This window comes from Jaculus jaculus, chromosome 2, assembly GCF_020740685.1.
Source record: "Jaculus jaculus isolate mJacJac1 chromosome 2, mJacJac1.mat.Y.cur, whole genome shotgun sequence".
Lineage (NCBI taxonomy): Eukaryota > Metazoa > Chordata > Mammalia > Rodentia > Dipodidae > Jaculus > Jaculus jaculus.
The window spans coordinates 210,872,366-211,016,544 of NC_059103.1; positions in this window are offsets into that span (position 1 = coordinate 210,872,366).

Sequence of the window (144,179 nt, forward strand, 5' to 3'; positions counted from 1 at the left end):
CTCTCTCTCTCCCTCTCCCTTTTAAGTTGATGTGAGCATAGCAAGATGGTATATGATCCCTATTTCTTACACTTGCCAAGCAGACATGTAGGTTGTATTCACAACCTGTGGGAAAATCCTGGCTGGATGGATGCATTGCCTACTTTTTATAGCAATGGAGAACAGACTTTTTTTTTTAACTTTCACTACTGATAAAATTACTAAATCTTTGTGGGGAATTTCTAAAGCAATTCACCCCAGGATATTTTACTGTGTTAGCAGCTTTATACCCCAAAATAAGATGATGGGTGACAGCCAGTGAGACCTCAAAGGCTGCAAACCAGTCTCTTATGGATCCCAGAATGGCTATGAACGTGTTTCTGTCCATTATCCTTAGACAGCGCAGACAGAACTGTTTAGGGGGTTTGCAGGAAAAGCAGGATACGGTATTAAAGAATACTGAACTCTCTCCACAAGGCTAGAGAATGACAGCCGGAGGCTCCATGGACACAGATCTCATCCACACCGTGTCATGAGAATGTCGTAGCAATGAGTCTATCCCTGATAGTAAAGGAATTGTCAACAGCTCACATCTTGGACTCTGGTTGCCAAAAATTCCATTTTTTGTCATTCTGCCATTGATAGTCTCAAATTGGTTTCTATACAGTAGCTCCTTACTGAGTCTCCCACTCATTTTCACTATAGGTCTGCCATCAATTGCCAAGGAGCATGGGAAAGTGAGTCTCTTGTTTCTACCATGGGAATGTGGAAAATCCCCCAGACATGGAAAGAAGGGTTCAGATGTCTTCAGAAGGTTCCGAGCAGCTGGAAATCTCTCAAGCTCTTTAATCCTGAGATCCATAAAAATAAACATGAAGAAAAAATACAACTGCTGCTTGGATTTAACTAGTAGACCCCAATTTCAGGGCATCTCAAGCTGAATGATCACAAAATTTTGGACCAGAAAAATCTTGCTATGTGAAGCTGTCCTTGTGAATTCTAGAATCACCTCTGGTGGAAGGCTGCAACTATGGACCATGTGATTCTTGATACCCTGGTGCATGTGAGTAGGGAGATGTGCTCTCATGTACGCTGAAATAGTCTTTAGGAAACTTGACTAAACCAAAGAATGGATCTAGAGGAGGGGAGTTCCTGTTAGGCCATTTGCTTATAAAATGTCATGTGCACAAAAATTCATCTTCTTTGATCACAAGTCCATTCCTAATGCCCAGTACATAGTGATGTTCAGAAAATTTTTGCTGAATAAGTGGAAAGATAAAAGAAGTCCAAGGTTATTTTTAAGATGATCTCAGTTCAAATATTCTGTCTTTTCATTAAAATTTTAATTATTATGTATATATAATATTTAATATATATAATATTTAATTATTATGCATATATAATTAATATACATATAATAATATTTAATTATTATGTATATATATATGAGAGAGAGAGAGAGAGAGAGAGAAAGAGTTGAGTGCACCAGGGCTTGTAGCCACTGCAAATGAACTCCAGATACATGTGCCATTTCATGCATCTGGCTTTATGCAGGTATTGGGGAATAGAACCTGGGTTCTTGGGCTTTGTAGGCAAACACCATAACCACTAAACAATCTCTCCAGCCCAGAATTTTTAACTTTAATATAATTTAGTTTTAAAATTTTTATTTTAGACAATTTCATACCTGTATTCAATACATTCTAATCCCCCCACATATACACGCTCACCCTTTCTTACCCCTTTCCCCTCCTAATAAAAGTGTTATTCTTCCCATTAGATCACCATCCTACTTCTATGCCTTGATTTTTGGCCTACAGATACAAATTAGGAAGCTTGAATAATCATAGGTGAGAGCATATTTAGTGGAGAATGAAAATGCTTCCAGGGGCCATTCCTCTAGAGGACATGACTTACTTTGTCCCAGAAATCATTCATTTCTACTTTTTTTCTGGGGAGCAGGAGGTAATCTCTGAAGATGCACTGGCAGCCTCATTCTTGTACAGGAACCTGCACCTGCTGTGAGCCCATGAGTGTGGTGGGCTTGCCATGTCCAGAAGATGGATTCCACAGCCTTATTTGTCATCTTCCTGCTCTTATCTTCTTCTGTCCTCCTTGTCTCCGAGTTTACCCAGGACTTCTCTCATAAAGCACAAAGTACTAGCGGCCATTTGTAAGAAGCCCAGATGCCAAGGTCAACTGTATGCTCTGCCCACAGTTTTCACAAGTTGTTTAACAGCAGAGACATCCTGTTCTGTTTCCCTTTGGAATATGAATAGCTAGCATCCTTAGGTATCTTTCAGCTGAACTTGGGCCATCCTGGTTAAATTGGATGCTTGCAATTCCTAGTATAATAGATTCTCAAATGGCCTATTACTGTTTATGTACAAACTGAGGTGAGACAATCTGGAGAACTTTGGGTTTCTTTTATTTATTGATTATATGTAGATTGGTATAAGGATTCAACTATGAGCAAGTTATGCCAAGTCCATATTCTTATGGAACCTACATTCAACAGAAGGTGAAGATAAGGCATAAATAAATACATAGGAAAAATTAGTTTCAGCCGGGCATGGTGGCGCACGCCTTTAGTCCCAGCACTCGGGAGGCAGAGGTAGGAGGATCACTGTGAGTTCGAGGCCAGCCTGAGACTACATAGTGAATTCCAGGTCAGCCTGGACTAGAGTGAGACCCTACCTCAAAAAAACAAAAAACAAAAATCAAAAAAACAAAAAAATTAGTTTCAGATAGCTGCAAAAGAGGACTAGGGTGAATTCATAGAATTTGGGAATAATAATGATGATAGAGGGGTTGCTGAGGAAGAGAGGCTTATCTCATGGTTTGGATGTGGCTTAAATGTGGTTCCCAGGGGCCATGTACTGGAAGATTAGCAGTCAGAGGGGTGACATTGAGAGATGGCAGAGCCTATTGTGGTGGTCCTAGTGGGAAGTAATTAGGACACAGGGGTTACTGCCCTTATAAGAGATTAAAGTAGTTCTTGTAAGAACCCTTAGCTACTGTGAGAGTGAATTACAAGGAAAGCAAATTAACCTCTTCCTATTCTGGCTTCCTTATCACTTTGCCATCTCTCTCTCTCTCTCTCCCCACCTGCCATAATGCTATCTACCATGTGACATTCTGAGGGGACTTACTGTTTGAGATAAAAGGATAAGTACCTTCACGTGTTTAACACTGCAAGCCCGGCTGGTGGTACTGCTCTGAAAGGCTGTGGAGCCTTTAGGAAGGGAGCCTTGCTGGAGAAAGTGTGTGAGTAGGGCTTGAAGTGTTATAGTCCAGTCTCTCTCCTATTCTTTCTTTCTCCTCCTTCCCTCTTCCTCTTCCCCCTCCTCCTCCTCTTTGCTGATGTGATAAGATGATATTGCCTTTCTCCTCCTGCTGTGCTTCTCCTTCCATGAAGGACTCTACCCTTTGTAACTGTAGCCCAAAGTAAATGTTCTTCTCATAAGCTGCTGCTGTTGGATAGTTTGTCCCTGCAATAAAAGGAAAAGGTACAGGAACTTATGGGGCTACCCAATATTGAACTTTTATCCTCCAAACTGTGAAGCAAATGAATCAATTTTATTGTAGAACACATATCCTTAGGTATTTTGTTATTGTGACTGAAAATAGATTTAATACAGGTGGTGGTTATAGATAATCTTTATGGATGTGCTCCAAAATCAGTGGCTGGGAAGATGAACTTTTCAATCTTTATATCTTTTCAAGAATATTATATTTATTAATTTCAGAGAGACAAATATGCATGTATATGCATATATACATAGACATATTTATTAATTTCAGAGAGACAAATATGCATGTATATGTATATATACATAGACATATATATATGAAAGAGAGAGAAAGAGAGAGAATGGGTACACCCTAATATCTAGCCACTGCAAACAAATTCCAGAAGCATGTGCTACCTTATGCATCTGGTTTACATGGGTACTGGGGAATTGATCCTGGGTCCTTAGGCTTCACAAGCAATGCCTTAACCATTAACCCATTTGTCCAGCCCAGCAATCTTTATATATTTCTCCTTTCCTGGATTCTTGAGTGTAGGGTAAAAGGCCGTGTGTGTGTGTGTGTGTGTGTGTGTTGAGAAGGGCAAAGCAGAATGAGCGTACCTGTGTGGTCAGGGGCACCAGGCACACACCTTTCTTCTGAAAGACTACAGGAACTTCTCACAGTTGATGAAATTTTTTATTTTTATTTTACAGTGTTGATAAACTTTTATCTGTGGTTCTTAATATTTTGAGGCCATTTTTAGATTATGAAGCTAGGTAATAACAGTGTCCTTAGAAAAATGTAACTTAAATACAAATTTTTAGTGCAGTTAGTTTCATGGTGACAAGGAGCCTAGTACAGCCCATTTTCTGAGGGCTTCCATTATTCTGCCATTAGGAAATTCTGAGACAATAAGAGTTGTACTAGCCATTCATTGAAAGTATAGTTGTATCTCAATTCCTTAACATGTTACCTAATTGACATGCCCAGTCAAACTCTACAAGGAGTATGTTATGGTTAATTTTTCCAATTTTATTGGATTAAGAAATGTCTTGTGGGGCAGGGGCCTAGAGAGATGGCTTAGCCATTAAGATGCTTGCCTGCAAAACCTAAGGATCTGTGGTCTACTCTCCAGATCCCATGTAAGCGAGATGCACAAAAGTGAGGCAAGCACAAGGTCACACATGCCCATTAGGTGATACAAGTATCTGGATTTCCAATTTAGTGGCCGAGGCTCTGATGCATCAATTCTCTCTCTCTCTCTCCTCTCCCACTGTCTCTTTATCTCAAACAAATAAATAAGCAAACAAATAAAAATATAAATAAAATGCCTTAAAAAGAAATGTCTAGGGAATTTTCAGAGTACACCTCTGGGGACGTCTAAGGAAGGTATTTACAGACATTAGATTATTAGACCTTAAAGGTTCTTACCTAGTCAGTGGGTTGATTCCTTAATGATTTCATATGATGACTTTATTGGGAGGTGGTGAAAGGTAGGTGTGGGGCCTGCTTTGATGAAGTAAGTCACAGAGAGCTTGTCTTTGAGATCTTGCCCTTTCCCCATCTTTTTCTGTTCTCCATGCTTTCTGTTTGCTGTTACAAAGCTTCTTCACTATACAACCCTGTGGCGATGATGTCCAGCCTCACAATTCACGCCCAAACATGTAGACACATGGCTGTGAACTGAATCCTCTGAAGCCATGTGCTAAAATAAACAGTTCTTCCCTTTAGTTGCTTCTCTGAGGAATTTGGTCATGGTGTTAATAAAGCAAATTAATACAGAAGTCTGAAGATGTGCCATAGTGAAGGATATTTCTTCCCCATGAAGGCCCTGCCAACAATCAATCAACCAGCAAAGAGCCAACCCTACAGGAGCTGTATGAGGTAAATGCTATTACCCATTCCATTATATAAAGAGTAAACCAAGGCACAGAGAAAATGAGAAACTATCACGGTCACACAGTGGTTGACATCTGCCTGGGTTATTTCTCTGTAGTTTGAAAGCTAGTAGAACTTATTTTGGCTAAGCATCTCATCTACCTCAAGACTCAAATAATTCTCCCTGTATTATTATGGGATGGTAATTATACAATTCAAGAGTTTTCTTCTACCTCTCCATTTGACTTAGCAGCTCTCTATCCTGTTATTGGAGGCCCTGCATATCCTTGACACACAGTGTCACTGACAAGCAGGATGTGCTCATGTGCAGAGCCATGAGCGTGACTCAGGACCTTCTGCAGCCATGAAGAACATGGTGGTTCTGCCCTGCTTTGAGGTAACTGACTCCATTTTACTATACTTGCCCATTATGTTTCCAACTAGAAGTAATGATTTCAAAGTAAGAGGGAATATCTCACAATAGTTAAGTCCTCCAGAGCAGGGGACAATAGCCAAGCCATTGTTTCTAAAGGACAGCCATGTACATAGTTCAGGTTTTGAGGGCCAAGAAACAACCCCAACGATTTCTTATAATGACTCACAAGACTATTTAATGTATACTCACTAAAATGGAAAAAAAGAAATTTTAGTTTGTTGAGTGTACAAAATCTGGTAGGCTGTATTTGCCTCCAAAGCTTTGACCTTCACTTTCCTCACATATGAAATGAGGATAACCATGGCACCTACTTGATCGAGTAGCTGTGAGCTTTACAAGCATTGCTATAGATAAAAAGTTGACATGAGTTCATGGAACCTCATAAAGATTCTATCACCATTTGATTATTATTTCCACAGCATAGCAGTGGTTTCCAATCCCTGCTGAATGTGGACTAGAAGAACAAATGCAAATATAGCACTGGATCATGCCTCCCTAGTGCTTTGAGCACTTTGGGACAGGGCAGGTGAGCTATGTGTGTGGGAAACACATGTGGGTGGTGGTTAGAATAAAACGACTGAACACCTATTTGTCCTCAGAGCTGTGCTCAATGTTTTAATGCATACAACCTCATTTTCCACTTGCTATGAATAGCTCACAACTGGTACAGGCACAATGAGCCACATATTACTCATGAAGAAACAAAGCCACAAAAAGACTAAGGTATAACATCAAAAGTGAGATTTAAACTCAGCCTTTTCCAACTCCAAGGAATTCGTGTCCTTGCTTTTCCTGGAACACCATGCTTCTATCCTGGGATGACTATGAGTGGTCTCTGGACAGCTGGCCTTCCTTCTTCAGCCACAGCTGTTTACTCTAACTAGATCAAAGCCCACCCCTTTTGCACCTTCCTTCCTCACCAGGGAGGGCTAGTAGAATTAGAGGAACAAGTAAGAGAGAAAACACAGAAATTCATGAAGAGGCAGACTCTTAGGTGAGATACTTGTTAAGGGCATGAGTTTTTCAACAAATGGTGCAGTCAACTGAGCCATTGGGCTTCTATGCCTTTGCCAGACTTGGTTCTCTTTGTATTTGTATCTAGACATCATAACAACACAGCTTGCCTGGTAAACATGCTTCTTCAATTACCAATGCTCTGTGAATGCAGCAACTAGGTCAAATTGACACATGCAAATAGATGATCAGAATTATTTATGTGAAAATTTGGTGTTCTGTGGGAGCAACTTTAAGAAAAATTTCTTCTACAAAACTGTTTATGGCCAAATGCCCCATCATGAACAAGAACAAGGCCATGGCTGGAGGGTTGCATGACTGTGCTTTCAGCTGCAATTGAAGGAATAGACAACTGGATACAAGTTAAAAGATGTTTCCCCCTGAAAGCTACATTTTTCATTTTAATATGAGAAAGGTGGGGAAAATTTCCAGAACATATAATAGATAAAATATGAATGAACTCTAGTCTCACTGCAGAGAAATAGCCATTGCTTGGGCTAGTCTTCTTGCTGATCTCAACATCTCCTGTGCTCACTCTAATCCAAGCAGCCATGGGCTCTGTGCAGTCCAGTATTAACTAATATTATGGTTAAAGGAGAGCACCAGAATTTCTGATTTCTCTATGCATTCCATCATCATATCCCTCCCCATAATCTTTCTTACCCTCATCTAAGCTTCCTCTGTGTAAGCAAATGCCATTGATCTGGTCTTTTAAGCTTCCTCTGAAGAGCCTAGTACAATACCCTTGGCCTTTATTTGTTTGTTTTGTGTTTTTCCAGGTGGGATCTCACTCTAGCCCAGGCTGAACTGCAATTCACTATGTGTCTCAAGCTGGCCTCTAACTCAAAATGACCCTCTTATCTTGGCCTCCTGGCCTTCTGGGATTAAAGGCGTGCACCACCATGCCCTAGCCTTGTCTTTGCTTATCAATCAGAATTTCCATAGTAGAAGGTAACAAAAACCACACTGAGCAAGAAAGAATTTTATTTATTATTTTACCACCTGTCCTTCTCAGCATGAGTATACCCTTTTTCCTGATGCACTCTTCCAGAAATACTAGAACTCATGGCTCAGAAGAATGAGATTTTCCTTGGAAAGTAATGAAGAGAAAGAAGGACAGGTAATAAAAGAGTGGGGAAAGAGAAAGTGAGGAAAAACCTCATGTTAGAAGCTGTGAGCAAGTGAAAATTAGCTTTAATTGATAGGATCTGTGTTGAATGAAGCTCATTTATCAAGATACCAAAAGTACTTTCCTTTGTACATTGAAGATATAATTTAATTGGGTATATAGTAGTCTGTTATATAAACGTATCATAATGTACTCAAGCAATATTTTTGTGGAACATTTAGGTCAAAATAAACTCTGTGGTAATACAGCTATTGTGTGATAAATATACTTGACTGTGTTACTTGTATTTTTATAGGACTTAGGTTGCAAATGGTCATAGGAAGATTTTTCTTTGTCGGTCCATTTTGATAATTTTTGTCTTTTGCTGACATTTTGGTGCTGAACTGATATATATCCTCATTTATTTAAGAAAAAAAGTAAACACAGATGTACAGTTTTTCCCCCCATTGGAGGTGCCCTTAAGAAAGAGATGTGCCTTTGTTCTCTATTTTACAGTCAAAATGAGAGAGATAGTCAAGCTATAGACTAAACAAGAGTATGAAAGAAACAGTGCCTTGTAAAAGGAAGGATAAGTTTTTACAATTTGAAAGTCTACTGTGAGTCTAGACATTTCTCCCTAAGTTATAAAACCACATGAATTTATAGAGACATTGGTCTGTTTTTGAATCATGGACACTTAGCCAGAGTCAGTATGCTCTTGTAAGAGGTTTATAAGTTCTACAACCTATTAAGCACTGTTCATGAGGAAGGGGAGATGTACCAACTGGGTAGTGGGTTCTAGAAGAGGAAAAGGGAGGGGAAACAGAAGGAAGAGGATGTGGGTTTTTGTCACCCTGAAATTCAGCTGAAATCTGCAGGAAACTCAAACAGGGAAATTATGAAGTTTTGAGGTGATCTTTGAAGAAACAAACAGCTCCAGAATCTTACAAAATTTTGCTATGCTCAAGCAGACAAATGGGATGGATTGTGAGGACACATACTTATTGTTTAAGAGCCTTAACAACTATGCTTCATGTCTGGAGACATAGCTCAGTGGTTAAGACAGTTGTTTACAAAGCTTAAATACCCAGCTTCAATTCCCCAGTACCCACAGAAAGCCAGATGAACAAAGAGATGCATGCATCTGGAGTTCATTTGCAGTGGCTTGAGGCTTTGGAGTGTCCACTCTCTTTGTCTTTCTTCTCTCTCTGTCTTTGCTTGCAAATAAATAAAAATATTGTAAAATCATTCTTTATAGCTTCTCCATCCTCTCTCTTTCACAACTCCTTTCATGCACTCTCCAGTCATTTATTTGTCCAACACATGTTTATTGAGGGGGTACTGAGTATCGGTTTCTGTTTTAGGATATGTGAGTTGCTATCTATGTACCAGAGAAAGTTCGACTGTTCACGAAACCTTTGTTATGATGGAAGAAATGAGGAACCAAGTAAATAAATAAAATGCAACTGGATAGCAGTTGATATACATCATAAAACAGACTGATGGCCTACCACTATTCAGCATAGTATGGAAGCAGAGAGTCATGAATACTTCTGGCTTGGATGAAGCTTTTTATTTTTAATGCAGTCCAGAAATGCAGCCCATGGGATTATGCTGGTCATAGTTGGGGGTGGGTCCTCCCTCTTCAACGAATCTAAGCTAGAAAATATCTCACTGACATGATCAGAGGTTTGCTTCCATAGTGATTCTAAGTCCTGTGAAGTTGACAAGCAGTGATTATGGGTACCGAATTAACCAGCGAAGCAATTTAGGGAAAGGGGTGTAGAAGGGGAGAAGCTGAGGGTTAGAGCCCGTCATTCAAGACCTGAGTGGTAAGAGCATTCCTGCCTAAGAGGAGCGGAAGAGAAAATGTTCTCAGGTGGTATCTTGTAGCTTAGTGTTGTGTAACACTTTACTGTAGGGTATTCATTATCCTGCAGATTCTCTGGGTCAGGAATGTGGGTGTGGCTTAGGTGGAGGCTCTGGATCAGGAGCGTTTCCAAGCTGTAATGATATCCAGGGCTATCATGAACATAGCTGAACTGGGGGAGAGAGGCCTTGGTGGCATAATTCAGTTGTCTAAGGCTGTTGAATGGAGAGAGTTACTTTCTTGTAGGCAAGAAACCCATTGTTTTAAGTAAGTGGGAGCTTGTAACATGGAAGCTTATTTCAGCACAGTGAACAAGTGAGAAGGCAACCAGTAAAAGAGCAAACAGGATAGAGGGGCTCTCTTTCTTAGTAATCTTGCATATATATAACTTTCAATCTCCTTTGCCTTACTATGTTCTTAAGAAGTAAGTCGTTAGGTCCAAGGATGGGGACTTCATGGCTTGAACTTAATGAGTGTGGAAGCAGGAGTCCAAGAGCTCCTCAAAGAAGGCTGCAGCCGTCCATGTGGCCTGAGTGCGGCAAAGGAAGACCCACAGGGATCTGCTTCTGGGTAAAGAAGCCAGCGTGTTGGTCAAATTCTAAGCAGACCATTCTGTTTGGCCGTCACAGGCATGTGGGTAGTGGGCTGGCTTAGAGTGAGCAACGAGGCTCCTCAGCGTCCCCTGAAGGCAGGCTGAGGGCGCAGTGCAGCCATGGTTAGGGGGGGACAAAGGGCGCTCCAGCACGGAGCTAGAGCCACAGAAGCTGACGTTTGTTTCGATGTGGTGATGAGGCAAAAGGAACCAAGAATTCCTGGAAATGTAGGTTGCTGTGATGGATTTTTGTTGTGCCTTGCCTTTGCCAAAGGGCTTCAAGCAGGAGCCCCAGGAGAATCCCCGGGAGTTATCTAAATCCACTTGCAAGTCACACATATGAGGGTGCTATAATCCATACCATCTTTGAGAGGCAGGGCTCTGCATTCTCTGAGCACCAAGGCATGCTGTCGGAACACACATTGGTTCTGCCCCCACTTTCAGTCTGTGCCTTTGTCCATTATCGAGTGGACAGCTGGGCAGAACGGGAGGTGGGAGCGGGGAGAGGCGGCATGTGCAAAGGTGCTGGGTCTAGAGTGCATCTGGTGAGCCGCAGGGGCTCTGAGTGGCCACTAGGATTTGAATCACTTTTGGTATCAAAATCTACAGTTGTTTGCTAGTTTGCTAGTTGTTGGCTCACTAGCAAACCCCAACCATAGGACTAGGGAGAGGGTTCAGAAGTTAAAGTCCTTTGTGTGCAGAGTTTGTGGGCATAGGTTCAATCCCCCAGTGACCAAGGAAAGACAGATGTACAAAGTGGTGAACGCATGTGGAGTTTGTTTGCAGTATCAGGGGGCCCTGGCTGCCCATTTCTCTCTCTTTCTCTCTCATTCACTTACTCTCCCCTATCTCTTTCAAATAACTAAATTGATATCAATAAAAGAAAACCCCAACCATGTCCTTGCTGGGAATCCTTAGAAGGAGGACAATAGGTAACTATAATTGTATAGGCTTCAGAGCTCACGCTCAGTCCTTCACCGATTCTGGGTCCATGAATGAAATGCACACTCACTGCTCAGTTCATCCTCCACCTCCGAGCTACTCCCCTTCTTGTAATTACTCGTGATGAAAATACATGGTTTTGCCCTGGACTCCTTCTCTCACACCCACATACGACCCACTGGTGAATGCTATTGGCTCTATTTGAAGATAAAGCCCACTTCCCGTCATGCTCCAGCAGTAACGACTGCCGCTCTGGCTCTAACTCCCTCCTTCCCTACTGAATCGACACCACAGCCTCATCACGGGCTTCCAACCCTGACCCTGTTCCTCGAGCTCGGCATAGCAGTTCGGATTGTCCTGGGTAAACTGATGATCTGCGAGTGTCACTCCTCAGCCAGAAACCTCTACTGGCTGCCGATTCCTCCTACAGTGAAACCAAAGCAAAGCAAATCAAACAAAACAGAACAAAGCTCAATGATCTGAACGAGCACTGCATGACTTCATCCCCATCCTCTGAATTTCCAAGGAATCTCTGCTCATCTCTTCATTTTTCTCCCTCATTTGCACCAATTCAGCTATATGCCTCCGTGTTCTTCGAACACAATGAACCTTCCCAGCCTCTGCCGCGGCCCTTGTACTTGCTATGTCCTCCTGCCTGCAAAGTTCTGCATGTCTCTCCAAGGCTTCTTGACGTCATCTTACCATTTTATTTTCAGGTTAGGGTCCTGCTCTAGTCTAGAATGACCTAGAATTCATTATGTAGTCTCAGGCTGTCCTAGAACTCATGGAGATCCTCCTGCCTCTGCCTACTGAGTGGCCAGGATTAAAAGCATGTGCCATCACACCCAGCTCACCTTACCCACTTTCCTTACTTGATTTGAATCTTCTCTGGCTGCTGGGCTCCTCCTCCAACACAGCTATTCTCTTTCCCTGTTGAATTCTTAGCATGTGTTACTTCTACAGTGATATATTTTATTTTCTGTCTTCCCTCACTAGACTATCACTTCAAGAGGGCAGGATTTTTTGTTTTATTGCACTGTATTTCTAGAATTTGGCACATAGGAATTGCTGAATAAATAACTGTAGAATGAATGAATGAGTAAGCTGGCCTAAGCAGCAGGCACCCTTTTCCTTCAATGATTAGATGTGAAAATAAGATAAAGAGAAAAATGTGCATTTTGCCCAAGGCCAGAGAGCTAAGATGTGAATCCAAGTGCAGCCACAAGAATCATGTGTCTTTGGCCACCTGGCATGGTGTCCAGAAGGTAAACCTTATTTTTTTTTATTCATAAGTGGTATGAAATATTAACCCCATGAGTTCACTGGAAGATTCCAGTGAAGATATATAAAAGTGACCTGTGCAGTCTTCACCCAGGAAATGTTCTTCCTCTTATGAGTGCCATATGGATTATATAGAGACTTTGAACTTGGTATCTCCAAAATCAAAAGGCAGTCCTTGGTCACAGAGTTGAGAAAAGTAAGAAAGTCTAGTTCTTACATGTTCCTGGTTTGCTGGGGGTGAGAACTGCTCATCTTTTGCTTCCCCATCCCCCTCCCACTGCCTCCCCATCTCTAAGCTGAGGAAGCTCACCTGCTTACAGGAAGTCAGCGCTGTGAGGTTTGCTCTTCTCATCGCTGTGGCCCAGTAATGAAAGAAGTGAGCCCTAAACCCAGACAGCCTCATGTCTGCCAGCTAAGATCCATGTCCAGCAGGCTCCATACCCTCCAAGAGCAGTACAACAAGCAAGTATCCATACACACGAGCCAGTGGGGACAGTTCACCTTCAAATGATAGCAAAAGCTTCTGTGGAAAAACATGTGTCTTTTGGCCCTGTCGTTGCAGCTCACTTTGCCCTATATCAGGCATGTTAGGAAATAACTGTATGTCCCTCCTTGTGTCCACTGGTGATCCCAAGCACCTTGAGGAGTGGCCTTGACCTTGTGCCAACATCCCAGGCCCTCCTAGAGCCCAAGCTGAAAGAGCAAGATGATGTCATTTCTCACATCTTCCATGTGCATGTGTTATCATTTTTAATAATTTTTCTATCAAGTGTTCCTATGTGGACACTATCTTTTCCCTAGAATATAAGACCATTTTGGAATCTTTTCCTCACCACATAATCTTGGAAATGTCTAATATTCTGCAATACTCTAACCACTCTCTTAATCAGCAAATCTCCTGAATTCAAGCTGCATAAATAGAAGGCAGGGGGTGAAAGCACTAAATAAAACACAATACAAGAAAAAACTTGCAGCAATAATACAAAATAAAAGCCAATGAATGTCTGACAAATTTTCAAATGTAAGGCAGGGCTGCTTCTCCTGGAAATGGAAACGATATTTTCCTGATCAGTAGAAGAGGTGAACATCACATGGTAATGAGTGAAGCAGAAAACTAGCGAAGGGATTTGGGTCACTGGCATTCAGGCTGGGCCCTGGGAATGAGGACCCACCGGCACACCGGCTGCCTGGGGCTGCCTGCCTGACTGCGCCCGAGGATGCGTGAGTTCTCACTGAAAGCCAAGGGCAGACGCAGATATACTTGTGAATGTGCCTCAAGACCACAGGACCAGACTGGAGAGGTCCACATTACAGACACAGGGTTGGAGCAGGGGACTTTCAGGAAGTTTGGGGGAGCAGAAGGTGCTGCTCAGAGCCCTGGAATCCTTGTGGGCTATGGAGTAGGATCTCTTCATGTTTCTAGTTTTTAAAGCTTTCTACGGTATAATTTATTATTGTAAGGAGGTTGTTTCCCCTTCCCTTCCCATCTTTTCTCCTTCTTTATTCGTTTCCCTCTTTCTCTTCTTTCTTTCTTAGTAACATTTTACTGTACAAATTAGACCGTTTTTATAAAATGCCAAACCAGAAGGGGAACTACAGAAAGTCTTTAATTTGCCCAGGAAGAAACAGACCCAGACAGGAGAAGTGACTTGTATCTGCTTTTTAAATAAATATATTTTTAATTTTTTTAATGATCCTGCATGTGACAGTGGGTTTAGCCAGAAGGGACTTTGTTCCAGCGGGAAAGCCCAGCTGCCGAGTACCCATCCCCGTGTTGACTGTGCTGCGGTGAGCATCCAAACCATACACAGCTAATGGGAGGAAGGGGTTTGCTTCAAGCTTACAGACCCAGGGAGAAGTCCCATCAGGGGTGGAAGAAGCTGCCTCCAAGCAGAGATAAAAACCACCACAAGCAGCAAACACAAACTGGTGTCAGGGAGCAGGGATCTTGCCAGAGCTCAGACTATACTGCCTACCTTTGGGCTGGAAATAAGATCCATCCCCAAATACACCTTAGGGATGGACCCCAGGATCTGCCCACTGGGACACCTCCAGCTAGGTGGCTGGAGGTCCATGTCCCAAGCTTAATACACATCGGAGTCTGTGGGGGACACACTGAAACTCCCACCCTTGATGAAAGTCAATGCAGCTATGGAAAGGGGAGCCAGAGAGCCTAAAACCAATGGTCACCACAAACAGGGCTGACCACAGGAGTACTTCCAAGCTCACTCAAGGGCAGTGGCTGGGCATTCCTCCACAGCCTGTGGAGTGATGGACTCTGGTGGATGACCAGCAACGTGGGTAGTGATTAATGATGACAGCAAGCATTTTCACATTGCCTTCAAACTCAAACTGTTAAAGCCTCAAAGCCTTTCAACATCCAATTCACATTTAGTCCACATGTGAATTAACATAGTTCAGTCACGATGCACAAGGCCCGTCTTCAGTGCTGTGGGGTAGGAGTAGACCTTGCAATCAAAGTCTCTCTGAAAGGAGGACACACACACAGTGAAGGGATGTTCATCCTAAGAAAGATCACAGTAATTTTAGAGGCATGCCTGATTTCAGTAGGACCACTGAAGAGGGAACTCTAAGCAGCTCTGCAGGAAGGGCAGTTCCGGGGTTGGCTTCCTGGAGGAGGTGCCAGGTGGAATGAAGTATGTTTAGTTTGCAGGGCTGCACTGGCCAACATGGTAGCCCCTGGCCATGTGTGGCTACTTAAAGTTAAATTAATTGCAATTGATGACATTTAAAAGCCTTATCATTAGTGATTAAAGCTGTATTTGGGAAGTTCTGTAGCCTCCTGTAGATAGTGGCTAGTATGTGGGGCAGGAGAGAATGGAGCATTTTCAGTTCCATAGGAAGAACACTGTATCCTTGATGGGTTGAACCCTGGCCTGAATTCACTGGCACATGTAACAGAGTTGTTCACAGGTAATGGGGGACTTTATGAGGGGCTTTCCAAAAGCTCTGTCTTCCCTGTATGTTTTTCTCCCCTTTGCAAGTCTACATGTGACGGCTTTGTTCTCATTCGGCTTTTCTTTATGGTACTGCAATAGCTGAAACAATTCTAAGTTTCTTTCTTTGTATTCCAAACACTCTAAAAGAAGGGGAATTGCCTTTCAGTGTGTGGATCAGGGCACAAGTCTCATGTGCGCACTCTGGGTCTCCCAGGGTCACACTATGCGCTGAGTGGCTTAGGTTTGATTTTGTTGTTCAGTCACTCGGGTCATGGATGCAGAATTATGTTGCCCTGCTAAATATGATCAGGAAAAAGCATGGCTGCAGAAGAGATGAGGTACCTGCAGTCTATGGGAGACAGACACATAAAGTGCTGAGGCAGGAGACACAGGGTCTGCTATAATACTTCCATTAAATTCTGTCACAAGTACAAATTTCTAGACCCCAGCTTCCCTTTGTCTGTGTAAAGAGTTAAGATTAGCTCTTACTTTTGTGGATGGATTGAACCAGTTTTCTTAGCAGGCAAATGAATCTTCCTGGGTGTGAAATTTAAGCAAACCTATTTTCATGACGATGTGGGGCTATACCTCACCTTGAGATGTACCTGTTGCCCTGTACAATAGACTTACCCTACCCAAATTTCTGCCCTGTTTCTTTGAAGGTTAACCCAACAGGTAAAGTAAACTCTATTCCTTCCCATGAATTAAAAAGAAAAAAAAAGAAGAAGAAAGATTTTTCTCATATCTAAAACAGCCATGACTTTTAGGTTCAAACAAAACACGCAGACCTCGTTAAAACTAAAGGCACTGCTACTTGCACGGTGCCCGTCCATCTCCCCACGGTTGTTCTGATGAGCTGGATGATATTACAGCACAATAGGAAACGTATTACCCATTACGAATGGCATTGCATTATAAACTATAAATAATTGATAGGCAATGATATAGAGTAATAACTTTCCCTCGGAGCTATTTGTCTGAGACCTTAACAACTTTCGCTCTTGTTGACTCATTGACTTCCCCAGAGTAGCAGGTGTAATGACACCATCGTGAGCAGACAGAGAAGAATGACGGAGACTCAAGTGCCGCCTGCCTGCGTGGGACACGAAGGGGTGGGGGTGGAGGTGTTTGGGACTGCCAGACGTAGCAAAGCAAACAGAGGGCACATAAATAGTATATGGAGCCTAGTTGAGCCCCCTCAAGATTTATTATTTATCTGAAATTCAAGTTTAACCTGGTAGCCCACATTTTTCCTCCTGTGGCAATCCTAATATTGGTTTCCTATAGCTGCCATAACAAATTACTATTCCTAGTGGGCTGTAACAATACAGCCACTGTCTTCATAGTTCTGGAGGTCAGGTATTTGAGCTGGGTTTCAATGAGAGGAAACCATGGTGTCCTGGGATTATATTCTTCATGTGGTTCTAGGAGAAAATCCAGTTCTTTGTCTTTTTGTAGCTTTTGGAGACCATCATACCCATTGGCACCTGGCTCTTGTCCTTCCACACTGGGCTTACATCTTCATATCACCTTCTCTGGTTCTGACATTCTTGTTATCTTTAGTAAGGACTCTGTGATCAAATTAGGCCCATATGATAATCCACAGCAATTTCCTCATGTATGTCAAAGTCCTTAATTTAAATTTACCTACCTGTGATATCTTTTAGTTTTTGGCATTGATGGTAATATAATCACAGCTTTTAGAAGGTAAGGCATAGGCATCTTGGGTGGGTGGGGGGCATTGCCTTCATAAGCTATTGAATCTGAGTGGGAAGATCTCAGGATACCTATTTTGTCTGTTAGCACTGGAGAGGATCTGCCCTGTTGCTTAGCCCCTGAATATCCAATCTTTCAGAATGCACAGGTCTGTCTGAAGTGAAAGACAGTGAGGGAAAATTGGTTCTGTTATGAGGACAGATGTGTGTTAGAATACTCTGTCTTCTTGTCACCATGGCCTTGGAAAATGGCTTTCCTCTACAAGAACCTGGGGGAATGAATAGTGACACTCCTCCCAGCCCCAGGGCTTTCATGAGGATGTGATCATTGACAAGGGTGTAGCAAGCATCCTGCAGGCACACAAGGTGCCAGTAAGCTCATGACACACACTGATGGGTGGCTTACATGATATTCCTATGCATAGTTGGGATTTACTCTGGGTTTTTGAAAAAAGGCCGAGGTGCAAAGTTGTGGAAATGGCAGATTCCTGTCAAGGTGCTCATGTGAGGATTCATACTAGGCACTTACATAATGTTTTATAACCCTAGAGCATTGTTTCCCAACCTTTGCACAGTTGGAATTTTGGAGCCAAATAATTCTTTGCTGTAAGACCTTCTCATTAAAGACTCCCATGTCTTCTCTGTGAATGATGTCTCCAGCATGTTAGGTCAGCCAACATAGCCTCATCCCTGACTTTGAAGGCCTTGGGAAGTGGCCACTCATTGCTTGTCACTTCTACTTTAGAATAACTGTAAAATAATAAAATAAAATAATCTCAGACCAGGATCTGATAGACGTGAGAATAGTAAGAAGTTTGGTTGGTAAAAGGGCCCTGATTTGAGGAATCAGAAACTTCACAAGCTAACTTCATCAATTTCCTAAAACCTACCTCTATTTTTGTGCCTAGTCATAGAAAATGGTGCTTTCTTTAGATTGTGTCTTCCAGCACCCGATTATAATGCCCACATGCTCCAGTAGAGAGATTCTTCCAAGTCAAGTGTCAACATCATACACACCTCTCTGTTCTATCTTATGGGCAATTACCTCATCATTACATTGCCCAACACTAACTCCACTGAAGCCTAGCTTTGGGCCATCTGATGAGTGGTCAGAAGCTACAGGCAGGGTGAACTTAGGGTGACCCCTGGGACTGGTGGTTGAGAAACATCAGTCCTATCTCAGGTTCTGCCCTGACCAGCTGTGTGGCTGTAGGGTAGCCTTTCACCTTCTGGGTCTTCTATCACATGCCTCTATAGAAAAGTGACTCAGTTTACATTTGATGTTCCCTTTTAGTCACAGCTCAATATGTCTATAACTCAACTATGAGGATTCATGAGGACCAGTCTGCACTCAGGAAAAAAAAATAAGATAAAATAACTTTCTTGTTTTATTTTTGTACTCAGGGAATACAATCAAGTTGATACCATTGTTAGCCTTCTCCCTGTCCTCCCTCCTCCATAGGGACCATCCTTGTTGGGGTATATGGGTCGTGCACTGTGGGATTAGCCTTCACTTTTGGGTAGGAGGAGTTGTCTGTGTGTGTCATGACCCAACAGTGTGGTTCTGATATTCTCTCTGGCCCCTCTTCTGCAAATTTCCCTGAGCCATGTTGGGTTCATTTTAGGTCTGCTTCTGTGATGAGGTCTTGGGAGCCTCTGTGTCTCTGGATATCTGGATTGGTAGGAATTTATTGTTCTCTTTGTCTATCTCCTTCACCATTGTGCTGGTTCCCAGATCACCAAGAAAACAGCATTCTTGCATGTTTCCCCAAATATTCTTCTTTTCATCTGGGGACCTTTTGAGGTATGATGGGGTGGTTCTCTCCTTAGGATTTGAGTCCATCTGAAAAAAAAAAGAAGCAGATTCTCTGATGAAGAATAAAGTTAGCACCAAGTAAATGTGATAACCATTATTTTTATATAGAGAGTTTAACAGGTATAGGCCCTCTTGTAGTCTACGATTGGTGGGAGCTTGATAAGGGAGAGAGGGCTCATTTCTGGATATGGTTCTGACTTGTTTCCCAGCTCCAGCTATGGGTTCCATTCCACTGAGCAGATCAGTTAGCCAAATCAAGAGCAGTTGGTTTCCCACTATGGCTATGTACTACTATTGCACTTGTGTGAACATCACATCAAGTTATTTGCTGCTATGTAGGTTAGACCATGCGTTGCTTGGACAGATATTGGTCCTTTTCCCCTAGTTGTTCATGTAGCAACTTCCAGCACTAGACACGCTAACTGTCTGGGGACTGACTCTCTTCCAGATTCCAGCCATGTCACTCCATGTTACATGCCAACAGCGTATGGTGTCTTCAGCAGGAGGGTCTTACCACTAACCTATGGTGGGTCATCAAGCACTGTGACAGAAATCTGTCATTCTTTTAGGAAACCTTGTGGTCTCTCTGATCAAAAGCTCATTGTGGATGATATCCACCTGCTGGTACTTGGAGTTTACAGGTCAGTACCCAAAAAGATAAGTAATATAGAAGAGATAGAGAGATGAAAGAGAAGAGGGAGGGCTGGAGAGATGGCTTAGCGGTTAAGTGCTTGCCTGTGAAGCCTAAGGATCCTGGTTCGAGGCTCGGTTCCCCAGGTCCCACGTTAGCCAGATGCACAAGGGGGTGCACGCGTCTGGAGTTCGTTTGCAGAGGCTGGAAGCCCTGGCGTGCCCATTCTCTCTCTCTCCCTCTATCTGTCTTTCTCTCTGTGTCTGTTGCTCTCAAATAAATAAATTAAAAAGAAAAAAGAAAAAAAGAAAGAGAAGAGGGAGAGAGAGAGAGAGAGAAACAGAAACAGGAGGAGATAAAAATCAGTTTTTGTCATACCCTCTCCAGGGCCTTGTGAATCAGGTGTTCCCTCTAAGGGCCTATTGAAGGTTCAACCATTTGGTCTGTCTTTTAGGATGTAGAGTTTTATGGTACCATTGCCATTTGGGTCCAGTTTTGTGTCCTCCACCCCCTCCCTTACCATCCCCTCCCTCGCCGCCCTCCCTATTTCCTGGTCCTTGCATTCTTAACAATATGGGTGGTTAGACATGGCTCCTCTGTGCTGGAGTGAGTATCAGGACCTCACCTTCTTCATGGAAGAACTGCAGGGATTACAACCTTCCATCAGTCTTTGGCATTGGTGTTCAACTGGAGTAAGTGCTGAACAAGGATGCTACCTCCCACCTGGAGATCCTTGAGGATCGAACAGATCAAGTAGAACCAGGGAGAGCTTATTAAAGTGGACATTGATATTTGCTTATATTTTGTTTTCTCCCTTGGCAAAGCATGGATGGTTATTGTCAAGAATATTACACCATACAAAGATGGAAAACTACTTATATCTCAATTACATAGCCAGGAAGATTGACTGGCATCCTAAATGCTGCAAAGATAAATGTGGAGTAATAACTTCCCTTTTTCCTGTTTGTCTTTCCTTTTCAGTTTACCCATGGGGATGTTGAGCCAAGGTCAGGCTCTTTCTAGCATTTCTTTTGTTGGTCAAACAGACTGCATTCTCTTCTTGGGGAGGTTTTCTGAGTCCTCCAGTCTCTTCCTGAGAGGCTCTTTCACTAGGTATTTGGACTGCTATATGAACAGAATGACAGTCTATATGATTGCCAATTCATTCATTCATTCATTCATTTGTTCACATTCATTCAGAGTGTACTCGGTGCTAGGCACCAAGGAGATATCAGAAGATAAAATATGAGCTTTCTGTCTTTAAGGAATTGTGTATGCTATGAAATCATTGCAATTGAACAAAAGAATATTCCATTCCATTTAATCAATTCATTTTCTTAAAATGGAGCACTCCCATTCAGTCACATATCACTCTGACAAATTAAAAAAAATATTTATTTGAGAGGCTAGAAAGAGAAAAGAGAGAGCCTGTCAGGAATTCTTGATGCTGCAAAAGAATTCCAGGTGTATGGGCCACTGTGTGCACGTATGGCTTTAGATGGATACCAGAGCATTGAACCCAGGCTGGCAGGCTTTGTAAGCAAGCACCCTCAACCACTGAGCCATCTCCTCACCCATGGCTGATGTTTTGTTGTGGGATTAACTACATTTCTTTTTCCTTATTTGTTATTTGACAATTTCATATACATACATAAAGCAATCATACATATAAGCATACATACATACATACATATATGAATTTACTCATATATAGACCCTCTCTTATTTTGTTATTACCCTCTCTTCCTTATCCCCCATTCCCATATGCATGGCAACATGCTGTTCATGGCATATATTTGCTAGTGTTTCTAATTTCTTCACTCAGAATCATACTGAGCATTTTCCTCTGTAAGACACAGGTAGATGACTATTGTATGTGATGGTACCTACAGACTCATGCCTTCATAGGGAAAGTCTGATCTCTTCACACCACAGTAGCCTTGAAATAGTCAATGCTGTTTAGTATGGATCTCTTTCTCCACATATATGTACATATTACATATATTATAGGCCAAGCCTCATATGCATTTATCTGTTCATTTAATATGCATTAGACAATTACGTTTAGGGATTGACAACCAGAGCAGAGAATCCCAAGGCTAAAGCTGAGTTTAAAAGTGTACATCATAAGTATCTGGAAAGAAGAGAAGAGAAAGCTTGTGATGAGTTCACATGCCCATCTCCAAACAGGTAGAAGACAGGTTTTTCCTCACTAGAGATTAGCATGGAAGGGTCCTGAAGCTCTGAGAAGCAAGCTATATCCTTGGAATTGAAACCATCTCAGGAAGACTGAAGCCTCCCCCCAAAAAACTACATTTACTGCATGGTTAAAGAACTACTTGTTAATTATTAATAGTACTTAATTATTCGGAGCACCCTGCTTTGCAGTCTGTCACCTTCATTTTACTATTACCTAGCGCCATGCTTGTCACGCAGCTGTTGGAAGTAAGCCAGGGCTCACCAGGTCTCTGCCCAAGAATTTAAGGGTTTGCCTTTTGCCAAAGTGCCCACATTTTTATACAGGCTTCTTTCCCACTCCCACAAACCCTGAAGTCAGGGCAAAAGCCATTTACATTCTTGGCCAGTCAGGGTAGTGAAGTCTTATTATTTATTTAAAACTCATTACCTGAAAACCTTTTTCATAGAATTAATTAAGATGTCTCCTAAAGTAAAAGATAATATTATACTTGGTATAACACTTTTTTGAGGCCCTCCTAATGCATTAGAAAGTCTCATAGACCTTGACAATTTTCTTTTAATGTTTCCCTTTTAAAAGCAAGGCCACTGCCAGGAAATTTGGCCTCTGGTGGTACGTGCTGGTTGCGGTTTTCCTCAGAATGAAATTATGGGCATGTTAAAGATGGGGGTGAGGCAAGGAGTGGGGACTGAGAGGGAATGTGGGTATTTATGTCAGCTAAGGTGTCAAATTTTACATGTCTGGATTTTGTTTCCACCAGACCTCGACTCTCTGAAATCACCATTCCGTGCTATATGATTACTGGAAGGGCTGGCTCCGTTTCAAAGAAATCTCTCGAAATGGGCACATCAGAGTGTAAAAGTTGATGGCATCAGGACAGGCAGAAATGGAGCCAAAAAAGTGCTAAAATGTCAAAGAGCAGTGCAAGAAATCAGCCCTCCTGGGACTCGGCAGCATGGACCTTAGGTGTGTGGTCAGCCCCTGGGCCATCCTGGGTTTTCTCTGCCCATTTCTTTCTCTGGGGTGGGTTGGATTATGTCATCGTTAAGACAGAGATCCTTTTTCTGAGTCTGAGATCACCCTCTCAGATGTTCCAGAGTGTCCCCGTTCTTGCACTCCAGTCAAGACGCATTCCTGCGAACTGCAATCTTGCTTTCAGAGCCCATAGGATTTATTACTATCTGTTAGCAACAGAGTGCAAACCACAGCACGATATTCCTTAGCAGAACTCCAGGGAAACGTTTTTAAACTCTGACCGGAGAAGAATGAAGAGTGTGATCACGGGAATGTTCACACGTAAGCCCATGGCTGGCCAAGAGCTCCTCTGTATTCCCAGAATTCTAAAAGCCACCCCCAAATTATAGTTTCACCCATTTTATTCTAATCTTTCTAGCTCTTTTGAGCTCACTTATGAAAAACAGGAGATATAATGTAACTCATCTTTCTCAAAACCTACCTATAGCTGCCAGGAGAGACAGGCCTGTTAATAGCACAACAAAGGGCTAGACTGTGTTGGAACAGCGTGTAGAATTTCTTAGTTTGGCAGGCTTCTTGGATTCATAATTCAATGCTTCTGCTTGGCAGTTATGAGAGCTGGGGCGAGAAATGATGACTCAGTTTTGTCATCTGCAAAATCGAGAGCTAACAGTGCTTATCTCAAAAGTGTTGGTATATGTGAAATGAGAATGTGTATGTGGCCTGACATGGTCTTTAATAAATACTTACATATACTTTTGATAAATAAAATAGTGTACCCTTAATTAATGCTAGTTAACTTTGATTTAAGTTATTTTTTTGTGTATGTGTGTTTCCAGCTTTATGTAGGTAGTAGAGAACTGAACCCGGGCTGGTAGGCTTTACAAGTAAGTGTTTTAAGTGTTGAACTATCTTCCTAGCTCTTACCTGCCTTCTTTAAAAAAATGCTTAAAAACTTCCATAATTATAGACAGCAAACTATGATAATTCCCTCTTGCATCACTGTCCTCTTCACAACTCCATTCTCCATCATATCCCCTTCCTCAATCAGTCTCTCTTTTATTTTGATGTCATCATCTTTTCTTCCCATTATGATGGTCTTGTGTAGGTAGTGTCAGGCACTGTGAGGTCATGGAGATCCAGGCCATTTTGTGTCTGAGTAAGCACACTGTAAGGAGTCCTTTGGCTCTTACATTCTTTCTACCACCTCTTCTGCAATTTTCCCTGAGCCATGGAAGGTGTGATAGGGATGTTTCAGTGATGAACACTCCACTGTCACTTCTTCTCACCACTATGGTGCCTTTTGAGTTGTCCCAGAGGTCACTGCCATCTAAAAAGGGGAGATTCTCTAACCAAACATGAGAGTAGCATAAATATATGGGTATGAGCATTGGGATAAGCTCTCACTGGGCAGTTTGGTGAGCATAATATATGCAATTAGCCAGACACCAGCAGAAGTTGCACCCCTAGTACTCACAGCCCCCACCCCCATCAGAAGTTTTCAGTATCAGGCAAATATTCACTCCTGTGGAGTGGGCCTGCAGTACAATTAGAGGGCAGTTGGTTTCCCCCATAACAGACATGCCACCATTGCACCAGTAGGCTCATTTGGCCTGGCTGGCAAAATTTAATGCTTGCAGTGTCCACTGTTGTTTATCTCCACTGATGACTTCTTTCTCTCCCATAGAGCTGTATGTAGCATAACTTTTTCCAACTACCTGTTAGCTGGTTTATTGAAAGTGGTTTTCAGCTGAGCTCCAGAAAGATTTCTCAGTGACCTGGCAGGTCAAGCATATGGAATCTTCAGCATTAGGCTCTTACCATCTACTCCTGTTGGGTAACCAAGAGCCTTGGCAATGGCCTGTTATGTTTTAGAGGGATTGGGGCCCTTCCTGGCCAAAAAACTCACTGGAAGGTATCCCATCCCTGTCACTGAACTTTTCCTAGTAACAATCTATGGCTTCTGGGTGTGCCAAGGCAGAGTCTGATTGAGCATTCAATATTATTCCATTTGTTTCTTCTGCAAATCTCTGAGTTGGTGCTAATTTTATTTCCCATTCTATAGATAATAACAGTAAGACATAGAGAACTAACTCTGCTAATTAACACAGCTAGTGAGTAGAAGTTTCAGGTTATGAACATAGGCAGTTCACCTATGAGACTTGTGCCCATCACTTCTGGCTCTGGTAACTGGTAGATATTGAAGCTCATAAACTTGTGTTTTTAAATCCCATACTACTGCCAGAAAGTCATTGCTATAAACCCCATGTTTACTGATGGAGGTACTGAGGTTCAGAATGGTGAAGTGACTAGTCCAAACCTCAGAGTGAGGGGTAGAATCAGTGAGTTTTCTATTCACACCCTCTCCTCTCCCTCCTTACCCTCCTCCTTTCCTATCTTCTTTACTTCCTTCCTACCTTCTTTTCTTCCTCAATTATTTCTTTTGATTCTTCCTTCCTCCCTCTCTTCTTTCCTTCCTTCCATCCTTGCTTTTGTTCTTCCTTTCTTTTTCTTTTTCTTTTTTTCTTTTTTTGAGGTAGGGTCTCACACTAGCCCAGGCAGGCCTGGAATTCACTATGAACTCTCAGGGTGGCCTTGAACTCATGGGGATCCTCCTACCTCTGCTTCCTGAGTGCTGGTATTAAAGGCATGCACCACCACACCCGGTTTTTCTTCCTTTCTTTTCCCTTCCCTGTCTTTCCTTCCTTCTTTGCTTCTTTCCTCCATTCCTTCACTGGATATTCATGTGGGGGTGATTGCATGCTCAGCACATGTTCTGTCATTGATCTATATCCCCTGTTCAGTATTCAGTTTCATTGAAAATCTGTAACAAGACAAAATATGCTAAATGTCTGACATTGCTATTCTGTGGAACTGAGTGATATATATATACCTTAGGGATGAGAATCAAAGTATTCCTGCTTGTTACTTTCAGATGCTCTCTGTGAAGAGAAAACCTGGAATGTTCACGGTTTTTCTGATGTTACCTGACACAGACACTCAGATCCCTGGGGAGGGCACATCACACCTAGGGAATCAGAACCCTAGAGACAAAGTTTAGACATCTGTGTCTGACAAACTTCACAGGTGTTTTTGATATGCAGCCAATTTGGAAACCACAGCCACAGGTCTCAGAATCCAGAATGATATTCACTACTAGTGACCAGGAATGAGCTTGCAGCAGAAGCTGGCTGCAGAAATCCCAACTCTCATGTCAATTGCTAACTCTCCCAGGGCTTTCTGATAATAAAAAATACTACACACCCAACTTCGCTGTGTCTTGGTTTCTTATCTGTAGCATGAAACACATAATATACAAGGTCAGTGCAAGGAATGCAGGTGTTAACACATGTGTGGCATGGGTAACAGTACCTCACCCAGATGCATGTTTTCCTTCCTTAAAAATCTTCATGAAAGCACACAGTCATTATAAAGATCCATGCAAGGGGACAAGATGACTTGTTCTAAGTAGTTCTAGGCATGCTAGAATTTTAGGCTGAAGTTTTATGTTTGGGTGATCTGAAATTATAATTTTTTAATGTTTATTATTATTATTAACAAGATGTTTTATATGGATACATCATGTGTTAGTACCCTCTTTTGCCTCATCCCTGCCCTCCTTATGTTGGGGACGCTCCTCAGTAGGGTTGCACATATTTTCCTATGGGGTTGTAGCTTAAGCATTGTGGGAGCAGTAGTCAGTTATTTTTGGGGCGGAGGTAATGTCTCTGAGCATGATGTCTGCACCTGTGTCTCTTACAATCTTTCTGAACACTCTTCTACAAAATTCCCTGGCTGGAGAGATGGCTTAGCGGTTAAGCGCTTGCCTGTGAAGCCTAAGGACCCCGGTTCAAGGCTCGGTTCCCCGGGTCCCACGTTAGCCAGATGCACAAGGGGGCGCACGCGTCTGGAGTTCGTTTGCAGTGGCTGGAAGCCCTGGCGTGCCCGTTCTATCTCTCTCCCTCTATCTGTCTTTCTCCCTGTGTCTGTCGCTCTCAAATAAATAAATAAAAAAAAAAATGAACAAAATTCCTTGAGCTGTGGTGGGTGAGTTTTAAGTCTATTTCAGTGATGATCTCTTAGGAGCCTTTGAATCTATACTTTAGTAGGTGTTGAGTATCCTTGGAATCTGTCTTCTTTACCTTGGTGCTGACTATCAGCAACAGATGGAAATAGCACTCTTGCTCCTCTCCCCATTCCTCTGTGGACTCAGCTGTGGCTTGACTGAACTATGAGGGGTCGTTTATTCCTTCCATTCTAGCTACCTCTCCAAGCCTGTATGTGTGGTTGGACACACAGTATCTGAACTCAGATTATAATTTTGAAATGCTTCTGTTATTGTGTGTGTGTATACAATGTGTGGTATGTTGTGTGCATGGTTTATGTACAGTAGTGCATGCATGTATAAACAGATCCCCGTGGGCATGCACATACGGGTCAGAGGAGGTGATTGGGTGTCCTCTCCCATCATTTTTCTGCATTGATTCCTTGAGACAGAATATCTTACTGAACCCAGAGCTGACTAGTGCGTACCAGTGATTCTCTTGCCTCTCCCCACAGCCACAGGACTGGTGTTACACCATATGGACCATCCTCAGGTGTTTACCTGGGTACTGGAGATGAAACTCAGGCTCTCCTGCTTGCAAGGAAGTACTTTCAACTACTGAGGCATCTCCCCAGCCCCTTCTTGCATTTCTTGAGGTTGATGGTGAAGAATTTTCCACTAGTCTCTGATGCTGGTTTTCAATAGATAATTCCCAGAATGCTCATGTTCTTCCTCAAGATTTCTGCTTGGATCAGAAATCAACTGGGTAGTGAACAACCTCCCTAAAAGATCAAAATGAAAATGAGCCTTAAATCAGCTCTATTAGGCTCTGCCTTGGGCATGTTCCACATCATTTATCTGACATCATTTCCAGCCTAAAGAGGCTGATCTGATAAGTTCTAAAGGGCAGTAAAGCAGTTCCATCTAAGGACAAGTCTTGACCCTGTGAATACGTGGGAAATGTCACAAGGTGACTCAGGTGGGAGATGCAGCTCCATTAGTTATAAACAGCAATTCATGCCGCTGTGATTTCTGTCACAGAAGCTGGACTCTTTTGTAGAGAGTTCAATTATGTTCTGGTTCCTGCAAAACTGACTTCTCACTGCAATAAAATAAAATAAAATGGTTTCCAATTTTGACTGGGCTCCCCTGTGACTTAGCTGTAGCAAAGGAAACACAACAGCTCAGGCCTTGTGAACGTCGACATCTCAGTCTGTTTCCTCTTCCAATTGGAATGAATAGACCGACTTTCTGGTGTCACCCCAAGCCTTCCTGTCATGGTATTCACCCTGAGTCAGGGTGAATTCAGGGCCCTGGCAAGATGATATTCTTTCTAACCATCTTCCCTTACATAATATAAAGGGTATCAGTTAAGGGTCCCTGGTGATTGAATCCTTGAGCAATTCGCAAGGTGACGCATACAACAGGGCTGCTGAAGCAGACAAATGCTTCAAGGAGTTTACAGTCTCCCTGGGAATCAGTGTCAATTCATGATCCAACAACTCTAAATCACACAAGGCAGGACCAGGTATTCAGCACAACACTAAATGGTATTGGAAAGGCAAGTTGGAGTCTAGAAATGGTGGCCTGATAAAACGGAATGAGAGGGAAAAGTCATGGTTGCCTAGAGTTGCTATGTCTCCTGTTGGTTTGTCCTGCCTGAGGTCATCAGGCAGGTAGGAGAGGCAATGGTTTACAGTGACTGCAGGTTTGGGAGTGGATCTGCACAGAGAATATGTGAACTCAGGCAGGGATCACCCTTTTCTTCCTGTCCCAGGGATACACATGTAGTCAACATGCCTGAGAAATAACGAGCAGTTTCACATGTAAGAATGACAGAAATTATTTCCTTGACATTTTGGTACAATCTTCTCCAAGTTTTGAGAGCATTTCTTCCAACGTATGCCAGGGTCTACACTCTGTAATTTTACACTGACAGTTAAATAAAGCTTTGGATAATTATTCAATAATTTGTAAACTTTCATGCATGAAAGATGTTGACCTTGTGTTCTGACTCCCAGTAAGGTCTCCATGAGTCTAGGCATTTGGGCTATGAATACAGAAAGAGTTCTGTCTAATTGTCCCTGCAACCTCAGTGACTATTGCAAGACACAGCCTTAATCATATATTTATGGAATGTGTGAGTCATGAATTCCCCAAGTAACTTCTTCTATAACCTCCTTAAGATGAGTGTATGATAATTCCATTCTTGGAGAGTGCCAGGTAAAACACTTTAGTGGTGGTCTTGATGCATGTGTATTTTGGGGGGGCATGGATAACCTTGGGTGTCATTACTTAGAGACTGTCCACCTTTTCTTTTGAGAGAATGTCTGTGGCTGGCCTGGAACTTGCCAAGTAATTCTAATTAAACAAATTGCCAAGCAAGCCTCAAGGACATACCTTTCTCTACCTCTCCAGTGCTGGGATTATAAACCATCTCACTTTGCTTTTTTCATGCATGGGTTCTGGGGATCAGAATGAGGTTCTTGTGCATGCAAGACAAGCACATGATCAACTGAGCTGCCTGCCTTGTGAAACCTTGACTCTTTTCTGTCACAGATTCACATATCCTAACAGCAATTGAAGCCAGTTCTCTTCTCAAAATTTATTATTATTTTTTAAAAAATTTTTTGGTTCATTTTTATTTACTTATTTGAGAGCAACAGACAGAGAAAGAGGTAGAGAGAGAGAGAGAGAATGGGCACGCCAGAGCCTCCAGCCACTGCAGACAAATTCCAGATGCGTGCGCCCCCTTGTGCATCTGGCTAACGTGGGACCCGGGGAATGGAGCCTCGAACCGGGGTCCTTAGGCTTCACAGGCAAGCACTTAACTGCTAAGCCATCTCTCCAGCCCTCAAAATTTATTATTATTTTTAAAAATATTCTATCCATCTATCCTCTATGTATTTGACAGTATTGACACATCAGGGTTTCTTGTCTCTGCAAATAAATTCCACACAATGTGCTACTTTGCGCATCTAGCATTGTTTGGGTCTTGGGGAGTCAAACCCAGGCCTTCAAACTTTGCTAGCCTTTTACCACTGAGCCATCTTTCCAGTCCCTCAAAATCTGTTCTTTTTTGTTTGTTTGTTTGTTTGTTTGTTTATTTTTCAAGATAGGGTTTTACTCTAGCCCAGGATGACCTGGAATGCACCATGAAGTCTCAGAGTGGCCTTCTACTTCTGCCTCACAAGTGGTGGGATCAAAGGTGTGCACCACCACACCTGGGTTTTTCAAAATCAATCCTTAATCAATCACCACTCATAGTTCCTTTTACTACCATTCTAGTCCAAGTGACCAAGTTTTCCAGTTGGATTGCCACTGTTGGTTCCTAACCCTTACCCTGGCTTCTGCACTTAGACATCTGGTCTCTTTTCCAGAAACAGCTAGTAGTTTCTTAAAAATGTAAAGTAGTGCAGTTGGTAGAGTACTTGCCTAACACACTTGAGTCCTCAGTTCAAACCCGAGCAACCACATAGACTTTGTGTGGTGACCCATGCCTATAATCTCAGTACTTGGGAGATAAGGGTAAGAGAAGCAAAGATTCAAGGTCATCCTAGTTACATAGAGAATTTGAGGCCAGTTTGGGCTCCTAATCTTGCCAAGTCCATAAAGAAAAAGTAGAACAGGCTGCTGGAGAGATGGCTTAGTGATTAAGCGCTTGCCTGTGAAGCCTAAGAACCCTGGTTTGAGGCTTGATTCCCCAGGACCCATGTTAGCCAGATGCATAAGGGGGCGCACATGTCTGGAGTTCGTTTGCAGTGACTGAAGGCCCTGAATGACTATTCTCTCTCTCTGTCTATCTGACTCTTTCTTTCTCTATCTGTCACTCTCAAATTAATAAATAAAAATAAAGCAAAAAATGAAAAATAAAAAATGTAGAACAGAACATGGCAGTGTATTGCCCAAGCATAGCCAGTGCATCCTCATTGTCCTAAAAGAAAACTCAAATTATTTTATCTGGTCCCCAAAGTCCCATGTGAGCTGCTTCTACTAAGTCCATGGCCTTCTATCGCTGTCAATTGCTTTCTCTGCTCTAGCCCCTTGGCCTCTAGGTTCTCAGTGAGCTGGAATCCTGTCTTCTATTTGGCATTTGAATTTGTTGTTTCCCCTATTGGAAGGTCCCTCTCCAGGCAACCAGCTGATTTCTTATCTCCTTTCCCCAGGTCTCCCATCAAACGTTACCTTCTCAGAGACTTATCTCCTGATCTACATTGGCGCTTGCCCCTTCCAAGATCTCTTATTTTCTTATCATGCTATATTTATCTTTGCAACTCTTATTTGCATGTGTCATGCTATATACTTATTATCTACCACCCACTCTAGAATATAGGAGGACCTCTGAAAGGTTTATTCAGTGTTCTATATATCCAACACCTAGATTAAAATGTCATAGAAAAGGGAAAATGTTCTTGATTCTTAACAGGAAAAGATGAAAATACACATGTACACACACACACTCTCTCTCACACACCTCCTTATAAATAGCTTTTAAATCCATTTAGTCTGTACCAGACAGGTTTAAGCCCTTTACCTACATGTTGTTTTTCAATCACAATAGTCTAATACAGTAGACATTATCAGTTCCATTTCCAGGAGGGAATAAGGACCTTGTCAAACAACTTGGCTAATGTTCCAGGGCTGAAGTAGAGAGGGTGAGGAGTTTAACTCACTTTCAATGTACTCGAGATATTGACTTTCACTGTTCCAGAAGGCCTTGTCTAGGCTGATAGGAGCCCTGACACATGTACTTGGGTACAAGGGAGGGTTCACCGAGTGGTGTTGAAATGACACGCTTGTGTATCAGTCATGGGGTGTTAGCACGGAGCATCACTTGCTGTCAACAAGTCACAATGTCTTACCTGGGTGAGTAAACTCAACACCCACCTTCAGATGTCCCTGAAGGAGGAAAGGGAGAAGCAGAAAAACCAAGCGTAAAGAAGTGAAAAGTTCCTCTGATAGGTAGCCAGACATTCTTGTCATGGCATTTCTGACCCACCCCTTGCAGGAGTCTTACAGCAGACACTCCTGGAACAATCCTGAGTGAGGAAGTGGCCAAGCAGGGGGGGGGGGACGTATCAGCAATGGGAGGACCTGGAGTTGGATTTTAGAACCTAATTTTCTATTCACACCTTTCCCAGGAGGAAGCATGTGAAGGACTAAGCATTAATTACACTGGCTTTATGGGTTGGAATTAGAATCCTTGGGTTCTCAGAAGTAGAGGAGCTATGGACAGGTGTTCTAGAGATTTAAAAAAAAAAAAAAGCAACACCCCCCCCCAAAAAAAAAACCAAAACAAAAAACCTCTGAGACCTGGCTGAGGACTTAACTAGAGACCTGCTTTGGGGGAGAGAATTCCACTATCAGTGGCTGGTGGGATTCTGAGTTTCAGGAAAGGACAGAATTCCATGTCCCAGTGGGTTGTATAATTTGATTATCACAGGCAACTGAACACCCAGGCAGGGAGGGTGAAATGTGAGGAAGTGTAAAGTGAGGGAGAGTGGCAGGTGTCCCTGAAATCTGACTGGTTTGTTGTTTTCTCCTGTTTCTCCTGCCAATTTGGTTAAGGATGTATTCCCGAGCCAAAAGACTAGAGCTTTGCATATCTTAGATGTTAGCTTTGCTCATGGAACAGTTTAGAATCCTCAGGGTGGAGAATGAATCCAAACCCACACAGTTGGAGTATGGCAGGCATTTTTGTTTGTCTGCAACCAGCCACCCTAAAGTCAGTTTCCTTCTACCTGCCTCCAGTAATGCAGGGTGGGTGAGTCGGGCACAGGCTGGACTGGCCTCATGTGTAGCAGGGCAACTATGTGACCCAGTTCTGTCCAGTGAGTTGTAAGAGGACATCTGGATTTACATAACAAATTTCTCCTTTTTCCTAAAAAGAGATTCATAACAGTCTTCTCTCTCCTGTCACCCCCCCCCATCATCTACCTATGAATCTATCATCTCTTTATCTATTAACATTTTATCCCTTTTTAGCCTTGTTTTCCTTCCAGTCATGGTTTTGCTTCTGCTTCTGGAATCCAAAAGGTGATTTATACTACCTGAAGAGAAACCAGAGCATGCTTCTGGACTCACATGATGATTATACTGAGCTGTGATACCTCAAGATGGGGAAACCCACGTGAAATTATGAGGAACAGATTGAAGATCATAAAGGTGAGAACATCAGCCCAGTGTCTGGATATCCTATGGCTATTGATGTGTTCTGAGTAACCCCACCTCCCTGTTTTTAATTTTACTGAAATCATTGGTCTAAGTTCACCTACTTTTAGCGTTTTCCTCTCCAGAAGCATTATCATCTTTTCTGGTAATCTTATTTAAAATGGGATTGGGTGAAAAATTCCTCTAGGATATGGTATAGTCTTGGCTAGACACTCTCCAGGCTGTAGATGCCGAGGTCTGAGAGTCAACTTCCTGGGGTCCTGGATTGGAGAAGCCGTATGCATTTTTTCTCACCAACATGGAGTGGGATTGAAAACTCAGCCTTATAGACACCTACAACAGACAGGTCAATACACTGCATTCTCTAAACAATTTGGAATTAGACTCAGGCTTATCAAAAACACAAAGAATAAATATATTATAAAGTACAAAAGAATATAATGAATCTTCTAGGGCTGCAGAGATGGCTTAGTGGTTAAGGCATTTACCTGCAAAGCTAAAGGATCCCAGTTTGATTCTCTAGGTCCCACATAAGCCAGATGCACAAGCAAGGGGGCACATGCATCTGGAGGTTGTTTGCAGCACTGGAGGCCCTGGTGCACCCATCCTTTCTCTCTCTCTCTGAAATAAACAAATAAGTATATTTAAAAATAAATCTTCTAGTTCTTGCACAGGCTCCTTACAGGGTAAAGAAAGACAATGACTTAGTTGGCAAATGAGGAAACTGAGGCATTATTATTTCATTTGTCTCAGAGAAGGTCTCTGGGAAGGCAGTATGTGAATAGCTGAATGAAAAGAGAGAGGAACAATTTGGATGCCCTGGGAGGGCCTTAGACAGAAGGAGAAGTAAGTGTCCCTGTCATCTCCTTCCAGAAGCCTTCCCATGGGCACGTGTAAGCTTCATTGTTCCTCCATGTATTCCAAGCATTTTCTCTTTTAACAGCCTAACTAATTTGTTTATTGCTTTTTCCTTACAATCCTGAATACCACTTATTGTGGTGAGAAAATATCTTTAAAAAATCAGCAATTCAGGCTGGAGAGATGGCTTAGCAGTTAAGCGCTTGCCTTTGAAGCCTAAGGACCCTGGTTCGAGGCTCGGTTCCCCAGGTCCCACATTAGCCAGATGCACAAGGGGGCGCACGCATCTGGAGTTCATTTGCAGAGGCTGGAAGCCCTGGTGCGCCCATTCTCTCTCTCTCCCTCTATCTGTCTTTCTCTCTGTGTCTGTCGCTCTCAAATAAAAAAAAAAATTTAAAAAAAAATTTTAAAAAATCAGCAATTCATGTAATATTTCCTTAATCCAGGTGAGACAGTTGAATATAGGAATAAGGACCACTTCCCTTCTTTGTTCACAGGGTCTTACACTCTGCAAGCAATCAGATATTATTAGTAAACTGTACTATAATGGCAACATAACATTTGAAGTTCTTTCTTTCACGTTCTTTCAGTTTGGCTACACAATGACAAGGGAGTATTGTGGAGATGACTGGCAAGCTGAGAACTCTTTTTCTTTTATACATTGATGTAAAATTCAAATGCATTTAAAACATGTGGAGTGCTGACTCAGCTGTTAATGTACTGGCCTGCAAAGACTAATGACTAAGGTTTGATTCCCCATTACTCAAGTAGAGACAGATACACAAAGTGCACATGCATCTGGAGTTTGTTTGCAATGGCTAGAGATCCTGGAAGCCCATTCTCTCTCTCTCTCTTCTACTCTCCCTCTCTGCATATTTCTCCATTTGTTTCTCTTTGCTTGCAAATAAATAAAAATATTTTTAAAAATTAAAAATAAATGTGGAAATTACACGAGTCAGTGCATTTTTGCATGCATTCCCTGGGTACTCATTTAGGGGAAAGTTTCCTTCATGAGACTTGCTCTTTTCTCAAATCTCTGGATCACTAGAAATGCTTACAAAGTGAAAAAAATAACAGGGTAAAGAGAGCAGGGTCAGTATTTATTGAGTGGTGAATCTGCAGCTTTACATAGCGATGTGAAAAGTCCCACGGTGTCTGTTCTCAGAAGGCGTGAACTAACACTGCAAAACTCACATGTAGCATAGAGGCACAAGTGAGGAGCAAGGTCTCTCTTCTGGTTAGAGAGAAGATTCTGGTTACCTGGGAGCAGATTCTTGACTCAGCTGGTGAGGAGAATAGAACATATAAATTACTCATGAAAAATTTTTTTAGATATTTATTTATTTATTTATTTGACAGAGAAAGAGGGAGAGAGACAGAAAGAGAGAATGGGCATGCTAGGGCTTCCAGTCACTGCAAATAAACTCCAGACACATGCGCCCCCTTGTGCATCTGGCTAACGTGGGTCTTGGGGATCGAACCTGGTTCCTTTGGCTTTGCTGGCAAATGCCTTAACTGCTAAGCCATCCCTTCAGCCCATGAATTTTTTTTTCTCAATTTTTATTAACATTTTCCATGATAATAAAAAATATCCCATGGTAATACTCTCCCTCCCCAACACTTTCCCCTTTGAAATTCCATTCTCCATCATATCCCCTCCCCATCTCAATCATTCTACTTACATATATACAATACCAACCTATTAAGTACCCTCCTCCATTCCTTTCTCTTCCCTTTATATCTTCTTTTTAACTTATTGGCCTCTGCTACTGAGTTTTTTTCCTTCTCACGCAGAAGCCCAATCATCTGCAGCTAAAATCCACATATGAGGGAGAACATGTCGCACTCCAGCCCATGAATTTTTTGAAAAAAGATTTATTAATTTATTTATTTATTAGAGATGGAGAGGGAGAAGAGGAGAGAGAGAGAGTGAGAATGGGCATGCTAGGGTCCCTAGCCACTACAAATAAAGTCCAAATGCATGTGCCACCATGTGCATCTGGCTTATGTAGGACCTGGAGAATCAAACTTGGGTCTTTAGGCTTCATAGGCAAGTGCCTTAACCCTAAGCCATCTCTCCAGCACTGCTCGTGGAACCGTAAGTCACAGAACATGTATTGTTTGGTGACAGTGATAACTAAATCTCTACAATTATTTATGTCTAGCTAATGAGAGAGTCTGAAAGATATTAACATGTGTGTTCTTAAATGCTTATGAGACACAGGGAGATGCTTAGCAGATGATATACAAGGAGAGTACATAGGAGAAGGTGACCCTGAGACAGGCTTGAGACAGCATAAGCTTCTGTGGCCCAACTTAGGTTCATTCCAATAGAGGTGGAATCATTGTCTAAACCAGTGGTGGTTTGAATGTAATAGTCCCCAAAGGCTCATGTGTTTGAATACAGAATTGCCAGCTGCTGGCACTGTACTGGAAGGTTGTAGAACCTTTTGGAGGCAGGGCCTTGCTTGAGGAAGTGGGTCACTGGGGATGGGCTTTAAGAGATTAAGTCTGATCCTGTTTGCTGTTCTTTTCTTCTCTCTACTTCCTCCCTGATGACGTGATGCTAGTTTCTGGCTCCAACCATGCTTTTCCTGCCCCACTGGCCTTGACCCTCTGGAGCTATAAGCCAAAATATCCTCTTTCCTTCCCTAATTTTGTTTTTGTCCCTGTGATGAGAACATAACTGATGCAAACACTAAAACATTAAAAGTTTCCTGGATTTTTCTTTTCCTCCCCCTAGAACTCGCATCACTGGAATCTCTTGTGTGATTGCCATGTTAAATACACGAAGAATACCAGTGAATGAGAGGGGCACTTGTCTTTAAGCTTTGAGGCAGAGTTATGGATCTGACACGATGCTTTCATAGCCACTCCCGAGGTGCAGATTGACCACTTTCCTCTCACACTTTTCTTTATCCTTCTGGACACACTGCTGATGGTCCTACAGTGAAAATGGGTATCTGCATGCCAGAGCTCCTGTGAAGGGATGCTGAGTGGTAGGTGTGGGGCACAACCTTCCACATTTCTTCCTGTTTTAAGCCTGATGCCAATGATCACTGTGAAGTGAAAATCTTGTGTTGACTGTGGAAAGGAATGAGAGGATTCTGGTTCTCTAGGTCACCACACAGAGGAAGACCATTCTCTGCTCAGACAGACCCATCTTGGACTCAGTTGAGTGAAGAATAAATGCAACTTCACTTTAGATCACTAAGATTTAGAGAATCATTTAGCAAAATGAAAAATTCTAACTATTGCTGAATGTATAAGATCTTGAACAAGCTCCCTGAACTTTCTGCACCTTACTTTCAGCATTGATTAGCTTTCTTCTCAATAAGGAAGCTATTTATAAAGGTGTGGTGAGGGGCATAAGAATCCAAGGGACGTTTCATAGAATATTTTCTATTAATAATAATAAAACAGATTGGATTTGAGAGCTTCTCCAAAAGAAGAAACTTGTGCCTGGCACCAAAAACCAGGTTCCCATGGTTGGGGAGGCCATAAGTCCTATGATGAAACTATTACAGTGTTGCTAAATGGATATGTTATTGAATTTCCCTTTAAGTCTTTATCTTTACACCCATGTATAAATTCTGCTTTCAGCCCTACTCAGAAAAGCATTTTTCTTCTTTCATTTCCTTTTCTTTCCTCTCCTCTCCCCTTCTAACCCCTCCCCTGCCCTCCTCTTGCGCATTCTCTCCCTCCCTCCCTCCCTCCCTTCCTTCTTTCCTTCCTGGCAGTGTGGACTGATTAATGCAGAGCATCATAAGTGGTCAAATGCTAAATGTAAGTAATAGATGATTGCTTGGCCCTACACAGGCTATATGCATTAATACCTCCATTGCTCAGAAAACAGAATGGAGAAGGAGACAAACTGACAGTAAGAGCTGGAGGATGGGGAGGAGTGCTGTGGAGTCTCTTGTCCAAACTTGACAAACTCATGGCACTTATGATATCATAGCAGGTGTGGTTAACCTGAACAAGACCTGCATGAAGTAGGGTTAGTTAACATTCTGATGTGAATAGGGAAGGGGCCACTTCAAATAAAAACCCAAAATTCAGTTCAAAAAAATTTTTTTTGTGCCCTTGTTTTCTTGATCTGTTCTAATCTTTTGTGAGTGTTCACATGTTTCTTCATGCCAACAGATTTTCTAGCATAAATTTAATTTTGGTACTTCCTGGAGGCTTGCTTCTTCACTTCTTGGTGATTTATGTTTGACCATAGGTAGGGCTTGAGAAAATATCACATTTCGAGGTCCTTAGAAGGTCCAACATCCTCACTTTTAGTCACCCATTGTTAGTTTCTGGGTCATATTGCCAGAAACTTTCCTGCTCACCATGTATAAAGTTTTCTGATTAATAGGGTTTCATCATTAGATGTTTCAGGCCTGATTCTAGGTTTATTGGATGGAGTTATTTTTACCTGAATAAGAGATGTGGGCCTTTTCAAAGAAGTGAGGAGAAAGTAGCATTCTTGACAAGTAGGGTTGGAATAAGAAAAAACAAATCCAGCAATACATTCTTCTAATTCCTCTTCAGCTTTTCCATAAGCCACAGACTTCATGTATGTCAGGTGGGTTCATTGCACCTGTCTTAATTGGAAGCCATGATAAACTATGTACGCATGGAGGTCTAGATTCTTTACTTGGGATGGGGCATGTCCTCACAAATTCTTAAAGACAATTGAAAATGCCTCAGCTTCTACTGAGATCTTGACTTTCTGGCTAGAAGTGGAGCTGATAAGATAGCCTTGGTCTAAAAGTATTCATTCTCCCCAAGCTAGCATCTTCTTTATTCTAGTTTTTACCCTTTTGTGTCTAATGTGTTATTGAAACATCTTTCTCATGCAAATTGAGTCCACAGATGTCAAACCTATTCCCCACAATTCCTCTGAAATTTAATGTGAGGTGAAAAAAAATCATATTATAGCTTTCATAGCAGAGCAATGAGAAAAGCACATTGAAGGAGGAAAATGCCAAGAACAGAAGAGTCTCAACTTCTGGGAACCCTTTGGCGAAACACAGTCATGTTTTCTATTTTTCCATATGTGACACATGACATCCACCTTTTCCTGAGTATTCCTGAGAAACCTGTCTTTGATGAGTCTACACCCAAAACCTTTTAAATGAAAACAGAACACATTTTAGTAAGAACTCTAGCCTTGATTCTCAAGAAGCTCAGGAACCTTCCCCATCAATGAAATGTACACCATTCCACCATTCATTTTGGGATTTGGTTGCTTATTAGATAAACAACATAGCCTGGATCTCTTGGCTAATCTTGATTGACAACTTTACAGGGATCTAGAATCACCTATGAGACATGTCTCTGGACAAGTTCATGAGAGTATTTCCAGGAAGGATTAACTGAAGAGAGAAGACCCTCCCTCAAAGTAGGTGGTACCTTGTAGTGTACACACCAACCATGGTCTGGGGTCCCAGATTGAAGAAAAAGGAGAAAGTGAGTGGGAACCAGCATTTCTATGTTGGCAGTTGCCGCACACTACTACTGCTAAGATTTTCACACCGTGATGGACTACCTTCAGACTGTGAGGCAAAAATCAAACCTTCTTTCTTTCAGGTGTTTTGTCATAGCAGTGAGAAAAGTACTAATACACTGATTAGGATAGTTCATGCCTATTATTCTAGTATATAAGGGGCAAGGAGCGGAGGCAGGAAGATAGGATGTTGTCCTGCACTTCCTAGTAAGAGCCTGTTTTAAATAAACTACAAAAAAGGGAGGGGTCTAGGAATTTCTTTTTTCCCATTGGTTGTCTACAATGTACAATGTATTGGTTTTAAACACCATCACTCATAAAAGTGCATGTAATCCCAGTGCATGGGAAGTGGAGGCAGGAGTTTGAGAAGTTCTTGATCAGCCTCAGTTACATAGCAAGTATGAGGCCAGCTTGGATTACAGGAAGCCCTGTCTCAAAACAAATAAGAAAAAGAAAAGGTGGAACAAAAAGAAAGAAACGTGGTGCATACAAGGCGCTTAATACTTGAGGCAGAGTTTCTTAGGTAATGTCTATTGCTTCTAGACTGCATTGAGGAAATGAAGCTCAGGATAAGGAGTGAGGACCCATCAGAGGTAACCCATTAATTTGAAGTGTTGGGATTCCTGACACCCACATTGAGTTGGATATAGCAATTGAGGTGCCTTTGAGAGAGCTGGAGCCCTTCCTAGCATCCACTTATTTATTTATTTTTGGTTTTGTTTTTTTTTTTTTTGAGGTAAGGTCTTGCTCCAGTCCAAGTTGACCTAGAATTCACTATGTAGTTTCAGGCTGGCCTTGGACTCATAGTGATCCTCCTACCTTTGTCTCCTGAGTGCTGGGACTAAAGGCGTGCACCATCACACTTGGCAGGACTTTCTTTGATGTTGGTTGGGACATAGCCCACAAGGTAAGGTCCCAGACTTCCATAGTCACACAGAACTCCCACTGAGTCACTGGCTTCCAGCTTCTTGTCTTATGAATTCAAAGAATTGAAATCCACAGACCAGAGGGTCAAGTTTATTTAGGTTTTATTATATTATTGACAGAACTTAACAGAAAGATGGTGATTCAGGGAACATTGAGAAGGAGTTGGTATAAAGAATATCAGTAATGGTTTGACCACTGGTAAAAGACGTTCCTTTATGAAGATAGTTGTGGATAATGGGGAGTTTCAAAACTCTATCAAAGAGGCTATTGAGAGTTCAGGGGTTACTGTATGACATCCCCATCCTTTCCCAGGACTCAGGGAATGATGTGGAAGGAGAAGAAAGTGTTTGGTATATTCAGAGAGTTGGGAGGAGCCCTTTCAGATACCACCCTTTCACCATGAAAGGACTGGCATGTTCATGGCCTCACAGTGGACACAAAGTAGAAGCAAAACTACATGGAAAGAGAAGTGGTTTTGCTAGAATTAGGGTTGGGGAGGGGATCTAGTAAGGATAATGGAAGGGGATTATGATACAATTACAGTATGTTCATGCATTGAAATGCTCAATTAAAAATGCTAAAAAAGAAAAAATTCGGAAAAAAATTACATTTTTTTCATTGATCCTTTGTATTGCTCTTTTTAGTTTCGATTCTATGAATTTCTGTCCTGACCTTTGTTATTTCTTTTTATCTACTATTTTTGGATTTCTCTTGTTCTTATTTTCTTTTTATTTTATTTATTGCTTTTGAAGTTGTTGTTTTTTTTATTGACAGCTTCTATACTTATACACAATAAAGCAAGGTAATTCCCTATCCTAATATCTGACAGGATAGACTTCAGACCAACATTAATTAGGAAAGATAAGGAAGGTCACTTTATATTAATTAAAGGATCCCTCCAACAGGAGGACATTACAACACTAAACATATATGCCCCTCATATGGGGCTCCTAATTTCATTAAAAAAAAAAAACACTATTGGAACAGATAACACCAAACACAGTTGTAGTGGATGACTTTAACACCCTACTCTCATCAATAAACAGGTCATCCTAGTAAAAGCAGAGATGCATCTGGATTAAATGAGGTCATAGAACAAATGGACCTAACAAATATATACAGAATATCTCACCCAAATGCTGCAGAATACACATTCTTTGCAGTAGCACATGGAACATTATCAAAAATAGACCGTATATTAGGACACAACACAAATCTTAACAAATACAGGAAAATTAAAATAATTCCTTGTACTCTATCTGATCACTATGGGATTAAACTACATATCAACAGCAAGAAAAGCTATAGAGCATACACAAAATCATGGAAATTAATCAATACACCACTAAATAATGAATGGGTCAATGAAGAAAGAAATAAAAAAAAATCATTGTTCTTTTTTTCTAAGGCCTCCGGGCTCATCATTACCTTACTTATTTGAGATCACTTTGATTTTCAAATAGTTATTCATAACTATAAAATTCCTTTTAATAACTGCCTTGGTTGCATTCCAAAGATTTTGTTAAGATGTGTTTTCATTTGATTCTAGGAATTTTTTAATTTCCTCCCCAATTTCAATGACCCATTGAAGATTCAAATATTTTGTTCAGTATCCATGTGTTTGTAAAGTTTCTGTTATATTGCATTCTAATTTTATTTCCTTATGATATGATAAGAAACAAATTATTTATTTATTTTTTGTATTTATTAAGACTTGCCTCATGGCCTAAAATATGCAATTTAGAGAAGGTTCCATGGGTTTCTATGAAGAATGTATATTCTACAGCTATTGGATGTAGTGTTCCATAGATGACTGTTAAGTTCCTTTGATCTATGATTCAGTTTAACTCTCAAGGACTTATTTTTTGTGTGTCTAGTTGATACATCTATTGATGTGAGTGGGGTATTGAGTAGCCCACTAATATTGTTTCTGGACCTTTTTGACCCATTCATTTCTAGTGCTCTTTGTTTTATAAAATTGGGTACATCAACATACATACATATCATTATATCTTCCTGATGGATTCTTCCCTTTATTAATATAAAATGACACTTTTGATCTCTTTTGACTAATTTTGGCTTAAAGTCTTCTTCAGAAGATATAACTAATTTCTTAACTCCCAGATTCCTTTTGCTTGCAATGGTATTGTCCATTCTTACCCTTTCAGTCTATCAGCTTCTGCCAGCCAGTGAAGAGAGTTTCCTGTTGACAGCAAACAGTTGTATCTTGTTTTTAATGTATTCACCCAGTTTCTGCCTTTAAAAAAGTACTTTATATGTATTTACTTAAGAGAGAGAGAGAGAGAGAGAGAGAGAGAGAGAGAGAGAGAGAAAATGGGCACACCAAGGCCTCTAGCCTCTGTAAGTGAACTCCAGATGCATGTACCACCCTGTTCATCTGGCTTATGTGGGTCCTGGGAAATCTAACTATGGTCCTTTGGTTTTACAGGAAAGCACCCTAACTACTAAGCAATTTCCCCAGTCCCAGTTTCTGCCTTTTAATTAGAGAACTAAAAGTATTTATATTTAATATTTTATGTAGTATTGATGCTCTTCTTCATTTTAGCTGTTTGATGTTTTACTGAGTTAATCATGTTTGATTCTTTGTTATTATCCACTTATCTATCTCCAACCGAAATATATTCTTGGAAAGAAGTATTTGTTCTTGCTCTTCCAGCCAGCAGATTTGTAAAAATAGATAGTTGCAACAAGGCAGGCTCATTAAATAGGACTATTATTACTAGATGTACTTAAATTCCTAAAATTAGTTATGAATAGTGAACCTACTGTCAAAACTTACTAATAAACTGGAAAGTAAGTATCATGTCCTTTTAAAAGTAAGATATCTATACAACAGAGAATAATTGATGCTCAAGAGTTTGTGGGCTGTGCCAGGAAATGGAGAAAGACTGGAAGCTCATCCCAGGACATATTGTATGAGTAAAAGAAAAACAATTATCACCAGCAAGTGAGACCGTACAAGGAGAAAACAAAACAAAATAAGCATTTATTGGATATTATATAGGGTGTTAAGGGGTCAGAAATACAGTCCTTGAACCCCAAGCCCTTAGTTCATGTCAGCTTTTAACCAAAGAACCAGATAAAATAAGACTGAGGAGGGTAATTATTAAAGCATTATATTTATTTAGGAAAGTATAAAACCATGGGAAGGGAAATGACTACACTCACATAGTCTGAGACCAGACCCCATGTGGTGTAAAAGCAGTATGAAAAGAGATTTGGAGAAAAAAGAGAAAGTACAGAGAGCTCCTGCCATGTGGAAGGCAGAAGGGGGTAAGGATCCCATGTGGGAGTTAGGGGTGGGTCTCCCCTTTTCTCTGCCCAGGCAGGCCAAGATATAAGATGCTTACCAGAACTTGAAGTTCAAGGGCTGGCCCAGAGATGCTTGCCCTTGCCTGGTAAATGTAATAATAATCTCATGGTGGCAGGTCCTACCTTCCAGCGCAGGTGAGCCAGTGTGAGAGTTGATTGATCTGGGATAGGGGATGGCTCATGAAGAGGCCAGCCTTGATGCTGAGCCGGGGGCTGAACTTGACCGATTACAATGCCAGTATTAGATTTAAAATCTAGGAAAGGTGACCTCCACACCCCTCACCAAAGGAGAGACTCAGATTGTTTTTGGCAAAACAAATCTAGTGAAGAGATAAGGCGACTGCAAGGGTAAGCCAAAAGACATTCTTGATTTTTGCTTTCAGGGGTCCAGTCACCCTAAATTATCCAACAAAGCTATGTCACTCCCTCTCAAATACCTATCAAGTGTCCTACTTTTAATCATACTTAGAAATGTCACTTGGTTCTGTTTGTTTTTCTCTAAGTCTATGAAAGGGTGGGCTTCTGTGTGTGCTCCCATTGTAACTAACAATGCCTGAAGTGCCATTAAAATTTTATTGGATGAATAAATGTGCAAGGAGCTTTTCAGAAATGGTACTTTAAAAATCACTGCAATCACTTTGTGAATTGCAAATGACTATTCACACTTTGTAGATGAGGGGAACTCTATTTAGAAACATCAAATACTGTGCGTTTACGCCTGACTTGAAAATATAACACAGGTGTCAGAGTTCCAGGTGTCATGGGTCTCCACCCTGCTGAGAGCCGGTCTTCTTCATGGGAGTGGTCTCCTTTTGCATTCTGATTGGACATCATGATTTTTCTGCTTATTCATTGAAAATGTTTCTACCATTGATAGCCCCAGGCAGTATGGAATTCAAAGGTAGAAAGTCTCTGATATAATGCTTTAAGTTATATGAGCATTGTGGTATCCTAAGGGGAAGAACAGAACATGAGAAATTAAGAATATAGCTTCCAGTTCTCATTCTTCACTGCTGGATGAGTGTATAAATTACATATCATTATATAACAGATCACTAGAATACTTAGTGGCTTGCAAACAACTCACAATTATTACCTCAGAGGTTTCACGAATTAGAAATTATAGAATGACTTTAACTGGATGGTTCAGGCTGACACTGAAATCGTCATGTCAGTGGGTGAGGTGATCATCTGGAAGTTTGGTGGGGCTGGAGAAGCCACTTTATGAAATAAGTCATCTAATTGACTATTGGCAAAAGTCTCATGCTGTTGCTGTTGATTGGTAGGAGGCTTCAGTTTTGCACCACATGGGCCTACCTGTGAAGCATTTTGTGTGTCCTCACAACCTGTAGCCACAGTGTTATTTATGATCTCATTTCAGAAGTCACACACTTTCAGTTCTGCAATGTCTATTTACTTGAAGTAACAACTCCAGCCCACACTCATTGGTAGGGAACTGGGCTTCAGCCATATGAAGGGAGGTGGTTGACATATTTTGAAGCCATCATAGTGGGTCTCCTAGTCTATGTTCATATCTTCCAGTCAAGTGCTGCATTTCATTCCCTATGGGTACTGTCAGAAGATAACGGACTTTGGAAACAGCTTAGTACATGAACAACAATTACATTTTATTGTCTGTAAGCCTTGTTTCTCAACTTTAAAATGGGTATCATCAGCTGGGCATGGTGGTGCATGCTTTTATTCCCAGAATGCAGAAGGCTAAGTTAGGAGGATTACCATAAGTTCAAGGCCATCCTGGGGCTATAGAGTAAGTTCCAGGTCAGCCTGGGATAGAGTGACATAGTACCTCAAAAAAAAAAAAAATTATCAAGCCTACTTCTTAGATTTTCTATGTAGATTATAGGTAACAAAATCCTTAGTGAGATGTCTGGTATAAAGTAGATGTTGAGGCAGTGGTCTGGCTTCTGTTCCCTTACAAGCAATGCCCTCTACCTCTGTTACATCTTCTGTGTGTGTTCATGTAAGAATACTGAAGCGTAGGGCTGGAGGGATGGCTTCATGGTTAAAGTGTTTGTCTGCAAACCCAAAAGGATCCAAGTTCTATTCCCCAGGACTCACATTAGCCAGATGCACAAGGGGGCACATGCATCTGGAGTTTGCAGTGGCTGGAGGCCCTGGTGCACCCATTCTCTCTCTCTCTCTCCTTCTTTCCCTGTCAAATAAATAAATAAATAACATATATATATATGTATGGAGAGAGAGAGAGAGAGAGAGAGAGAGAGAGAGAGAGAGAGGGAATACTGAAGTGCATCTGGAAAGATGGCTCAGTGGTTAAGAAGTTTGCCTGAAAAGCCTAAGAACCCAAGTTTGATTTCCCAGTATCCATATAAATCCAGATGCAGAAGGTAGCACATGCTTCTAGAGTTCATTTGCAGTGGTCAGAGGCCCTGGTGTGCCCATTCTTTTTACCTCTAGCTGCCTCTTTCTCTCTTTCACTGTCTCTCAAATAAAAAAAAAAAATTAGAAAAGGATATGTAAGTGATGGACACATAGGTACTATGTAACTTCCAAGTGTGTTGGTACCAGCTTAACTGCTAACATTTTCATCTTTACTTTTGTACTGTCGGATACAGGTTCTTAGAACAAAAAATTATAGATTTCACATACAGGTTGGAAAGATAATTTATATGTCATTTTTCAGTTGCATAAATTGTCATGCTTATTTGTAATTCTTGAGTCTTTTCCACCTCAGGGTATATTGTATGAGTGAAAGAAAAACAATTGCTACCACTAAGTGAGACTGTATAACAAGAAAGCAAATATATAGACAAAACAAAACACGCATGGGTTTAAATCTAAGCGATTCCAGTAGCTTCCTGGCTACCCTTCCTCCTTTTCTTGTGCAATTTGTATGCTGAGTCAGGTACGATATGTAAGTTTCTCAAAAGACTGTAGCTATTGCACTCATGGTTATGGCTAACCTGAGTACTATTAGTCTTGACTAAATCATACTTTAAATATCTTCTGGCAAAACTATGCATATATTGAAAAGGGTTTTACTACCATTCCCTAAGAACAACAAAATTAGCTTGGCCTCTGATACAGATTATTTATTCATCAAAAGTAGTATTCCATTTAGCAGATCAGCAAATAGGTTAATGTACTTACTGGACATGTACTTGCATTTGAAATACAGTAATTGTTTAAAGTAATGGTCAGCTTACTTGACTCTCTGAATGACAGAAGCACATGTTTGCAGAGTGACAGGTCATTTTTTTTCGCCTGTATGACTATGCATTCCATAATATGGTAATACTAAAAAATAACCTTTGAGTTTAATTCAATTTAGTGCAATAGTCATTTCCATGGCTAGCATATCCTATAGGATGGTCATGGGGTTAGGTATTGTGATTCCGAGAGCTGAAGGGGATTACCGGGGAGGCCGAGGCAGAGGAGTAGCATAAAGCCCTCATAACATTGCACTCCCGTATTCACAGAATTTAATGAGCACACATGAACACACTAGTAAACATGGGAGATTGGCAGCCAAAGGCTTTGGCGTTGATGGAATTCTTAAGGAAACAGTTGCATAGTAACAAAGTTGAACTGCTTGAAATCGAGATACAAGAGTAGAACAATGTCCTTAGTTCTGCCATTTCATTTATCACCAGTGTTTGTCATTGCTGGTAGTAACAACATCAATTACTTACCACCATACTCATTGCCCCTTGGACCTCCCTTTTCTCATCATCACATGGAGAGGAAGGTAGAAACAGGAGTTCTTCTTATATCACTGCTTCTTCTGAACTGAGCACATTTTCACTGGGGACATGGCAATAGAATAAAAGGTATTCCAAGTTGGATAAAGACTTTATTTTTTCCTTGGTCTCTATGAGTTATTTCAGTTGTCACCTAAGTTGCTGTTTCTCTGGGGTTGGGCCTCAACTGGAATAATAAATAACTGAGAGGTGGAGAGGCATGCAGATACATGTGTCAGAATACCACATTGTACTCAATAAATTTGTATAATTACCATGTGTCAATCAAAAAGAAAACTCAAATTATAAAGCATGTAGGGACTACACCAACTGGGATGGCAGAAATAGCTAGGCGCTTCCCAGATCGGTTCTTTCATTTTACCTTGGTAACCTAACCTCATTTCACCTGAGGAGTAGGCTGTGCAGAGAAAAGATTATATTTAGTCATTTCCCATGGCACTAAGTTAAGACCAATGAGTGTTCAAAAGAATGTAATGTTAGACTGTAGGGAAGTTGGCTTGATGCACTTTCAGTGAGTTGACATGCCTCTTTCAGTCAGGTCTGGCATCCTTTTCCTTCACTGAGCCTACAATAGAGTCGCAGTCCTCTTCATGGTTCCTGGGATGAGAATCTAGACCAGGCAGTTTATGGGAGGGAGGGACTTATTGAATCTTACAGATAGAGGGGATGTTCCATAATAGCAGAAGAAGCTGGCCCCCTGTCACAGATCCAAGCAGAGAGAAAAGATGCCACCAAAAGCAAGCAAGCAAGCACAGTCCAGGCAGAGCTCAAGCACTCTGCATATCTTTAGACTGCAATTCAGATCCATCCCAAAACACACCTTAGGGCTGGACCCTAGGATCCACTCGCAAGCTGCTGGAAATCCAGGAAGCTTTAATAAAACTGAATCTATTGGGGACATCCATTCCAACTACCTAAATAGAGATGTGATGTTAGCGGTCTAACCATTACACCGGACAGATGGAAACTGCCAGCTCAGTGGTAGAGTTCAAGGAAGGGGGCTGGGTTCCAGATGACCAATAAACAACCTCACCAAACTTGGGCTTTCTACATCTAGACTTCTACTACAGCAGAGAGATGGAAATGCCATACTCACTTAGAGCTTTTGGGGTTTGTGGTTACATGCAACTGGTTGATGCTAACAGACAGAACTGCAAGTGTGTGATGGCTGTGCATTGAGGTCAGAATCAAAGAAGACATTATGGTTTTGGCCTGGGTATCCTTATGGGTGGTGGACCTCTTTTACTGAGAAAATCACATGCCAATCTTACAAGAGAAGAGTGTGGTTTAGAATTTTACGGTGAAAGATACTGTAGGGCACTTTGCCATGGGAGTCTGGCTGGGAGTGGATATCAGTGTTAGACGCAATGCAGAGACAGTGGGGATGGAGATGCAGACATGGTCATAACTAGCTTGTGTGTGATTTGTGAAACGCTGCAGTGGATGAGACTATGGGAGAAGAACAAGGTGATGCTGAGAACTGACACCAATTAGCTGGGTGAGTTTGATGTGGGATGACCCAGGGTAGAATCCCGCTGGGAAAACACACTGTAAGGATTGCAGAATCAGTATGTGAGATACCACAGCCCATGGTACTACTCTTCCTCCTTCTGTTCATATTTCAACAGAATTTCAAGTAAATAAAAATGGAAAGCATTTGGTTTCTCCATTTCTAATAAATGCACAACAGAGGTAATCGATACAAATTGATAATTGCTACAAATCCTACTCAACATGAAATGCTGTTATCCCAATACATATAATTTCAACTCTATTCTAGCTTTGTGAAGCATGGCTATACACCTCTTATCACAGGTGTTTAAGGGACTTCCATGGGAGGTGTAAAGCACTGCAGTAGGTGAGTGGGTTTCTCTTAATGTGCTCAAGGACTCTTCAAGTAGTGGGAGGAATATGTGCTGTGGACCAGTGAAGACTGGGTATGTATATTAACTCTAACGGCTTCATGCGCTGCTTCACTATCTCAGCCCCATTTCCTCACAGGAAATGTCAGTGACATTTCCACTTCATGCTGCTGCAGCGAGCATAGGACCCAACACACTGGAGACCTGTAATTTGTCATTTCATTTGATTAACAGGAGGCTGAAGACCTAGGAACTTGGGGCTTAAGTCATGGATGCCTCCCATCAGAAGATTTCATTAGCCTCCCATCAGAAGATTTCATTATTATAAGACTTGATTGATCAAATGAAAAAGAGTCTTCATGAAAAACATTCAAAATCAATAAACGGACTAAAATATCTAACTCTCGATAGAAGCGTGGAGGGATTGGCTGTTAAGAAGTGCCCTATAGAGAGAGTGATGTCGTCTGACCCTAAAACTTTTCACTCTGGCTTGTAACTCCCAGAAGCAGACATGGATTACAGTTCACATTGAGCTGTTGATTGGAGAGATACATGAGGTCTCCAAAACAAGACAGGCTTACGTCAAAGCACTTGATTACCTGCCTGAGGTAAAAGGTAAGAATTGTTGAAGACACTGCATGCTGCCAATGCAGACTATCAAGAGATCTGGCTGAATCTGGAAGTAGCCCAGTTCCCAGATGGCTAACCCCTATAGTGCAGAACGGTGCTACAAGAACTGCTGGGGGAACACGGCCAACGATGTTCTGAGTCAGCTGAGAACCTATGCAACAGCGGCACACAGCCAACGTGGGTAATCAATGGCTTTTTGATTAGCTATGAGATCCACTCAGTAGGAAGGAACTCATAAGTGGAGCTAAGAATCAAGTCAGAACCCTATGTAGACCAAGATAATGGACTCTAATGAGAACCTCCCATTAGTTTCGTCCAAAAGTGAGACCATCCTCATCAAAATTTCTCTGTGTTAACAATGTTTATCCCCTTTAACCTACCCTGATTTCACTGTCCATTGAACAATTTGTTCTTGTTTTCCAGAAAGCAGAGAGAACCAAGGACAACAAAAATCTACCAAGAAGACACGGATAGATAGCTGACTCCCTGACAGGAGATGGACACCCCTCTCATAGCAGACAGGACCCGGGTGAAACCACAGAGGAAGTGGTACGATGAATGAGTAGCTGACTCCACAGTGAGCCTGGCAACCTGCTCTCAAATTATGGAGTCAGACACTGAGGACACTCAAAATGCCCCAAAGCAGAAATCCCAAAGCTGTGAGAGCTCAACACTGAGGTAGACGTAAAGCACACACACCAAGGCTCAGGGAATTTGTGGAAGAGTTGTTGGAAAGAATGTAAGAGCCAGAGGCTGGGAAGGAATATCCAGAGACAGAGCCCGCTTCACAATGGCAGACTGCTGCTCTCACAGCTCATAATCACAACCACATGGTTATGGGATGCAGCAATCCCACTATGGAGGGTCCTCAGTAAAGTGGGAGCAGAGGGGAGGGAAATGATGGCAACAACATGTGACTTGTCCACACAGGTTCTACTTAATAAAAAACATGAAAAAGAAAGAGGGAAGACCTGGCCATGAATTACACAGCTCAATGGCATGGCTGTTCCACTGAATTTGTGCTAACTGCCTCAGCACTGAGCAGTGTGCAAACTCTAGGACTGTATTCAGTGACCCTGTTTGGAAACCACATTTCATAAAATGCTTAGTAATAGTGCTTCTTGCCTTTGAAATAAGAAGAGGAATGAATGCCACTGGGTTTCATCTTTTGCGATCTGTTAGGTTAGATGTTCCAGGGTCTTAGAGTCCCAACTTCCCTAATCTCTGCTATATACATCCCACTTTCCCACTTGCTTGTTTATGCATTCTCTTTTTCACATGCAGTCCTCTTTCTCTGAAACTCATCTTCTCTTGATTTAGTGGCATACCTTTGTTCTCGAACGAGGACAATTTAGAATGTCGTCCTCTGTCTTCCTATTGTTTGCAAGCTCCAGGCACACTCAAGGCTTCTTGTCTGTGTCGTCCTGATGGTGTGGTCTGACCTCGACCACATCTTTGTGATGAACTCCACTCCTTGCCCTGTCCTAGGATGCTGAGTGCGATGATGGCCTCTTTAGCTACATCTCTAGCCCCTTTCCTACCATGACATGCCAGAGGCAGCACACACTACACTAGCTGACTTAGCACACGAACCACTTTTGAGACAGGAGGAGGAGGAGGAAGTCTTGCCAGACCCTGTGGCTTACTTCTAGAGTGGGACACTCAGAACCCTACAAACGAGGCCAGAACTCAGACTTACTTTTTATGCACTTCCTTTCTGCTCCATGTTTCTCAACTTGTAGACTTGAAGGGACTAACTAGCCACTTGTAGCTATTTAAATTCAAGCTATTTAAGATAAAACAATCAATTATCCTAATGCAGTTGCCTCATTCTAGGTGTTCAGCAGCCTCCTGTGACTGGTGGCTATCTCAGGCCACATACCTGTGGGCTGTTTCCATATCATTGTAGAAAGTCCAGTGGACCAGGCTGTTCAAGGTATTTCAAATGCTTGACAGAAAGAAGAAAAGCACTTTACAGTCTTGTTACTCCAGATGTTCTCCCAGGACTAGCAGTTACATCAACTGATTGCTTCTGAAGAATTCTAAAATTCATAACTTCTGATCCAGGGCCTGCATTGGAAGAAAAGGTCCCTTGGGATCCACCTCAAGGCTTCATTGAAAATGGTGAGTTACTACTTTGAAAAATGCTGATACCAGCCAACTCTCTTTGAGCATTCTGAAGGATTACTGTACACTGGAAGCCCAGAGGGGCCTTCAAAACAATATAGCTTGTTAATTAAGAATAATAAAGAAGTCAGACTGGAGAGATGGCTTAGCAGTTAAGTCACTTGCCTGAGAAGCCTAAGGACCCAGGTTTGATTCCCCAGTACCCATGTAAGCCAGGTACACAAGGTGGCACATGTATCTGGAGTTCATTTGCAATGGCTAGAGGTCCTGGTACACCCATTCTTTCCCTCTCTCTCTCTCTCTCTCTCTCTCTCTCTCATAGACAAACGAAGAAATAATAAAGAATAATAAAGAAGTCTTCAAAGTATAACATATAGAAAAAAATACAAAAGGACAGAAATCCACTAACCTGTGGGTTATGGAATTCCTGTGGCTGGTAGAGCTTGTCTGAGTGTGGCTTAGTACCAGGACTTGTAAGCTGGCATGAGATTCTGATGCTTACGTGGGGTTATGAGCCTCTGATTTAGAAGCAAACCAAGAAACAAAGGAGGATAATGGATACAGGTCTTTAGCCACAAGTCACGTATTTTCCTGATTCTTAGTGATGGGCTTGTCCAGTTCCACCCTTTCTTTTTCTCTCTCTCTCCCTCTCATTCTTCCTCCCTCCCTTCTCCCACTGTCTCTCCACTTGAAGCAATCACCCCAGAATCCCTCTGTGGCACTAACAAACCCAGGAACTGCATTGTAATTGCTTGTTAATGTCAATTGGTGGCTGATGGATTTGCCATCCACGGAGCCTGACTTGAATGGCCACTGCTGGGCATGCAGAGCCTGGGATGCTCGTGATGGAGATCAATACTCTATTATGGAAGCAGCCGGCTGGAGGGCAGACTCCATGGGGCCTCACCTCCTGCCTTTAGGCACACTTGTGGCTCTGTAAAGAGCTCAGGTCAATTGTGAGGGTTGTGGGTGAGGGAGCCAGTAATGAACCCACCAGAGCCCCACAGCTCCTCTGTGGCAGGTCTGTGTGCAGCAGAATAACAGTGCCTGTCTGTTACCCTGCACATTAAGAAGTCCACAGGCCGGCCAGACACAATGCAGCATGTACACACGACCTTCCGTCAGCTACAACCGCTATGAGAATCAGCCTCAAACTTGGCCAGCAAAAGACTAGGAGGGCAACCGAAAGAGTTTAGAGACACTACTCATCCCCTCTACCTCCCCCTCCTTTCTCCCTGCCTCTCAGAATTTTCCCCACTGCAGGTCAGGTGGAGCAGAGGGAGGCGGGTGTCAGCTGTAACCATGATGACACCCCGTGAGCTACACTCACAGAATACATACAATGTGTAAAATAGGCCGGAAAGCCTGCTAGATGATTCTACTCCTTTCCACTAATTCTGTGTAAAATAGGCTGGAAAACCTGCTAGATGATTCTACTGCTTTCCATTAATTCTGATAGCACTGTGAATTAAAACTCCATTTTGCCAGCAAGGAAACTTGAGCTCACGGAGGTGATCGGACACAGTCAAGGTCTCATATTCACAAAGTTGCAAAGCCGGGCTTTGAGCGCACACTGCCACCCATCAGAGGCCATGCATTCACACTTCTGGAACTCAGCGCCCCAGCACGTGGGAGTAAGGTTCTCAGGGCATCACTTTTGTTCCGGAGACGCTGGGTCAGCAGCACTGCAGTGGCTACATACACATGGTGCTTGTAACACTTCTTATTTGGTGAAAAATATAGATAAGAATTGCAAACAGATACATTGCACCCACTTTACAAACACCACATTTGACTTCAGCTGCATCGCACCCCCACAATGCAGCTAAAGATAGAAAACACTTCCACTGACTCCAGTTTTTTCTCCCATGCTCCTTCCTACTCACCTCTACAACACGAGAGAACTGATATTGTGACTCCTTCAAGTGCAGCTATTTTTCCTGGACTGAAAGTTGATAAGTTGAATCACATACCACATATTCTTTGCTCCTGGTTGCCTTTGCTTGATTTGATTTTGAGATTCATTCAGGCTGTAGTATGCATCCATAGGGCATTTTCCTCCATGGGCTATGCAGCATCCCCTTCTGTTTCCCCTCATTCCACTGGTGAGCACTTTTGTTGGTTCTCCATTAGCTGATAATTTCCTACCAGGCAGGATAATAATTGACCTGTGTTCACTGTAACCCAAGCTCTTACTTTCTTATTTCATTTCACCTAGTAACTAATATAGCATCTTACACAGGAGAGAGCACTGGATATGTTTTATTTTGAAAGTCATGCCTACTGAATGAAATTCCATTCAGCAAGTCTGAAACTAAACCATCAATGAAGTATGTGAAATTCAAGCCAGTGAATTTTTTTTTTTTTCCTTTTTAATCCACAGCTGCCCCGGAATATCACTGTGCTTTTGAACTGTGCCTCCCAGTCATTGGCATTCATAGCATGGACTTCACGCAGAAGTTTTCCTGGAGTACTGTGAGTGGGGATGAACAAAGAGGCTGCTCTACAGCCTCATCTGGAAAATGAATAGGATACAAGCCGGCCTGCCCTGGCCCACAGATGTGCTGCAGGCTACTTGATGCCAAAGCAGTGTGCTCTGTGAGGCACCGAGGATGTGTGCCATCTACTAGGATTCGAAACCAAATCCTCAGGTTTCTATCATAGCAGTGTTTCTCACACTCTTGAGGTTCTCAGTTTATGCATTTTCAGTTGCATCCGTTTGGGAAACACTGTGTATCAGACACGGCTTTTGTCCCCATCCCAATGTGCGTGAACTAGTATGGGCTGGGGGACCTCCCAGGAAGCCACTGAACTCCACATCTTCTGTTTACCTCTCTGGTGACAGTGTCACCTATGTCCATCTGCTCTGCTCCCCAAGAGACTAATAGTGTCAAATGACTACATTTTTATGTCTGTGAAATCTCTGTGGGTGCAGACAGGGGGCAGGGCCAGGCCCACTGACGGAAGGTTGCTCTGGGGATGTTTATTCATCTGGCCACCTCCTTGCAGGGTCATTGTAATTAAAGCCCTCGGGGTCCTTGCTCTACCTAGCCCCCTTTTGCCTCTAGGCTCTGGTAAATAGTCTATCTCCTTCCATCCTTTGGGCATGACTCCATTAATAACCTTGGTTATGCAATATCCCTTCAGGTTTCCTGAACTCTGTTTACTCTCAGAAACGAGTGTCTTTAGAAAACTCTTCAAATTCCCTCCATCTGCATGAACCAGTTGTCTTCTGGGAGCCTGGCCAGTTCCTCAGGCTCCTCAGGCTCCCCAAAGCCTTGTGCTTCCCAGTTAGATGACTGGCATTTCTCTCTGTTAGTTTTCTTGGGTTTTCACCCAATAGAAGCATGTGGAATTAGTGGAGAATCTTGAGGAACATGCCCTTTACCCTGCTATGCACCAACTAGTGCTTCTGAACCCAATTATTTTAGAATGCTTGAATTCTACAAAGACAACTATTTCTGCTACAATAAAAAGCAAAATAGAACTGACGATGGACCTGACCAGGGCTATGTTTGTACACAGCCCACATTGGTCAAGGATGAAGTACTACTAGAATGTGTCTTGGCAGCATTGGGTTTTTGGGTTTTTCAGCTCCAGGGTTAGGCTGGTCCTTTCTACAGTGAAATGTTAGCATTTCAGCCATTTAAGGTGGCCAAGCTCCATTGTGGTGAACTGTCCATCGGATTTCCATGAGTTGGCATGGCCAACCCAGTCCTCTTGCCTAATAGCTAAATTCACTTCACTGCAGAATTATGTTCTACTGGAAGGAGTTAACTGATACAATCACATGCCACAAGAAGAAAATCTTACCAAAAGAAACATCATTTTGACAAACTGCTTGTCACAGACAAGTGAGTTTATATTGGCTCTGTAGTGACAGAGGGCTGATCAACTATTTGCATGAATATATGCCATATTTGCTTCTTTCTTTTCTCCTCTGTCTTCATTTATAAAGCTTGTCTCTAAACCAGGCGGCGTTTACATCCAAAGTGTACTTTATCCTATCACCTTTCTTTTCTAATGCCAGTGGCCCACCAAGAACCCCATTACCTCTACTTAAGATTGTAAATGCTTCTTAATTAATCGCTTGGTACCCAGTGTGCCCCTCTCCTAACTCCTTCATAAACTACCAAGTATCTACCTAAACCACCGAAGAGCTACGCCACACTTTCTCTCCAACATTGGTTTTCCATAGGGTATAGCAAGTTCCTATAATGCTCCTGGAATGCCGCCATTCTAGAAAGCGATGGTCCATCTCTCTCCTTACACAACTTATCCTAGGGTAGAGAAAAGAACTCAGAGAGAGAAGAGGAGTGTAGAATGGTAGTAATACACTTACCCTATTCCTGGAGCCTCCACACAGTCGACCTTATTGACCCAACATCCTCATGTCACTAAAGGCATGCCTCAAGATTATTCTGTAAATTCAAGGTGATATCACTTATGACTGGGTCTGCACAGGGAAATACAGACCCAAATAGGTGTCAGACAGTGTGTGTACCGTTCCAAAAGTCATATATTTGGTGGAAAGTATTACTCCACTCATTTCATTGATGAGAAAATGAATGTTAAGAGAGGATGCATCAGAGACTTAAAAAAATTAAATTTATTTGCAAGCAGAGAGAGATAGGAAACAGACAGAGAATGGACATGCCAGGGCCTCCAGCCACTGCAAACAGACTCTACTTTGTGAGCACTGGGGAATTAAATTCCTCTTGTTAGTCTTTGTAGTCAAGCACTTTAATCAGTGAGCCATCTCTCCAGCCCCCAGAATTTTTTTGTTTCTTTGTTTTTTCATGGCAGGGTCTTGCTCTAGCCCGCGCTGACCTGGAATTCACTATGTAGTCTCAAATGGCCTTGAACTCCTGGCAGTCCTCCTACCTCTGCCTCCTGAGTGCTGGGATTAAAGACGTGCGCCACCACACCTGGCCTCATGCAAATTATATGAGATTTAGATTAAGGTTGTGATATGTAGAAAATGGATATGTGTTGCTGTCAAGGTCTTGGTGTTGAATTTTCTTTTTATAATGGAATGACAGATGTAATCTCTACAAACAGCAACCCCGAGGGTTTATATTACTTTGCTCTGTGACAGAAAATGCCTATGTCCTTATCTTACCAAAAAGTGATACATTACTATGTGACATGTAAAGGGTGGTGATTTTTCTTACTGCTGTGATCATGTACCTGCAACTCCACGGGGGAGGAGCTTACAGCTTGGCTCACAGTTCAAGCAGGCGTAGCAGGCGGGTAAACTGGCGGCTCACATTGCAAACACAATCCCAAAGCAGACAACAGACAGGAAGTGAGTCCAATGTCAACCTTCCCCCAGTGACCCACTTCTTCCTACCACTTAAAGGTTCCACAAGCTTCCAAAATTGCACCACCAGATGGGGACCAACGGGTTCAAACACAGTATCTTAAGGGAGACTTTCACTTTGGAACCACAACAGAGGGTAATTAAAGCATGGCTTTGTGGCAACCCAATTTTTAATGGCCCCACGTGAACAGATTTTCACAATGGGGGGAATAGTTGCGATGTGTGGGGAGGGGGCTGCGTCCTAGTTGCATTCTCCGCGTCTTGCAGACCCATTGCTTTATTTTTCTTGCATCTGGCGGGTGCCCTCTCTTCGTGCCTGTTGTATGATGCGGGACCCCTTGCTAAGCCCGTCAGAAGACCGCTTACTCATCTGCCTTCTGGGATGCCAAATACGGGAGGGGAAGCCTCTGCCCACAGGCCTGTCCCACCACTGTGCGCGGAAACGGTACCTGTGGGTGGTGGCTGGGAAGTCCTTGATGACCCGGTCAGAACCAACATTAGAAGGAACCAGAAGTTCAGAAACTTCAGCTGAGGTTGTTTTAAAGAGATGGGAAAACCAGAGATAACATACTTGTCCTAGGTAAGGCAAGGCAAGCATTTCTTTACAACTTCCTGTTCTTACATGGCTTCTCCATGCTCTATATGCTGAATGTCTTGTGTCTGCCAGTTTGGGTGCTGGGCACAGAGATAAAATCACCCCCTAAGGCCTTCATAGTGCTCTAGTGAGAAAGACACAGACAACATGGGTGAAAGCAGTGTGACTGAGGCAGGCATTGATAGCTACATATTATCCTCTGGAGCAGAGAGGAAGCAGGAAAGACGGGGAATGGAATCCCATTTCTCCAGTGTTCTTTGGCCAGCACTGTTCTCCCTGTATTGTACGTGTTCTTGTGTAATCTTCCACTGTTCTGGAGATAACAAGCTTCCCCCTTGATCCTTAGGGAGGTAAAGCAATATTCCCTGAGACTCTCAGCGAGTTAAGCTAGGATTAAGTGTGCTTATTTAATGCGAGCCCTTTGGGCTGGAAGGGCCTGGCTTGCCCCTCTCTACCTTGCCAAAGGGCCCAAAGCCTTTGAGCTGAAGGCAGATGTGCCAGAGCAAAATAGGTGAGAGGCATTCCAGGTGGACAAAGTCCAGACCATGCGAAATCAGAGGCTCACAGGTATGAGGCTTTTGAAAGTGACTGGTCCATCTCTGGGGCTGGAGAGTATGTGGGGAAGAGTATGAAAGGAAGAGTTAATAATGATGACAGGCCTATTACAATACATAACTAGCCGATAGAAATCATGGTGGTCAATAGGCCAATGAGGCAAGAGAGGCAGTATGGTCATACTGGGGAAAGTAATCTTACCCCAGCTATAGCCTTGTGTTTGGAGCTGCCTGTTAGATGGCTGTGCACTTTGGACTATTGTTTAATCTCTCTGAGCTTTAGTTTCCTTATTTGTGGATTGGGGACAATTTCCAGAGCTGCTCCCAGACCAAGGTTTAAATATCATCCCAATTTCGGAAGTGGCTTGCAAACACTGGGGTGCTGAGAAAGCCCTTCCTTGCCCAGTACCTGGCCAGAGGAAGAGTAGGGAAAGAAGGAGCCTGTTTTGGCTTAAACTTCCAGAGGGCAGAGTCCACCCTGACAGGGAAGTCACAGTGGAAGGAGCCTGAGGCAGCTGGTCACACCCACTGCGGAGTGAGGAAGCACAGAGTATTGAATGCTGCTTGTTGGTCAGCTCCAGGCTTCAAGACCCTGGTCCATAGAGGGGTCACCCATAGTTAATGTGTGTCTTCCACCTTAATTACCTAATTAAGATAGTCACTCCCAGTTACACACAGAGGCTAACAATCTACACAAAATCCTTCACAGAGGATTCTAATAAGCCATTACACATCTGTTCTGCACAATGTGTTCTCACATTGTGTTCCTTGGGTCAGTTACAGACTTTCCTATAAGCTCTTTCAGGAAAGTCATCTCAGGAGAGCCACAGTAGGCCAGGTGTGCCCGTCACTTGAAATGCAGAGGTGAATGCGGTCTTGTATTCAAATCTTCCCATCCTGGGAGGGAAAGTTACTATGTATGGTCATGGATAAGGAAGTTGAGAATCAGAGGTGATGTACTGTACCCACAGTTACCTCATGGCTAAACTCTAGAGCCAGTTAGGGGCCCAGCTGTGCTGGCCTGTAATGCTCTTGTTCTTACTGCCTCATAATGCCTCCAGGACAAGTTCCCAGGGAATACTCGGGGACAATAAAAAAGCTATCAGTGAAGTTCAAGGCAGGGTTGAAGATGGAGTCAACATCACTGATGCATATCCTATTGATGACTTTGGTGTGCGTGTGTGTGTGTGTGTGTATGTATGTATGTTTAACTGCCAACTCTTAGAACTCCCCCTGTTCTGGTTGCCCTCCCTGCCCCCAGCACCAGATGATAGTCAACTTAGACGGAAATGAGCTAAAAATTGACACAGAGGGGAAAAAAAAAAAATCTCTTCTTGGCTGAAGTTGACAGAAAGAGAACAAGTGAGGAATGAGGAACCAGGAAGAAGCTGGAGAACAGTTTGCTGTTTGGACGATTTCCTGGAATAGTACAGTCAAGTAAGGCTGACTCTGATAGCATGTTTGGGTGGGGTGTGCGTGTGTGTGTGTGTTAAAGGAAGTCTCATTAAGCTCAAGTCTTATACCTTTAGCTTGGTGAGAAAATCCGTGTGGATGGTGGACGCCTGCTCTGTTAGCAATGGGAGCGGGTTGTGCAGCTGTCCAGCGGGAACACTGTGTCAACATGAATCACATCATCTGGGCCGGTATTACCCCCAGCTCCCTTCTCAGATTGGGGTGGGGGAGAAGCTACACGCCCCCAGGCTATCCTGGGAATGGCATTCAAAAAGCCACAGCTGTCCTGGCTGAGCCCTGAGCCTGGAAAATACTCACAGCACACATTATTTATGTTAGCAATCTCTGTCAGCGCCACATCTGGGCATAAAGGATCAAACCCCGACAAATTTAATTAAGGCTCATCACGTAGACGAAATTGAGATGCTAGACTAGGCAATTTGTAATGGTTAGAAAGTGCCCTTCTGAGCTCTGTCTAATGCGTTGGCTTCTCGGCATCTTCCAGAGAAAGCTCTCATCAGATACACTCCAGAGAGATGTCACCTTTTAGAGGTCCAGGGACCACATAAAGGCTGGTGATGGATGCTGTCCTCGAGGGTGATTATGGCTCTTTACACGAATGGCTCTGCTATTCATACCATATTAAAGGCTTAATAAGAACTGAGATGGTGCTGCTCGTAGCTTGAAATGCTGGTACAAATTCCAGGGCTCCTTAGAAAACACAATACCCCTGGGAAAATAAATGTCATAAAACTATAAACAAAACACAGCTCACCGATGCATTGATCAAGGCCAAACTGGTGTGACAGCTGCTGGGAAAGGTACTGGTGGTGACACTTGTACATTTCAGGGGTAGGTTGGGAACCAGGAGAGAGAACGCATTCTTGCTGGGACTTGCTGGGAGAACCTGTGTAGAGCATGCCAAGCCCTTCCCTCATTAACTATTTGACTCTTCCTACAGGCCCAAACATATTACCTAGGCATTGCGAAATGAGAACAGTTGTGGGACAAAGAACACATTGTTAAACTGCAGAGTTGCACAGTTATTGCCTGGAGCACCAGGTTAAAGGAAACTGAACTGTGGAGTTGCTTGGCAGTCTCTGTATACACAGCCCAACCTAAGGACCAGATCCTGAGAAACTTGCTGGGTTCCTGCCCTTTGATTCAGAGAAAGCAGCTCTCCTGCAGGGGCAGACTCCCTCCCCCACAGAAAATAAAATAAAGTCAATAGCACATAAAAATACTTTGTACTTTTCTCTGGGCCTTTCATCTGCTGAGCTCAAAGGACTATGAGGGAATTAACTCTGGCTACACCCCTCAGTGGTAGGAGGAGAGTTTGTTCATCTCTCTCTTTTATGGATGAGACCTGAGATACGGAGAGGTTAAGCAGTTTGCCCAGGGTCACACCATTGGCTAGGGTGGAGCTGGGAAAAGAAACCAGGTTTTCTAGCTCTTAGTCTAGTGGCCCCTAGAGGCTAAATGGAGCAATGCATCTGCTAAAAATGCAGGCTGAACAGGGTAACGGCAATCTCATAGGAAGAGCAGAAAGAGAAATTGAAGTATGTGTGAAGATGGATTCATTCTCCTAATAAGGAGGATAAGGAAGGGGAAGTTGATAGGATTTTTCGAAGGTTAATGAGTTAAGCAGTAGCATTTAGAATTTGGTTTGTGGTGCTAGGAAGTTAACCAAGGTGCATACGCATATTCCTCAAGAGCTCTGCCATGGGGCTGTCTCTCTAGATTGCTCTAGAACTTTGGCCCCTTTCAGTCCAAGGTGACTTTTACTTCGCTGTTGGAGTACTCTCTGTATCCCAATATCAGCTTAGAAAACATTAGAGTACCCAGCAATTTAATTGATGGTCAAGAAATAGCCAATGATGATTTGATAATCTCATGGTTTCCTGTTCTCTAGATTTTTCATTCATCATGTTTTCAACATTTAGTTCAATACCCAGGATATCCAAGAAATCACACAGTCACCTCCGTATGGCTTTAGCATCCACTGTTTGAGCTCTGCCATCAACTCTGGATGCAGCCGTCCTCTGTTACTTCCAGTCCCCAAGGTGTGTCCCTCAACCTCAGCTCCTGCAAGACGCCCTGTGCTCTGTGTCACTCTTCCCCACCTGAGCTTCCTACGCGCATCGCATTGTACAGCCTAACAGCAATTCTGACTTTCATATTTAGCCGCCAAAAAAAAAAAAAAAAAAATGAGGGAAGTCAGAGGGTCTCACCGCAAATGAACCCTTAGAAGACAAACACGCTCAGCACTTTTGAGGACCCCATCCACTTTCTCTTCCATGAGGACTGGAGTGATATCACTTAGGACAACTTGGTTGGTTTGCAAGCAAATAAAACAAAACTTATCCTCTGTCACTACTTGAGCGGAACCATGATTTCTGTTGGATTGGCCTCTTGTGTCCACACATGTGGGTGCATGTTCTCCAAACAACCACGGATATTTGCCACTAGTCAAATAAAACTCTAAGTTTCTGCTTTTGTGGAAAATTTCACAGGGCTTTGATTATAATGTGGGCACTTGGGGGCAAACATGCCTTCATCATTTGGTGGACTAGTGACTTTTCCTGCCCCTGTTAGTGGAATGTGTGACAAAAGCAGTTGAAGGGAGGAAGCATTTATGTGAACTCATGGCCGGAGCACATATAATCCACTGCGACGGGGCAACACGGCGGCAGGAAGCCCCAGGCTGCCCGAGACGTGTAGCTGGGACCCCTCCCCGCCCCTCCATCCTCGTGGATCAGGAGGACGAGAACAGACAAGAAGCAGGACAGGTTATAAAACCTCATGTCCTGCATCACATGACCCAGTTTTTTCCCCAACAAGTCCTGAACTCCTGAAGTTTCCACCCAGCTATCTCAAACATCACCAGAAGCTAGAGCAGCTATTGGCCAAATGTTCAAACAAATGAGACTGTGGGGCATTTCATATTTGAATCCTAACGTTTGGGAAAAACTTTCCAGTCATCCATCCTCCTAGAAGACTCCAGCATGACCGAAATGATCCCAAGTTCTCTAGTTGAGAGCCACTGGGAGACGTGTAGACTGCAGCATGACCCAAGTGATCCCAAGTTCTCTAGTTGAGAGCCACTGGGAGACGTGTAGACTGCAGCATGACCGAAATGATCCCAAGTTCTCTAGCTGAGAGCCACTGGGAGACGTGTAGACTGCAGCACTGTGCCGAGACCTGCGCTCTCTTTGCTCTCTCCCTTTTAACCCACGACACACTAAGATATCATAAACAAACCATGCAGTGAACACAATCTATACGACATCTTCTAGATAAATTATCTTGCATATATTCACACTTACATTAGGCTGCAATTTTGCAAAATCATCTAACAAAAACCCAGTTTTATAAGTCAAGAGTGGAGTACCATGCAGTTCGTTGGATATTATGCTAAATTGAATGGTTAAAGGTAAAAATTATTATTTCATCAAAAAGGCAATATATCATAAGTGAACCACCATGGGTTGTGGGCCAAGTGTGGAAGCTTCTCCTCACCAGAAGTGTATTCCTTGTTTGGCAGGACAGGTGTGGGGACAGGTTGAGGCGCTGTCAGGTGTTCTCCTCATGTGCTTACTGAGGCTCCCTGGCAGACAAAATTCTGTTATGTTCAACATTTGCTTGTAAGACTGCCATGATGAAGTAGAGACCTCTCTCTTTGGCCACAATGAGACAGGAACTGATGAACCAGGTGCTAGAGGTGGACAGTGTGATCTAGGAAACCAGATTTCTACTGGTCTGAAAGTTGTACAACCCTATCTTAACTGCCAGGGAGCTGGGAAGTGAAAACTGTGTACCTGACAAGAGAGAGCATAGGTTTGTTTGGTTTGCAGGGCCCGGATGCCATCTCAATGCAATTCCTATGTTGGGAGTCCTTCTTTCCTTCCTTCCTTCCTTCCTTCCTTCACTCACTCACTCATTTACCCATCCATTTAGTAATAAACTTAACTGTTGCTTTAGGGAGCTATTATGTGTTAAAAAGTGATGGTTACTCATCTGTGGGCATAAACATAATATAAATTTTAGGGGGCAATTTGATGAGCACATTATATCCATATAGTCAAACAATAGGAGTGTCTTTTCCACCTAGGGTCTGTGGCCTTCTCAGTTGTTGGATTTTGACTAGGTTATCAGAATGCAGAATGGGTTCCTCCCATGAAGTGGGCCTCAGATCCAATCAAGAAAGCAGTTGGGACTGAGGCATTTGTGACCCCACAGTGAATACAAATAACCGCGGTGAGGAGAGTTCTCAGTGGAACAAGGGTGAGGGAGAGGAGATAAAGAGTACAGTCCGATGGGAATATGACCAATATGATACACATCCACAGAGTGAAGTTCATACTTAACTATATTTTTCATATTGTGTTATGAAAATAAAGAGCAGGTGGTTACTTCCATAGTCCTGCTGCTATCGCCTGGCTAATTGGTTGTGCAGAGCGCAGGGTGGATCCACTGTTGACCATTGTTATAGATGACTTTTGATTCTGAACTCGTTTAAAAAGAAACAGTCATTTATTTGAGAAAGAGAGAATGGGCACATCAGGGCCTCCAGCTGCTGCAAACAAACTTCAGACACATGTGCCACCCTGTGTATCTGGCTGATGTGGGTCCTGGGGAATTGAATTGTGGTTCTTGGCTTTGCAGGCAAATGCCTTAACTGCTAAGCAATCCCTACAGCCCTACTGTTGATGGTTTTTCTCCCCCAGTAGCTACATAGCACTGTTCCACACTGTGACAACTAGCCAGCACGGAGGAGTCTTCTAGTTCAGATCCAGTTTGATTATTCAGTGTTCAGACATCAGTGTATATGGTGTCTTCAAGTAATGCAGTCTCGCCATGTACTCCTGGTAGGCAACCAAGAGTTAGGGAAAATTTATATTATGTTAATACCCATGATCAATGCTGCTTTCACTGTTGGCCAAAGAAACTTCTTTTTATAAAAGACAATGGATACTCACCGTTGAATGTTCAGTACTCAATGAGACGTTTCTTTCATGTCCTCCAAAGTCCAAGGAATGCTGTAGAAATGACATATGTGTGGGTGGAAAGAATGTAAGAACCAGGTGGGAAGGAGTGCTTTGAGACACTATCCTCCAGACATAGAGTAACCAACACACTCATGACATCATAGTGGTTGTCAGTTCCTGTTACCTCCACAAGTCTTTTACAGTATCGAGTCCATCAACATTTCCACATGGATGGTAGAGAGGGCACAAAAACACAAACCCTCAAAGTGGAACTAGTTTAAAAGTAGCAAAGTTTCAGCGGAGTGAAGGTGTTGGGGGTTGGGACAAAAAAGTTAATGGGAGGGGATAGTGATTAAATTCCAGGGTGATCATGTGTAAAAGTTCTTAATTTAAAAAAATCATAAAAGATAAACATATATGATAGTTGTTCAACAGAAGCAAAGTCAGAGAAACCTTCCCTTAGTCAGATAACAGCTTAACACAAACAAAATTTAAATACTGGCACAAGTTAATCATGCACATTGATATTTCTACAAGTAAAGGTTTTGGACAAAAGGCATAAGATCATATGAGCACTGAGAACAGAGATTGGAGACTGAACCTACCTAGGTCAGAGGTAATTTCATTGAAGATGCATTTCATGAACAGAGGTCTCAAATGGAAACAGCATTGGTCCATCAGTTGAAGGATGAATACCAGGAAAAATGTCATCGCAAATCCAAAATAACACTGTGTCTAATACATATAATGCAATTTCTATGTTGGAAAGGAGGGAGAAGTATGCTGAATATGTGTTATTTATTTGGGTCTAGAAACCAGGATGTCTTGGGTGAAACAAATAACTCGTCTTCACTCAATTAGTGACTTCAGCAGTGACCAAGAGTGCCAATCAATCTGGCCCAGAAGTGAACAAGCAATGTAACCATGAACATGAGGTCAAGGGACCTCTTTGAGAACAAGGGAGCTCTTTCACTGGCTCCTGTGAGAATACTTGGGTGAAAATGATGAAGAATCTCAGGTGAATTAAACACATCACTGCCTAGCCTCAGGCCATTCTGACCCCTGAATTCATAGAGACAGTCTTCAATTTGTTCCCTTCCTGAACACAGTTTTGCCATGATTATGGTTTTCTGGTTATGCCAACTTCTATTGAACTGTTCTAGGTTGTCCCATAGTATGGGAGGAAGTATCACGAAATCACAATGTTCATGAAGTCTGGCACAATACAAACATGAGAAAAAGGGAGGTGAACAATGTTATTTATTTGTAAGATAATGAGCAGGTTGGACGTTTTTCTTTTTGGAAGGTGCTGCTTTCCCAGGGATAATACTCTGTATATATCAGAGCCCCATGTTCTGTGTACAGTGAGATGTGATCCCATCTCCACTATAATTTGACACACACACACACACACACACACACACACACACACGACACATCATTTGCTCTACCAAGAAATATTTTATTGGAGCATTGTACCATTTCTCCTATTGCTATGGGGAAATGTTGGGTCTAAAGGACGTTACTTGGGAATTCAAGATACAGGAGAGAAGTGAATGGGGACTATGGTGGTACATCATTTCACTAGAGGTAGAGAGAAAGAGTGAGGGAGAGAGAGAGAGAGAGAATGGGTGCACCAGGGCCTCTAGCCACTGCAAACGAACTCCAGTCGCGTGCGCCCCCTTGTGCATCTGGCTAACTTGGGTCCTGGGAAATTGAGCCTCCAACTGGGGTTCTTAGAAAACAGTGGAATATTAATGTCTCATTTAACTTTCCCTGGCCATAGTCTCTCCGTATGAATGTTTTTAAGCAGGACTTTTGAAATGCAATGACCACATCAGGGACCAGTTAGGGACAGCTGTGTCTTCAAGTTCAAGTGAGGATAGTTGTGTTGAAGGTCCAGGGCAGCCATGACATGGGGATGAGCTGCAGCTTCTGTGATCTTGGCATGTAGCTGCCCATCTCTTTAGTGGTGGTCCTGGGCATTATGTTTTCTTTATAAGTTAGCTGATTTCACTGACCAGATGTTTGTATAATCTCATTCTAAAACTATATCAATGAGAGGACAAATTTGAAAGACTAGAAATTTGGCATCCACATATAACATAATATGCAGTTATGATGATTTAGAATGGTCATACTCATACTCTGGCAGTTTCCTCCTGTGACCTGGTAGGTGCTTTTCAATGGTGTTAGTTGCATTAATCTTACAGACTCTGTAAGAGTAATAGCAGCGATTTCTTCTTACAGTGGTAGATGCGGTCTAGTGGAATGAGGTACCACCATAGTCCCCATTGACTTCTCTGCCTTCTCTCCTTTCTTCCACCTACCTTTCTTTCCCCTCTTCTCTCCTTTTGTCCCTCTTCCTTCCCCTCTCCTCTTCATCACTTCATCCTTGTCTCCTGTCCTTTCCCTTCACATCCCTCTTACTCTTTGTCTCCAGTTCTCCTCTTCTCCTTTCCTCTCTCCCCTGTCCTTTCCCGTCCTTTCTTTCCCTTCCCCTTCATCTCTTTCCTTCTCTCCTTGTTTTACCTCCTCTTTCTTCTGTTCCATATGCCACCTCTTTTCTAATTTCCCAATAGCTACTAGGAACCCCTCCAGAACATCACAGAGCACCATTTTTGTCACTGTCACAAATTTCAAGGTTGTTATCTTATCTGTTTCTTGAGGGTCTTAGCACTATGGAATTCACATGGAAATACTTGGTACAAAAGGGAAGATAAATGTTAGAATTTCTCAGGTTCCAGGCTCCACTGTAGAGTCCAGTGAAGAATGGATCCTGTTTGACTGACAGTGGTCTGGTATGGCCTCATGAACTTTGTCTTTAAGAATGAACTGACTAGGGCTAGAGAGATGGCTTAGCAGTTAAGTGCTTGCCTGTGAAGCCTAAGGACCCCGGTTCGAGGCTCGATTCCCCAGGACCCACGTTAGCCAGATGCGCAAGGGGGCGCATGCATCTGGAGTTCGTTTGTAGTGGCTGGAGGCCCTGGCGCACCCATTCTCTCTCTCTCTCTCTCTCTCTCTCTCTCTCTCTCTCTCTCTCTCTGCCTCTTTCTCTCTGTCTGTTGCTTTGAAATAAATAAATAAAAATAAATGAAAAAAATTTTAAAAAAAAAGAATGAACCGACTAAAAAAGGAAGGGCCACAACATTCAAAATTTTTATGCACTTGCTTCTTTGGGAGATAGAATAGTTTTCAATCAACAGACATGTACTTCTAATATTCTAGGCAATGGGTGGCATATATAGAAAATAATAGAGTGTCCTCTTGCCCTTGATGATAGCACAGCTACTGAGAAAAATAACAGAAAAACTCAGTGATTCCCCAACATGATACGAGCCACTTCAACTCTGCGGAACATATGATAGGTGGGCAGATGGGGTTACAGGGGAGAAAAAGTACCCCGTATCTGTTTGCTATAGGCAAGGCCTTTAGAGAAGGGATACTATGAACATCTGACCTTGAAGAATAGGTGAGGTGTATAAAGGAGGGCAAGAAGCTGCCTAGGTAAAGAGATTGCTATGAGAGGAAGCAGTGTTGCAAAAAGGTGTTTAAGAATGAGTGCCACTTGACTGTGTGCCCAGGATGGTGGCTGGCACAAAATGTGTGCTTCAGGGTTTTGAGTAAATGGATGGAGAGATAAATTAGTGGTGTCAGAAGTAAAGGGGAACAATTTCTGAAGGTCCTGGTATGCACGGAGATGGAGGATGGCTTTGATCTTGAAGGTGATGAGGGGCACAGGATGCTTTTGGAACAAGGGAAAAATGTGATCAGATGTATTGGTTAAAGAAGAGCATGACCCATTTACATCAACAAGGAGGGGCCATTGGGAGGGGGTAGGTCATGGATGAGCCCAAACAATGGTACCAAACTGCATGTATTCACTGAAAAGAAAGCTAATAAGTTAAATAATAATAATAATAATAATTTTAAAAAAATGAAGAAGAGATGTTTTCAGTAGTTTGGAGAAGAGAGGAACATGTATAATCTTGGGGCAAGAGGCAGTGGAGCCCAGGAGGAGAAAGAGAGTGAGAGAGATGTGAGGATGCTTCAGAGGTACTGAGAAGAAGTCTAAGGGGAGGAAATTTGAAAATGAAGGGTGAGGGAATAAGTCACTGACAGTGCCTGATCTCATTATAGTTGTGGCTATAGGAGAAGGCCCAGGCATTTGACATGTGACCTGGTGTCTCACAGATGTACCCATGAGAAATGATTTTAAACTGCCTTCTTCCCGGCCATGTGTCAACACTTACCTATCACACAGGAAACCCTAATTAGAGATGGGGATTTGGGAAAGAGGCAAAGATAGTACTTAAAAAAATACCAAGATGTATTGTGTGTATATGCCTGTGTGCCTAAGGTTGAGACACGTAAGAAATATGTTTTTGGCAGGAGTGGAGAGACAAGGAGTCAGGGGAAATAAAGTCGTTTTAGCAAAACTCACTGAGTGCAGGAGTTCATTCGCAGAGCAGTGAAGCTCTACAGGGAGGACAAGCGTCCCTTTCTCACACAGGGAACTCAGTCTGGCTCCACAGCTTTTGATGCAGGAAGGGCTGGTACCAGCAGTGCAGATGAGCACAGGTTTGTGGGCACAAGGATCCCCAGGGAGCCAGTGTTCTTCTTTGCAAATTGGCAGCCACCGTCATCTACACAGGGAAATTGGAGCCTGTGTGATTCTTGCCTCGTTGGTTCAAGCACTGACCTTTATTTATGCCTTTAATTTTCCATTTAGCAAATAATTGTTGACTTACATTCTGTCTCGCGAAATGTCCTGGGGTGAAAATGAGATCCTGCCCTTGGACACGTGTCTCTGCTTCCTGTAGACAGAGTCTGCTATGCCATCCTTTGAGCTGAGCCTTTCTTTCTAGGGAAGGGCAGGCAGACATGGTTATAGTTTTGACCTGTTCCCTTCTCTCCTATGCAAAGATATTTGGACCTATTTCTCACGTCCTTGCCTCCATAACACCTGGGCAAACTCTTCATGTGTCACAAGGAAGGCTATAATACAGGGAAGGAAAGTTGGCTTCGGGTTAGCAATCTCCTCTACCACCTGGGAGGGAAAATTACTTAACTTGTGAAAGAAAAGTGATTTCCTCTAGAGATGGCTATGATAATTAAAAACATGTCTAAATAATAAAAGAAGTTGAAAAGGCTTAACACAGTGCTTGGAGCATACTGCCTACTAGTAAACATTGATTAGTGCCAATCTTATCATAAGAACTTCATGGCAAGGAGAGAGGGTTGGAGGTTGACATTTTTATGCAAGGCTTTCTGAGGGAACAGAGCTGTTCTTGGATCTGGAAGAGATGCTACTCAGAAGGTGCCACATGGACCATGAGGTCAGGGCCCCAAGTGCTGACAGCGCTTACGGGCAGATCTGTCCTCCTTCCCACGGGAAATGATTTCTGCTATCAAGGAAATACAACTCTGGGTGCTTAACTTCCCCGTGAGGTGCAGAGAGCGGGGTTACCCTTCTTCCTCCACTGCCATGCCTGGTTCTCCTCTCATCTTGTACCTTTGGCTCAAAGTTTCCTTGCTACCTTTGCTCAGTGGGTGTGTGTTGTAGGGTTTGTGGTGTGTTCTTCGCAGGTTAGAATACGGAGAGGTCCACGTTGCCTCTCATCTTCTACTCCTCCCTTCTTTGTTCCTCTCATCCTTCCTGCTATTCTGAGGTTTTGAATACCATGAGCTACTTACCTCTGGGTTTGGATTCTAAATATGCCAGTTATGAAACATTAAGCACATTTTCCTATCTATAGGCAATAGCTCCCTTCTCTGTAAAACGAGGAAAATAAATTTCCCTGTCTCACAAAAAATCTTAGAAAGTATCTATGTGCTTATATATGTAAGGTCAGAGACCAACATTCTGATCCCAAATTGAAGCTCAGCAAATATATGTCCTTTAGGGCTGGGGAAATGGCTCCATGAATGAAGGTGCTTACTTGCAAACCCTACTAGCTCAGGTTAAATTCTCCAGTACCTATGTAGAGCCAGATGCACAAAGGAGTGCATGATTCTAGAGGTTTATTTTATTTTTTTATGTTTTTGCAGTGAGAGACCCTGGCATGCCCATATTCATTCTCTCTCATTCTCTCTCTTTCCATCTCTCCTCATAAATAAATAAATAAATCCTTCAATAATCTGACATTGTATACTTTATATCACACATACCCACAAGCACATATATCAATTATATACATATATACAAATGCAATTAGAAAGGGATGGAGGATAAGTTGGGGGAGTTGACTAGAGAGGTCACCAGAAAGCAAGCTCCAGAGGGCAAGTGGCCACTGGCCACTTCCCCTGGAATGCCACACTGACTTATCCTGCCACTTTCAAAAGTGCTGTGAGGCTGGAGAGATGGCTGACCAGTTGAGAGCACTTATTGTGCAAGCATGAGAATCTGAGGGAGCCGGAGAGACTGCTGGAGTTCTGTTCCACGTGTTCCACAGCCTTGCCCAGCATCACTGTTTCTGCAGGCCTCTCCTGAGTTGGCTCACTCTCCTTGCCCCCTCCTCAGCACAGCACCCAAGAAAGTCCTGCACATAGAAGAAACCCCACACAGATTTGCCGACTGCATACATAGCGGCCAGTCAGTAAGTACTAAATTTTAGATGTCTCCACTATCCTATCTTACTGGTTAAAAGCCACCACCAAGGGATAGCATTCTCTGACTCTTGCTAATAGAATTCAAAGCTTCTCAGCCCTACACTGTTGGGAAAAGAATGAAGAGATCTTTTTAGCCAAGCCAACAGTAGAATCAAGTTAAAATTGATTATGCAAAATAACCAACATTTTTTGTGAATTAATTTATAGTAGCAAGCAACATTTTATATGCAGGAAATAACCTTTTCCATATAGTGCATTGCTGTCCCCATTTATGGAGAGAAAAGTCCTGAACACTCAGTGGCCATTAGTAACACTAAAGAATGAGCCAATGGGTAGTGAAAGAAAATGGAGTCAGTTTAGCAAGAACTGCTAAGTGCATAGTGTTTTCTGGTGTGCCAAAAAGTCAACATGCGGCACTATACTGACTCCAAACAAGATGCCATGGTAGGGTTCATTATTATTTTCTTTTTTTCAAAGTGAAGAAATTAAGACTTAGAGAAATTAAATCCCTAGGCCAAGGAGACACAAGCAGATCTGGTATTTGTAAGCATCACAATGCATAATACATGCCTCCTTTTGTTTTTACCAAGTGATAAAAGAAAAACATTCAAATTTCACTATTTTAGACTACAATTAACTCAATTCAAATTTAGTGGTTGAAAATGAGGTGGGCTATGGTTTTGCATTGCATAGTGCATTTCTCCCTCCATCTTTCTGTAATGTGGAAGTGGCAAAGTCTGCTTCCTCCTTGGGAGAAGATGACATTTAATTAGGGCAACAGTTATAAAAATACTTTGAAGTTTGAAAGTGCTTATTAATATCAGGGCCTATGTCTACATTTCCAAATAGGATATCCTTGCTTTGAAAGCCAATTGCCTGGGATGAGCCCCAAAATCCCCCAGAGGGAATGGCAGAGAGCATTAGCAGTGGATGCCTAACGCAGCCCATATGGCTTTTCAACAATTCCATAAGTGAGAAGGAGAGCAAATAATCCCATCTCGTTAGCATTCAAGTGTGGGAACAGTAAGAGTTTGCTCTGAAGTGATTAGAACATTCAGGAATGTTGGCATCTTTTCTTCCTGACTTCACATTATGAAACTGGGGAGTGTTGAGTAACAGGATGTACGTTCATGCCATTTTCAGTTTCTTTGGGGGTTCATTTTGGGAAACCTTCCTTCAAGCAAGAGCTTCAGTGTTTGACTCGGAACAGCCCTTTAACCTCCGGGCTGCTCCCTCCAATGTGGTGTAAAGGTCCTGGTGTGTGGAGTAAGAGTTGGATGCTGTTTCCCCTGAGTTAGGAGTCATTGTTTGCAAATGTGTTCCCCAATGAGAAAGGATTAGATCCTGGACAGTAGGGAACATTATGTTCATATTGCAAAATCTTGATATGATCTAGTATTGGGCTGATGGGGGATTTGATAAACCATTCTTCTTCTTGGCTGAAAATGTCATTTTAGAGCTCAGTCTATTGCCATCTCCCACCCCATCTCCGTGTTTGTTCTTTACAGTATAACACAAGACTCAGAGAAATCCCTTCGTTGCTGATGAAGTTTGTGTAGGGACTGTGGGAAAACCACAGAGCTCTCCTCCGAAAATTAATTTTACCTCTCTAATGTGTTATTTGGACAGCCTAGTTTAACTCTATAGCCTACCTATTCTCATTTGAAAAGGGAACTAAAACACATGACGCTTTTTATCTCTCAGGGTATTTACGCTTGTCAAATGAGTGTATATCTTTACATGTATGTATATCTACTTATTTCCAGTGAGATGTCTAGAGACATGGGAAGGGGAAACAGTCTAGCATGGTGACCATGATATAGATTCAACTTCTGCATGACCTCTGAAAAGTTATCTGACCTTCCAAGTCTCAGGTCTTCCTTTGGAATTCCAATCTCAGAATATTTTGGAAATTAAAGAAAATGATCTATTTGTACTGAAGAACTTTGCAAAAATGGTGGCACATTGTCAACTCTTAATAAATATCAGAAAATGGTCATGATCTTCACTGCATGCAGAGTGAATAGGACATCTTTAAAGGCTATATACACTCCAAAAGTATACTCTCTTAAAATTTGCCCTTTGTTAATATTAAGGAATTCCAAGGCTTACAAATTACTCTTTTTGAAAAATGAATTATTCACTAGGTTATTGGCCTCAGTTCAATTCATTCCCAGTAATAAAAAGAATAGCACAGAATCTTCTGGCTGCAGCCATGGCCCACTGTACAAGGTGCACTTGAAGAAACTCAGTAGAGTGGGAGCCTGGCTCCAGTTCTTTCTTATAAGGTCAATGTCTTTTGCAGATTAAGATTAATGTGAAAAAGATGCCTGGAAAGTGAGTTGCTGCATACTGAAAACTATCTTCTTACTGAAGTTCTTTATAAATGTATAGATCTGGTTATACAAAAATGGATATCTAAAAACCTCGTGGAACAAAAACAATAATTTCAGTTACCTCTAGTATATGCTAATAAGATAAACCATAATGGCAAAGTAACTAAATTTCCCATTCTATATGGTGTCTTGACCCTTGGGGGAGATAATACTGACAGACACTGAGTGACCTCGATGGAGCTTAAGTATATACTGTAGGTATATGCACTGAGCTTCTGGTGTGTAAGTCTAGGGTAACACTCAGGATTGTGTTTGTTTATTTGTTTGTTGGAACTCACATGACTTAACGTGAGAAACACTAACAGGAAAGGCAGGGGAATACGAACTAACAGAACCCAATCATTAGCTTAAAAATGGACCCACATTCGTTTGCCCTGACTGCACTTCTACTTGCTTAATCAGATACTGTTTCTTAGCTCTTATTTTAGAACAAACTTTTTTTCCTCCTCTCTATCAGCCTGGCTGAGTTAATGAGAAGGAGATAGGGAACAGGTGGCATAAACACAGAGATGGAAAAAAAAAAAACAGAGAATCCTAATTAGAATATACAAAATTGTGAAAGTGAAACAAATTTTTTATTTTTAGAACATAAAAGAATCAGGTCTTCCAATAATGAATATGTAGCCATTGAATTATGAAGGCTCAACGGGTCATTACTTGACTCATTCCTGGATTTTTAGAGGTGGCATGCTAAAATAAAACCCAAAGGTGTGTTTACTCAAAGCAAAGAGAACAGAAGGGTTAGGATCCGTAACCTAAACTTCCTAGCAGAACCCAGGGAGCTCCAAGATGGCTTCTCTTAGCATCACTTCCTGCTTCAAGAGGCAGAGTCTTGAATGTAGGCTGACGTTAGTGATTGCTTGGCTAATAGAACATGGCAGAAACAATGCTCTGGGACTTCCTAGGTGAGGTAAAGAAAAGCCTTCCAGAATCTTCTTGAATCTCTTTGAGCACTCTCTCCTGGATGCGTTGTAACCCAGTTGCCATGCCAACAGAAACCTAAGGGCTTGTAGTGAGGAGTCAGGCTCTGCTTGTCTACGATCCCTGGTGACCTCTCATCCACCAACCGACAGGAACTGCCAGCCATATGAACGGACCATTTTATATAGCCCTGTTTAACCTAGCCTTTCAATGACTGCAGCCATGCCAGCATCTCAGACAACAACATGTGGGCAAGAAGAATGAGCCAAATAACTCCCCAGAGTTTGAAAAATTATCAGCTGTTCCAAGCCATTAAGTTTTAGGCTTTTTTATTATGTAGCAATTGATAACTACAAAAAAAATCTAAGTTTTCCAGTAATGGGGAGATAGAAAACTGGTTGATTTTGTATATTTTCTTTGGTCTAGACAATGAACTACCTACCCATTCATCCATCCCTCCATCCATCCTTCCACCCATCATTCATCCAAGGTTTTATGCTCTTACTGTGAGAAGGGCAATGAGTGACACAAATACATCCATTCATGAAACAAATATTTGTTTAGGTCAAAGAAATGTAGGCCATCAGGCAAGTGAGTTGAAAATCATGATAAGAAGATAGGTATGGTACCTGTTCACACTGTCGTGGAAAACAAATCTAAAGATCTAAAGTTACGACATTTAAAGCAGCACGCTATGTTACTATAGAGACCTCTACACGCCCATGCTTATTGCTACCCTATTCACAATGGCCAAGTTTTGGAAGCAACCTGGAAACAATCAACAATGAATACATAAAATGTGGAACACAGACATACACAGACACACACAGACACAGACACACACACACACACACACACGAGTTCTGTTCAGCAATAATACTAAAGGATGACATTATGCCACTTATAGGAAAATAGATGAAACTGGAGATCATCATATTAAGCAAAAATAAGACAGTGAGAGCTGGGCATGGTGGCGCACGCCTTTAATCCCACCACTAGGGAGACAGAGGTGGGAGGATCGCTGTGAGTTCAAGCCACCCTGAGACTACAGAGTGAATTCCAGGTCAGCCTGAGCTAGAGTGAGACCTTACCTCGAAAAACAAAACAAACAACAAAAAAAGACAATGAGGGCTGGAGAGATGGCTTAGCAGTTAACCACTTGCCTGTAAAGCCTAAGGACCCTGGTTCGAGGCTCGGTTCCCCAGGTCCCACGTTAGCCAGATGCACAAGGGGGCGCACATGTCTGGAGTTCATTTGCAGAGGCTGGAAGCCCTGGCTCGCCCATTCTCTCTCTCTCTCCCTCTATCTGTCTTCCTCTCTGTGTCTGTCATTCTCAAATAAATAAATAAATAAAAATTTTTAAAAAAGACAACGAGACAGGTTCACAAAGGCAAGGATAACCCTCATATGAGAAATTTAGGAGAGAGATAGAAATACAGAGAGATAGAGGAGAGTAAAAGGGTACTTGCCAGGAGAAACTGATTAGGAACAAAAGGGCTGAGTAGACCAAAGCACATTATAGACATGTATGGGAACACCATTATGAAACCCATTACTATATACAATTAATATGTGTATAATAAAACTAGTGTGCCATAAAGAAAATATGAAGTAAGGATTGCCAGAGGTCAGGTGAATTGACTGTTGTACCAAGAGTTGTTGGGCAAATGTTCCCTGAAAGGGCGTTATTTGAATGAGTACTTGGATGGCAAGGCGGTAGTTACAGGAAGGTAGGAGAATAGTTTCTAAAAATAAGAAACAGATTAAAGGGCCCAAAGGCAGAATAAGCTTGGCATAGAGCAGGGATTGCACAAAGGCTAGTGTGGCTGGTACATTTGCAAAACAGAGAGAGCAGGAGAAGACAGGGTGGGTAAGTAGGAAGAAATGATAGAGACCAGGTTGGCTATATTGAGAGTTTAAATTTAACTCAAAACACACCGGGGAACTCTTGAACATTTCTAAGCAGGAGATAAGTATGATTTGAATTTATTTTCAAAGGATCACTATTGCTGCTGTGTGGGTATCAAACTTTAAGGGAGAAGAAGAGAGAACAGAAGAGATTGGGTGGTAACGTGCTCACCGGCAGTAGTAGAGGTGATGGATGAGGACATTCCTATTTGGAATGTTTCTTGGTGGCAGAGGCAGTAGAATTTGCTGACACGTGGATGCCAAGTGTTAGGAAGAGAGAGGAATGAGAACTAATTCCTAGGTGTGTGGATATATTATTGAGGGAGTGGCTCAGAGAACAAGCATTTGCCCAGCATGCATATAGGGTCATGTTTGCTCCCTAGCACCACAAAGAGAACAAAAGAGATGTTCTTGGATGTATGGCCTGATCAAATGGGTAAATAGTGATACCACTGAATTTTATGGGGTAAATTGAAGAGAAGCAAGTGTGAATTAGAGGAGGGAATGTTCTGTGTGGAACCCTGTAAGGAGTGGAATACGATTACTAGGCATACTAATGGGGGCATTTGAAAAATGAAGCCAAGAGATCAAGGCAGCATTCTAAACTTGAGTAGACAGGCTACTCATTGTACTGAAAGCCACAAATGTGTTTCCTCAAGAGATATAGAGTGGAAGAGGAGCCAAGCAGTTTCTGTATTTACAAGTTATGAACAAGCAGGGGCTCCATCAAAAGTAACTTGGAAGAAGCAGCCAAGTCAGTAAGAGCATAACCATGGATATGGAGTCTCAGAACCAGAGAAGAAGATCTTTCCAGAAATTATCACATGCTGAGGAATTAATAACGTGAGCATAGGGGGTTGCCTATTGGATTGGGCAAAATGGAGGTTGCTGGTGATCTTGAAAAGAATAGTTTCAATTAACAGCAGAGACAAAATTGAATTAAATAAAAAAGGTTAAAGAGAGGCGGTAAAAAAGTTGGAGATGGATGGAATAGTTGAATCTTATGATACGCTTATACAAAAAGAAAAGCAGAAGAGGTTTTAGAGGCAGACATGGAATTAAGTAAAAGATTGTTATGAAGGTGGAAAACTATATTTATATGTTGGCACATATGTCAGTGGGTTGGTAAAATAAGAGGGAGAAGTTGTTTATATGAGAGAGGCCAGTCAACTTCAAATGCAAAATCCTTGAGCAGATGAAAAAGAATAGGTACCACATTATAAATAATGGTTTTGCTAAGATAAGAGCAGGAACTATTTCTGTTTGTGCACAGAGGGTCTGGCAAAGTTCATAGAAGAGAAATAAGCAGGCTGAACTTTGGTTGATGAAAAGAATGTATAGTGCTTAGTTGATTTGATCCCCAAGTAGTCATATCTTTAGAGTGGAGTTTGAGTAATTTCCAAGAAGACAGAAGGCATAAAGGGTTGCAGGTGAAATGTCATTGAAATTCAGAAGGAAAGGGAACAGAAACTTAAGATACTTTGATTTTTAACTTTTACAAATTTCCGTAAGATTGCAAAGGTTTTAAAGTAATTATATCTGAACCAAAGTCATAGATTTTCCCCCTGCTTTCTCAACATGCTTACAAGCAAGTGTCCTGCCAGCTGCTGACCTATCTCCCCAGCCCCTCAATGTACCCACACCTATTTACCTTTCTGTTCTGGATAGAGCTGTCTCTCAATGTTAAGTTCAGCCTTAAGGAGGAAAAAGTGAGGGACAATAACCTTGCCCTTGAGTATTGATACACTGTGAGCCTAGTTACAGAGGTTCTGTGTTAGATCATTGGGTGATTGTCTTTATGAAGTCGCAACACCTGATTCTGGTGTTGATGGGAGCAGGCATTTATCTGCATTCCTATGGGCCAGTGTGCTGGGACTGTGTGACTTTAAAGATGGGGAGTGAGGACTTAAGAAATGTTCATTTTGACTTGGAGGGAAAGGCCTCATTTGATGAACATTGGGATCCCAAGGACATATCTTGGATACATTTCAATGCAATTGGATTAAACTGGTGAGATTACACAGAGAGGGCTTCTGGGCCTATGGAGGAAGGCTAGCCATGAGATGGACAGACTAGCTAAGCACATGCCAGCAAGGCCCTGAGCCAGGACTGTGGTCATGGTCACTCTGTCACTGTCCTTCCTTCAAGTATGTCTGAGTTCTCCTCTGTGATCTAGTGTTCCGTTTTCCTGGTTGTCATGGGTAATGATGGAGAACGCATGGTGCAGGCTTGAGATAAAGCAAACAGGGAGATGGTAGAGGCGTCCTGCAAGGCCAGGGAAGTGGCGACAGCAGTGGCTTCTAGGAGAAAGCTTGCTTAATGGAGCCTGCACGTTTTGTTGGTAACCAGTGGCAACCTAAATGAAAAAGATTACAAATAAGAGCAGTCTGCTTTTTCACTTTGGTAAGGGAACTTGGAAATTCCAGTCTCTGCTGTAAACTCAATAGGCATCTCGACCACCATAATTTGTATGACACTATTATTGTTTTATTGATGTCAAGCAGTGGCCATCAGTTGAAGATGTTCCTCTGTGTCATTCAGGAGACATTTGGCAATGACAATTAGGGTGGGACTGCAGTTAGCTTCTTAGATAAATTATGCTAAGCAACAGCCCAGGACAGCATCCCACAACAAAACGTGGTCCAGTTAAATGCCAACCATGCCAATGTAACTATTTTCTAGCTTACAGAGCGTGAAAATAAAGAACTTGAGCTCAAAGTGGTTCCAGCTCTCTTCAATCCACTCATCAGCTAATTGGCCAAGCCGCTGTGGTCCTTCGCGTGGTGGAGGAGATTCTGTTCTTAGGGAGCCTGGCTTCACCATGGCAGAGCCGAGTACTGAAGCTGCCAAGCAGACATACAACCTTGTTTACATTCCTGTTGGCAGCTAATGAAAAAGTGGCTGTGTACTTGGGCCATTATGAACCAAAAATAACACATGGAAATGATTAATTTCATCTAAAAATAGGCAGGCACGGTGCTGTGTCAGCCATGATAATCAGGCTCCAAGCTGATGGCCCTGCAGTGCTGGCATGGAACGTGGCAACATGCTGGAGGGGCACACTTGAGCCTTTACCTTCCCCTCCTGCTTTCCTCCTGTTTCTATTCTTGCCTCCCTCCTGTTCTCTCCCTTACATTCCACTTCTTCCTTGTTCTCGGTAGTTTCTTTCTCTCTTCTTTCTCGTCCTGAGGACACGCTCATTTCACACAGCCAGCATACTCGTCTCCTCCAGGCTGCAGTGGGGCCATCCTTGTAGCTTCTAATGCCAGGAGCTGTGTCAACTAGCAGCAAATGATGTAATGCTAGGCAGTACCTAGGTAACAACTCACTGTTAATAATTATTATCTTAATGTTTTAATAAGAAAAAAAAATCAGTACATCTAACCTATCCTCTCAAGGATATTAGTGCTTAAGGTGAGGCAAAAGTTAGGTTTCTCAGTTTGAATCATTTCAACTTATAACAGTAGCCCCTTTTTATATGAGATTTGTATAATTGCTGATAACTAAGCATTTTTCACTCAAGAAAATTGCAATTTTATATGATTTCACTGAATAGAATAAAACCCATGTTCCTCAGCATATTCAAGTACTCCTTACTTTCTGGCCCCAATTTATCTTCCAGTTTTGAATTCTCAGTTTTCCTGTAGGTGAATATCTTTCTTTCAGATCACAATTCATCTAATATATGGATCTATTATATCTAATATCATCTAATGAATAATATATATGGAGAGAGAGAGAGAGAAATTAAAAATGTGCACTCAATGTCATGAATGAGACAAGGCTCCTGAGAGCTGGAGCCCCAGCTGTGGCAAGGAGGTCATGGAAGATGCAGAAAGGATGTTGGACATGAAGCTGAATGGTGCCGGGCATGGCCGAGTGTCTCTGTTATAAAGTAACAGTAAGTCCAAAGGTGTTTATTTCCCTTCTATCTCCCTTTTCTCTATTCGGCCATAAGATTTTAGAAGGGAAGAAATATCCCATACTCCTTTTCATTGCACTTGGCAACTGACCACAAATAATAGTGTGAAAGTTGTCTTTGCTAACTTATGATGGAAAATGTATTGTTTCTTTTCAATGATAAATGTATTTTTCTACTTTGCTTGTCAGGCTGGCTCAGTGAGGCAGTTTCATGGGTACCTTACTCCTGTTGAATAGGTCAATAATGCTCAACTGGGGACAATGTGACTTCTAGGCAACACTTGGCCATGCTTGGCAACATGTTGGCTCACATCCAACATCTGTTCTCTGTCCTCCATTTCCTCCTTTTTTCACAGCTGGGGCTCAAGCTCTCCATGGCCTTGTCTGATTCATGGCATTGAGTGGATTCTTTTATGCCTCAAGCCACAGTATCTTCATTCACAACAGTAAAACTGATGCCATGAGATAGTTGGAAGACAGTGTGATAGAAACATGGAAGAGTAGAGGTGATACCCTTTACTGTGGTGGTTTGACTATGGAATGCCCCCCCCATACCCTCATGTGTTTGTGATTAAGCCTTATGCTTATTTCCCAGCTGGTGGGATCTTTGGGGGTAGAGCCTTGCTGAAGTAAGTGTGTCACTGGAGGTGGACCTTGGGATTTTATACTCCAGCCTGTTTTGCCAGAAATTACTGAGATCACTTTTGCTGCTTTCTTACAGCTGACAAGACAAGGTGTGACACCCTGTTGTCTGTTCTTACTATGAAACTTCCCCTCAACACTGAAAGCCAAAAGATACCCTTCTCCTTCCATAAGCTGCTTCTGATCAGGTGTTTTGTGGCAGCAATGAGAAGGTGACTGCTTACGCTTACATACCTACTATGTGCTGGTTCAGTTCCAAGTACAGCATAGGTCCTAAGTCACTTACTACTCACCATAGCTCTGTGAGCTAGGAACTATTACACATTTGGATTGTCTAGCAGTTGAGCTCCAGGGAGACTAGGGGACTCATTACAGTCTCATAGTGGGATGAAGGAACTGGGCTCATGGCTCCCTGTCTATGGGCCCTGTGGAACTGGGATGGAATCCGCTGCTTACCACTATGCACAGTGTGTATAGTACATACAGCTGCCTTGCCACGTGTCCTTCCTGTCTCCATCTCCCTATCTCACTCTCTGGCTCCTGCCCCCACCCACGGCATTTAAATATTTAAATACTAACAGGGTGCTAATAGTGAGAACATGCCTGGCTTACTGTCCATATTTCTGTCTTGCCCACTCTTCATTTGGCCTAAACTGTGTTTGTTGTTCCCAGGTTATTTATACTTCATCTTTGTATCAGTACGGCTCAACATGGCCAGGTGCAGCAATGTAAGAGACAAGCCAGGAAAAGGAACCTGGTCAGACATGCTCAGGAGCTACAGGGGTTTCAGAGTCATGCACTGGTTTCCTGACAGGGGCTATAGTAACACAGCACTAAAAACTGGATGGTTTTAACACTGCATTATCCTAAATTTCTAAAGACTGGGAGTCCACAGCCAAGTGCCCAGATATGTCATGCTCTCTGTCACACCTTTAAAGCACCATTTCTTTGATTCTTAGTCTCTGATGAAGGCCAGAAATGATTGACTCAGCTTCAGTCCATCTCTGCTTCTGTTTGTCCTCACGTAGCAATCTCTGTGCTTGTCCACGTCTTCACATGGAGTTCTGCGTGCATACACATGCACGTTTTACTTTTCATAAGGGTATCAATCATATTAGATCACAAGGTGACATTCGTCTAGCCTGTTCTTACCTGAACTAGCCTATCGGTAACAATCTTATTTCCTAGGAGTGTCACATTCTGAAATACTGAGGTTAACCTCCTCCAAGTGCTTCGACATAGTTTCTTGGGGGTGGGATATGAGGAGAGAGGAATGGCCACGTAACTCAGGTCACACTTCTTCCTGCTGCCAATCCATGGAAGCTGGGCTTTCCCCCAGGCTCAGCCACCTCTGAGCCTCAGTCTGCCTCTCTCAGATGGTCCTCAGAGGACAGGTACCATGTTTGCAGCTTCTTCACCTTCAAGGAAATGAGGTACCGCATGTCCTTGTCAGAATCCCTGCTACTTCATACGTAAGTTGATGCAAACAAATGAGCCCTTGAATAGATACCATCTGGCCCTGCTGAGTCACAAGCTCGGTGGCCCTATCTTTGCCTCCCTTCGGGGGCATCTGTCTCCATTGGTGTCACGATTACTGGAGTTTCTGGGGAGAGCCCAGATTGCTTCCACAGGGAATCCCAGCATCTCAGGCTTGTAAAGCCCCCCCCCATTAGGTAGGGTCCAGCCCCATACAAGAGTAGTGATGGTTTTCCTTGCCCCAAAATAATGTTATCAACAAAGATGCTTTATTCGTTTTTTTTCTTAATCTTCTTTTAAGAAGATGTGGGCTTAGAAGTCAAATAGAGCTGTTATATATTGCAATAATGTTCACAGAAATTAAAACAAAAATATTCATCCATATGTCCCAAGCCTAATAGAAAAGAATGGCTAGAAACTTAACATGCCATTTAGTTAGTCAAATGAAAGCACATTTGTACATTAATTGTAACATATAAACAATGTACTGTTACATTTTCTACCTTAATATTATTTTTGCACACATACAAAGGAATTCTATACATTCCATAATGGGGTCATTTTAATGACTGCAGGATAGTTTCCTATAATTTAATTAATTAAAAATAAGCTTATCAGACACTCAATATTTGGGAACTATTTTTACTTCAAATGCAAACTGTAATCAATTTCTTTTTCAAGCCTTTTATACCTTTCCCTCCTCTTTTCTTCTTGAATTATTTTTCAATTTGTTTCCAGGGATAGTTGCGAAGACAATTCTTTTGTTAGAAGGCAAAGGCATGGTTGTTGGCCTGTTTGAATGTTCCTCCAAAAGCATTCTGGAGCCTTAATTTCCATCACAGCATTGCTAGTGGGTGGGTCCCAAGGAGAAGAGACTATGTTAGAAGGGTTCCAAGGATGGATCAATGTCCTCATGGTCAGAGTGACTTATTTACCATGAGAGTGTGTTCCTGATAAAAGTGAGGACTTGACCCTCTCTTCTGCTCCTATTCCTTCTTCTCTGTTTTCTTTTCCTTCAGTCTTTTTTTAATCTGCACTCCCTCTCCTGTTGTTTCTTTTGCCTTCCATATTCTGCCTGGTGAGGATGAAGAAAGAAAGTCTGTGACAGATCCTCATCACATGCTTTTGGACTTCCTAGCTTCAAATCTAGATTCTTTATAAGTTACTCAGTTTCAGGCATTTGGTTATAGTTGCTCAAAATGGTATATGATGTATTTATTGGTTCTTGTATTTGATTGGAGTTCTAAAATGAAATTTTCAATATCACTGCTTATTTTTCACTGTAGTCCCTCAGACACTGTACTTAGTAATTTAAAATTTTGCCTCAAATTATTTTAGTGAATATAAACAGATATTTCTTTTTAATTTTTTTTTAATTGGCAAGTTTTCAAACTTGAACATGATTTGATTATAATCTCCTCTTGAAAACCTCCTGTTGTTCCCTTCCTCCTTGCTCTCACTGAATGCCTTCTTCTTTCCAAATAGTCCCTCTTCTATTTTGATGACATTTTTGGCCCTTCACCATCATTCATATCTAAATGTTGATGAATTCGATATTTTGATTTATGGAGGTGATAGCCCTTGTGAGCTCATGAAATAATAGAATCGAAGCTGGAAGATAATGTCCTAGAGTGTTCCTTCATATCCTTTGGCTCTTACATTCTTTCTTCCCCTTCTTCCATAACATTTCCTGAGCCTTGGAGCACATCTCAGTTAGTACTGAGCACTCAGCCATCACTTATGCTCAGCATGTCCATCTTCCCAGTCACCATCATCTGCAAAAAGAAGCTTCTTGGGGGTTGGAGAGATGTCTTAGCAGTTAAGGTGCTTGCCTGCAAAATGTAAGGACCTATGTTTGACCCTCCAGGTCCCATGTAAGCCAGACACACACAGTGGTGAAAGTGCACAAGCTTGCACATGCGTGTGTACCAGGTGGAAAACACGTCTGCAGTTCTATTGCAGCGGCTGTGGGCCCAGGTGCATCGATTCTCTCTTTCTCTAGCTCTCTCTCTCACACACTTTTGTCTCTTATAAAAAAAAAATCAATCACTTAAAAAAAAAAACAAACTTTTTCCCACCAAAAGAGAGATCCGCACTAATGTATGAGCATATATGGATATTTGAGGGTGATTGACTTTTCTCTGATTGGATATGAGATCCACTCCATGGGAAGGAAGTTACTGAAAACCTATTTCAAAGCCTATGGTTTGGAAGATCATGGACTCTGTGAGGAAGCTATTACTGTGGGCAGACTGAAAGGATGTGTCGTGTCCATCACATTGCCCTCTAAACAGATATTTCCATACCGTCTCAGTCTGTGCACACTTGAATGGCAGTTAGAACAAACGTCTTTTAAATGCATCTTTTTGTCTAAAACCTCGGTTACACATAAGAGGTTTTAGCCCAGAATTCTGCTGTCCTGGTTACCCTAGCAGTGAGCCATTTCTGGTGACCCAAAAAGTGATGCAGTGTCTATGTGAGCCTCTTCTCCCTATTGCCCCCTGTCTCGCTTGCTACTTGGGAGCCCAAATTACTGTGGAGGGTGGAGTTGCTAGCTTTGCCCATTCTGTAGCCAGGTTTTATGGACCACAGGAATGTTGAAAGAGCAGCTCTCATCAGGTAGCATACACTTCTGTGAGCTGGGGCTTGGGAATGATGAGACAACCACACAACTTCCTTCTACCAGGCTGAATACAGTGTGTTATTGGAAAAGCAGATGGGGTGTGTGAAGCTGGAATCAGTAAGCCGAGACCATGCAGTATTAGTACCATGTCTCCAGTTCATAGACCCAAACATACTCTCACTTCCAAAGAGCAGACATATGTTCCCAAGACAACTATTTTGTGAATATAAAACTATCTTCAATGGTTTGCTGGGAAGGAAGAGGACTGACAGAAGTAAAGGAGGTATGAAAGAGAGCTAGGCAAATATTGGATACATAGCTGTCTCAGATATCTGAGAACAATTCTATAAAAAAGCAGAGAGTAATTATTTTAGGCCCACAGGCCATATGATCTACCACAGATGTACAACCCTGTTATTGCAGCACAATAGTGATCATGCATGTGAGCAAACTTTAGAGACACCGAGACTTAAATTTCAGGTGCAGTTTCATTTTAATTTATCTTCTGAAACTATTTTTTAAATTTTTATCTATTTTTTTTCCATTTTTGACATTTTGTGCATGTATGTAATGCATTTTTATTTTGTCTCCCCATAGTTACTCTCTCTTGTCTTTCTTTCCATTTTATTAATACCTTTCTCCTCCATTAATTCCTATCTTACTTTCATGTCATTCTTAACCCATTGAGTTAAATTAGGAAAGTGAATTTGTTTGATTTTTTAAAATTGTCTATTTCTTATCACAGATGATATGAAACTGGGCAGAGGGCTGACTTTTGTCCATGGGGGACTGTCTGCTGATTTCTCCTCTCTACTGTCAAAGAAGGAAGGATTGTATGAAATAGTATTCCACCTTTCTTGAACAAATGACTGAAAGATAAAATCTTGTAGGAATAAGTTGGAAAGGTGGGCACTGCTGTGGTTGAAGAAAAGCGAGTCTGGAGCCACTTTTCAGACTCTTCGCAGGCTTTTCTCAGGGGCAGATCCTGGGCCCTCCTGTCTGTCAATGGAGGCTGACATTGAGCCCTGAGCCTGGAGGCAAGCTGCTCATCCTCTGCTTCAGCCCCTTGCTGAGGCAGGTGCTCATCAAGTCTGTCAATCACATCAATGGGTAGAAGTTTGGCAAGAGCCGGGAGGTGCTGGTCTAGTTTCCATAGTACACTGCTTGGAGTTCCTTCACCCTTGAAGGTCAAATTGGAGATGAAGAGGAAGGACAAGATGATCTCTGAGATCATGCCCAGCTGGTTCATAGTTCCAGTTTGTCCTCCAATATTGGAAAGGTCCTGGCTCATTACATTTGGTAAATACAAAGCAGAGTCTTTGCTTCCTTTCATTAATTGCTACTATCTTTTTTCCCTTCAAGTTTTGCTCCTGGATTGATGAAATATAATTGGAACTCACACAGGGAAAAGTAGTGGGCTTGGTAATGGAAAGATGTTGAAGTCAATTATGTAGTCTTTTCCCCTCCTTACTACATTGAAAACTTTAGAATGTTTCTTCAGCTGTTATGTCAGTTCCATGAAGTTAGAAGCACGGCACCTTTCTTCTCCACCTCGGCCAGAAGTCATTAAGCATGGCAGATGCTATAAATACTGATGATACCATTTCTGTTTATTTATTTATTTATTTATTTATTTATTTATTTATTTATTTATTTAAGAGTGACAGACAGAGAAAGAGGGAGAGGGGGAGACAAAGAGAGAGAGAGATAGAGAATGGAATGAGCATGCCAGGGCCTCCAGACACTGCAAAGGAACTCCATACGCATGTGCCCCCTTGTGCATCTGGCTAACATGGGACCTGGGGAATAGAGTCTGGAACAGAGGTCCTTAGGCAAGCACAGGCAAGCACTTAATTTCTTAATGGTGACTGTCCAGGCACAATGGCTACACTAGCCTCCTGTGGCAGGTGGAATATAAAATGTCCCCCATAGACTCATGTGAATAACACTTAATCCCCAGTATGTGGTGCTGTTTGAGAAGTTTGTGGAACCTTTAGGAGGTGTAGCCTTGCTGGAGGAAGTATGTCACTGAAGGTAGGCTATGAGGTGTGAGAGCCCAGCCCCTCAACTCTCTACCTCCTCCCTGCTGGTATGAAGATATGCTGCTGGCTATCTGTTTCTGCCACACTTTCCCCTCCATGATATAAACTTCCAGTCAAAGCTGTAAGCTGAAGGAAACCTTGCCTATCTGTAAGCTGCTTTTGGTCAGGCATTTTGTCTCACCAATGAGAAAGTAACTATTATGTCTACTTTATCTTCTTCTAAGTTTATTTCTGTCTTTATCCCTTAGCTTTTCCTCTGTCTGAGCTGTCTCCTCTTCAGCTTTCCCATAGCTGGCTGGTTCTCTTTGTTTCAGTTTTGATTTTCAAGCAGATTTTCTATAGGCACTGTATACAAATTTAACACATTCATTTCCTCTCACTACTCTCCCTCTCTCTCTCTCTCTCTCTCTCTCTCTCTCTCTCTCTCTCTCTCTCTCTCTCTCTCCCTCTCTGTGTGTGTGGGTGGGGGGGTGGGGGGGTGGGTAGTAAGCAGCTATTTATCTATACCTCTAGTTATCACACCTTTTTGTAATCCATTGAAGTACCGTTGGTCTGTGTTATTGTATGAGGCAAAAGTTATAACATCTAAATTAGGTGAAGATTGACAGTGACTTTTATTCTGGGTATGTACTGTCCCTTTTATAACATTTTCTCTATTAAAAGCTAGGTGCCACATCTAGAGGACATCGAGGCATCATCTAGAATGAATCTGGAGTTTCTAATCACACCAGTGAGAACCAGTGTCCATAAGCCCATGTGTGATTGTGGAAGAAGACCCTTCTCCAGTTGAGCTTCCAGACAGGCTGAAGCCCTACCCAACAGCAAGACTACAACCTCACAGGACTCTTGAGCCAGAGCCTTTCAGCTAAGCCATTTCCTAGCTCTCTACCCATCCACATAAACCGTGAGAAAATAAACATGTGCTATTTTAATCTATATTCCTTGTGTAATTTATTACACAACAATAGATGACTGTATTTCCAGATTTATGCTTCTATAATGTTCTTCATTATCTGATACTGTCTTATTGACCATTTGAGTGAGTGGAGGAGATGGGATCCATAAACAAGTAATTGAGCACACATACTACAGGCATGAGAGAATTGGATTATTTTGTTTGAGGAAGAGTACACCATTGACTCTTATATTATGATCTCTAGGCCAGGAACATCAGCTATATGTTCAGCTAGAATAGCAGACCAGCATACACAAATAAATAAGTGAGTAAATGACTGCCGTCGTGAAATGCATTAGGGCACAGATGCCAATTTGGGGGCCCATACAAGGCCTACTCAATCCGTAACTCAGGATGAGGATTCTAACAATTCCTCCAGGTTATTCTTGTGCTTGTTAACATTGCAGAATTCCAGGGCTGGCATTGCGAGAGCATGCAGGAGGGCTGAGCATACAAAGTAGGGGCACCAGGAGGATTTCCTGGAGTAGATGTCAAGTGACCAAATATGCAGATGTTATTCCGTCTTAACCCTCCAAGGTGAGCACAATATCAATAGACTGAGGAAGGAAAAGAGGAGTTCATTTTAAAGAGAATTTATGACAGTCACTTTGTTCTAGTACAGCAGGTAGTTTTCCTAGAAGAGTTGACAGCTGTGTAGGTGTTTTCCAAGAAAGGAAACAAGAAGGGAACGATGAGCAGAGGAACTATGTGAAGGAAGGCCCAAAGGTAAGGAAGGATCCTGCAGTGAACACACCACAGGGTCATTAACTATGGGCAGCCATAAGCAAGAAACTGAAAATGTGGGCTGGAATGAAATTGCTGCAAGCTAGGCAAAGGACCCAGTGTGTGAGAAGCAAGATGAACACTGAATTCTAACAGTCTGAGGCCAGATGGCGGGATGGCAGGCATCTCTGAAGTGGCAGGGAGCACCTGTAACGGGAGGCCATCCAGGTGAGGGGGAGGAATGGTGGCTGTCCTCCCCTGTGTTGGCATTGGAGCCTGCCTTTGTCTGCTGAGATGACAAGCTCTTCCAGTCCTTCAGGCAGGGATCACTGACAGCTTTAATCACAAAGGGCAAGTTGTTCTTGGGCCTGAGATAGACAAAGAAACTACTTTCCTTGTGCCCAGCGGGCAAATCGCGTTTCTCACATGGAGGCTGCATTTGCCCTCTGCCTGTCGAGAGTTCCTTCCTCGGTGGGAAACCCTGCCTACCCTCATCTTCTTGTCATCCGTGTAGAAGGGCACACAGTCTACCCTTTACGCTGGAAGGAATGGGTTCCTCACTGCATGGCCCATTATGGCTTTAACTTCTGTAAAGTCAGCCCCATAGTTACAGAGATAGACCAGAGCGTGAGTTAAATAACAACACATTCTATTCCCAGACACGGGCACTTGGGATGGCTTAGAGTTGGTTTATTTCACAGGAGGTTGTCATTTACATGTAAGTCTATGTGGCCATGTTTCTAAGAAGGTGGGTGTTTGCTGTTTGTCGCTGCACATTTCTAGAGATGTTTATCGTCTGGGAAAGAAGCCACACGCTTTTCCTCGACACTTACTGAAAGAATAGCAGACCAGCATACACACATAAATAGGTGAGTAAGTGACTGCCGTGGTGAAATGCATTAGAACGGTGGGGCCAAATGGCCCTGAATTCCACCTTTTACTACTTCTAGGCGATAATGGGCACTTTCTATTTTTTCACCTTCCTGAATGTCTCTATTTTTTTCTCTGTAAATTGTCTTCTTATTTAATTTGGAAAGTATTTATGAAGAAAACAATGAATCAGGCACACAAATGTACCTAGCAGGATGTGAAGCACTTGGTAGCATCCCCAAAATGACAAGTTTCCTATGCATTGACACTTTTCACATTGGGCTGAACTCTACCTTCATAGGGGAGCTCTCTAAGCCAGGGACAAGTGGGTTTCATGCCAGTCCACTGCGTCTGAATGTTAGGGCAGAGCCCTGGCACCACACTACTCATAACCCCCCCCCCCAGGCATTTTGGGTACATAGGAGACTTAAGCCTCATTCCTATCATTGGCAACTATGAAAAGAGTTCAGAAACTCTGACTGCATGTAAGCATCGCCTCAGGGACTTCTCAGAAATACTGATGCCTGGTCACTCCTCCAGGGCCCACTTTAATTGCTCTGGAAGAGAATCCCAGCATCAGCCTCACATCAGACCTCCTAGATGATGTGAATGTCCAGCAACAATGCAGAGATCTTCCCTCTGACCTACACACTCTGAGTCTCCTAACCCATCCCATGATGGCCTGTGAATTAGGAAGACCACTCACCGATCAAAAGTAATCTCTTTCTCATTCAAGCTCTCACCTGACTGCATTCACATCTAGCTTATTAATGTGTATTATGACTAGATTTTAGAATCTAATTTCTATTAAATGTATGAGCTGGGGCTGGAGAGATGGCTCAGTGGCTAAAGTGTTGCCAGGCTAGGATGAGTAGCTGAGTTCAGAACCACAGCGTCGTGTACAGTCATGTGCAGAAGCACTGGTGCCATGCATCGCTGTGTTTCTTGGGCAAGAAGGGAGGCAGGGACGGAGGACTGCCTGGAATTTCAAGGTCTCACTAGCCTGATAAACACAGCAGTGAACAACGACCCTGCCTCAAATAAGAGGAAGTCCAGAGCCGACACTGGACGTTGTCCTTGGCACATGTATCTGTGGCACATGCACACACACAGCCACTAACACACACACCACAAACTACTTGAAAAGAAGATAAAATTGTCTCTCCAGGGCATGGTACAGTCTGGATGCACAGGTCCATCCATTATTGTTTATGGAACACTTGAGTCATTGCACAGAGTTTTCAGAATAATATAACTTGTTTTCTTCATATATGTAACAACAGTTACAAAACTATGAATTTATACTAACATAATTAGAAGTCATTAATCTATTAAGACCATTTGCATCTCATGTGGAAAAAATGCCTGCCCTACATAGCTTTCAAAGATATATCTTAAATATAACCATATATAAACAAAGATAAAGTGGATGATATAGAGAGGTGACAGATGGGTGGAGAGCAGCATTGACTGAAGACATAGAATTATTCAGAAAGTCAAATAGTGTTACCATAGCCCAAGATATCTTTCTTTTCTCTCCTTTTCTCTGTCTTTCTTCATTTTTTTTCTTTCTTTGTCTATGAGTTATTATTCTCAGACAAATTTCACCCTCCTCATGGTAGAGAGATGGCTCTTGAGGGGTCAGGTTCTATAGTATCCGAGGTTTAAATTAGCAGAAAGAGTTTCTCAGAAGCATAAGGAAAGATGGATGGATAGGTGAATGAATAGATGCATTAACCTCTTGTGTATTTACTATATGAGAATTAGCTTAATGCATCGATTCATCCATCTTTCAGCCAAACACATAAGCTATCACTCACCTAATGAAAAATAAATGTTTCTTTTTGTTCTCAGTTTTCTGAAACAAATAAGAAACTTCCTTCCCTGAGCCAGCTCTGGCTCTCAAAGTAACAGACACTTGTGCATGAACCATAACGGACTATGATAAATGTTTTGTTCAAGGCATGGACTAAGTCCTCTGAGAGCATAGAGCAAGTGAATGACTAGGTGAACAGTGGGGGAAAAAAGTCAACTTGGTTCTTCAGAGAAGAGAAGCGGAATCACAGGTGAGTTGTGGCTTTCACAAGCTTTGTAACAGGTACCCAATCAGGAGTTCACTTTCACTGGAAGATAACTCTAGTCTTCCCTTATCCCATTAGCTTTGACTTGTCTCTGTAGAGCTCAGCAACATAGGTGAATGGGTCAGAAGATGAACACAAAAAAGGAACTCTTTAAAAATAATTAGCAGCTGGGCTGGAAAGATGGCTTAGAGGTTAAGTGCTTGCCTGTGAAACCTAAGGACCTTTGTTCAAGGCTTAACTCCCCAGGACCCACATAAACCAGATGCACCAGGGGGCACATGCATCTGGAGTCCTTTTGCAGTGTCTGGAGGCCCTGGCACGCCCATTCTCTCTCTCTCTCTGTGTCTCTCTTTCTCTCTCTGTCGCTCTCAAATAAATAACTAAATAAAATTAAATTAAAAAAAAGTTAGCAGCCACCACAAATTGTGCTTGCAGAGGTCTCGGGCATGCCATGTGGTAATAGCTGTGTTCCGGGGCTGTTGCCATGGATACAATGAGGACACCCCTGCGCATGTGTGCCATGGAGCTGACAGAGGCAGCAGACCCTTCTCCATTGACATCGCCATGTAAGACATGATCAACTCTTAGCTCTCCTTTTCTTTATTCTTTGATATGTTCACAGATTAACTCGTAGCTCTCCTCTAGTCTTTGATAGATTCACAGATTTGCCTAGGAGAGATAATGCTTTCAGCTCCTGCCAGTCATTTTTGACTTACTATAGCTATAAAAACTCATCAGAAGGGACTTTGGAAAGGGAGAGGTCTCTTTATTCCACCCAATAGATGTGTATTTAGTGCTTCCTAAGAGCTGAGGCTAAGGTTTAGCATGTTATAATATTGTGATAAATAAAACACAGGTATATTCTCAAGAAATTCTCAATTTAAACAGGGAAATGGCAGCAAGCAGAAGTGGTGGTGGTGATACAATAGAGGCAGCACGATGTCACTGTAGAAGTGGCATTTCCTTTAACGCTGGAGCCAGTGGAATGATCCATTTGTTTATAGACACAGGGCCATTCCCCTGTGTCCTGAGGTTGAGCCTTGCCCATGAGACTGAGATTATGGCAGTATTTCATATGCTTTAGATATAGAAGAGTGCTTTTGGTGTTTCACTGTTTTGTTCAGAGAAACATTTTTCTCAAAATAATCCTAAAAATTATGTAATAGTGACATAATTGAGTATGAATATATTGGACATTTTTGGTTAATGAAATTATAACAGTAGGTATCAGCTGCTAGCATAGAATTCTAAGGATATGTAAGAGCACCAGTCTCATTTATACAAAGCTCTTTCCCAGATAGAGTATAAAAAATCTGACACAGATGGGAAGTTTCTGTGAGGAGGAGGATGTTTTGAGAGAGTTTTTGAAAGCCCGTGTTTGCTTTTCTACGGAGGTATGGGAAAGGAAAGAGAGCGTGAGAGTGAGAGAGAGAGGATGTGTGAGGTAGGGAGTAGGTATAGAATACTGTCCCTGAGGGAACAAATGTCCCATGTAACTGAGGTTGCAGCAGATGGGCTCAGCATAGATACTTAGCCCATTTTGTAGCTGGCCTGAAAAAGGTGTGATCACATACCATTCTTCTCTTGGACACAGAGAAAGTAGAAATACTTTACAACATCTGAGTAACAATTTACTTGTCTTCCTTCTTCTCTTTTCTTCTTCTGTTGAAGTCAGAAGGATGAAATGATAAGCAGTGGTGGGGGATGTTAGGCAGTTAGTGAGATGTGACCCTCCTCCATGGCAAACTGCTTGCCTTCCACGAGCTTGAGGGGATGGAGTGGACCAGAGGAGAGGCACAAGATGTGATGGATGTGCTGCACTCAGTATCCCTCAATCTCCACACAGTGGTTGTACGTGTGAGGCTTACAGAGCCACGGGTTGACCTGATCACTCAGCCACTAGCACTGGAAGACTAGTTGTCACTCTATGGAGGGCAACTGAGGACAGAAGAGCAAGACTAAGAAACAAATTAATTAAAGTAATTCTGAGGCTAAACTTTATGAGTTCTGCACATTCAGTCCTCTCTGAACACATGACTTCATCCACTGGAATGAGCCCCGTAAAAAAGGAATTAGAATCACAATGGGGACACCTACCAGGACACCCATGTGGTGTGCATGGTGGGCGGGGACCATCTGGACTGCATTAGCTGAACTATGGGCCAGAGCACTGGAGCAGGAAGTGATTCTTAGTGCTGCCCCCTGAGGCTGTTGTCCAGTGAAGGAACTCTTCGGGGTACCCAGCTTGTGGTGACTCCATTAAAAGCCAACTTAGGCCTTTTTGCCCGAAGGGTTTTCTCTGACAAAAAGATTTATAATTCATGCCACTGACTCTCAGGAAGCCTGTCAACAGTGCGTTGGGCACTGATTCCTCCTCTCAGAATTTGTGTGGCCTGTTGTCTGTCTTCAGGATAGCAGATTTAAAATTTTAGGGTTCATCAAAATCATCTGGGGCTTTTGTTAAAGTGAAATCCTGTATTGCTTTCCCCGTTTGAAGTTCTATTTTAGAAATTTGCATTGGGATTTTACAATCTGTATTAGTCACAAGGCCCAGGCATTTCTGAACCAAGTGGTTAGTGAACACAGTTCAGAAAGCACTGCCTGGAGTTGTAAGATGAATGCCTGTAGGTTTAATGTCATAAAATGGTATAAACCAGTGACCACAGACTGCTGCCCCTGAGTAGTAGGGAGCAAATCTCCATCCTCTGACCCTGGAGGATCCAATGCCAGAAGTGAAAGACTCTCTAGGTCACCAGCAATCAGATGATATCATTCAAAGCCAAGGGAGGTGCTGAAGGGATGGTTTAGTGGTTAAGGCGTTTGCCTGCAAAGCCAAAGGACTCAGGTTCAATTCCCCAGGACCCACGTTCGCCAGATACACAAGGGGGCACATGCGTTTGGAGTTCATTTGGGGCGGCTGGAGACCCTGGCAACCCATTCTCTCTCTCTGTATTTCTCTGTTAAATAAATAAATACAATATTATAAAAACAAACAAGGGAGATCCTAGGTTTACAGGGGTGATCTTCCTTCAACCACAGTCCAAGCTGGAGACAGAATACTGTAAAGAATTCTTCACGTTTTTTTTTTAAGTTAGTTTTATTTATTTATTTATTCAAAAGTGACAGAGAGATAAAGAGGCAGATAGAGACAGAGAGAATGGGCGTGCCAGGGCCTCTAGCACTGCAAACGAACTCCAGACGCGTATGCCCCCTTGTGCATCTGGCTAACGTGGGTCCTGGGGAATCGAGCCTCGAACCGGGGTCCTTAGGCTTCACAGGCAAGCGCTTAACTGCTAAGCCATCTCTCCAGCCCTCTTCGTGAACTGCGCAGAACCTTTTTTATTTCAAGTTTTCACATTTTGTGTGATGTGTGTGCATGTAGGCATGCATGCGCATATGTCTGTGGGTGCACATGTGTATAAGGGTGTATATTCATGCATGTGTGTGCAAGTGTGCACATGTGTGTGTGTTGGCCAGATGGTGTTGTGGTATTCCTCAGCCACTCTCCAGCCTATTGCTTGAGGTAAGGCCACTTGCTGAAGTTAGACGTCAGTAACTCATGGACTAGCTAAGCCAGTGAGCCCCAGAGACCCTCTGTCCAGAAGATTTTAGAACACGGACTTAAAAACAATTAGAGAGAGAGTGTGTGAGCATGGGAACACCAGGGCACTTCAAAAAACTCCAGATGCATACACCACTTGGTGCACCTGGCTTTACTTGGGTACAGGGGCACTGGAGAAGTGAGCCCAGACAATCAGGCTTTTCAAGCAAGCCCTTTAACTGCTGAGCCATCTCTCCAACTTGAAACACAGATTCTTATCATGAAAAAACTTGATTTTAAGTGTTGGCAATTTGCTTCCAATGTTCCCAAAAGAATGCACAGATTAGACTGGGCAGTTCATGCAGACTAATCTGACTCACATCTTACTTGTAAGGACCCCGACTGGAAGCAAAGTCTCTGACCAGTACACAGTGGGGTGTCTACGAATGGTGGCTAGAGAACTGGATTTTCATTTTAAAGATGGGATCTCGAGGTCAGTGCACACCATGGGTCAGTTTGTCTCCTGTAGATAAAGTCTACTTCCTTGGTCTGCCCATCTTTCTTGCTCACCTCTCTTTCATTAGAAAGCTATGGACAAATGTTTTCTTCATCAATTACTGTAGTCAGATGCAACATTCACAGGTCAGGAAAGCATATTAACATATGTCAGAAGGCCAGACAATCCCACTGTCAGAGGGGCAGGCTTTCACCTCTATACTTGCATCCCCAGTCCACATGCAGTGCCTCAGATAGAGTTCTGCTGAGAAGCCCTTCCAGAAACACCCAGGGGAAATGAGATCAGAATGGAAGTAGAATCAACTAAAATCTCCTAGAGCACAATGAGTTTCATACAGACCTGACACTACATAGTGAATTCCAGGTCAGCCTGGGCTAGAGTGAAACTCCATCTAAAAAAAGAAAAAGAAAATCTCATAGTCATTTAAAACAATGTAATACAGTAACCAAGGGTATGTAGAAAGCACAATAGTTGACTAACTTTGGATTTTTTTTTTTAAAATATGGCTTTACCAAACTGTCCTTGACACAGAAAAGTTCTATTCAACAAAGGAAATATTTTAATTTTTTCAACCATCAAATTTGGTGGTTTCTAAACTGCTACCGCCAGGTATGAACTGCAACCCTTGGTTTCCCGATATTCCAGCTACAAAGAGGTCTTCCTCTTCTCCATCTCTCACACAACCCTCCAGCTTGCATTCCTCCTTGAGGGACAGAATTTCCAGGGAAACCATATGGTGATTATTAAACATTTATATAGTGCCGTCTGTATACTCAGCATCTCATGAATCATATATGGAACAAGGGCTTTTCTGAGTAAGCTGAAAATGTCTGGAAAAACTAGACAAAGGAAAATGGAAGGAGGATGGGCTTGTGGGGCCTGCCAAATGAGACGGTTGAGTAGCGTAGAAAGGAAATCATGGGCCTCCAGGGGAACTCTGGGAACACTGGGGGCTCAGTGGCCTGGGGTCAGTAGGGGCTGGGAAGGAATGTCAGGAAAACCAAGAATGGTAGAAATGATATCAAGCTTTATTATTTGAACACTTATTTATGATTTGGACAGGGGTAAAGTGTTTTGTACAAAGAATTAGGCTTAATTTCCATTGCTACCAAGCTTTATTTTATAGATGTAAAAAAACTAACTCAAGGAGGTTATGTGTTGTACAAAAACCCAAAAGCTTATAAATGGAAAACAAAGAACTCTGATCCATGTCTGAGAGGCCTTAAGAAATGACTGGTAACTCTTTTTTTAAAATTAGTTTTGTACTCATTGTATATAGTCAAGTTGGTACCATCGTTAGCCTCCTCCCTCCCCCCTCTGCAGGGACCCTCCTCATTGGGGAATATGGGTTGCTCATTGTGAGGTCAGTCATAAGTTATAGGTAGGAGGCAATGTCCCTGTGTGTCATGACCCAACGTGTGGCTCTGACATTCTCTCCGTCCCTCTTCTACAAATTTCCCTGAGCCATCTTGGGTTCATTTTGGGTCTGCTTCAGTGATGAGGTGTTGGGAGCCTCTGTGTCTCTGGATCTCTGGTTTGGTAGGAGTTGAGTGTCTTCTGTGTCTGTCTCCTTCACCCTTGTGCTGGTACCAGGTTCACCAAGAGAGCAGCACTCTTGCTCATTTCCCCAATTATTCTTAGTTTCAGCTGGGGCCCTTTTGAGGTGTTATGGGCTGGTTCTTTCTTTAGAATCTGCATCCATCTGAAAAAGAGTAGCAAATTCTCCAATGGAAAGTAATGTCAGCACCAGATAAATGTGATAACATTTGTTTTTCAGAGAGAATTTAATAGGTGGAGGCCTTCTTGTAGCCCACGATTGGTGGGGGGCTTGGTAATGAAAAGCAGGCTCGTTTTGGATATGGTTCTCACTTGATTCCCAGCCAGCTTTGGGATTCATTCCACTTAGGGTGTCAGTTAGCCAAATCAAGAGCAGCTGATTACCCACCATGGCTGTGTGCCACTATTGCACTTGTGTGAGCATCATGTCAGGTCGTTTGCTACTGAGTAGCTTAGACCACGAGTTGCTTGGACTAATATTGGTCATTTTCTCCCAGTTGCTCCTATAGCACCTTCTGGCACTAGATGAGCTAACTTTCTTGGGACTGACATTCTTCCAGCTTCCAGCCATGTCACTCCTTGTTCCATGCCAAATGCATATGGTGACAACTGGTGACTCTTGCTGGTCATGAAGACCTGGGTACTACACCTATGAAACACATTCTTTCAAATCACCTCCTACCTGGAACAGGAGATAGTAATGCACTCCTCAATGACTATTCTCTAGCTCAATAATGAAAACATAGATAATAATTATTATAAAAACAATAATCACCACTACTCTGTATTATACACTGTACACCATGAATTGTTGTTTATCTAATTTTAATAGTAATTCTGTATGTTACGATTTATCTCCATGTAATACCAGAAGAAATTGGAATAAAACTTAGGTGTGCTTCATCCTAAACACTTGTTGTCAGTAGAAGAAAGGTATTTAGAATTCAAATAAAACAACTTTACTCGATTTGAAGATTCTCAGGGTGGGTAAAGAATTTGTGAATGCGTCAGAGATAGAAGCAAGAAGACTCTTCTCAGACTGGTTTTGACGTGTTGCCCCACAGGGCATTGCTGCATCACTCCATCCTCTTCATCATAGTCATCATCATTATAATTTGGATGAGAACCAAAGCAGAAGCTGGGGCTGTTTTGTTGTTTAAGCAGACAAAACAAATGGAGACAAGACTGATTCTGTTGCTTCTTTGGGATATTGGTGTGGAAGTGGCAACCGAGAGGATGAGCCAGTCTCAATGGTGGGCGGGGCACACAAATGGCTGGACACGAGGGGACAGTGACCAATGACTGAGCAAGGGCAGACAGACAGACCTGAGCCAGGTGCACTCGGTGATCTTTCCTGAAGAGGAAAAGTGTTAGTCTTGGAGATTTCTTCACTCAACATGAGATCTCTAATTTATTTCATACACATCTTAGGCTAGGTTGTTAGAGTAATATTATATTTTATTTATAGGGGAATTTAAATATGGCATTTTTCAAAGTGCAAGCTTCAGATCTAGCCTATCAGCTAGAATCATAAATCTCGGTTGCTTCATTTCCAAATCATTAGGGAGACTGAAAGCTTAAAGTATTTAATTTATCCAAGCCACATGAGGCAGTTTATCACAGGGTGTGATATATCATTTTTTTTTTTTTCATTTCAATGCTGACTAGTAAAATTTTGAACAAATCACACTGAGTTTTGGGGGTGTACCACAGTGATGCAAATCTCTACCTTCAAAGATCAGCCAACATAAGAATTCATGTGAACAATTTGCAGAAATGGAAGTTTACATATTGTTTGGAATGTTGCCCTGATGTGACAGGGTATTTGCACCTATTTTGCATAAGGTGTCTAATTTTCTGAACATTTTTGAAAGCTATAAATAGATAAAATGTATGAATAATATATAATCAAAATGGGGTAGTCCCTTCTTGGTCAGAAATTACATTTTTCTCTACTTACAGGTTTTTTTTCATTATAAAGTGGGCCTTACAATACTTGCACCAACAATTTTTTATATTAAAAGAAGAATGTTGCCAGGCATGGAGGCGCACACCTTTAATCCCAGCAATCGGGACACAGAGGTAGGAGGGTCGCTGTGAATTTGAGGCTACCCTGAGACTACATAGTGAATTCCAGGTCAGTGTGGGCTACCTCGAAAAACCAAAAAAATAAGAGAAGTTTCAGATTTTTTTTACAAGCAAAACTGTGTGTGTGTTTATATGGACACATGTATGTGAAAGTGTGCATGCATACATGTGGAGGCCTGAGGTTGAGTGTCTTATTTGATGGTTCTCTGGTTCATTTACTGAGATACAGTATCCCATCTGAACTCAGAACTCCCCGCTTCAACCAATCTACTTAGCCAGCTAGGCGCCCGATGCCCTGCCTCTGACTTGTAAGTGTGAGGATGTAGGTGGCCTGCCGTGCTTCACTGGCATTTTAGTGGGCTCTGGGACTCTGACCTCAGGTCCTTATGCTTCTGTGGCAAGTGCTTGATCCATTGGCCCACCTCCCCATCCCCAGTCTTTTTCTTTTGTCTGAAAATTTTAACTGGCCTCTCGCTCTTGTGACCTGAGTGGTTGAGCTGCTCATACGTTCTTAAGCCGAAGTGATAGATAGATATTATTTTGAATAACAAGTATTTATTATGTTGACAGCAAACCCTGGATTGTGAGATGAAAGCAAATCGATTTTGGTGTCAAGCTTCTGAGGTGAGACCCCTAGACACCACTCACCGCCCTGCCTGAGAGAGAGTGACAGACAGATGGAGACAGGAGAGACCAGGCACAGACATAATCACCTTTTCAGCTTAAACTGGGGTTGCTTCCCAAGTGTGGCTCTACATGTGCCTTTTGTGGACTCTGCCGAGTTATTCATTTGTAACTCCTCTCCTGTGCTCTCCTGTGCAGAGCTACTCGTAACTTCTAAGATATGGAAATGATCCAAATGTCCAGCAACAAATTGATTTTAGGGCTGGAGAGATGGCTTAGTGGTTAAGGTGCTTGCCTGCAAAGCCAAAGGACCTCGGTTCATTTCCCTAGAACTAACATAATCACAAGGTGGCCCATGTACCTGGAGTTCATTTGCAATGGCTGGAGGCCCTGGTGTGCCCATATTCTCTCTCTCTATCTTTCTCTTTCCCTCCCTCTTTCTCTCTCTCAAATAAGTAAATAAAAACAAAACACTTAAAGGCTGGAGGGATGGCTTAGCGGTTAAGGCATTTGCTTGCAAAGCCAAATGATGCAGGCTCAATTCCCCAGGACCCATGTTAGCCAGATGCACATGGGGGCGCACGTATCTGGAGTTCGTTTGCAGTGGCTGGAGGCCCTGGTGTGCCCATCCTCTCTTTCTCTTTCTCTCTGTCTGTTGATCTCTCCTTCTTTCTCTATCAAATAAATAAATAAAAAATAAATACAAATATTTCAAACATAAAATATTTAAAACACAAATTGATTTTTAAAATTATATATATACATATACACACACACATGCACACACACATATGTATACATACATACATACACGCATACATGCATGTATATATACATACACACATGCACACACATATATGTATATACATATACACACATGCACACATATATATGTATAGGAAACATACTACATAGTCTTACTTTCATGGTTTCACGGCATTTTCACAGTGGTACAATGTAGAGAAGTGTCAGAGGGAGAGGGACAGGGGATGGGGAGTTGCTCTATAATGAGCACAGCCTCCCAGTCAGGCTATACCGAGTAGGCTCCAGACACCTGCCACGCAGCACAGTGTGTGTCTGGTCCTGTGGCATTGTACACTAAAATTTGTTAAGAGGGCATATCTTATGTCAAGTTTTCTTATAGCAGCAGCAAGAGATACAAGGAAGCTAGGAGGTTTAGCTTGATTATAGTGCTGGGTAGCTTGTGTTTACGCTCATCAATTTGCGTCCCTACTGCACATGTGTAGCTAGTTCTGTATATGAAAATAATGTATCAGCAATATTGTTAACAAGAAGAAACAATAGTTGTAGGATCCCTGCAAGGAACTCGGCACTGTGTGAGGTGGTAGGCAACTGTATGTATTAGTAGGAATAAGTGTTTAGACAAAACTGACAGAATTTAGTGAGTATGCGTTTTCATGTGTGTGGGCACACATGTCTGTGTGCAGGGGCACATATGTATGTGTGCACAAAGATTTGGAGGCTAGATGGTGTTCCTCAGGCATCATTCATCTTTTCTTTTTCTTTTGTTTGGACAGGGTCTCTCCCCAGTCTAGAGTTCACCGAGTAGTCTGGAAAGTGGACCCCAGGACGAGATGGTTCCCCACCTCCTCAGCACTGGTATTACAAGTGTGCACCACCACACCTGGCTTTGTTTTATGTAGGTTCTGGGGATCACACTCGGGGCTTCATGCTTGCAAGGCAAGCAATTTATTGCCTGAACCATCCCTATAGCCATAACAGAATTTCCTTGAGTACTAAAGGATTCATGAATTGGATAGCACTCCAACTTGGAGGACGTCCAGAGAGCTGCAATTTAGCAGTATGAACCAGGCTTTCACAGACTGGCCACAGATGGAACATAATTACTACATTGATTATTGCAAGGTTTTTGACATATTTGTCAATGACATGCTGAAGACTCCAAAGTTATAAGTTAGTTGGTGATTTCTGATTGATCATGTTAAAGCTTTGTTTTATACTAAAAGTTAGTTTGCTTTCTGAAGAACTCAGTACCTGGTATGGTATGGTATCAGCCTAATGTCCCACTAACTAAAACAAATTTAACATTGTTGTGATTCACCATTTACATAAATGGAGTGGACTTGCAGATAGATACACCCCACGATTATGCTATCACCTCAGGTGACTCTTAAAAGGTTCACTTGTAAAACTACTCTGGTTACCATTCACCCCTTATGAGCTGAGAAATCCTGAAGCATTTCTTAGCCTCTGTTTTCCTGTCTGCCTAATAGAGAGAGCACTTTCTTCTCTTTGCTTGACCATTAGAGGAGAGAGGGTAATGAAAAGCAGGAATGTTAGGACTAAGACGAGGACTTGTGAAAGGGCTTAAATTTAATGTTGACTGTGGGCTCAGCATGAAATAAACAATCCACAGGCTTCAATTCACATCATCTTCACTAGAGCCTAAAGAGATTGTTCTTCCTCCTACTCTGCACATGAGTGAAGTATGGGCATGAACTCAGAGACTTGCTCAAGCCTTTTAGACACCACCACCACATCAACCTGCATGCTCTGTGAGGAATCCTGAGCAGACTCCATAGATGGCCATAAACGTGGGACCTAAGCTTTGGGAGGGTTGGGAGGAAGTCTATGTCTATGGAATGGTTTTGCTTTGGCTACAGGTTTGCACACCTCACATCTATTACATCTGATCAAACACATTTTCAGTGGGCTACACAGAGTAGCTAACGTTATCCCAGCGTAGAAAGGAAATGAAAACACAGGCATTAAATAAGCACTTAACAAGTACAAAATTGTGCAGAAACTTTTGTGCTTTATCTCATGAAAATACTATATGCTACCTTCTAGCATCCATGTTTATAAGTCTAGAACTGAAAGGGTAGAGACATTATTTATTTAGACATATCCTGATTTGTAAAGATTCAATATCACATGTTCACTTGAAAAAATGGGAAGGAAAGATGGATATAAACATAAGTCAGAATCAGAAAATAAAGGTTAGAAGATGAAGACTCAAGGTTAACTTGGAACCTGGTGATGATATCAGAGTGTTATACTCCTGAGGAATTATAAATTGAGCCCTAGACAAATCTTTGAGCTTTCTGGAGGCATGGGCACCAGGGGAAATATATTCATTTACATGATGTGTTCTACTGGAGGGGCAAAATATACTTCAGCATGTGGAAAGCAGCAAAGCTATTTCTGTGGGAAAAGGCGGCTATTTGGACCAGGTCAGAGTGTCAAAAAAGGTGGGAATACTGGCTTTAGAACCCCTGTCTTATAATTCTGCATCTTTGATTTACAAAAAGCTGTTTCACAATTATGCCTCACTTGTGGATAGTTTATTTTAGCTTCAACCAATATTATGTAGCCTTCAGCATTCACCTTACTTCATTAAAATTAAATTGAATGTTGTGGATAAAAGAGGCATATCTCCAAAGGAAATTCCTCGTATAGAATTTCTTTTCCCTTCCCACTAAGATAGAGCCGAGGAGTAGAAAGTGGAAGGGTGGAAGGATCTGTTTACTTCATGGTGATGTCTTGATAAACAATGAGTGGCATGGCAAAATCAGTGAACAACATGACATTCATTAGACAGAGAGAAAGCAAAGGAAAGAGGTGCAAACACAGAGGCCTTGACGATGCCCTGTGACCAAGGGCATATCCTGAGGAGGAGGCAGGCCTCAGGGAAGGAGGCTTCTCAGCGTGGTTCCCACCAGCACTCCGTCTGCCCTTCAGCACGAGGTTCCTGGTCAACTTACTGCCACCAGATGGCTCAGACCCAGTGACCACTGGACACATATAACTGGACACATCTGATTTCAGTCCCAGCTGCTTTATTTGAGCCCCCTGAGCATCTTCACTCCCCACACTGCCTACAGATCTGTTTTCTTTCTTGGGATGCAGAGATGGCATCTTCTCCACAGTCAGTCCATTCAAGAAAGTGAAAGGCTGTGGAAAACTTGTGTAAAACTTATTGTAAAGGATTCATGAATGAATTTTTTTTTGTCCAGAAATTTCTGCTTGAGAATGTTACAGTACAAAATTGAGACTTGTGATGTTCATGTAGAATTAACCAAAAGTAAAAGAAAGTATAAAAGATATTAGAATGAATTAGTCTGTAGACATACAGTGCCAAGTACAGACTTTCCTTCTCAGAGGCCTTAAATTTGAGTGAGCTGAGCTCCACACCATCCACCCATTAGACATCATTGTTACAGTCAAATGAGTCATTTAAAATGAGGCAGGGGGCTGGAGAGATGGCTTAGCGGTTAAGCGCTTGCCTGTGAGGCCTAAGGACCCTGGTTTGAGGCTCGATTCTCCAGGACCCATGTTAACCAGATGCACAAGGGGGTGCACCCATCTGGAGTGCATCTGCAATGGCTGAAAGCCCTGGCATGCCCATTCTCAATCTCTCTCTCTCTCTCTCTCTCTCTCTCTCTCTGGGTCTATCACTCTCAAATAAATAAATTTAAAAAAAAATTTAAAAATGAGGTAGGTGTTGGAATTCCCATGGGAGCAATTATAAAAGATGAAGCTTAGAAAGTTGGTTTGATATTAGAGCCAGGCACCATCTTATTTCACATTGGATGGGTCACGGTCTTCCTATTCTAGGAGTCATTTGATGACACACCAAAGAATTGCTCATTAACTTTCCTAATTTGGTCTTGAGCTCTGGAGGGGGCTAATATCCTGCATGTACAATGTCATCAATATCAGAAAAGCAATTGGAAAAGGTAGGGTTTCAAAAGCCTCCTGCTAATGTCTGCTAATGTATTCTTGGAAGAATAGAAAATGTATGCAAGACCAAGATTGTGAAGCCTACCACCTTGGCAGGAGAATCAGAAGTCCAAAGTCATACTTAGCAAAATATAGTGAGTTCAAGGCCAGTTTGGGACATATGAGGTCCTGTCCAAATAAATAAGTAGACTTAGAGGTTCTCTAATAAAGATATAGAGCTTGTAAATACAGACTAGTTCTGAAAATATGTGTTTAGAATAAGAAATTACAGACTAGTTCTTAAAATATGTGTTTAGAATAAGAAATTATAAGAAATATTACAATGAAAGTTTAATGTTCAGAAAATTTAAAGGGCTATATTTTAATTAATTACTCTTAAAACCCAAATTGCTCTACTTTTCCCATAGTTTTGCCCTCTCTTCTAAGGTCAGTGATTTGTGTCTATCGCTTTCTTCATAAGAAATCAAGTCTTTTCCATTCTTCCTCTCTCATGGTTGACTGGCGTCTGCTGTTCATTATTGATGGCTGCCATGCATTAAACATGTTACCTCACGCAAGGCAGATGTGCTGTTTGTGGGTCTAGTAGACGCATGGGCCCCGCCAACATCGCTCTGCTGATGCATCCTAATGTGCAGTTCCACTCAGAGAAGAAACCACACTTGATACAGTTATAAGTGTGCTATGTTGTTTGTAGGTCCTGTCAGAACAGCTGTTTGACATTCAGGAGACAGTCTCTAAAATGAAAGCAGAGGGGCAAGTGAGGGAAAAGGGAGAGTAATATGAGCAAGTTCCAAGGATATTGATGTAGAGAATGACATAATGAAACCCATTATATTTCTATACTAAGTGCACAAATTAACTTTGAGAAGGGATAAAAGGAATACTTGTCAACTCAAATTCATGTACTTAGCATTCTGAAATTTCTAGAATCATGATTCTTAAGCCTGGGTGGGCATGAGTATCACCCATGTGGCTCATGAAAACAGATGTTATACTTCACTCAGACTTGTGGTGAGTCTGGGTTGCAAGAAGATAATTTACCTATCGCACCTCCCAACAGCGATGCTTGTGAGAGGACCACATTGGAGAACCATGACCATGGGGCTAATATATCCAAAGAAAGAGGCTCTGAGAAGTCCAACTTATATATTAAATTTCATACACAGACATGAGGTGATGGCTCAGTAGGTAAGAGAGCTTGCTGAGAAGATATGAAGATTGAGTTTGACCCCTACACCTATATTAAAAATTCATGGATATGGGCTGGAGAGGTGGCTTAGAGGTTAAGGCACTTGCCTGCAAATCCTGAGGACCCAGGTTCGGTTTTCCAGGTCCCATGTTATCCAGATGCACATCATGGCACATGCATCTGGAGTTCATCTGCAGTGGCTAGAGGCCCTGGCACACCCATTTTTCTCTCTCCTTCCTTCCCTTTGTCTTAAATAAACAAATAAATGATTCAAAAAACACAAGGATATGGCCATGCACTCCTATAACCCCCATGCCAAGGGAGGCTCACGGCGACACTGTCTCTGGGAAATACGCCAGGAGAATTAACAGAAGACACACAGTGACTTCCTCTGGCCTTGCATGTATGTGCACTGGGCGCCTGCATCCACACACACGTGAATGCACCACACAAACCACATATACTGAACACATACAAACCAAAAACCCTTTAAAATAAAGAAATCTCATACATCAAAGCTTTTATGCGTCATTTATAAATGTTCCTGAGACTTTACATAGAGTCCATCTGTGCTATTTGGAATATAACAAAACCAGTTTATTATAATAATGAGGCTTTTATTAGACTCTAAGAACAAATGACAATGAAGGTGCATTAGCATATGCTAAAAATAAGAACACCTGCAATAGTGATGGATGATCGCAGGCGGCCTACACATACATATATATGTACACACACACACACACACACACACATAAACACACACATATATGTACACACACACACATAACATATATATACATATATACATATACATATATATATATACACATACATATATATGTAATTTGTGTTAGACTTTGGAATTTTGGAATTATGCTGCGTAATACAAAACCTACTAGTCATATGTAGCTATTAAGTTAAAATTGTAGCTGGTCTGAATGAAGATGTTCCTTGAAAAGTCAGGTAAAAAATAGCTCAGTAACAATTCTCAAAATTTGACTGCATGTTGAAATGATAACATTTAGGATATCTCACATTTCAATACATTATTAAAATTAGTTACACCCATTTCCGTTCAGTTAAAGATCAATTCTGGACAGTTTAGCGCTACACAAGTGGCATTTCAGGGCTCTGTGAGCGGCCCTGCTCTGCAGTGTGGACCCAAGCCCTTTCTGTTCCGTGCATGGCTTGAAGGCAGTGTTTACTTTACATTTGTTGAAAGAGTAAGTAAATGGATAAGGAGGTGGATGAAGGAGTGAAAATACTTGAAGTCTTCTATTTAAGAAACTGAGAGACTTCTTTCAGGTAAGTCTCCAGAGAAAGTGAACAACATTTCAGAAACCCAGTCTTTGAGGCTTTAGTGTTCTGAAGAATACATGAACATGAGGTGCTTCACCCTCTAATAATTCAGGAAGGGTAATCTACCACTGTCTTTATATTTAAAATGCCTCTTTCCTTCCAAACAACACATGAATATTTAAATAACAATTGTGCTCTAAGTTAGGGGCTTGTGAATCATTTATTTAATGCACTTGGACTTGACATACTTGAAAATAGGAAGTGGAAAGATATAAAGTCAAAAGTCCCAGACGTAAAGCTCAAAAGGTTTGAGGTCGAGTCCTCCACTCTCCCACTCATTCGTCACGGATCTCCCCAGGGTGCGAGGCTCCCCTTTTGTCTTCTGCACCTTAAGTGCACTGTTCACAAGATAGGCGCTCTTGTTTTAGGGGTTCAGGGCATTTTTATTCTAAGAGTGGAAGCACAAAGTGGTCTTGTGACCACGTGCAAACTGAAAACCAGAAAGTACGTGGGTGGAGGGAGGAAGAGAAGCCATCCTTCGTATTTGTTCTGTTCCCATGAAGATCAGTGCTATTTCTGGGCAAGTTCCTCCTTTTTATATCACATTGTAGACTGGAGAATAATCAGGTTACAGCAAGAATACTTGGAAACTAGTTTAATGTAAGGCCAAATATGTAAATAAGAATGCAATGTCAACACATTGCTCTTTTCAAAATATTTGGAACACCACACGAAAATGCATTTAAAAATATCCATAATTTACTTGTCCATCAAAATTTAGAGTACTTAAATGAATAAAATGTAAAAACTAAGTGCTTTTTACACGATGTATATACTTCATGTGTTCAAGGATTATAATGATGGAGATCATTTTCATCATTGTAGGTGTTCCCTTAGATAGTAATAGTTTAGCTAAATAGTTCTTTCCTCATCTGAGTTCAGTTTTCTGCAAAAGGAGAGGAATAATGGTTCAGTTGTTAGTTACACCAAGTGATTTCCACGAGAAACAACTGTGCGTAAGGTTTAGCAAGGTGCACACCAACAGAACCGCTGTCATTCTCCTTGTCACGGGAGAAGGTTGGAGGTGACACTTAGGGACAGGAAGGAGGCTTCATGCTGGCCCTGCTTTATCCCCGTGTGCAGGTTTGGCAGACTATAACCAGTGTGGACGGGTTGACTCCATGTTTTACTTTCTTGGTTCACATTTATTTTTACCAGCCATCGCTTCAGCAAACAACTAGCATGCACTTCAACAAAGAGCATCTAGCCTTGGGCAAGTTCTAGAACTGCATTTGAGTTATATAGAACCCAAATGAGTTTTGTATAACTCTTGCTTTTTGGCCTGTGGATTTTCTGTGAATTGGAAACTTTAAGAACTTACTCTGGTATTACTGATACACATACAAATTTGAAAGTAGATGTAGAAAAGCAGAACTTTTTGGAATAATCTTTGGCTGATAGAGGATGGGAGAGGACAATATTTCCAACCTTTATCAGTCACTTAGGTGGACATTTTAATGGTTCATTTTAATAGATTTTCTATATACATGTTTGTGCATGTTTGTGTGTGCGTGTATGTGTGTGTGTATCCACATTTGTGAATGTATGTAGATGCCAAAGGACACACTTGGATGTCATCCTCAGGAATACTTGTCCACCTTCTTTCTCTCTCTCTCTCTCTCTCTTTACCAAATAGACTAGGCTGGCTGACCAGTAAACCATGGTGATCTTCTTATCTTCAACTCTCCAGCACTAGTATTACAGTCATGCTTCACCATACATAGCATTTCATACAGATACTGAGGATCAAACTTAAGTCTCCAGACTTGCAAGACAAGCACTTCACTGACTGAGCTATCTTCCCACACCTCCATTTGCTCTAAGCTGACCGAGCCCCAATGATACACTTGAGCATCACTTTACAGTACCTATCTATTCCATTTCTATCTTTCAATCTCTTCTTTGTCACTCAGAGTTATTTTTCTTTTCTTTTTTTAAAGATTTTTTTTTAATTTTTATTTATTTATTTGAGAGCGACAGACACAGAGAGAAAGGCAGATAGAGGAAGAGAGAGAATGGGCGCGCCAGGGCTTCCAACCTCTGCAAACGAACTCCAGACGCGTGCGCCCCCTTGTGCATCTGGCTAACATGGGACCTGGGGAACCGAGCCTCGAACCGGGGTCCTTAGGCTTCACAGGCAAGCGCTTAACCGCTAAGCCATCTCTCCAGCCCTATTTTTCTAAAATAAACTCTTTTCATGTCCTTGCACCAGACTCTACTCTGGGAGGTGAATAATCTTAGTTCCTATTTTTCTTCCATACAGGTGTCTAGTTTATTTGACATTTGGAATGTAAACACATTGACTGAATATTGCAAAGAAAAATTAGTAATGACAATTAGCTTACCAATACTTATTACATCTGCAAAGAGAAGGCAGGCTTACAAATGTGAAAAGGCAGAGGTATACAAGAATCCCCATGACAACCCCAATGCCCTACTATGATATTGAAATAGTATGTTCTTAGTAAGGTGATTAATTCATGCCCAGAATGATGCATAGCAACAGGAATGGATTTACTTCTCATCCCCATATAGTTTTTAAACAATCTTAGGGTGTGAACTTTAATACAGATCACATTTCTACTGTTTTTTTTTTTTTTGTCACAAAACCCTGTATATTATCTTCCTATTTTATATCTTATTTAGAAAGTACACTGTAAGCCCAAGGAACATAGGAATTATTATTTTTTTCACTCAACAATTTACCTCAGACTCAAGATGGGGCCCAGCACATAGGAGATGCTCAGTAAATATTTGCTGATTTAATGGATGACCAAGAATAATATTTATTGAGTTTTTACTTGTACTCAGTCAGGGATTGGCAGCCAGTGTGCCAAATCTGCCTTACAGCCTGTTTGTATAAACCGGGTTTGTTTGTAGAGCTACAGTCTTTCTTTGCCATTTTACTCATGGCAGTGGCAGAGATGATTAATTGTGACAGAAACTATATGGGCCACACAAGAAAACATACTTATTTTCTTGACCCCCCCTTTTTTTTTTTTTTTTTACTTAGGATCTTGCTGTGTAGCCCAGACTGACCTGGAATTTACTACATCATCTCAGGGTGGCCTCGGATTCACTACAGTCCACCTACCTCTGCCTGCCAAGTGCTAGTATTAAAGTTAAGTTGTGTACCACCACACTCAGCTTTTATACGGCGTTTTTTTTTTTTTCAAAGAAAAAATCCTTGGGTTGGACCATAGTGTACTCTAGGACATCCTCCATAGTCTGCGCATGCCATGACATGCAATGTGTTGGAAAGTCTATATTCTGCACCTGTTGAGTGGAAGCCATTATTTTAGAACGCACATGAAGCACAGAGGGTCTCCTGTACATAGTGCTGAAGGGGGGGGCAGGCACCAGGAGCTTGTGCATCAGGGCCTGGAGTCCAGGCCGCGGACCAGCCTGCTGCTCATCTGGGCATGCTGTCCTGGGGCTCTGGCAGCGGGGCAGGAGCTGACTCTTTACTTCCCCCTCAGCTCTTCTTCTCGGACTTGGGAGTTCCCATTTCCTCGAGTAAGATAATGATAATTGCCAATTTATTGAGAGATTAGTTTCATGTGCTTGCTTTGTTGCATTTACATTGAATCCAAGAAGTCCAGTGCCCGAGCGTGATGCCAGCCGTGGGGTTCATAGCACTCCAATCTCTTCTATAGACGAAGACCCAGGGTGAGTCAACAGGACAGTCTTGGTCGGTACAGACACAGTCATTGCTGCATAGGACATCAGCTGCATTTTTATTTTATTTTAGAGAGAGTAAAAGAGAGAGAGAGACAGAGAATCAGAGAAAGAGAGAGAGATTTGGCACGCCAGGGCCTCAGCCACTGCAATCAAACTCCAGATGCTGTGCCAACTAGTGCGTATGTGCAGCCTTGTGCTTGCCTCACCTTGGTGCATCTGGCTAACATGGGATGTGAAGAGTAGAACACGGGTCCAGAACATGAGTCCTTAGGCTTTGCAGGCAAGCGCCTTAAGAGCTAAGCCATCCTTCCAGACTAGTTGAGTTATTTTTTTTTTTTTCCAACATTGTGATCCAGTGCCTGAAAGAAGAAACTTGAGGGAGGAAAGATTCATTTTGGTTCCTGGTTTGAAGGATGCTGCCTGACACTGTGGGGAAGGTATGGGCAGTGAGCGTGCTTCGTGGCTGGGGCAGCAGGATCACGAGGCGGCTGGTTTACATACGGGTGCCAACAAGTCGACAGAGGGCCAGAAGCAGGGCTGAGCTATGAATTTCAAGCTCCACCCTCAGGATCCCATTTTGTGCAGTTAGGCTCCATCTCTAATAGGATCCATAACTTTCCAAATCAGCACTGACAGCTAGAGATAAATGTTCAAACACATGAGTCAATGTGGCCATTCCAAATTCAACCACAGCACATAGCTAACTGTGATTACTAGAGGGGATTCAAACTGCGGGGGGGGGGTCTTTCTGACTCAATACTTGGTTTTCTGCTCTATCATCGAGAAACTGGGCTCTTGAATAGATACTAAACTATTCTTTTATCATCCATAAAATGGGCCAGGAGATGGGAACTAACAAGATCACTGCTGAACCCAGTTAATTTTGAGAGGCATTTAAGTATATACACAAGCTATTACTTGCAGCCATAAACTGAAGAGACCAGGGTGGTTGTATGGGAGTGGGGAAACATATTTTTCAAAAATAGAGGAAAAGTGAAGGAATCTTGCAGTGAGTAAACAATGTCATCAAATCAATGGTTTACAGGGCTTTGAGCACCCACACCACAACTGGGTCAAAAACTACTTGAGTAAGATTCAAAGTTCAAGCTGACACTAAAATAAAATTCAAATGAATCAAGTAGCAGAAGCAAAGACCACGTTGCTCTCAAATGGACACCCTCTATTCGGAGCTGGAACAGCCTTATCACAATTGCTCCATCCCATGACAACACTTTGTAGGGTCCTTTGGCTGTCCCCAAGGCAGTAAATCTTATCTTTGACTCATAATAAACTTTGTTTTAATGAGAATACTTTTCCCCCTTTTTAATTACAAGTATCCATTCTGTTAACCCCTGTTCATTTTCAAGTTCAAAGGCGTGTTCCTTACAGTCTTCTCTGCTCAGGTCACCTGCCATCACATCAGTTTTATGGTGAAATCCTCAGTGTGGCTTTGGAAGCACGTGGCTTGTTTTGACTTTTATGTCCTGATGTGCCCTGGGCCGCCCAAGTCATTCAGAAAAAGGTGGCCCAGGGACAGGAAGGCCATTCTCTTTCCTTAATTCCTATAATTAATTGCTTTTTAATCAGTGGCAATGACTCTTTTGGCAAATGAGTTTGCCAAATGTTTACTTACTCCCCTCGTGAGCCATTCAGCCCTGGCCACTGAAACCACACAGTTCACTGAATGCAGTTATAGAGTGCTGACTAGTTTGGGGACAGGAAGCCAAGTCTTTGTCTGTAGGGCTGTAGTGGGCTACTCATGTACCATGAAGGCTCATCTGTTACACTAAGTTTATAGGACAACTTTGCCTGCATTTGAACAACTTTTTAAGCAGCCACTAATTCATGTTTTTCAACTGACAGTTGCCAAATTTTCCCTTTTAAGTGCCAGGGCATGATGATAAGACATTCATATTCGATTTCATTCTACATAGGAATTATGTACAGAACATATATAAGAAACATGTAATATGCCTGTAATCAATAAACAAGTGATTGATGCTGAATGCTATGAAGGAAATGGAGAAGAGGAGATTGAGACTGGAATGTGATGGCAAGCAAGTCACCTCCAAATGTTTGGTGGTATTTGGTAGACCACTGAGTGTTAAGAGCTATGTAGGTAGGTGAAGAATAGGTTGCGGTTGGGGTAGGGGCGTCAAGGCTTCAGAAAGTCAATGCTTATTAGTCTCTAAGGTATGAAGGGACATGATGGACAAAGAGAATCTAATCAAGCCCACTTTGGATAGGTGTGAGCATTAACGAAAAGTTCAAAGTGGTGTAAAGTCATTGGAGCCAGGCTATATGATGCGGGGCTTTGCCTCTTCTGTAAAGCATTTGCCTGTCAACTCAGTGCTGGGAGACCTGCGGCACGCTGGGTCACCAAGACTCATAAAACACATTTGTATACCAGGTCAGTTGCCCTACGGGTCAGAACCTACTTGCTTGTTCCCCAATTGTCATCATTATCTCAACAGTGGCAAGGGCCTCAAGTCTCACTCCTTTCTGATAAAGCTCTTCCTATTTCTGGGACTCTCGTCACCAACGTCCCCAGATTACCAGCTGTCATCCCTTCACATGAGGCCACCCCACACTTGATTTGTTGGTCATGGCTTCCAGATCATGCTTTACCAAGGCTTCCTCAAACTGACTCTATCCTCACAGCTCTTTTCTTTCCTAAGCCTCTGTTTCTCCCCAGAATTCACAGAGAGCCTTGCATGATAAGTTCCACTCTGTTCAAACTTTCTCTGAAAGGTCTATTACCCTCTTGATACCCATGACGGCTTCCAGAATCCCGCTGCTGGGTTTCTCTACCTCAGTGGCTGTTTCATCTCTAACACATGAGATAACTTATGTTCTGAGGGTCAGGAGGTGATTCTCATTCCTGTTGGTGTCTTTTTTTTTTTTTTTACTTCAAAAGCCCTAGGTGCTTTGAAACACATCATTAGACTTTATTACCCAGAAGTACTTGGCAGAGAAAAAAAATGCTTCCAAAGTGTTGGCTTTAATTACATATTTTTTTATTTTTTATTTATTTTTTTATTTGAGAGCAACAGACAGAGAGAGAAAGAGGCAGATAGAGAGAGAGAGATTGGGTGCGCCAGGGCCTCCAGCCACTGAGAACGAACTCCAGACACGTGCGCCCCTTTGTGCATCTGGCTAATGTGGGTCCTGGGGAATAGAGCCTTGAACTGGGGTCTTTAGACTTCACAGGCAAGCGCTTAACTGCTAAGCCATCTCTCCAGCCCTAATTACATATTTTATTTTACTTGTTCTGTAGAGAAGTCAGGGGATATCTTGGTTAAAAGCATAGAATGTGAAATCAAACTGCTTGGGTTGGGTCCGGGTTCTGCCACTTACTATTGGGAGAGTAGCGCAGGTTAGTGATTGTCTTTGGAACTCCATTCTTACATCTTGATCATGAAAGTTGGGTAGATGTGGGGATTAAATGAGGTAATACGTGGAATGCTTTCCTTGGCATATCTACTCCAGTCATTACTTTTATTATAATTAATTGGTTGATAACTTTAGCATCTGGCTTATTTCTTTATCTCCTTCTCCCTGCCTGATGTCATTCTTGGCCCGTGCAGCATCCATGAAGGTGGGAATTCCGTGACACTGAGCTTTCTGCCATTTGTCCTCCTTAACTTGGCCTATTTCTTCCGCCACCTCACCTCAGCCACATACTCATAAGGTCATGATTTGGATGATGTTATCTCTAGAACTTATACCACAGCCCAAATCTGGCTTTCCTGCAGCCCACTTCTAAACTGTCTCTGCTCTCCTGCTTCTTACTGACTCCAGCATTTGACCTCCAAAGCATGACGTCATTGACCTTAATTAAGCCCACTCACTCTTCCACTGCTTCGTCCCCGTCCTCAGCTTTCTCTCCTCCTCACTGTTCTCAACATCCAAACTGCATTGTATGCTCTACTGTTAATTCTGCCTTCACAAAACCCCACCTTCCTTTACTTCCTCTTCCATAGGCAGTCTTGCCTACTGAGATACTGAACAAAATGCCAGCAAGTCACTTTTTGCTCACAAGAGATTGAAAACAAACCAAAATCAAAAACAAAATACCAGAATGCCACTCACAAGAGTCACTTTAAATTTGTGGCCATGAAGTGCACTCACAGAAGAGGTAATCCTCTATTGATGTAGTAGATTTGCTTTTCCAGGCTCTGAGATGGCCCCTGCACATCTCTCTCCTTGAGTCTCCAGAGCGCCTACTCACTGGATGACGCTTTGGTTTCCGACTTTACTGAAACATTACATGGAACAAGTCATTTCCTCCTTTTCCATTAGCTGTTTCTACAGCCCTGCTGCCATCTCTACCTTTCTTCCTACAGTGATTGGAGACCTCCTTACACTTGCTTGTCAAAAAAGCCATTCATGGTTGCCCTTGAATTCTATTCCAACTGATACATTAATGTACATTATTATCTACTCCCACCATTTTCTTGGACCATCAGTATATATGTGTGGTCAATTCCTCTGAAATTCAAATTTATTTAAGCATCAGTTGTCATTTAAGCCTCTCTGGATATTTTCTTGACCTTGGTCTACATTAGGCCTGCAAGATGTGCTATGTGCACTTGGGAACTCCAGTTGAGAGTGAGATACAGTACAGGTGATTGGTAGAGGAAAGGAAGGGTGCTCAGGGTTTTTGCTTGCTTAAAATCTGCACTTTATGTAGAGAGCTGCTGTGCCATCCCTTGAATTTGCTAGGCCGTGAACATGTCGTTATGTGCAGTCAGTTTAGAATTAAACACCTGTAGAATCATACAGCTTAGCTGTGTGACATAATGTCTGTTAGAATACTGTGTGTTATAGTGATCTTCCAGATGTAGGTCCATTTCTCAAATTCAGTAACCTCCTGGTTTTCTTCTTACCTTTCTGGCTTCTCATTGTCCTTTCCCAGGGTATTGATTTGCATTGAATCTAACAGATCTTTGGGTGTCAAAATACCCCAGGATTTTTGTGTTAATCCCAACTTCTCATCTCTTCACTCTTTTGACTTACCCTTTCATCTCATTCATAAATTAACACTAGCTCGATGAGACTGGAGAGATGGCTCAGTGGTAAAATGGGCTTCTGTTCAAACAACAGGGTCTGAAACCATGAATTTACATCACAGGTGGCCACATGCACATTTTTATTTTTTTATTATTTTTAGATTTTTTTTTAAATAAAAAGCTCTTTAATTCTGCTTAGTTTTTTTTTTTTCTTTTCCCTGTGGGGTTATTGGTATGCATTGTGGGGACCAATGGGCTTTAGTCAGTCTCTACAGCAGCTATTTCCATGCACTGTGAGGCTCTTACAATCTTTCCATCTTCTCTTCCACAATGTTCCCTGATCCTTGGCAGGCAAGATAGGAATCTGATTTAGTGTTGTTTTCTCTGTAGCCTCTGGATCTCTGTTTGGATGAGGTTTAAGTGACCACTTTGTCACCATTTCCCCTGGAACTGGGTTGCAGGCCCTCAAGGGCAGCATTTGTTCCCCTGTTTCTTCTATAATGACTTCTGGGCCCAGGTAGATGAGGTGACAGCAGCCCATCCCATGCGAGATAATCAGTTTTCTATTTTTGATGTATTGATATATTCTGGTTCTCCCCACTATTCTCTATCACCTGTAAGATAGAAAAGATTCTCCAACCAAAGGTGAGAGCAGTGAGAACAGTTTGAATTATAGGGCACAAGTTTAGTTATTAGAGAGATATATTGATGTGTACATCCACTATTCTTAAAGAGCAGCGAAGGTTCTTTCTGGAGCTTACTGCTTTCCTGTCCTAGGGAATCTGTCTTGGTTCCCAGAGCCAGATAAGAGTTCTACCACACTGACTGGGTTTCATGTCTCATCTGTGAGCAGTTGCTCACCCGTGTCAGCTGTGTGCCATGATTGCACACATGTATACTTCTTGCTTGCCTGGTTGATTTTGTAACTAGCAGGATCTCCTGCTTATTCAATCTGTTGACAACCTTTGTTCTCCAGCTGCTCCCTTAGCACTTTCCAGCACTGTGATTGCTAGCTGAGAGGGAACTGGATTCCCTCTGAGTTCCAGCATGGTCACTTGATGTCCTATGGCTGCAGGCTGTGGTGTCTTCAGCAATACAGACTTACCTTGTAGCTCTTGCAAGTAACCAAATATATTGGCAATAGCCTGTATTATTTTGAAGACCTCATGTCTCCCTGACCAGCAGCTGACTGTGTGTGTGTGTGGGGGGGGGACTCAATTCTGGCCCTGGGAATGGCCTCAAGAGCCCATGGATTTAGGGTTATGCTTTTTCCAAGTTTTATCAGGCTCTTATGTTCCAGCCCCCTCCCCACCTATTGAGAGTAATGACTTGTAGAATGGCATGCAAGAAGAAGGTTTCTATGGAATTAAGTTATGTTGCCATTAGTTTTGTGTTTTCCACCCCCAACTCCTCCCCTACCTCAGAGGCATTTCTTTCCCTTCCTTCCTTCCTTCCTTCCTTCCTTCCTTCCTTCCTTCCTTCCTTCCTTCCTTCCTTCCTCTTTCTTGCTTTTCTTCTTCTTCCTTTACTCCTTTATTTATTTATATCTCTCTGCTAACCATTGATTTGTTGTCACATAGCCCTTACTCCTCTCCCTCTCCATTTCCCTTTGCCCCTATCTTCATTCTAGTACCATATCCCCATGGTTGATATTTATTACAGCCTACAGTTAACTGATGCTCGATCAGGTTAGAAACTACGTACGAGAGGAGAAGAGATATTTGTCTTTCTGAGCCTCTGTGACTTCACTTAGCATGATTTTTCCCACAAATTTGTTTTTGTTTCATTTTTCCTTACTACTAAGTAAAATTCAGTTGTGTATATGTACTACATATTCATTAACCATTCATTTGGTTTTAGGCATCTAGGCTGCTTCTAGTTTCTGGCTACTGTGAATAGAACAGCAATAAAAATGGCTGAGCACATGTCTCTGTGTTATATAGTGGAGTCTTTAGGCATATGCCCAAAAGTAGTATAGCTGGGTCTACAGGTGGTTGTATGTTTAGCATTTTGAGAAGTCTTCACACTGATTTCCATGGTGACTGTACAAGTTTGTACTCCTATGAGCAGTGGATAACATTTCCTCTTTCTCCACACCCTCACCAGCATATGCTATCATTTGATCAATCAATTAATTAATTAATTAATTAAGTAATTTATGACAGATAGATAGATATAGACATGCACACACACACACACACACAGAAAGAAAGAGAGAGAGAGAGAGGGAGAGAATTGGTACGCCAGGGCCTTCAGCCACTGAAAACAAATTCCAGACATATGTGCCGCATTGTGCATCTGACTTATGTGGGTCCTTGGGAACCTGTTTCCTTTGGCTTTGTAGATAAGTGCTTTAACCACCAAGCAATATTGCCAGCCCATCATTTGATTTTTTTAATGGTTGTTAATTTTGACTAGAGTAAGATGGAATCTCATAGTTGTTTTACTTGCGTTTCCCACATGAGGAGAGATGTTGAACACCTCTTTGGGTGTTTAATACTTATTTGTATTCATTCCTTTGAGAACTCTGTTCCATTCTATGCCTTATTTATTAAAATATTTATTTTGACTTTTATTTATGAGAGAGAAATAATGGGCATACCAGGACCTCCAGCCACTGCAAATGAACTCCAGACACATGTGAATATGCCTTATGTGGGCACTGGGGAATCAAACCTGGGTCTTACAGCTTCACAGACATGCTGTTTTTATTAGTATGGCCTTATGGTATAATTTGAAATCAGGTATGGTTTCAGGGGTGTTCATTTTGCTGAGTACATTTTGACTATCTGAGGCCTTTTGCCACATACACATTTAATTCCAGGTCTACAACAGGGAGCTAAAAGGCCAGGGAACTGCATGGGTTTGCAAACAAACAGCAAGCGCTGATATCAGTAAAAAATTTTGGGTCCAATAGGAGCAGGGATGGACATCCAATATTAGGTTCTGGACATTTCAGTCAAATGCCCTCCTCCTCAGGGGAATTCATGAGCTGCCCCAGGGGGGGAAACACACACACACACACACACACACACACACACACACACACACCGCACATCATACATACATACACACACAAACTAAGCAAAAATAATTACTGGCTTTATGAATTTGTCACATACAAATGTGTAGACTAAGCTCAAACTCACACTCTAGGGTCCACAAATAGACATGACTACTAAGTGGATGTCTTCCCTTGGAAATGTAATCAGCGTCTCATACAAAAAACAAAACACAAGTGGCACCAGTGATCTTATCTTCTTCATCCTCCCAAAGGAACATACCTGCCACAGGCTTTCCAAGATAATAAAAGTAACCACAATCCATTCAGCTTCTCAGAACAGATACATGAATTCTCTCATTTCTTTCATTTTTAAAAAGTATTTTATTTTTATTTATATATTTGAGAGAGGGGAGAGAGAGAATGAGTGTGCCAGGGTCTCCAGGCACTGCAAATTATCTCCAGATACATGCATCACCTTGTGCATCTGGCTTATATGGGTCCTGGGAAATCTAATCTGGATCCTTTGGCTTTGCAGGCAAGCACCTTAACTGCTAAGGCATCTCTCCAGCCCTCTCTCATTTCTTTTATCCCACATTTAATCCATCAATAATCAACTATCACTACCTCCCCTGTTACACCACTGTTATATCCAGACCCCACCTCCTGTCTTCTGAGCTCTTAAAATATATTCATCCCTGGCTTGCCTGAGCTCACTCTTAGCAGTCCATTGATTACAATCAGAATAATATTCGTAAACTGTAAGACACACCTTTGCTTCACGTCTACTAGGCTGTTGTCCCTGCTTGCAGGGTTACAATTCATCTATGTGATCTTCCTTGACTTGGCTCCTGATTACTAACCCTCTATATGACCTTGCTATGTGATCTTCCTTGACTTGGTTCCTGAGTGATAACCCATTTATATGATTTTGCTATATGACCTATGTGATTTTGGTTGACCTGGCTCCTGATTTCTAACCCCTCTATATGATATTGCTATATGATCTATGTGATATTGCTTGACTTGGTCTCCAATTACTAATCCTGTCTATGATCTTGCTGTAAGATCTGTATGATCTTTCTTAACTTGGTCTCTGATAGCTAACCCCTCTGGCTTCACTCTTACTTAAAAAAAAATATTTTATTTATTTACATTTATTTATTTGAAAGGGAGAATGAAAATGAGAGAGAGAAAGGGAGGGAGGGACAGAGGATGTACCAGGGCCTCCAGCCACTGCAAACAAACTATAGACGCTTGTGCCACCTTGTGCATCTGGCTTACATGGGTCCTGGGGGAATCAAACTAAGGTCCTTTGGCTTTGCAGGCAAATGCCTTAACTGCTAAGCCATTTCTCCAGCCCTTCACTCTACTTTTTCTCTATGCTTTTTTTTGTGTGTGTGTGTACCTTCTGTCCTTTGACTGCTCCAACTCATTTCTGCCCATTTTATGATACTGTGTGCTTTGGACAATACCCTATGTCTGCCTGGCTTGCTCTTCCCTCTACTGGAGCATCATTCCCTTCCCACTTCCTTTCAATTACAGCTCATTGTATTATCTTTTTATTCCATGCACAGTACAGAAAATGATCTGATTAATTTGGTTGTACATATCTTGACTATGTATCTCATTCCATAAATGAAAAGATAACATTTCCACAATTACATCCACTTTTGGAATTATCTATAATACATAGGGAATAAATAAATGAAATAACAAAATATAACTACATTAAATGTGATAAGTGCTTTGAATACAAGCAACATGTGTCAGGAAAGAGACAGTAGAGTAGAATTACTTCACACTGGGTGGTAACAAAGCGCTTTCTGAAGGGGTGACATTTAAGCTGAGACCTGAAAGGCGAGTCACAGCAATGGAGGTGAAGAACAGTGGAAAAGACATAGAACATGCAGATGATCTGCGGCCACAAGGAACTTGGCGTGTTGCAGAAATGATGGAAGGTCAGGATGGGCTGAATGGACAGAGCATGGCTTGAGGTGAGTTTGGGGGTCTGAATGGAAGCCAGCTCTTAATGCTTTATGGAGATGGTAGAAGGCAAGTGCTGAAGTGTGGGCATGGACAGAGTGAGAATGCCCAGGGCTGGAGAAAAGAGATTCTGACGCCACTTTCGTAGCTTAGACATAAAGACTGTGAATAAGTTCACTGATGGATGGGCATGGAGAACTGAGATGCACACACCCGGCAGGCATAGGAGGCCAGACAGCTGAGAGGTCAAGACTGCGCTGGGAACCTCAGGTCGGTCCATGCTGAACACTCACAAAGAGGGAAGCTTTGGACTATCTCACTCACTTTTCTACCTCCGGCTTACTAGAGAGAGGTAACACGTAGCTATTGAGCTGAATATAATTTTGTTGTGGATAGTGTGAGTCTTGTGGTAATTTTCCAGAATATAGGTAGATATTTTTGTCCTCTATTTCAGCATTTGAATGTGAAGCTCAGTTTCAAGCCATGTGTCTCATTGGAATAATTACCAATTTAAAATGATTAATTTTAAATATAACATTGTTTCCTACCATGGATTAATTTGATTTCTAAATGCCTATAAATTTAGTACTGAGGTTTTAGAGCTATTTGTAATGCTTCAAAAGCTGAACACATTTACCAGTGATTAGGCTGCACATAATGATTAAATGTCAAGTTTCTTTATTATTAGCCAAGATGATACCAATTCACTGTGTGACACCAAGGCAAGGTGACCGGCAGCATCCCGTGGTGAAAGCCTTCCTTCTAAGCAGATTCCCTGAGTGAGACTCATGACACCGAGTCACCTTGGAAGGCCCTGCGACAATTAACGTGTACACCAGCCGCAGGACATGCGTAGGAGAGGACTCATCCTAAAGGAAAACTTGTATGGATCCAGTGGTCCGGACCAATGAAGCTGAGCCCTAAGGACGGTCTTACTGTTTAGCCGCTAACACCCAGAGCATTGGGATGTCAATCATCTGGGCTTGCACAGTCGTTCCTACCAGGCGATGTCAGGCATTTACACATTCCTGGAAGCCTCCATTTCCTCATGGGTAACATTAGAACCATCACAAGTACTATGTAAGATTGTTCTAGGGATGATGCCGTGCATGAAAATACGATCCCTGTGAGCTCAGCAGTGTAGTCTGTGGCCTGGCTGCCTGCGAAGTCTTGGAAAGCCTGCAGCCATTGCCCGTGTTCTCAGACTCTCCACCAGTAACAGCCTCTGGGGTGCAAGGTGACCGCGCGTGCTTGCCGCCCACTTCTGCTCTGCGCAGCACAAGGAGACGGCCCTGTGGCTGAGGACAGAGCCCGCCTCTGACGCTGCAGCCTGGTAACAGGGCTTGCAGAAAGTGAGGCGTCCTAGCAGAATTTCAAGACAACTAAAGGCTTTCGTAATCCTTTTCTGTTGAACATGAGCTAGATTTGGGACCATGATGCCATGTAGGAAAGGAATTTTGTGGATATCATAAAAGTCTCTAATCTGTTGGGCTAACCAAAAAGAGACTATTTTTGTCTGCTTAAAGCCAATTTTATGATCCCTTTAAGCCTAGGTGTAGAGGACAGAGGTGAAGGAATTCAGAGATTCAAATCATAAGCAATACTGAATTGTCTACTCTTCTTAGCTTTCATCTAAAATGTTCTAACTTGTCACATGACATTTCTCAAATTTCTAAAGAGACCTTTAACGTATTCCACTCATATTCCCACACCACTCCTTTTTTAATGTTTGCTTTCACTAAAAATCCCCTACAGATTGTTCTTCATGAAATGTTTACTTAACCTGTTGGTCAGGTTGCAAATTTTCCTCAATTGTGGCCAAAGCTTGGGCATTCCCTTAGTAGCTACAGTCAGTGCTAACAAATTAACTGGAGGGGCTGTGTGTGGGAGGAGCCCTTCTTCAGAAGAAATCACAGGAGGAGGTGCCATTTGTTGTGGGACTATGTGAAGGGTTTTTTTTGTTTGTTTTGTTTTGTTTTGTTTTTTTTGCCCTTTTCTCATCCTGGAAGGACCAGCATCCATGGAGGAGAGTTTTCCAGTCTTATCGTGGGGGTTGGGAGGGGTGACAGTGTTTAGGGAAAGATCATAAGTACCACTTTTCAGAGTATGTTTTGACTTAATTTCCAGTTTTTCAAGACAATGTCTTGCACCTCAGCCAGGTCTGATAGTCTGCAGTCCTGGTTTTCTAATGCCTCTACAGACAACAAGAACCCTGGGTTTTGCCAGCTAAAGGAATACCTGTGACTAACTGTCTTTAGATACTCTCTTCCTCTTTTGACATGCACCTTCTGCCACCAGGCCATGCTTCTCTCTGCGTCTTCTAACATCAACTAGCTTCCAGATTCCCTACGTGAGCTGAGCTGTTGGCATGTGCTGTTCTGCTTGCTAGACAATATCTCCCTGCTTCCCATTGACAGTCTCTCATCTGATGGCCTTCCTTTCATGGCTCTTTCTATTACTAAAAGTTTATAGTGTTAAAAGGAATTCTTTGGGTGACATTTTATTAGTTTATCTGAAAGGGTAGTGTAAAAGCCATGACTCACTGGACATTTTCAGTGCTAATTGTCATAGAAGATTTATCTCCCTGAATTCTTACCCTAGTCTTGGGAGCTGGTTACTGTTATTGCCACCTCCTTACAGGTGATATACTCAGCATAGTGCCACTCCCCTACCCAGTAGGTAGCAGGAAGGCAGAGATTCTCACTGGGCCAGTTGTGAATCAAGCACCTATATGGGTCACGGTTATGTTCTGAGGATCAACTTTAGTACTGCACCTCAAACCCACTGTGGCAGTTCTTCCTGGGCTGCTAATGCCTGGCTCACTCCATTCCTCTCTCTTACTCACCCTTTGTGGGCATCTGATGGCAAATCTGTACTTTTTATATGCACTGAACACAGGAGTCTTGGAAACTGAACCCACCCACAATGTACAATTTCCATTTTAATTTTTAAATATTTTATTATTTAATATTTAATATTTTACTTTTAGAGAGAGTGAGATCGAGATAGATTATAGATAGAGTGAAATGGCTCCCCAGGGCCTCAGGCACTGCAATCACATTCCAGACGCTTGTTCCACCTAATGGGCATGTGCAACCTTGCGATTGACTCACCTTTGTGCATGTGGTGTATGTGGAACCTGGAGAGAGATCAAACTTGGGTTTGCAGGCAAGCGCCTTAACTGCTCAGCCATCTTTCCAGTCCCAATGTCCATTTTTTTGATAACTGATTTTTCAAACATCTGACATTTGAAAATTCAGGAGAACTATATTATTATCCTGGAGTAATATTTATGTTCCATATTTCTGCCACATGCTGTGAGGGAATCTTATTTATATTACAATGATATTCTGTCTTTTCCTTGGCTATAGATCATACCGCTTCTTAATTTGACACATGTTCAAACTACCTGAAATGAATGTTTATTTTAGTTCTCTTTACTCCTGGGAAGAACTCTTTCCTGGGATCTCAATATGGCATATATATCTGAAGAAAGATTTACATCAAAGTGTAGCCAGGTATCTATTTCTGAGAATTTCAAAAGTAACTGCAAATTGAAATTACTAGAAAAAGTTGTGCTTGTATTAAACAGTACAGAACTTTTTCCTTGGCATCAGTCACAAACTGATAGGCTGCAACTGCTAAGCATTTGCATGTCACTCGGTGTGGTAAGTTATCTTCATAGAATTTAAAGTATATATAATAAGATATGCATACAGAATCAAGTGACACAAGACTTTCCATAAGGAACTTACCATCTAGTGGTCCTGGCATCTGTGGGGGTCTTAGAAGAATCTCTGGTACCAGAGGATAGCTGCATGCGGCAGGAAGAGGGTCAGCATCTGAAAGTAAAGAGCACCCTAGTTGGAGACTACGTGCTCTTCTCTCAGTCCTGCGTGGACCAGGACTCGCTGTTGGGTACCAGAAACTTCACACCACTTCTGAATCTTTGCTTTCTGGTCTGAGCAGTGGGTTAATTATTTCCACTGGCCTTGAAGACATCAGATATCATAAGAACATTTTATTTTTAATTTGGAAGACATCCTCCTATATTCTGATATTATCTGTCATGCCGTCTTTCATTCAGAATCACTGGAATTTTAGCAAGGTCTACATGTCACCTGCATGACTATTTAGTATTTAGTACTTAGTAAGGAGCTTCTCTTTAAGTCAGCCACTTTCCATTTCCTTTGGTAAATTTATGTCTATAGGAACTTTAATGGACAAGGCCTGAGCACAGATGAAGAGTCCAGCAAGCACCCATTCCCAGAGAGAACATTTCTCTTAGTGGATGTGCTCAAGATGAAAGAGCACTTGGTGACCGATTTTCATAGTGTTGGATCAAAAAAACATGCAACTAATCAATATCATGAATACGGAAGAGGAAGACTGGAACCAGGAGGTTGACCCAGGGAAAGAACTCAAAGCTAATAAAGAGGGATGGAGGGGAGAGAAGGGCCGAGGGCATGCTAGGGTGAGGCATGGCTATGATGGACTGCACAGAGGGTGAGGCTGGCTCCAGAAACATTTAGTGTAATGAGCTCTTATACAGGTCAGGCCTGAGGAGTTGGGGAAAGCTGAAGAGGCATAGAATTTGCTTGAAGATGTGGTAGATTGGGAAAGTTAAGAGAAGGATGCCTCAGAAAAGGAGTGAGAGACAGCGAGGCAGATCCAAGGGGTGGACAGCGCCGTTTGGACAAGGTCATGGAAACACTGCTCCAAGGGTAGCCCTGCCTCAACCTGGAAGTAAGAAGATGGCTACCGAGGAGATGCAGTGATGGGCTACAGATCCTCATTGCTTTTTTAAGCTTCATAGAATGTCTTCATAGACTGTTCTCAGATCAGAGATTCCTACCCATAAATGACATGGACAGCCAATATGCCGCATGTTCTGAGTTGTGCATTAGCACATTAATGCATGCCAGACGGTGGGAAACGCTGCTTTAAAAGACTTCACAAATACACGGGACCACTTATGATTAACTCTTCAAGCACACTTTATTGTTTTGATGACACTCCCTGTTCTTTCCTGATAAATATGTCCCTGTGTGGAAGAGCTAAATGTGATCCCCTGGGCACAGTTTGCTCTATGTTAATATGGTATCTGGGAAGCAGGAGGAGGCTTGGCTGTGGTAAAACCATAAACTTGATACAGTAAACTCTGAACCTGTTTTAGCATCTGGTGAATGCAACCCCTTTTTCTTTTTTAATTTTGTTTGGGTCTTCCTCAGAATACTAAACCCTCTTGCTCTAACAATTTTGGCATAGCTAGTAGAAGGTCTGTAATAAATACAGTGGAAAGAATTACATCATAAACTATTTGAAGACCTGTGCTAAAATGGGACATGTGGGAGATAGCTCAAGATTCCACCTTTGTTCCCCCACCCTAGAAAGCCCGGGACCAGGGAGGATTAAGTGTTCTGAGCATTATATCTTGGGATTTGGGCTTCATGCCTCAGAACCCCGAGGCTAGGTCTCAGCCCAGTAAGCCAGCAGCAGCCCCAAACCGCATTTGCACATGATCTGATGGAGGAGGACTATTTAACAAATCAGTGGTCAGTGCTAATTTTGAGCATTTGTATCAAGAGGGGGGTGACAATAAAGAAATGTCTTAAGAAGAAAAAAAAAACCTAAAACTCCTTTAATGTTCCTTGTTTTCTTCTTCCTAATGGTCTTCTTCCTAATCCTAAGAATTATATTTAAATTTTGAACTCCTAGAAGAACCCTATTGATGACTGCTTAATAACAAAATTTACCAATGTGATTTTGTGCATCTATGATCGGGGCTTGGATGAGGAAGTGATAAGATTTTGAAGCTAACAGAGAGGTCAAAAGCCATATAATTTAGTTCCTTCATTTAGGAGTGAGGAGCTTACAGTCCCGGGAGGTAAAATGAAGTGTCCAAGGTCATCCTACTGGGTAGATTCAGGGTCAGGTCACAATTCCTTACCTCCATCTGTCATAAATCCCCCCAGACAGGCTCTGTGGCTAGCTACCAGTGAAGCTTATTGGAAAGCGTTTAAGGCCGTTAGAATGTCTGCAGATGTGATTTTAAAGGTTATTTATTTGTTTTACTGCAGATCATGACTTCCCCTCCATCCGTCTTCTTGTTCCAGAGCCAGATTCTGCCCTTTGATGTGCTTTGTGGCATTTTTGTTGCCTTTGGCCTGAATCTGAAGCAGGGCTTGACCTAAAGCTACTGGTGTCTTTGTTTGCTCTCAGAGGACTTCCCCTCCCTGTGGGGGATCCTGAGAATTCAGTTGTCTTAGAGTTGCTTTCTGCACAAGATGCATCCTGCTGAGTCGGTCTTACAGTCTTTGAGCTGGAAAAGACCTCTGAGGTCATTGATCCAACCCCCCGCCCAAGTCAGGCATATCTTCCAAATATTTCCTGGCATATGGTTACATAGTCTTGTGGCTGGAAGGTACCTTGGGGACCAAAACTATGCTGATTTCTTTTTGTAGGTAAAGAATTTGAGACTTGATTCATCCCCTTGCAGGTGGAAGAGCTAAAACTTGCCAAAAGTGTCTCTGTCACAGTGGTCTCTAGATCATCTAACCATCTAACCCCTGATTAAGTTCATGGAGTTGTCCAGACAATCAGCTATTCATTTGTTTGTTGGCCACAGTTAATTGACCAAGCTCTTATTTTACCCAGTAATAATAATTATGTCAAGTTGACATTTCAGCTATAGGAAAAAAAGAAAAAAAAATTTCCACCCAGACAATCAGTCTGCTGGAGATTTGATTCATTTTTAATTCTACACTAACAAATCATGATTTACTTGTTTGAGACATCACAGATGCATCTGGATGTCTTAAGTGTGGAATGCTGTTTCGCTAAAATGAGGCTTGGGTGGAACTGTATTCCTGGTGAGACTACCGGGGAGAAGTTGTTTCTTTGCCCTTTCAGCTTCTAAGGCCAGTCGACATTCCTTGATTCACTGCAGAACCCCTTCCTCCAGCTCCTAAGTGCACAACCCTAATGGCGTCCATTGCTTTTGACTTTCTCCTAGCCCTGTAAAGTTCCATCCAGTCTATTATATGGAATACCATTCCCATCCCCTGATCATCAATCCAATAGCAGATGCAAAAGTCACAGGTTCTTGGGATTAGGTACTGAATATCTTCGGGTAATCTTCCTGCCTACCATGAAGACCATGGACATAACAGCCCAGAAATGACACTCATCAAGAACAAAGGACATCTTTGCAGAGTTCATTGCTTAAACAATAAAAGTTATGAAGAATTCACTAGCCGGCATAGGTGAGATGAGAAAAAGCATGTTTCAAGTAGCCCGGAAATAAAAGAGACATTGGCACCTTTGGGGACATGCCTTCACTCAGGTTAAGTAGGAAAGGCTATTAGCTTATTAAAAAACTCTACTAAAACCTCAGGTTGCCCACATAAAGCAATTAGGATAAAAGACCCAGCGTAACATGTGAACTAACTCAAGGTAATATTATGAAATGTCATCATTAAAGTTGAAAGAGAAGTGCAATGAGAGTCAGGGAGGCACTTTTTTTATTGATTGTGAACTTTATATATGAACATATTGCACATTGGTCAGGTTCCCATCGTGTCATACTTTTATGTTCCCTCTCCCCAGCCTCATCCTATTGAGGGCTCTCCTCAGAGGGGTTATCAGTATTTACTGTGGTGTCAGAATGCACTTGTCAGTCTCTTTATGTGGGGAGGTGGGGGTGTCGAAGGAGACAATGCCTCGAGATACTCTTTCCCACCCTGTGGCTCTTACATTTTTCTGCATCCTCTTCACAGTCTCAGAGCCTTGGTGGATATGTTACAAGTTTTTGTACTGCTGAGCTCTCTGTATTCTCTGATTTTCTCGTTTGTTGAGTTTTGAGTTTACTCAGTGTCTAGAGGTATATTTTTTAAGTTATCATTGATAAAGGAAGATAGTCAGAGTCAGATGGTGAGAAGAGGCCTAAAGTACAAGAAATATTTACTTTAAATTATCTCCAAATTAATAATGGTTATCCCATTTAAGAGTTGCTAACTTTACTTTCTGTTGGAGAATCTGCTTCTCTTTAGACAGGAGCTGTACCTGAGGAGATAAATGACCCAGTGCGCTCCACCCCCGCCACAGCTGAAACCACAGAGGAATTGGGGAAATTAGCAAGAGTGCTGCCTTTTCAGTGAATCTGATATCAGCACAAGGGTGAAGGAGATAGACACTGAGGACACTCAACACCTGTCCAACCAGAGATCCCAAGATTCCTAAGTGCTTGTCACTGAAGTAGACTTAAAATGCTCCCACAATGGCTCATGGAATTTTGTGGAAGAGGGGGCGGAAAGAATGTTAGTGCCACAAGTTGGGACATTATGCACAGAGACATTGCCTCTCCCCCATAACTGACTGCTGCCCCCATAATGCATGACCCACAATCCCCATGAATCCCCAATGAGGAAGGCCTCTTCAGAAAAGGGGCAGGGTGGAGGGAAATGATGGTACCAACATGTGTTGGTTACATTTTGTTGTTTTACAAATGTGGTTTGCATTAATGTGTTGTTTACACTCTCCCTGTAAAAGGAGGAAAGGCTACATGACATATAACCTTTTACTGGGAGGAGTTCAACTGTGTGATATCACAAAAGGGATATATTCATTTCTGTCAGCAATACCATGGATGAGGCCTGATTCATACTACCCAACTATTAATTTTCTTTTTTTAAAATTTTTGTTGTTGTTCATTTTTATTTATTTAGTTGAGAGTGACAGAGAGAGAAAGAGGGAGAGAGAGAGAGAGAGAGAGAGAGAGAGAGAGGGAGAGAATGGGCACGCCAGGGCCTCCAGCCACTGCAAAGGAACTCCAGATGCATGCGCCCCCTTGTGCATCTGGCTAACGTGGGTCCTGGGGAATCGAGCCACGAACTGGGGTCCTTAGGCTTCACAGGCAAGCGCTTAACCGCTAAGCCATCTCTCCAGCCCATCAAACTGTTAATTTTCTAACTTCATCTTGGTAATGGCACCATGTATGAAAATTCAGTTTGGGTTTTATACTTTGTTAAGATAGTATTTTTACAGAACACACCAAAATATATATTTTAAAAAGTTTTTCCATATGTTTTATTTTAATTTTTTAAAAACAATTTTTTTTTTATTTTTAATTCTTAGCTTCATTGAACTTTTTTCTAGCAAATATATACCCAAGTGAATGGACTGTAACAAATGCAATAATGCAGACTTGGTACAAAGATTTAGGATATAAGATCTGCAATACATATGAGTCTAACGTCTCATTGTGCTAAGAATGACTGTACTAATAACTCATTGTGTCCACAAAGAACATCATGATTGCCACATGCTGTACCACAATTTGGATGACCACCACGTTTTATCAGCAAGCAGTTGTACTAATGGTGCTCTGGGTAATTTTGTAAACTCAGGAGATACAGGGACGTATTAAGCATTGCATTTTGAAAGAGCAATTTTAGGTCTTGGATCTGGCACCTAGAGACAAGTTAGGCAATATTAATTTCTTCAGCACCCTGCACTGCATCGCCAGGGGATTCCCTTGTCCCCCCTGCCTTGGCTCCTTTAAGCCCTTTTTATCCCAACTTTGTACAAAAAGAATTGGGAAGTGTGCCAGGGACATGGTAGAAGCTCAGTGGAGGACTGTGGAACAAATAAAGAGAACAATGAAGGGGAAGTTGGAGGTATGTTGTCCACAGTCTCAGAGCTACTGCTTCTCAGGGATGACCTCCAACCAACATCTTTCCAGTCCCAGTGCACTGCCTGTAGACACAAAAAGCTGCTGATACCTCATAAAAAAATAATGTCAACACTTATTCAACTTGTACTATATGTTGCACACTAAAATGCTTCACATATATGAATGAACTAATTTGCCACTGGAGAAAATCCTTTTGGTAGATGCTGTCAGTAACCCCACTTTTCATATTAAGTAGTTGTGTCCCGAAATATAGATGTTTTGAAGTTTACAGAAGAATTTGAGCAAAGACAAACCAAGAACCCATCCTGTTATCTGGAGTGGGCTGGTCGAAAGAACAGGACCACAGATGTGTAAAAGAATGAGGACGCAGTCAGGTAGAGAAGTGGAGGGTGGCAGCTGAGGCACGGAGTTAGATGTATTCCCATGGACAGTCCTCACGTTCTCTTGTCTGGCATCTTAGCAACAACTACAGTGCTGGAGATCATGTGGTCACACCTCAGGTCTCTGTAGAGTCAGAAAACACATCAAAGCGTGCTTTGATCGATCCATCCCAGCTCTTCCTTTATCTGTTATGAAATTTTAGCCCTCTCTACGAGATAGGCATTGAATATTGGTTTTATAACACTATAAATTGGAAAAGCCACTGTCCAACTCATAACATCTCCAGGCTATGTACTGGGAGGAAATGAATTCCCCACTGATATTGCTCATTTCAGGTTCCAGTATGTCTATATCTTGGAAAGGTCTTCACGGTACACACCAATCTTTGTTTCTTGGCGTAGACTTAGAGAATACTGGCATACTTTTGGTAGCTTGCATGGTCTATCTTGGGGAATTTTCTAATCATGTGAGAAAAATGTGTGTATTCTGCTGTTGGGTGGACTGTTTCATAAATGTTAACGAGCTTAGGTTCAATTAAGAGGCAACTCACCTTTTCTACATTTTTATCAGTTTTCTGGATATTTGTTTTATCAATCAGTGCAAGAATAGCATCAAAGACTCCAAATTTAATGGTAGATTTTCCTATTTCTCCTTTCAATTCCATCAGGTTTTTTTTTTTTTTTTTGTAATTTTATATTTTTGACACTGTAATGGTAGATACTTAAGTATTTAGGATTGCTTTATCTTCTGGGAAAAGTGATCCTTTTTTTTTTTTTTTAAAGAAGTTTATTTATTTGAGAATGACAGACAGAGAAAGAGGCAAATAGATAGAGAGAGAATGGGCACACCAGGGCCTCCAGACACTGCAAACGAACTCCAGACGCATATGGCACCTTGTGCATCTGGCTAACGTGGGTCCTGGGGAACTGAGCCTCGAACCAGGGTCCTTAGGCTTCACAGGCAAGCGCTTAACCACTAAGGCATCTCTCCTGCCCTGAAAAGAGAACCTCTAATCATCATGTAATATTCCAGTTTTCCCTTCTAACAGTCCGTATCCTAAAGTCCATTGCATGAGATGTTAGTATAGTTTACTCCAAATTTTTAAAGTTAGTGTTTTCATCTTGTATTTTTATAGTCCCTTAAAACTTTGTAAAATTTCCCATTTATGTCTTTCTATGCAAAGGTGGGAAAAACCTAAATTTGGGTGTTTCTCTTTAAATTCAGTCCAGCAGTCTGTCTTACGCATCCTCGTGTGGGTATCTGTAGTTTCTCTGATCACTTGAAATGGTTTAATTGGGGTCACCCTCTTGCGAATTGCTTGTCTATTTGTTCTGACTTTCCCGCTGATTTGCAGTTAATGATTCCATTTCAGAAGCATTACTAGCATCCCATGTTAGAAACACTTTTACAGGTTGCTTTAGGCTTTATGACATAGAAATATAGATAATTAGCATTTTCCTTCAAATAGTACCACCTCGAACACAGTGTAACTTCCTTAAACAGCAACACTCTCCTCATTCCTCCCCTCATTATTCGCATGACTAGTTCCAGGCATGGAAATTTTTTATTTACTTATTTTTGAGAGAAGGAGTGAGGGAGAGAGAGAAAGACAGAATGGATGCATCAGGGCCTCTAGCCACTGCAAATGAACTCCAGAGTCATGTGCCACCTTGTGCATCTGGATTACATGGGTACTGGGGAATAGAACCTAGGTCCTTAGGCTTCACAGAGCATCTTAACTTCTCAGCCATCTCTCCAGATCCTTTCTTTATTTACTTCTTTTTGAGAGAGAGAGAGACAGAGAGAGAGAGAGAAGATGCCTACAGCACACTTTTATATATTCTACATGCACCAAATATTACTATTACTCACTGTAGGCTTTCAATTTATACTTTAAAAAAAACTCTAAGATTTATTTTTATTTAAGAGAGAGAGAGAAAGAGAGAGAATGGACATCCCAGGGCCTCCAGCCACTGCAAACCAATTCCAGATGCATGCACCACCATGAGCATCTGGCTTATGTGGGATCTGGAGAACTGAACCTGGGTCCTTAGGCTTTGCAGGCATGCACCTTAACTGCTAAGCCATCTCTCCAGGCCTCAACTTATAATTTTGAACAATTAAAAAAATGAAAGTAAGGAAGCTGGAGAGATGACTCCATCAGTAAAAGCAGTTACTGTGCAAGCTTGAAAATATGAGTTCAAATCCCCAGCACCATGTATATTAATGCCAGCAGCATTTGGCAGCCTGCCTGTAATACTATTGCTTGAAAGGCAGAAACCTGCAATCTTGGGGGCAAACTGACTAGACTGGAGGAATCCACAAGCTCTGGGTTCCAATGACAGGCTCCATCTCAATAAATGAGGTGTAGAGTGATTAAAAAAGACACTCAGGGTTGGAGAGATGGCTTAGTGGTTAAGGCACATGCTTTCAAAGCCAAAGGACTCAATTCAATTCCCTAGGACCCACATGAGTTGGTACATGCATCTCGAGTTCATTTGCAGCTGCTAGATGCCCTGGTGTGCCCATTCTCTTTCTCTCTCTTTCTCTACCTGCATCTTTCTCTCTCAAATAAATAATTTTTTTTTAAGACACTCAACTTCAGCCTCTGGCCTCCACATGCATGTAAACCCATACACCTACATGCACCCTCAAATGTAGGTGTAACACCCCCATATACACATACAAAGAAAATCAAAAAGTCTTCTCAAATCTTCCTAAAATTGTAATAAAAGCTATCTTTGTAAACAATCATGAAAATAAGTTTTTATTTACATAATTTATATATTTTTAAAAAATTTTGTTGTTATTTTTATTTATTTATTTGAGAGTGACACAGAGAGAGAGTGAGAAAGAGGCAGAGAGAGAGAGAGCGCCAGGGCCTCCAGCCACTGCAAACGAACTCCAGATGCATGCGCCCCCTTGTGCATCTGACTAACGTGGGTCCTGAGGAATCGAGACTCAAACCGGGGTCCTTAGGCTTCACAGGCAAGCGCTTAATGGCTAAGCCATCTTTCCAGCCCATAATTTATATTTTTAATCCTTTATTTGTATAGACTAGAATTTCTGTTTGGTGTATTACTTCTGCTTAAAGAAATTTCTTTGTACTGGGTATTGGCTGGCAATAAATTCTGTTAGTTCATGCTTGACAGAAAACTCTTTATGACTCCATTACTTGACATTATTTTCTTTGGATATATAATTTAGTCTACATTACTTTTAAGAATTATTTATTGCACTGAAAAGATGTCTCAGTGGTTAAAGGAACTTGCTTGCAAAGTCTGCCAGCCTGGGTTCAATTCCCTAATACCCATGTAAAGCCAGATGCACAAAATGTGCATGCATTTGGTATTTGTTTGCAATGTCAAGAGACCAGGTCTGGCCTGTTTTCTCTTTCTCTCAATCTGTTTACAAGTAAATAAATAAAAACATGTTTTTTTTTAAATTTATTTGTGTGTATGTGGGAGGGCATGTAAGGGCCTCTTGTTACTGTCAATAGATGCTAGGTGCTCCAACACTGTCGGCATTCAGCTTTACACGGATGGCTTGGGAACTGAACCCGGGCTGACAGGCTTTGCAAGCAAGTGCTGTTAGCCACTGTGAAATCTTCCCAGCCCCTAGGTTTATATTCTATTTTTCTTTTCAGCACTTCAAAGAGGTACTATGCATTTATTTTTATTGATATGTCGTTTTCATCTTTTTGCTTTCAAGATTTTTTCTCTCCACCCTTGGTGTCATCATCAAACTATAAACAACATGTATTAAATATTTATGTTATGTAATTAAATGTATAAAAATGCAACACACATGTGTACATGTTATGTGTATCAGTGTGTGTATGTTTTATGTTTATTCTTTTTTAGGCTTTTGAGTTTTCTTGAATCTATGATCCAGTGTCTTTCATTAATTTGGAAATTAATTTGGAAATTTTTTCAAATATTTTGTTTATTTATTTATTTGAGAAAAAGAGTTAGAAAGAGAATGAGGGAGGGAGGGGGAGAGAGAGAGAGAGAGAGAGAGAGAGAAAGTGATAGGGGATGTAGTACCAGGGCCTATAGCCACTGTGAATGAACTACTGACCCGCATCACTCTGCATCCAGCTCTATGTGGGTATTGGGGGAACTGAACTCAGGTCCTTAGGCTTTGCAGGCATGTGCTGTAGCTATTGAGCAATTTTTTCAGCTTTAATTTTAGAAAAATTTAAGTCATTATCTCTTCTATAAGTTCTTCTCTCACTCTTATTTTCTCCGTTTCTCCTTTCCTCTCTTTTTTCCTGTAACAATAGCAGGTATGTAGTCAAGCTGTACAATAGTGAGGTATTATCGCTTGTTCCTCTGGGCATAGTACAATCATCCCATCCCCATTTTGGAGGAGAGAGAACGCTGGTCCAGTAGCCATGGTGATGAATTACGCAGAACGACATAATGATGGCTCGGTCTGCGCAGTCGTGCGGTTAACTCTTGTCAGTAGAAGGAGGGAGGGAAGGCTCGCAAGACCCCTTCAGGGATCCCATCCATGACTCCCTCCAGCTTCAAGCGATCTTAGAATATGCTAGAAGAAGGCTAACTGAAAGAGGGACTCTATGGTGCAGCTTCTGTGAGTTTGTCTTCCATGGCAGGATGGGACTCCGTGGTGATGCAGCTGTTCTGGGACACCTGTATTGCTGAAGTGACCTCTCACTCAGGCCCTGTAAGGGAACCCAGTAAGCTCACTGGCTCCTCCCATTGGACTTGGGCAGAATCCCCACTTTGGTCTATTGCTGGTCCCCTAACTGGGCGTGATTAGATGGTTCTTCGTGTCTCCCCAGGAAGGTGGACAGAGCGCCCACCCTGCGGGTGCCGGGGCAGCGTGTTCTCTTGTTCTGATCCAGGCTCCATCGCAGGCAGGCACCGAGACCTGAGAGCCCTGCGGAGGGCAGTGCAGCTTCCTGACGGGCGCCCTGAGCCGGCCTCTGGCCGCGCTAGGCTGTACTTCGGTCTCTATTCCGTGGGGAGGGTTTTGCTATTTTTTATCTGTATTTCAAGTGAATCTTCCATTGCTCATTTGGATTTTCACCATTCATTCTCGTGAATGCTTGAAGGCCATGGTTTATTCAGAAAAACCTGCAAGTGGTAGGAATCCCCATACCTGTGTGGCTCCCAGAGCTCCTACCCTCATCTTTATCTACACTTGACCTTTACCACCTTTGAAAAAGCAGCAGCTGAAAGCTTATCCACAGCTGCGTGGGTCTTGATGGCACCTGTCCTACTTAAGCATGTGTTCATGATTAGATCTTGGCTTATCTTGAAGGCTTCTGCCTGTTTTTGTTTGTTTGTTTGCTTGTTTTGATTTTTGAGATAATTTTTTGTTTTCTGGTTTAAAAAGCTGTGAACTTGTGAGTGTTTAGCTTGCATATCTGTCTGTCTATCTATCATCTATCTATCTATCTATCTATCTATCTATCTATCTATCTATTTTAGTACTTCTAAAAGTGCTGTGTAGCCCAGCCTGGCCTAGTCACACTGGTCTTAAACTTGAGATTCTTATGTGCTAACCTCATGAGGGCTAGGGTTATAGGCACCCCGCCATACTTATCCCTGGCTTCCGGCTTTATATACATATGTACACATATGCATGCATGCATTTGTGTTGTATATTCAGCACATGTCTACCCATATATCTATAAAAATTAACATGATCATCACTTAATACAGTTATATATTTTCTTTTTTTTTTCCCCCTTGTTTTAGTGGTAAGAACACGTAAGAGCTACTCTTTTGGCAGTTGGCATGAAATTCTTTCTGATGGAATCACAGATACTCAATGGCAGTTTTCCACTGAGTTTTCTTTCTGTCATCATGTAGTTTAATCCAATAAACACTTAGGGCATCTATCATTCCCAGATGTTGCCTTCAAACAGCTCATGGTTTGCTAGGAAGGGCAAGGCACTGGCAGATAAGTTTTGAATAGTAAGTACTAAAATAAAAAAATTACTTATGTCAGCAAGTAAGAGAAGTAAATGGATCATATACTGGGTAAGAAACCAAGAGATTCCCTATTGAAGGCAGCACTTGCATTATTTCTGTTCTTTCTTTCTTTCTTTTCTTTTTTTTTTTTTTTTTTGAGGTAGGGTCTCACTTTGGCCCAGGCTGACCTGGAATTCACTATGTAGTCTCAGGGTGGTCTTGAACTCATGGTGATCCTCCTACCTCTGCCTCCTGAGTGCTGGGATTAAAGGCATGTGCCACTACACCTACCTTTTTTTGCATTATTTCTAAAAACTAAAATATCCCAACCTAGAGAATTGAGTAGAGTCCTCTAAGAAGTAATGGTATATTCTGGGTTGTAGAATGAAATTGATTTGTATATGAACAAATTTGAATGGAAAGAATAGCATTTTACCTACTCAGAAAATGTTAATAATTGGATGAAAATAGATTTTTGCAAGGCATACATATTTATTTAATAGCAGAAGGTGAAATAATGTACATCATTAAATACTTTGTAACTGCTTTCTAATGTTAACTTGTATTTAGCTTATTGATATTTTGCTTCTATAAATGAGATTATCATATATATCATTGATATCTAGTAGATGTTTAATCCTTTTTAGATTACTTCACTGGATAGATTCATATGAGAGGAAATTCTAATTGAATGATTGCTAGCATTGTATAAGCATTTTTGGTACACCTTACCAACTTGTTTTCCAAAGTGGCAACACCAATATTTGCTTTCTAGTACTTGATGAAAGTGCCCATCTCATCACATCCTCCAGGCAGTATCTATTTGCGCGTGCACACACACACACACACACACACACACACACACACACACGCACACACACAAACATGCACACACACACCCTTGGCTAGGATGGTAGTCTAAATTGTATTTTATCAACTTCTAAAAATTTATATTGACGTGAATATGAGTAGATGTGAAAACTTCAAGTACTTACATTAGTTATATTGGGCCATTTGCTTTCTTTTCTGTGTATTCTCCTTTCATGTCAGGTTTATGTACCAGAATGCTAGGTTTCTGGCTTCGCTTTGAGAGTGTTAAGTTATGGGAATATACTTGTTGGCTCTAAATATTGCAAAATCTGCCTTCAGAAACCCAGAACAGAATGCTCATATCTGCTCAGAATTGCATTTGGAACTTTTTAAACCACATGTGCATGGCCCTGTCCCTAGAAAGTGTGATTCAGTAACTTAGTGGCAAGGTTCAGGAATCTGTATGTGTGTGTATATACATATACATACATAAATGCAATCTGTATAAAAACTCTGAGATGTGAAACCTCTTAGGCTCTGCTTTACAAATAAGCTAGGAGGACGCTGCACCCAGAGGAGGAGCCTGACAAATCCTGGCTTTTCAGGTGGCCACAGCTGAAATCCCCTCTTTAACATTCACTGAGGTGAGTTTGCCTTCCTCACTCTCACCTGGACAGCATAATGCATCCCACAGTTATGACCTCATCACCAAGTCAACATACCAAATGAAATGTTGATGGTGGTTCCTGGAGAAGGAGCTGAAAGAGGAGGAAAGGCAGGCCTGAGAGTCGGTAATGTAGAGACTGAGACTTGCTCCCTGTGTGCAGGGCCGGGGAATGCGCACCGTGGCAGGGGGTGCGAGCTGCTGACTCTCTCGCTCCACCTCTGAGACAGGTGCTATGACCATTTTAAGATGAAGAAATTGGCATGTCACGGAGGATGAGGTCAGGATGTATCTGTACTTGGGAGACTCCTGATTGAGTTGTACATATGCCAAGGGTGAGATGTTGGCTCACCATCAGCTGGGGATGGCGAGGGTGACAGTCCCTTTCATGACTGTGCAGTTACAGAGGTCAGCCCTGGTCTAGAACTGTAAACATGGACGTTATCAGCATGCAGATGCTAATCACAGTGAGAAAAACAATAACTGAACTGTGCACATGTGAGGAATACAAGATGAAAAGAGGGTCCAAGGTCTGAGAGGTAGATCTGGTGAATAAGAAGATGGCTCCAAGAGAAAGTGGCATATTTGAAGCCCAGTGAAGACAGGATTCACTGGTGTTTGTGGAACGAAGAGTGTTGTAGTCAGGTTTTCATTGCTGGTAAAAATCACCTAACCAAGAGCAGCTTGTGGGGAAAAAAGAGGTTTATTTTGGCTTATGGGCTTGAGGGGGAAGCTCCATGATGGCAGGGAAAATGATGGCATGAGCAGAGGGTGGACATCACCTCCTGGCCTACATAAGGTGGATAACAGCAACAGGAGAGTGTGCCAAACACTGGCATGGGGAAACTGGTTATAACGCCCATAAGCCCGCCCCCAACAATACACCGCCTACAGGAGGCTAGGCTTCAATTTCCAATTGCCATCAACTGAGAACCTAGCATCCAGAACAGCTAAGTATATGGGAGACACCTGAATCAAACCACCACATTCTGCCTGTGGCCCCCGTAAACTGATATATATACATGATGTAAGATACAATGTATTCATTCCAACTTTAAGTTTATCAATCCCAATGATGTTCAAACATCCCCATAGTCCAAGATCTTTTAACTGAGCCATAATACCACCACCCCCCCCACAGACCCATAATGGCACAGAATAAACATTCACGCTGAAAAAGATGGCATTGTGCATAGCAAAGAAATATTCAATCAATACAAGATTTAAACAGGGCAATCATCAAACTGTAGCTTCAAGTCAAGCAACTCTAGCTAGTGTAGTGACAAATCTCCAATCTCTGGAGTTCCGATTCCGCCCCTCCAGCTAGGCTGCTCACAGTCTTGCAAAGCTTCACTGGGGCTGGCAGCTCCTTGGCAGCCATCTCGTGGTCCTGGCATCTCCACTGGGTCTCCACTGCAATCCACGGTTCATCCTCATGGTTGTCATGGGATCTCCATGCAGTCAGCCAGCAAACCTGCTTCACTCTGCCCTAGACCATTTCCAAAACACAAAGCCATGTGGCAAACTCAATGACTTTCTCTTTCCTGCATTTCTTATACTCCACAGTATCAATGCTAGGGTGCCAATTTGTTAATCCAGTGGTGAATAAGAGAGTCTACATTCTTCCTATTGCCCCAGTACAGTTCAGCTCATCCAGTCTCAAAGGTTGTAATCTCCCAATTGCAGCTGAATGGGCAGCAGTTTACCCAAAGATTTTTTTCTTCCTGTGTCATATCCCTATGTTCACACCCATTCCCTTCTACACAAAGCAACCCTGCACAACTTCTCAGGACATGGGCACAACAGCAAGCTTCTCACACAAAATTCTAGCCCAATCCAAGCAAAGCTTTTTCTCACCCTCATAAGCCAAACCTTATAGTCCATAGTTCTCACTGCACTCAGGTCTTTCAACTGTGTCCTGAATAGTCCATCAAGCTGTACTTACAGCACTGCAAGGCATCACTTAGGCCAAGGTTTCAAATCCTTCCACATTCCTCTTGACAATCAGCTCCAAAAGGCCAAAGTCACATAGGTGTCTAGCAGCAATACCACTCCTCGGTACCACTATACTGTTGTAGTCAGGTTTGCATTGCTGGTAGAGATCACTCAACCAAGGGAGGAGGTTTATTTTGGCTTACAGGCTTGAGAGGGGGGCTCCATGATGGCAGATGGCAGGGAAAACAATGGCATGAGCAGAGGGTGGACATCACCCCCTGACCCACATAAGGTAGACAACATGAACAGGAGAGTGTGCCAAACACTGGTAAGGGAAAACTGGCTGTAACACCCATAAGCCTGCTCCCAACAATACACTCCCCAGGAGGCTTTAATTTCCAATTGCTATCAGCTGAGAACCTAGCATCCAGAACACCTAAGTTTATGGGGGACACCTGAATCAAACCACCACAAAGAGTCATATGTCTCAGCAGAATTCAAACCTGGATCTTCTTGACTCAAGAGCCTGTACGTTCTTATCCACTACAGTAGATATTGGAAAACTTCACTTCTAAGAGCCAAATAGTAAGTAGTTTATCATCTGTAGGTTAATAGGCAAAATAAAGGGTATCATGTAAGCTGCTGTATTGATAAAAAATTTATCTTAGCTCAAAGGCCATGAAGCAAACAAAATCCCCCAAATAACAACAGGCCTCTGGCCATTGGCTTGTATCTGCATCTTACTGTACTCATCCCTTTCATTCGGGAAATCTTTACTACCAAATGATGGCACTCAGCCATCATCCCCTTAATCAGCGTCAGTCTCTTAGACAATGCTGCCATCATCCAGGCAGACTCATTTCACCAGTACTATAGTCTAATGTTTTTTTATTTCTTTATATAAAGGCAGCTGATAGCTAATCCAGCAGTTTTATTTCTCCCAGGACACTATTTCTGGTTCCATTTTGCTTAGCTACATAGTTGGTGGAGAAATGGAGCGTGAAAGCAAGCAGAGAATTTGCATGAGTGTGTTTGTCATTGACCATGACCTCCACAGTGGGTTTCTTCACTGACAGGGTGACAGGGGAAAGGGCATTTCCCTCTTCTCTCATTTTCCCTTTGAATGTCACAAGCAAATCCACTAAACCATCAAGGAAAGTGAAGATACTTTCCCCGAGGTCATAGCCAGAGTGTCATTATGATTCATGACTGTAGCATGTGAACTCTGCCCACGGAAGCACCTTTCTTCAGGAAGGTAAAGTTTAAAGTCAGTAAGACTGACTTCTCTTTCCCTTAACTTTCTACCCAGAGGTCGGTTTAATGACTTAAAATTATTTGCAATATATAATCTCTTCTCACAGAGCACCTTTTGTCTACCTATGTTCACTTCCCTCCCCAAGCTCCCTAAAATCTAGAACCACGTCATCTACTCAAAGATGGAACCCCCAGGATCCCTGAGCCATTTGTTTCCTCTGAGCCCTTCTCCTCTCAGCATTTCTGCAAGGACAAAGAGCCTCATTGAGGAAACAGAAAGAATACATATTTCTCATCGTCTCTCAGGACACGTGTACTTGCAAATATTTCCAATCAATCACGAAGTGATTACTGCTAGAAATTCTACTAGAGGGCAACCCATCATCTTGGATGTGTTCCAATTTGGAACACCTTTAATTGCCATCACAGATGATCTTTGTTGAGTAGGCTCTGAATACAGAAGGTGATCAAAGGACATTACTTTCCCAGGTTCTCCCATCCTCTTTAGTCTTGAGTTTTCCACAAGGAATATAGCATGGACCCGTGTGCTGGCATTGGGGGGGTGGTTTTTCACTCTTCTCTGCTGCTGGTTCATTGAGCAAAGTCTGAGGATGTTGGACACTACATAAGAGTTCTTTAATTATTAGCCTGTTATCTTAGAAAATCCATCTTTTCTTTCTAGATTGGAATGTTTCTTGGGCCAAGGTTCCTCATGATCAATTTAGATGAGGTTTTCTACTTATCCTAAAGGCTTCGTGACTTTAATGAAATGTTTTTCAAACCATCAGATCTAAAAATTCTAAAGTTTTCTTCCTCCGGACCCATTAAAATTCCCTACACAAGGTAGATAATCTGTGACTGTGTTTTAAGTTACACTAAACAGATGGCTTATTAATGTTGTCTGGGTGACAGATTTTAAAGGGTCAAGAAAGAGGTGGGAAGGCCAATTAGTAGGCCTGAATCTAAACTGTGTGATCACTGTGGGCAGGGGGCAAATGTTTGCTGACCCTGTGAATGCTGTCTGTGGGCCTGGGATGATGTTGTCAGGAGTTAAGCAGGCAGGAACATTTCTTTGAGACAGTGGAAAGAGAAATGTCAGAGAGCTGGCCAGAGCTGGTATTGGGCTACCTCATCAAATTGAACTCTGTATTATTGTCCTGGATTTAGTCAAGTGTGTGTGTGTGTGTGTGTGTGTGTGTGTGTGTGTGTGTGTAAGAGAGAAAGAGAGAGAGAGAGAGAGAGAGAGAGAGAGAGAGAGAGTGTCCGAGAGACATAAAGGACAAAAAGACACAGAGAGAGGAAACTGAGAGTCTTAAGACTAGACACCAGACTAGGTAGTTTCCCCCTCTCCTGTGAGCCTGGTAAAGCAACTTTGTCTTCTTGACCTCATCTTTCCCATTTACAAAATAGATACAATACTCTTTTTTTTTTTTCAGAGTTGTGGCAAGAATTCAACAATTATCATTTTCTTTTTGCATTCGGAAAAATCCCTTTGGTACAAAACTCTGGAGTTGACAACAATTTTTTTTTTAAATATAAACTAGGAATACTTCTAGTAAGGTAATTTCTCTGGGCAGGAAGAGAATCCATTTTGAAGACTTTTGCAGTCACAAAGTATTTACAAGGCTTGCTCTGATGGGACCCCAGGGCTTATAATGTACACAAAAGAGCATTGTCTTCTGGATCTGCTTGTGACCTTTGTGTGGACTCATGTGTCAGTTTAAGGGTTACAGGAAACTAGGTGTCATCTTGTCAGCCTTTCGATGGCTTCCAGCTGGAAGTCGCTGTGCTCTGCTCTCGACACCCCCACACTTCCATCAGTACTGTTTCTGGCAATACATTTTTCTCTACCTAGGGTCCTAAGCATTCACGTACCTGACTTATCTCCTCCCCTAGAAGTCAAGTCACTTGGGAGCAAGATCCATTGCTGCATTGACCATGTCTTTCTTGTCTCTGAACTGCGCCGTGACCGCCCAGCATGTCTGTGCCTTCTACTTCCTTCTGTCACCTCAAATATCTGCTCCCCACGTCCCC